The sequence below is a fragment of the Balaenoptera musculus genome, chromosome 11 (assembly GCF_009873245.2).
Source record: "Balaenoptera musculus isolate JJ_BM4_2016_0621 chromosome 11, mBalMus1.pri.v3, whole genome shotgun sequence".
Classification (NCBI taxonomy): Eukaryota; Metazoa; Chordata; class Mammalia; order Artiodactyla; family Balaenopteridae; genus Balaenoptera; species Balaenoptera musculus.
In genome coordinates this window covers 28,538,629-28,682,807 of record NC_045795.1, presented here as the reverse complement: position 1 = coordinate 28,682,807, position 144,179 = coordinate 28,538,629, and the positions used below count along the sequence as shown (strand labels likewise).

At 36.2% G+C, this 144,179-nt stretch overlaps 1 protein-coding gene across 2 annotated transcripts; it reads left to right on the top strand.

The window, feature by feature from the left end:
* The first annotated feature begins 24,403 nt into the window (after positions 1 to 24,403).
* Positions 24,404 to 137,032, top strand: LOC118903697 (CD2 associated protein). 2 transcript variants are annotated; one of them, XM_036869022.1, is made up of 19 exons: positions 24,404 to 24,764; positions 59,603 to 59,763; positions 72,978 to 73,131; positions 80,143 to 80,243; positions 83,352 to 83,472; positions 101,240 to 101,427; positions 103,587 to 103,665; positions 104,059 to 104,153; positions 106,644 to 106,748; positions 108,180 to 108,216; positions 109,016 to 109,180; positions 109,365 to 109,427; positions 117,086 to 117,251; positions 117,827 to 117,969; positions 124,609 to 124,721; positions 125,452 to 125,553; positions 126,655 to 126,824; positions 129,384 to 129,447; positions 134,065 to 137,032. In XM_036869022.1, the coding sequence occupies exons 1-19, from the start codon at positions 24,761 to 24,763 to the stop codon at positions 134,104 to 134,106; spliced, it is 2,073 nt and encodes a 690-aa protein (XP_036724917.1). In that variant the 5' UTR covers positions 24,404 to 24,760; the 3' UTR covers positions 134,107 to 137,032. The 2 variants fall into 2 exon arrangements, with proteins under 2 accessions (XP_036724917.1, XP_036724918.1); XM_036869023.1 differs by lacking the exon at positions 109,016 to 109,180 and having other exon boundaries at positions 24,411 to 24,764.
* Positions 137,033 to 144,179: the final 7,147 nt, after the last annotated feature.

Sequence of the window (144,179 nt, the reverse complement as noted above, 5' to 3'; positions counted from 1 at the left end):
AATGGGAAGAAATGAAGACAGCCTAAGAGACCTCTGGGACAACCTTAAACGCAACAACATTCGCATTATAGGGGTCCCAGAAGGAAGAAGAGAGAGAGAAAGGACCCTAGAAAATATTTGAAGAGATTATAGTTGAAAACTTCCCTAACATGGGAAAGGAAATAGCCACCCAAGCCCAGGAAGTGCAGAGAGTCCCATACAGGATAAACCCAAGGAGAAACACACTGAGACACATAGTAATCAAATTGTGAAAAATTATTGAAAGTAGCAAGGGAAAAATGACTAATAACATACAAGGAAACTCCCATAAGGGTAACAGCTGATTTCTCAACAGAAACTCTACAAGCCAGAAGGGAGTGGCATGATATACTTAAAGAGATGAAAGGGAAGAACCTACAACCAAGATTACTCTACCCAGCAAGGATCTCATTCAGATTCGATGGAGAAATCAAAAGCTTTACAGACAAGCAAAAGCTAAGAGAATTCAGCACCACCAAACCAGCTCTACAACAAATGCTAAAGGAACTTCTCTAAGTGGGAAACACAAGAGAAGAAAAAGACCTACAAAAGCAAACCCAAAACATATTAAGAAAATGGTCATAGGAACATACATATCGATAATTACCTTAAACGTGAATGGATTAAATGCTCCAACCAAAAGACACAGGCTTGCTGAATGGATACAAAAACAAGACCCATATATATGCTGTCTACAAGAGACCCACTTCAGACCTAGGGACACATACAGACTGAAAGTGAGGGGATGGAAAAAGATATTCCATGCAAATGGAAGTCAAAAGAAAGCTGGAGTAGCAATACTCATATCAGATAAGGTAGACTTTAAAATAAAGAATGTTACAAGAGACAAGGAAGGACACTACATGATGATCAAGGGATCAATCCAAGAAGAAGATATAACAATTATAAATATATATGCACCCAACATAGGAGCACCTCAGTACATAAGGCAACTGCTAACAACTATAAAAGAGGAAATCGACAGTAACACAATAATAGTGGGGGACTTTAACACTTCACTTACACCAATGGACAGATCATCCAAAATGAAAATAAATAAGGAAACAGAAGCTTTAAATGACACAATAGACCAGATAGATTTAATTGATATTTATAGGACATTCCATCCAAAAACAGCAGATTACACTTTCTTCTCAAGTGCACATGGAACATTCTCCAGGATGGATCACATCCTGGGTCACAAATCAAGCCTCAGTAAACTTAAGAAAATTGAAATCATTATCAAGCATCTTTTCTGACCACAGCGCTATGAGATTAGAAATGAATTACAGTGGAAAAAACGTTAAAAACACAAACACATGGAGGCTAAGCAATACATTACTAAATAGGCAAGAGATCACTGAAGAAATCAAAGAGGAAATCAAAAAATACCTAGAGACAAATGACAATGAAAACACGATGATCCAAAACCTATGGGATGCAGCAAAAGCTGTTCTAAGAGGGAAGTTTGTAGCCATACAAGCCTACCTCAAAAAACAAGAAAAATCTCAAATAAACAATCTAACCTTACACCTAAAGGAACTAGAGAAAGAAGAACAAACAAAACCCAAAGTTAGCAGAAGGAAAGAAATCATAAAGATCAGAGCAGAAATAAATGAAATAGAAACAAAGAAAACAATAGCAAAGATCAATAAAACTAAAAGCTGGTTCTATAAGAAGATAAACAAAATTGATAAACAATTAGCCAGACTCATCAAGAAAAAGAGGGAGAGGACTCAAATCAATAAAATTAGAAATGAAAAAGAAGTTACAACAGACACCACAGAAATACAAAGCATCCTAAGAGACTACTACAAGCAACTCTATGCCAATAAAATGGACAACCTGGAAGAAATGGACAAATTCTTAGAAAGGTATAAACTTCCAAGACGGAACCAGGAAGAAACAGAAAATATGAACAGACCAATCACAAGTAATGAAATTGAAACTGTGATTAAAAATCTTCCAACAAACAAAAGTCCAGGACCAGATGGCTTCACAGGTGAATTCTATCAAAGATTTAGAGAAGAGCTAACACCCATCCTTCTCAAACTCTTCCAAAAAATTGCAGAGGAAGGAACACTCCCAAACTCATTCTATGAGGCCACCATCACCGTGATACCAAAATCAGACAAAGATACTACAAAAAAAGAAAATTACAGACCAACACCACTGATGAATATAGATGCAAAAATCCTCAACAAAATACTAGCAAGCAGAATCCAACAACACATTAAAAGGATCATACACCATGATCAAGTGGGATTTATCCCAGGGATGCAAGGATTCTTCAATATATGCAAATCAATCAATGTGATACACCATATTAACAAATTGAAGAATAAAAACCATATGATAATCTCTATAGATGCAGAAAAAGCTTTTGACAAAATTCAGCACCAATTTATGATAAAAGCTCTCCAGAAAGTGGGCATAGAGGGAACCTATCTCAACATAATAAAGGCCATATACAACAAACCCACAGCAAACATCATTCTCAATGGTGAAAAACTGAAAGCATTTCCTCTAAGATCAGGGACAAGACAAGGATGTCCATTCTCACCACTATTATTCGACATAGTTTTGAAGTCCTAGCCACGGCAATCAGAGAAGAAAAAGAAATAAAAGGAATACAAATTGGAAAAGAACAAGTAAAACTGTCACTGTTTGCAGATGACATGATACTATGCATAGAGAATCCTAAAGATGCCACCAGAAAACTACTAGAGCTAATCAATGAATTTGATAAAGTTTCAGGATACAAAATCAATGCACAGAAATCTCTTGCATTCCTATACACTAATGATGAAAAATCTGAAAGAGGAATTAAGGAAACACTCCCATTTACCATTGCAACAAAAAGAATAAAATACCTAGGAATAAACCTACCTAGGGAGACAAAAGACCTGTATGCAGAAAACTATAAGACACTGATGAAAGAAATTAAGATGATACCAACAGATGGAGAGATATACCATGTTTCTCGATTGGAAGAATCAATATTGTGAAAATGACTATACTACCAAAAGCAATCTACAGATTCAATGCAATCCCTATCAAATTACCAATGGCATTTTTTACAGAACTAAAACAAAAAATCTTAACATTTGTATGGAGACACAAAAGACCCCAAATAGCCAAAGCAGTCTTGAGGGAAAAAAACAGAGCTGGAGGAATCAGACTCCCTGAATTCAGACTATACTACAAAGCTACAGTAATCAAGACAATATGGTACTGGCACAAAAACAGAAACATAGATCAATGGAAAAAGATAGAAAGCCCAGAGATAATCCCACGCACCTATGGTAAACTAATCTATGATAAAGGAGGCAAGGATATACAATGGAGAAAAGACAGTCTCTTCAATAATTGATGCTGGGAAAACTGGACAGCTACATGCAAAAGAATGAAATTGGAACACTCCCTAACACCATATAGAAAAATAAACTCAGAATGGATTAAAGACCTAAATGTAAGACTGGACATGATAAAACTCTTAGAGGAAAAAATAAGCAGAACACTCTTTGATATAAATCACAGCAAGATCTCTTTTGACCCACCTCCTACAGTAATGGAAATAAAAACAAAAATAAGCAAATGGGACCTAATGAAACTTAAAAGTTTTGCACAGCAAAGGAAGCTATAAACAAGACAAAAATACAACCCTCAGAATGGGAGAAAATATCTGCAAACGAATCAACGGACAAAGGCTTAATCTCCAAAATATATAAACAGCTCATGCAGCTCAATAATAAAAAAACAAACAACTCAATTCAAAAATGGGCAGAAGACCTAAACAGACATTTCTCCAAAGAAGACATACAGATGGCCAAGAAGCACATGAAAAGCTGCTCAACATCACTAATTATTAGAGAAATGCAAATCAAAACTACAATGAGGTATCACCTCACACCAGTTAGAATGGGCATCATCAGAAAATCTACAAACAACAAATGCTGGAGAGGGTGTGGAGAAAAGGGAACCCTCTTGCACTGCTGGTGGAAATGTAAATTGTTACAGCCACTAAGGAGAACAGTATGGAGGTTCCTTAAAAAACTAAAAATAGAATTACCATATGATCCAGCAATCCCACTACTGGGCATATACCCAGAGAAAACCATAATTCAAAAAAACACATGCACCCCAATATTCACTGCAGCACTATTTATAATAGCCAGGTCATAGAAGCAACCTAAATGCCCATCGACAGACAACTGGATAAAGAATTATGTGGTACATATATACAATGGAATATTACTCAGCCATAAAAAGGAACGAAATTGGGTCATTTGTTGAGACATGGATGGATCTAGAGACTGTCATACAAAGTGAAGTAAGTCAGAAAGAGAAAAAGAAATATCGTATATTAAAGCAGATATGTGGAACCTAGAAAAATGGTACAGATGAACCAGTTTGCAGGGCAGAAATTGAGACACAGATGTAGAGAACAAACATATGGACACCAAGGGAGGAAAGCGGCAGGGGGTGGGGATGATGGTGTGATGAATTGGGCGATTGGGATTGACATGTATACACTGATGTGTATAAAATTGATGACTAATAAGAATCTGCTGTATAAAAAAAATAAATAAAATAAAATTCAAAAAAAAAAAGAAGAAAAAATAAATAAAGCCCCAGGGGAGGCTGCCCCACTGCCCACCTCCATGGGAGGGCTCTGGGCTGCTGCCCCCATGGCTGGCCTGCAAATAAAATAACCAGAAGTAGTGAGTTTACACAGCATCTCTGAATCTTAGGTCCCTTTCCCGATCACTGGCACAATACTCTGATGTTTATCTGTAAAATCATTTTCTATTTCCAGAACATCTGACAAAGTTTTGCTTCATTTTGGCAACTAGATACACTTGATCATTCTTTGCACTAGGATACTTTTTTTTTTTTTCAGGCCACGCTGTGTGGCTTGGGGGATCTTAGTTCCCCGACCAGGGATCAAGCCCAGCCCGGCAGTGAAAGCCCTGAGTCCTAATCACTGGACCGCCAGGGAAGTCCCAGGATTATTCTATTTGATACCTGGTCCCAACAGCCACATTTCCCCGTGTCTTGGCTTCAAAGATTGTTGAGAAAGCAAAACTTTTATGCTGGGCATCCCCGGAACAGGAAAGTCACCTGTCACGTCTGTGCCTAATCCCACAGCAGCTTTCCTCCGGTTCCCCTTAGCAAAGGCCTGAGACCTCTGGGGGCCTGGACACCTCTCTCAGCCCCCGGCAAGGTGGCCCTTCATCCTCCCGCAGTTCTTCCTGCTAAACGGCTAAGATTGCATCTGACTGAGTGTCTGCAGCGTTGTCCTTCGATGAAGTCAGATTTCTGGTCACGGGTCAGATCACTGCTTGAAGCAGTTTCTTCCGCCCCACCCAGTGAATTCTCCAGGGAATCGTGCGGGTTTACGCAGATTTCTACAGGCACTTGTAGGTAGTATTGGGAGCAGCCGAGAATGGTCCTCCTGGTCCTAGTTAGTGATTAACTTTTGAAGGCGATTCTTCTACAGCTAGTTTGATTGTGTGCATGTGTGCATGTGTGTGTGTGACACAGAGGACCTGTTTTGAGTGATTCCACACAAAGTTACACGCTGCTTTTCCTGATCAAGCAACAGCCCAATTCCTAAGGGTTGTGACCTGTACTGAGTCTGTTGTAATTAACATGAGTATGTTCCAGAGGTCTGCTGTATAACACAGTGCCAATAGTTAACAATAAGGTATTATGTACTTAAAAATTTGTTGAGAAGGTAGATCTCATGTGACCACAAGAAAAAAAGGTGGGGAGGGGCCACGCAAGGAAGCTTTTGGAGGTGATGGATATGTTTATTATCTGGACTATAGTGATGGTAACCAGAATATAATCATATGTCCAAAATCCCCAAATAGTGTACATGTGTTAAGTCCAGTTTTTTGCATAGCAATTATACCTCCATAAAGCTGGGGGGAAAAAAGAATAAAGTCTTATTCTCTTAGAAATCTCTCGACTGCCATAGAAGGAAAATCAGCATGCTTTCTCCCAGATGCTGCTCTCTGGTCACCTATGGGCTGACTAAACTCTTTTCCATTTAAGTCCTTTAGTGTCTGGGAGTCCACAGGCCAATTCAGTGGCATGCCCAGAGGAATCAACAACCTGATTACTGTGAGAGCTGTATACACATTTCTCAGAGAGAAAGCCTCAGGTTACCACTTGTACTCAATCCCTACTGATTGATAGGTTTCATTTTATATTACTAAGAGTGAGACTCATTCATTATGTACAGTGGAAGCATCATGGTTTTAGCCTGAGGTAAAGCAGATTTTGTCAAGACCTATATTTATAATCAAGGTTTTATATGTGTTTGATGATTATTAAATGATGATTATTAAATGCATATATCCAGCCGACTTGCCTTCTCTTAAATTTCAGTTCCTCATTTCAACTGACTGCTCAGACTCTGCTATTTGAAAGGACTTGTCCAACTACTCACCAAATGCTGTGTAAATCAACTTATTATCTTCCCCAGCCAAAATACCACTTCCTCTGGATTCCCCATTTCTGTCCCCATTTCTTTAAACAAATCCTTTTTCTAGTCTCTCGAGCCCAGCATTATATTTAATTTACTCATCAAAATATTTTCATGGGTTTGATTTTTGCAAGACTATCTTACAGAACTGTTCCCTTTTTGGAATCATGCCTATAATTTGCAGGTGCCAACAGTGGAATTGTGGCTCCTGGCTATGGAATTCAGTCCAAATGGTTAGCCTGACCCAAGTTATGAATAATTGAAAGTCAGTCTTTTGTGTATCTATTAGTTAACTAGTCACACCAGGAAATGGGGAAGTAGCAAATGAGAGCAAAATGCAAGATTAAGACAATATCTAAGTAATAGTTAATATTATTTTTTACACATAAATGATGTCAAAAATAATAAAAGTAATATGAAACTAAATTCCAACAATTATCAATTAAGTTTCACCTAACTATGCTTTTCCTCACCTAGACCAAATAGAAAGCACATTTATTTCAACAAGTATTAACTGACATGGTTACCTTGGTCTGTGGACCAGCTATATCAGAGTCGTTGGAGATCTTTTTATATTGATTTTAGTTTACTTAGTTTTGTTTTGCCCTATCCTATTTAAAAAATTATTTAGTTGTGAATAACCAATACGTGTGCAAAGTACCAATTTAAATAGTTACAAAGGATAGTGCAATGAAAATAAACTGTCCTTCCCATCCCATCCTCCAACCATTCAGGTCCCTTCCGCAGCTGCATCCACTGTACCAGTTTCTTGTATTTCCTTCCAGAACCATACCATGTGTGTTTCTAGCAGACATCTTGCTTAATTTGTTTAATATCCATTCTCAACCTCCTGCTAGTAATCCTTCCTGTGTTGCAGAGGCTAGAAGGCTAAAAATAAAATCTCCCAGCCTCCATTATAACCAGAGTTCTTGATGTGATTTACGTTCCTCTAATCAGATGCACTTGTATGACACTTGATTTTGAAACTGAGCTAAGTGAGGAGAGAGACAGGGCAGGGCATTCATTTTGCTGTGTGGATCCAGGCAGAGGCTGCATGATTCAGCAGTGTAGTACTGGGTTCCCAATTTAGCAGAGGCAGCTTTCTGATTGTAGTGGAGGTGAGGTAGCTTTACAGACAACAGCCCTACCCACGGCTTCCAGATTCCATAGGCACATACCTGATTATATCAGAATTGTCAGCTCTCTGGTGGCCTCAGTCTGCACTGTATTCTTTAGAAATGACTCCTAGAAGCTTAGCTGAAGTCTAGTTAGTTAATCAACCAACTTTTCTGAGGCTATTGAAATAGATTCTTTCTGCTTAAACTAGCTGGAGTAGATTATATTTTCTGCAACTGAATCTTGATTTATAAAATGTATGTAAGTACATATATGACAGTAGGCAGAATAATGGCCCTCCAAAATGTCCACGTCTTAATCCTTGGAACCTATGAATAGGCTTAATTCCAAAGGAAATTAAGATGGAATTAATGTTGCTAATCAACTGTTTTTAAAATAGGGAGAGTATCTTAGATTATTCAATGTAATTATAAGGCTCTTTAAAAGTGGAAGAGAGAGGAAGAAAAGAGTCAGTCAGAGGAGGCTGTGACTTCTGATCAGAGAGATGCAAAGTGTCTGGCTTTGAGGGGAGAAAAAAGAGCCAGGAGGCAAGGAATGCGAGTGGCTTCTAGAAGCTGGAAAATGCAATGAACTACATTGAGTGTAAAAGTAAACATTGAGAAAGAGTTTGGGAAGGACATTGTATAATTTTTGTGCAGTAAATGTTTATAAAATTTAAAATAATACAACGAAGAAAAATATAAATTGTTTCTCTCATTGCAATTTTTGTATCGATAGAACCCTTGGTAATGTTGGCATTCATTGCATTAAAGAAAATGATGTTTATGAAGTTTATTTCATTTTTAGTTATTTCTTTCCAGTTAAACAATTGATCTTCAAGAAAAAACATCTTAGGGACTTCCCTGGTGGCACAGTGGTTAAGAATCCGCCTCCCAATGCAGGGGACATGGGTTTGATCCCTGGTCAGGGAACTAGATCCCACATGCATACCGCAGCTAAGAGTTTGCATGCCACAACTAAGGAGCCTGCTTGCTGCAACTAAGGAGCACACGTGCTGCAACTAAAGGAGCTGGCGAGCTGCAACTAAGACCCAGTACAACGAAAAATAAATTAGAAGCTTCAAAGCTTTTGCACAGCAAAGGAAACCATAAACAAGACGAAAAGACAACCCTCAGAATGGGAGAAAATATTTGCAAACGAATCAACGGACAAAGGATTAATCTCCAAAATATATAAACAGCTCATGCAGCTCAATATTAAAGAAACAAACAACCCAATCCAAAAATGGGCAGAAGACCTAAATAGACATTTCTCCAAAGAAGACATACAGACGGCCACGAAGCACATGAAAAGATGCTCAACATCGCTAATTATTAGAGAAATGCAAATCAAAACTACAATGAGGTATCACCTCACACCAGTTGGAATGGGCATCATCAGAAAATCTACAAACAACAAATGCTGGAGAGGGTGTGGAGAAAAGGGAACCCTCTTGCACTGTTGGTGGGAATGTAAATTGATACAGCCACTATGGAGAACAATATGGAGGTTCCTTAAAAAACTAAAAATAGAATTACCATATGACCCAGCAATCCCACTCCTGGGCATTTACCCAGAGAAAACCATAATTCAAAAAGACACATGCACCCGAATGTTCATTGCAGCACTATTTACAATAGCCAGGTCATGGAAGCAACCTAAATGCCCATCAACAGACGAATGGATAAAGAATTATGTGGTACATATATACAATGGAATATTACTCAGCCATAAAAAGGAACAAAATTGAGTCATTTGTTGAGACGTGGATGGATCTAGAGACTGTCATACAGAGTGAAGTAAGTCAGAAAGAGAAAAACAAATATCGTATATTAATGCATGTATGTGGAACCTAGAAAAATGGTACAGATGAGCAGGTTTGCAGGGCAGAAGTTGAGACACAGATGTAGAGAACAAACGTATGGACACCAAGGGGGGAAAACTGTGGTGAGCTGGGGATGGTGGTGTGCTGAATTGGGCAATTGGGATTGACATGTATACACTGATGTGTATAAAATTGATGCCTAATGAGAACATGCAGTATAAAAAAAACAAACAAACAACTAAACTTTCATTGGTTTATTTGTATGGAAATATGTTAATATAAACGTTTCAGATATTAAAAAAAAAAAGAAAAAACATCTTATATGGGAATTCTTTCCATTGTGTGATGAGAAATTAAAGGCAGGATGTCAATTCCATTTCGATATTTCATAGAGAGGAAAAACTTCAAAATCACGCACAATAATATCCATATTAAATCATCTTCATTCAGACAGAGTAAAGACTGAAGAAATGAAAAACAGAAAAGAGAAAACAAATGAGAAACAACAACCAATTTTCTCACCAGTCAAAGAACAAAGCAGGGTTTAAAAAGAATGCTGTGATAATTCCATATAATTGTGAATCCACGGAGACATTTCTCTAGTCAATTACCATTGGAGAAGTAGGGAGGTGTGAAAATTTGGTGGCAATATTACAGCAGCATCCTATGTGGACAAGGCTAGTCTAAAAGTCTATTGCTCACCCACTGTCTACTGTTTAAGATTTACAAAATATGCATAACGATGACCATAGGAGCAACTGAACAGACAAGAGTGCTAAGAAATTTTTGTTCCTGCTCTGTAATACCAAACAAAAATTCAACTTCTAAAATTTTAAATAAAATTGGAATAATACTTTTTAATGAAAAGTTCAGATTTATTTTTGTATGCCAGAATTTCAACCTACGATGGCGATATCTAGCTCTGATCATGAGTTCTTTTTTTGTTTGTTTGCTTTTAATGAGTTTATTTTTTATTTATTTATTTTTGGCTGTGTTGGGTCTTCGTTGCTGTGCGCGGGTTTTCTCTAGCTGTGGCGAGTGGTGGCTACTCTTCCTTGCTGTACGTGGGCTTCTCATTGCAGTGGCTTCTCTCATTGTGGAGCACAGGCTCTAGGCACGTGGGCTTCAGTAGTTGTGGTACACGGGCTTAGTTGTCCCTCGGCACATGGGATCTTCCCGGACCAGGGATCGAACCCGTGTCCCCTGCATTGGCAGGCGGATTCTTAACCACTGCACCACCAGGGAAGTCCCTGATCATGAGTTCTGATGGAGATTAATTTTTAATACTCAATCAGTTGGAATTTAGTCAAAATGTGTGCTTGACATACTTTTAATGCTCAGTCAGGAACCACTTATTTACTGAATATTACATGTGCCAGGTCCTGGCTAAACTGGCAGCAGAAAGATAAATATCTACTCATGCTTACACAAGACAATTTATTGACTATGTTTTCTGGCCTAGAGCTTTTTTTTTAATTATTATTTTTATTTTTGGCTGCATTGGGTCTTCGTTGCTGTGTGTGGGCTTTCTCTAGTTGCTGCAAGCGTGGGCTACTCTTCGTTGTGGTGCACGTGCTTCTCATTGCGGTGACTTCTCTTGTTGTGGAGCACAGGCTCTAGGCGCGTGGACTTCAGTAGTTGTGGCAGGAGGGCTCAGTAGTTGTGGCACATGGGCTTAGTTGCTCTGCGGCATGTGGGATCTTCCCGGACCAGGGCTCGAACCCGTGTCTCCCGCATTGGCAGGCAGATTCTTAACCACTGCGCCACCAGGGAATCCTCTAGAGCTTATTTTTGATACTGAATCACTCTTTCTTGAAGAGGCAGGGTCGTTTTGTAATTCTAAACATTTAGAAGAGTTTATATTCTGAGGATGAGTAATTAGGATAAGGGGGAGTGTTTTGCACAATTTTATATTAAAACATTAAGAAATATCAAAATAAAAACATGGGAATAGATCAGACTCCAAATACTGATCAGGTACATACAGGATTAAGCATATGATAAAGCTGGCATTTCAAATCTGTAGAAGTACGGATTACTGCTCTCAAACATTATGATAACTACTCACTGAAGGAAAAACAAACCTGAATTCCAATCTTACTTCATCAACCCTAAATCAAATCCAAATATATCACTTTAAATGCAAAAAGTGAAATTATAATATGACCAGAAGTTCTTAGTTTGTGAAAATTTAGCAAGCTGTACACTTATGATACATATACTTTGTGATTATATATTATCAACAAACATTTCAAAACTAGATAAAGTGATAGGTTATTTTTATATATATGTAAATTTATTTTATTTATTTATTTATTTTTGGCTGCGTTGGGTCCTCGTTGCTGCGCGGGCTTTCTCTAGTTGCAGTGAGCGGGGGCTACTCTTCATTGCAGTGCATGTGCTTCTCATTGCGGTGACTTCTCTTGTTGCGGAGCACAAGCTCTAGGCGCGTGGACTTCAGTAGTTGTGGCAGGAGGGCTCAGTAGTTGTGGCTCGCAGGCTCTAGAGCACAGGCTCAGTAGTTGTGGCGCACGGGCTTAGTTGCTTCATGGCATGTGGGATCTTCCCAGACCAGGGATCGAACCCATGTCCCCTGTATTGGCAGGCGGATTCTTAACCACTGCGCCACCAGGGAAGTCCCAGGTAGGTTATTTATTTTTATAATTTTGGAGGAGAAAAGGCCTTTCAATGGTAACATAAAACTCAAATGTCATTACAAAAGATTGATGTTTAACTGCATGCAAGTTTAAACACTATTAAAACATTATCAGACATGAAATAAACACTATCAAAAGTAAAAAACAAACATCAGATTGGGAAAACATATTTGCAACACTTTGGACAGACTCTATCAGGCAGGGTCCACCCAGGAAAAGATATCCCTAAACATTGTAAACAGAAACTAATACAGGACGACTTGTCTTCATTGGTGATGGAAGGGGTGAGAAACCAAAAAGAGGTTGGCAAGAACAAATGCTGGAGAAGATGTGGAGAAAAAGGAACCCTCCTACACTGTTGGTGGGAATGTAAAGTGGTGCAGCCACTATGGAAAACAGTATGGAAGTTCCTCAGAAAACTAAAAATAGAATTACCATATGATCCAGCAATCCCAGTCCTGGGCACATATCCAGACAAAACTTTAATTCAGAAAGATACATGCACCCCTGTGTTCATAGCAGCACTATTCACAATAGCCAAGGCATGGAAACAATCTAAATGTCCATGAAACAGATGAATGGGTAAAGAAGATGTGATACATATATACAATGGAATACTACTCAGCCGTAAAAAAGAATGAAAAAATGCCATTTGTAGCAACATGGATGCAATTAGAGATTATCATACTAAGTGAAGTAAATCAGAAAGAGAAAGACAGATACCATATGATATCACTTATAGGTGGAATCTAAAATATGATACAAATGAACCTATCTACAAAACAGAAACAGACTCACAGACATAGAGAGCAGACTTGTGGTTGCCAAGGGGGAGGGGGTTGGGGGAGGAATGGAGTGAGAGGTTGGGATTAACAGATGTAAGTTTTTATATATAGCATGCGCATATATATACAATAAGGTCCTACTGTATAGCACAGAGAACTATATTCAATATCCTATAATAAATCATAGTGGAAAAGAATATTAAAAATGTATATAGGGACTTCTCTTGTGGTCCAGTGGTTAAGAATCCGCCTGCCAATGCAGGGGACACGGGTTCAAGCCCTGGTCCAGGAAGATCCCACATGCCACAGAGCAACTAAGCCCGTGCGCCACAACGACTGAGCCTGCTCTCTAGAGCCCGCAAGCCACAACTACTGAGCCCTCGTGCCACAACTACTAAAGCCCACACGCCTAGAGCCCATGCTCCGCAACAAGAGAAGCCACCGCAATGAGAAGCCCGTGCACCGCAACAAAGAGTAGCCCCTGCTCATCGCAACTAGAGAAAGCCCACGGGCAGCAACGAAGACCCAACACAGCCAAAAAATATATAAATAAATAAATTTTTTAAAATGTATATATATATGTATAACTGAATCACTTTTCTGTACAGCAGAAATTAACAAAACATTATAAATCAACTATACTTCTATTTTAAAAAGTTAAAGAAAAAAAAAGAGGATGGTAAACACCTTGGAAGTTATCAACAGCAGGTAGCCTCCTAGCCCCTAAACTGGAGAGGGAAAGGGAAGATGTGGTGGTCCCAGAGCTCAGGGGCCAAGATCAACTAGCTGAAGCCAAAACCATGCCAGCGGACAGTAGTGGATGCTGGAGATGCTGCTTGAAGTAGGTGGTGGGGGTGGATTATCCCTTTCTCTGGCCCTCTGTATTAGTTTCCCATTGACGCTATAATAAATCACTGCAAATTATGTGGCTTAAAACAGCACAAACTTATAATTTTACAGTTCTGGTGTTCAGAAGTCTGAAACGGGCCTCAGTGGGCTAAAAACAACTGTCAGCAGGGCTGTATTTCTTTCTGGGGGCTCTAGAAGAGAATCTGTTTCCTTGGCTTTTCTAGCTTCTAGAGGCTAGAAGCCTTGGGTATGGCCCCTTTCTCATCTTCAAAGCCAGCAATGACTCCTCAAGTCCTTATACTACCGTCTCTCTGGTTCTCCTGCTCTGGCTCCCTCTTCCACTTTTAAGGATCCTTATGACTACATTGAACCCACCTGGATAATGCAGGATGCTCGCCTTATTTTAGGGTCAGCTGATTTTGCAAACATAATGCTGTCTGCAACTCAATTCCCTTTTGCCATGTAACATCACATGTTCATAGGTTCCAGGGATTAGGACCTAGGCATCTTCGAAGGGCCATTATTCTGCCTTCCACACCTTCCAACCACCCATCAGTGCCTCTCATTGTCCAAACTCAGCTGGAAGACAGTTGACTGGGAAAGCCGTATGCAGGGATCAGCACTCCATACCTTTCCTTACCCCACACACACCTAGGGGAAAAACACAAGTAGATCTAAGAGCAAATGGATACCCAGAAAAATGACAAACGTCTCTAGAATAAAGAACTTTTATAAAGCACTGAGAAAATAATAAATAAAAATAGGAAGATGAGCCAAGAATATGGGCTGGAGGGCTGGCAATTTTATTTTATTTATTTAGTTTTGGCTGTGCAGCTTGAGGGATCTTAGTTCCCTGACCAGGGATCGAACCCGTGGCCGCTGCAGTGGAAGCCTGGAGTCCTAACCACTGGACCACCGGGGAAGTCCCCGGGCTAGCAATTTTAGACAAAGAAATAAAAGTAGTCAATCTACAGAGATTCTCAGCCTCCCAAATATAAGTTGAAACAACGAGCTATAATATTTCTCCTACCATATGGACTAAATTCAAAAGATCGTTAAATACTCAGTTTTGGTGATAGTGTAAACTGTTGAAAATGAGTCATTGGCACAACATTTTTGGATGACTTTTGATCTAGCAATTGCATGTCTATGAAAAATTTCACACTAGTGTACAAAGATCTATATACACAGATGTTCACTGAGGCAGATTTATGGTACCAAAAAATACAAAAACCTGGAAGTAATTCAAATACTCATTAATATAAAATTGGTCATGAATCAGTAAAACAATGGAATGCACCATTTGAAGCAATGACTTGATATGGAAATAAATGCATTGGCATGGAGATCCGTCCATTGATTAGATAGGAAAAGTACAGTTGCAGAGCAATATGTATAGTGTAATTACAAGCAATTTACATGTAAGAAAATGAATAAAACTACTGGTTAATATAAACCGAACTGTTAATAGAGGTTGTTCTGAGACATGGGCTTCTTTGGGGCTTTCCCCTTTCACTTTACACATTTCTGTATTGTTTGAATTTTGTACAGCAGGCATTTTTTACATAATCAGAAGAAAAGCATAAAAATGTGCATGTGATTAATATATGGATTTAAGAATAGGCCAAGTTTTTATTTGTACTGGATAAATTTGATTTCAATTTATCACTTCATAAAAAAAAAAAAAAGCTCATCCTGAGTCATGATTAAAACATTCTCCTCCGAAAATGAATGAAGGAATGAAAAATTAAGAGAGATTTTCTCTCAGGCCTTTCAACGTCTGATATTTCTGTCTCTGTCTCTGTCTCTCAAGAAATTTGTTTAAAGAGTTCCTCTTTCTCAGGCTTCTTCCCCTACAAATGAAACTGTCCTCACTGGCTTTCAATTCCTGTCTCTACAAGGTGTCTGCCATGAAGATCCTTTTCCTTTCATTATGGTTTAAGTAATATTCAAATAGACCCACTAACTAACACTTTCATTTGGGGAAGAGAGATCCTTAAGTGAACTTAACCAGAAATGGAAATTCCTCTGAGGCTGTTTCTCTCGGCATATCACTTCCCTGGGCCTTGGAAAACTGATGGTCTTTTAACAAAACTCCGCTGTGTGGTGATCGCAACATCCTTCTGTTTTGTCAATGTCATATTGAATTGTTTAATCGGATTCTGAAACATTGAGCACGTCTCCCAGTCCTGGGTTCTCGTTTCCACCTGATGTGAGGTGACATCGCACACCGGTGGTGACTAATTTCTTAATCAGCAGGGCATGACTCTTTAACATGTTTCGAGCACAACCTTGTAGTGTCATAATAGCTCGGATTTCTTCATCCTTTGTATACATTTTAGGGGTGAGAGGTAAGGTTTGAAGAAGAAGGTGATGATTCCATGTGGGAAAGGGAACACCGCATGCGTGTAAACACAAATATGCGTTTGCGCAGAGGTGGGGCTGATGAAACCCAGACTTCACCTGTAAGGAGTGGTTACTCTGATGCAGACCACAGGGTAGATAAGATTTTTCCAGCATTTCCCTCACATTACCAGCATTTATGTCGCTCCTTCCTCCCTCCCCATAATTCTTAGAAAAAACTACGACCTCGTAATAAATAGAACACATTTATTCTGAATATACATCTTCAGCTTTTTTGAAATAATATTTCTACCAAAATTCTGGTATGTAACAATTAACTGAAAATTATGACAAGTGTTTAACAGGAACTGTCTTCACTACAAAAGATAAGGGACCACTTAGTCAAGCATATACCTAAGTAATCACATCTTGGCTAATCATCTCCAGGAAAAGTTTGCCACAGAATGGCAAATAATCCATTTATAAGACAGCATTCATAAGAAGAATCTGACCAAATCAATGAAGTCATAACTCCTTGATTTGAAACCTTCAGGATGTAGAGACATAATTTTATGGTGTCTTTCTATTGTTGAATTTAGTACACAATTATTGAGAGCCTCCTTTGGGTTAGTGGTTGGCAAGAATGCAAAGATAGGGAGGACAGAGTCCCAGTCTCAAGGCCATCACCATCATAACAGGAAATGCAAGTTGTAGGACAATAGCTGTACTACAAAAGAAAATATACCAAATGTTCCAGGAGAGGTATAAGTGCAGTGTTTCTGAAGAAGGAGAGAACACATTTAAGAAAGAAGGGGTCATGTGGGAGGTGGCACGTGAGAAATAATATAGATGATTTACATTGTGTACTTGGGAAATGCAACTTCTTCCCTTAGACCACAAGTTCCATGAGGGTAGGGCCCACGTCTCCTTTATCACTTCTCTACACCCATCTACACAAGCACCCTGTATACCTTCTGGCACAGAGTAGGTCCTCAATGAATGCGTAAAGATGGGAAAAGAGATTAGCATCAAGTGCCTACTCTGTCCCAGGCCCTTTCCTGGTTGATCTTTATAACAAACCATGGAAGAAGGATTCCTTTATATCCTCTTCCTACCCCTTTCTCTCTTTCCTCCTCTTTCTCTTTATTTATTTTATTTTTTTCTCCTCTCTTTAAGCAAAAAAAGAAATCATGGCTTAAGGAGCAAATTGACTTGAGATAAACTGAAACATTAGCTGTGGAGTTAGCTCTGCATTCAAGCGTAGGCTCTGCCATTTAATAGTTATGTGATCTTAGGCAAGGTAATTACTGGTCTCAGTTTCCTGCTCTTTAAAATGGGGATGATAATACTATGATTCATAGCATTGTAGTGAGGACCGTACGAGGTGAGGGATACGAAGTGTGTAGGTCAGTGCCCGAGACTTAAAAATGGTCAGATGCTGTTAGCTGTTATTAATGTTACTTTTGTTGCTAATATTGCAAAACAAGAAATAGCATCACCTAGTTCACTGATTTGTTTTAAGGAATAAATTGAGATTACGTGCTATTAATGTGTAAAAACTTTGTTACCTTAAAACTGTAACAGTAAGGTCTCAATAAGGTCTAAGATTATTCTGTGAAAAGATATTTGGTGGCCAGGGAGGGTGAGGAGATCAGAAAGGCTACTATGTAGAGTTTACTAGACTGGACAAACTGGACTGGCAATCAAAGGTCAGTGTTAAGAGAGATATGGTATAAGATAGAAAGGACAGGGAAGGAAGAGCGAAAAAGGAGGGGGATTCCGTCTAGGAAATTAAGGGTAAAGAAAAGGTAGCTCAAATATAAAATTATGAGAGGCCACATCAGAGATACGACTGTTGAGCGAAAAAAAGGGGACAGAGTCCTGTTAAAGCATCAATTCTAGAATGAAGAAGGTAGACATGGTGTGCAGGAGATCATTTAGAAAGACTCGGGTTCCCTGCTTATAAACTGGAGGTATTGATATAAGCCTCAGGAGTAAGGAGGTTGAGGTGTAGTATGTGTCACTGGAATTTACCCTCAGATATTTAAGCAGATGTGAGAAAAGGCAAATCCTGGGTGAGGAGGAGTGGCCTGACCAGGAGATGGAGGAGATCTGCTTAGGAGCCATATACAGCATGTGGTGCAGTTGTAGGAGTCGTGACGCGGCTCAGAAACCGGCAGAACGGTATGTGAATTCTCAGGAATATGCAGAGAGGAACGTATTGGTTTATGAGCTTCTTTTGCTTTGGCAGGTATTTAATCCTGGGTTTCAAAAGAATGTCAGAGCAGGCAGTTTAAACACTCCCGTCTCAGATGAGACATAACCCTCGTTGTCATCTGTGCCCTTAAGGAAGTTAAGTAGGGATTTGAAATAAAGTTTCCACTTCTTGTTTCAGAAACAATTCATGGTTAGATAAGCAGAAGCATAGACATATAATAGTTTGATGAGTGCCTTTTAGGGTCACATTAGGCAGACACAGAAATGGTATTGCCCAAGGGGTAATGATTATAGATGCAGTCTTCTTCTGGATGTTCCTTTGGGTTATTTAAGAAAATAATAATAATTCATTCTTTGTCATTTATAAAAGCTCACAAGTGAAGAAAACATAGATCACTAATATTTTTGTTTTCAAAAATCTACTCTTTTTTGAAACTTGTGGTACAGTAACTTGTGAGACGTATAAATATCTTCTGATTTGGGGGCAACAAGTCATTTGCATTTACTGCTTAGAACTTGCAAAGAGATCTAAATAAGAATACTAATTCATTACTAAATTCATACTAAAATGAGAATGTGCCCAGTTTATTGGTTTGTGCCATGTCTGCAAAAAAGGCAAATTTTATTTAAATAAGTGTAAGTTCAGAGCAGTTAAGCATATCTTAGCTGGAAATCACAGTTCTTAAAAGCAGAGCTGCTGTTTTCACAGCGCCCAGCATACATAGTGTCTTGTCTATTATGTTAGTTTAAATGTTTTTTTTAATATTAGTGAAAAACATATTTATTAATTGGTTGAGGGTAGTGGGGCTTAATCAATGCTTATAGAACAAGTTTTTGGTACCTAATTTTTTGAGACATGTGAATTTTTTTCTGTGGCTGAAAGAGCAAAGCAATTGCCTACTTAAAACCCTTCATTAACTACCTATAACTTCTAGGATAAGACCTCAAATCATTTCCACAACACATGAACTCTCTGTGTTTGACTATGGTTCTCCCAGCCTGACCCCCCACCAAAGGTATCCCAGGCTTTCAATAGTATACCTGCCTGTTGTTCTGGCTGTCTAAATACACTTCCTTGTCCTTATTGGGCAACTCCAATGTACCCCCCAAAGCTCCCCAATACTTGCTCTTTTAAGAGCAGGGACTATTGTGGGATGGGGGTGGTGGGATGAATTGGGAGATTGGGATTGACATATATACACTAATATGTATAAAAAAGATAACTAATAAGAACCTGCTGTATAAAAAATAAATAAAATTAAATTTAAAAAAAGATACGGAAGCAACCTAAGTGTAAAAAAAAAAAAGCAGGGACTATATTTTCTTTTCCTTTTTAAAAAGTATTTATTTATTTATTTATTTAGGCTGCACTGGGTCTTAGTTGCTGCATGTGGGATCTTCGTTGCGGCATGTTTTCTTTAATTTTTAAAAATTTTTTTTTAGTTGCGGCATGCAGGCTCTTAGTTGCGGCATGCATGTGGGATCTAGTTCCCCCACCAGGGATCGAACCTGGGCCCCCTGCATTGGGAGCATGGATTCTTACCCACTGGCCCACGAGGGAAGTCCCTATATTTTTCTATCTCTATATTTATGACAGAGCAGGTGCTGATCTGTAATGGGTGATCAGTAAATATCTGTTGAGTTGAATGAATGTGTACTCACGGCCAGAAGTTCTTCACATGATATTGTGTGTATAATTGAATTGCCTGATATTTGAAAAATGCAAATGTATTTGTCATTTAGAATTGCTTAAAATATCTGACCCTTCAAAGGAGACTAGCTTTAACATTTTGAAAAAGTAATGCTTCTTGAAAGAGACTCTCTTTGAGGACTTAGAACAAGACTCTATGACTTATCTACCAACCACCAGCTCTGTAATGACACTACCAACCGAATAAAGTACAAATAACATTATTAAAAAGGTCCTTTCAGTTTGCAAAGTCGTGATTCATTTGGATGGGCTCATCATGTTTTTATTTTTATTTATTTATTTATTTAATGATAATAGTGCCTATTTTTTAAATTAATTAATTAATTTATTTTTGGCTGCATTGGGTCTTTGTTGCTGTGCACGGGCTTTTTCTAGTTGCGGTGAGCGGGGGCTACTCTTCGTTGCGGGGCGCGGGCTTCTCATTGCGGTGGCTTCTCTTGTTGCAGAGCATGGGCTCTAGGTGCATGGGCTTCAGTAGTTGTGGCAGACGGGCTCAATAGTTGTGGCTCACGGGCTCTAGAGCGCGGGATCAGTAGTTGTGGTGCACGGGCTTAGTTGCTCCACGGCACGTGGGATCTTCCTGGACCAGGGCTTGAACCCGTGTCCCCTGCACTGGCAGGCGGATTCTTAACCACTGCCACCAGGGAAGTCCCTCATCATGTTTTTAACTAAATTTTTTCTTAATGTGCAATAATGAAAAGTGCTTAGAGAGACCTATGTTTGAGCACATGACCCAAATTGCTAACAGAGTAGCAGGATTTTGTTAGAAGCTGATGGGTCCAGTTTGAGCAGGGACATTTTCTAGCTTCACTAACCTCACAGTATGGGCATTGTGTTTGAGAGTATTATTTCCTTCAATTATTTTCTAAAGAATGATTTTTAAAAATTCAGGTTATACATTGATGTAATTTGTGCTTAAGTATACAACAAACTAGCCAAGGCAAAACAAAATAACAATAAGAATGCTGGCTAGAAAATCTAGCTCTGTGGAACTGAGAATAAAGAAAAGAATTAGTTGCCTCTAAGATTTGAGCTAAATCAGTGTTTTAAAAAATAACACAATTAAGTTAATATTTAATTTTCTTTAGGATAATCTTCCTGGTTAGAATAGTTTTCACCAGAAGGAAAGAAGGTAGATAGTTTTTTCAATATAGATATCTTCTGATAAATTCCTAAGAAAACATTAGGAAGACATGATGGCAGTTTAGAATGAATTAGATTGGTGGAAAGTATGTCATTCTCACAGAAATTGTAATATTCTCTTTCATACCAGATCAATATTCAGCAGAAAAAAAAAGAAAGTGAGTGATTAGAATGGTATTAGTTCAGGACTTCCCTGGCAGTCCAGTGGTTAGGACTCAGCACTCTCACTGCCAAGGGCCTGGGTTCGATCCCTGGTCAGGGAACTAAAATCCCACAAGCCACATGGCGTGGCCAAAAACAAATAAAAGAAAAAAAGAATGGTATTAGTTCATTTGTCTTAGAATACAAAGAAGGGTGAGGATAGATGGATAAATAAAACCTAATTCATTATAAGATAAAGGAAATAAAGACTAAAAGAAAAGGTAATTTGTTCTTAGCTGAAAGGAATTTGAGGTTAAATCTAAATATATGATGAGATTATCATCTCACCATATTTTTTATCATCCAACTAATAGTTACTACTGAGGAAAGCAGTGTTTTGAGCTGAGCAATGTGCTAGTTACATAAAAATGTATAAAACATAGTGCCACACTTTGAAGGCCTCATTGAGGGGGTAAGACTTATAAGATGAAATGAGCTCCATGGAGTATTTAATAGCTAACATTTGCTCAGTACTCACAAATTTAGAACATAGTTTCACATACCATTTTGTAAGTTTAAAAAATACATTTCTAGATTTCATTCTTCCACTGGGATTTCCTTTGTCTTCACCGCTGGAAGACAGCATTAACTCCGGGATTGTGATTACTTCCTAGCTTTAGTTCAGTTTTCTCAACCTTTCTTATTGTCCTATTCCCTGATCTTTCCAATTTCTTTTATGATCCAGTATGTCAACGTCACCTCAATGGGGTATCGCCCTCTGAATTTGCAAAGTGATTTTGCTTATTTTAATTTTCAAACTTCTAAAATACATGGTTTATGGTGGAAATAATACAGATCCTGAGATTTCTAGGCTATAACTGATTGTACTGATAGATACTTTATCTTGTCAGATTATGTGACCTGACTTCGGGTTAAAATAATATGTTCACCTGATCTACTTGTGGCCTCACTTCTTTATCGCTCATTTAGTCACTGAAACCTTTAACTAACTTTTAACTTTTCTATTCTATATATTCTGAATATATGCAGCTATATATATTACACATTCTGTCACGTATATTCTGAAATTTTACTTTCAAAGGTAACCTTATTGTCAAATCCAGAGTTCTTTTTTCCCTCCTTCTGTTTGTTTTCCTTACCCTCTCTTCATTTCTATTCATTGGCCTTTCTTCTTAAAATATCTAGGATCCTAGAGACCAAGGTATTTAGTTCTCTTCCAATATCTTATATTTTTCTTTATCTCCTTCCATGAATCCTCTTTTGCCTCCCATCAGCCTCATTCTTTCAAAGTTTAAATCGTTTGCTTTCTTCTGGGTTGCAGGAGCCAGACAGATTTCAGGGATATTCCGTTTGCATTTCCACTTTCACTCCTTACTTCTAGGACTCCTCCAGGTTGAAATTAGTGCCTTCCTCCACGCTTTAGTTCAATTTATAGCTTCCCCCTGAAGCTTGCCTTGCCCATAGTAATTTTCCTTTAAATTCTCAGGAATTTGACTCTCTCTACCTCATACTGTTAATAAACTATCTGTTCATGTCTCACTTTCTGGTTAGAATTCAAAATCTTTGAGGGTAAGGGAGGGACTTCAGCTTTTTTGGTTTGTTTATTTGTTTGCTTGGAAGGGGACAATTAACATAATACTCAATAAATATTTGTTGACTGAAAAAAGTCACAATATGTTTCATGGTTTCAGTACAACACAGCCAATATGTACATCTTTTTGGGTGTGCATATTAAATTTTTTTCTTTTTTCCTTTTTGGTCTCTGATTGTAACTGACAATTCTTGTTAAAAAGGTACCCTATGTAATCTTTCTAGAAATAAAAGATTAAAGGATGGCAAATGCAGGCCTATAGGAGATAGTGGAAATGGATATTTACAAAGTTGCTACTATGTGCCAGACACTGTGCTTTGCACTATAAAGATTTCTTTCCACAGACTCGAGAAACTGAAATCCAGCGAGGTTAACTTATCCAAAGTCCCACAAAAAATAAATGGCTGTGCTGAGTTTCAGAAACCTGGGTTTGCCTGGATGATTGTGAGAATTAAATGACAAAATTGCTTTAAAAAGCACCAACAAATGTTGCTCTCACACGCATCTGTCCAGGAACTGGGTTTGCTTCAACAGTAGAGGAAAAAAGTTGGCTGAACTTTTTTTTTTTCTTTTTGAGCTGTTTGGCATGTGGGTTATTAGTTCCCCTACCGGGGATGGAACCCATGGCCCCTGCTATGGAAGCACAGTCTTAACCACTGGACCGCCAGGGAAGTCCCTGGCTGAATTAATTATATATATTTCTAACTCTAAGAAAGTGTCATATCTGATTACAATAATCCTATGCTCTTTTTCATATTCAGGCTAGAAAAAAATGCCAGGCAATCTCTCAAATCATGACTATCCCGACCTGCTCTCCCCTCCCCATCAGGTAACAATTTAAACTATACTTTCGAAAGAGGAAAGGGATTTAGAAAGTGCTCTTCAGCGGACAGAGACTAAAGGAACCCAATAATTTAATCCTGTAAAATAGAATTTACTCTGTGCCTAAGATTTTTTTCCGACTAAGAAATGCTTCTGATTCATGCGGAACTTTGGAAGGTAAACCGCGGGTTCTGGTTGCAGCTGGACCTCTAAAGTTCGAAAGCAAGCGGTTTTTCTCTCTACTTCTGTCCTCTTGCATCTCTCTCTCGCGGCGTCTTTTCTTTTAGGTCCCCCAAAGCCTGCTGCAGCAACTCTGCAAAGTGGGGCAACCCAAGCTCAATTTGCCTATCAGCAAAAACTCTTTGTATCCATCTGAAGCGACAAACCACACAACACGCCTGTCCCAGCAGCTTCGAACTTCAGGGCGGAGGACTGGTCGCAGGTGTACTGCACGGCTCCCCCATCCGCTCCGCGCACCTGGACGCGGGCGGCGAGCGACCCCTGGCCATGACGTCACCGCACCTGGCAGCCGCCGGGGGGCAGGCGGTGAGCCGGAACGCGGCGGGGGTGGGGCAGGGAGGACCGGGGATTCTCGCGAGATTTTCCTGCTCCCGGCCCAGCTCCCGGCACCTTCCCGGCCTCTGTCCCGGTCTCCACCTCAGTCTTTGGCGTCACGTTAAAGGACTGCAGGCGCCGAGGGAGCGGCGGGGGGGCGGGCTCCGGGGCTGCGCTGGCGCTCCGGGTTGGAGCCGGCGGCCACGACGAACCAGCAGGTCCCACCCCGTGGCGGGAGCGACCGGGGGAGGGGAAGCCGCCGGCTGGGCGGGCGGGGGAGGGCGCTCCAGCCGGCGCGGACGGGACTGGCCGGGGAACGCCGCGGGCGGATGGAGGCGCCTTCTTGCCCCGCCTGAGCTCAGCCGGGCTAGAGCCGACCGGAGGGCCCGCCTCCTGCCGCCGGAGCGGCCGCGCGAGCAGCCGGAGGAGGAGCGGCGGGCGCCGGGCTGCTCCCCGCGGGAGCCCCCAGCATGGGTAAGGGACTCGAGGACGCTCCCGATTCGGGGAGGCGGTTCCCCTTCTCGATTTCGGCGGGGAGGGGGCGGGGGTCGGTCCTTGCGCGGCCGCACGGCTCGCTCCCCGCCGCCCCTCCTCGCCCTGCCTTCCACCTTGCTCTTCTGGCAGAGAGGTGCTCCATCTCGTGCTTTCCTCTCTGCCTCTTTTCCTGGTCCCGGGAAAGGTGAGGGGATGAGGGGGGGGGCGCCCGATCACCTCGCCCCGCGCCTAGCTCCGCTCAGCCCCGAACCTCCCTTCTTCCTTAGCCCCTTCTTTCCTCCCCGATCCTGGTGGGATGGGGGAGGGTGATCGAAAAACTTGACAAACTAGCACTTTCAACTTCTTTATCTTCTGCGAACCTTTGTATAGATTGGCCTTTTAAAGCATTTTGTAGTTTGTTCGTTAGAAAAGGCAATTTTTTTTTTTTCCCTGCTAAAACGTCCAAGGGGTGCCTCAAGGGCAGGGAAGCTTGAGTATTTACCCCGTTTCTACCTGGGCAAGTGTGTTGGCACTTAAATATTAAATCTCTTCCTGAGAACTGGATTGGCGTTTGGTAGGATTTCTGCGTTGAATCCTTTGAGAAGCAGTTTCCTGTTTGGAGTTAGACTTCCTCGCTAGAAGGGGAGAAACGTACAAGGCCTTATATGTTATTTACTATGTGCTTTAAAGTTTTTGTTTGGAGCTCTGGCTCCAAAGAAAGAATGTGTTGCAGCCTCGTTTGAAAGGGAGTTTTGTTGAGTGTAACAATTTTTTTGATAACAAAGTTCGGTGTGGGCTAGGCACTATCTCCCTGAATCCTTTAAAAATGAAAAGCAGTTTAAAAGAGAACTTTTTTTTTTTTTTTTAAATCAAATGTGTGCCCCCGTAAGGCATATGCATGCTCTGTAAGAGTAATCCCAGTGTTGGTTTTGTAGAGCAATCAGAAGGACGCTATCACTTCTTGCAGTTGAGGGAAGAGTTGGTACTGCTTCATCTCAACAGACTATTAACTGAAATTAATAATTCATGAAAATAACAAATGATTTAGGAGCAGGACAAATACAGAGTACTGCTGATGTGGCACCTACTGCCCACACATTGTTTTGTGGGAAATGCCTTAAAGATAGCGTTTATAGACAGTCGCCTAGCTCTTCTGTGTTTTCTTAGACTTTCTACTTCTGTGCTCTCCTGTCTCCCTTTTGCTTTCAGGTTAACTTTTGTACACATAGTGCTCTTAAACTTAGAAACAGTGAAACCTTTGCTATTTGGAACTTTCCAATTAATTTCTTTCTAATTTATTAGTTGAGCTTACTGGGTAATTGAGGGTTTGTCCTCTAAGCTTCAAATTATAAAACGACTTTGAGTGAAAATCATACTAAAATTAAATATGGTATTCTTTTCTGTTTTAAGTAGGATGCAGAATATAATTAAATCTTTTGATGACCCAGGGTCATCATTTGTGACCATCAGTTAACTGTGGTGCCGTGAGGATCTGTTGGATTGTATATAGGACTGTAGATCAGATTTCTTTGCATTTTGAAGTTATTAAGTAAGCATTTTTCTGCTTCTCTATTGGATGTGCTTGTCACTGTGATCAGTGTCCCCCTTCACCTTCCCACTGGTCATTTTTCTACGCCATTTTTTCCTCCGGAAATCAAATTTGTAATTCTGCCTAAGGGTAAAAATGAGTTGACCCTTATTTAGTTGTGAGATCCTCTTTTGAGAAAAGTGAGTATCAATACATGGACATTGGAGTATTTATTTTGATGGTTCGGAGGCCTTTTCTCAGTGACTTTGCTGTGTTCTAGTTAGGTGAGTTGCCTGATTATCTCGGTAAAGTGTGATGTTTGTACACTCTCAACTTGACTACCCAGAAATGTGTTTTAAAGGTTGATTACTTGGGTGCATTTGCAATTAATTTTTGTGAGGTATTTGTCAGATATTGTCATATGAATGTGTACTTTAAATGTATTGGTCATGTATTCGTAATAAAATTATCAAAATCATTTAAAGGGAGTTTTTTCTTTAATATTAATCTAACATACTTGGTTTTGCTGTCAGAAGTCTTTATTTCTTATGATTTAAGACGATAGCTTAAAATATTACATGGGTATTTATCTAGTTCATCACGAAATGAAAAATCTTTAATTTCTTCGTTTCAAAATAACTTGGATACCTATTAAGTGATGGTTCTTAACATTTAGGTGGTACAGCTAGAGAGTTAAGAGCGTGCTTGGGCTCTGAACTGGGACAGTTTAAGGTCAGATCCTGGCTCTTCTACCTACTAGCTGTTGTGACTGAGCTTCAGTTTCTTAATCTATAAATGGGATAAAACTATCAACCTTATAGGTTGTTAGGAGGATTGAATGAGTTAATACTTGTAAAGTGCTTAGAACAGTGCCAATGTTGGTTGCTATTATTTTCATTTTCAAATGAATTTCCCTAAATCTTGCACCAACTTGAAAAAACAATTCTCAATGTTTGACCTTTGTTAGAAGCATGATATTGTCTTTGAGGCACCAGCGGGATGAGATGATTTTGTACCAATGCAGAAACAGGAAGATAACTTTCAAAATTCGGTATACTGTGAGAAAGTTCATTATTGGTAGTGAGTTTAGTAGTTTAGGAAAAACTAAGTGGGATGAGTGTTAGTAGAGACTTATTTGAATTTTATCTTAAACTAAAGCACTGTTTTTAGTTTCTGCATTTATTAAATGTGGAAGAATGCTTATCATAAGGAAATTTGAGGCCTTCCGTGTGGAAGAATTGGGGAGAGCTTGAAAAAGATGGAAAGGCAATACTTATATTTCTTATTCCAAAAGTACAGATCTACATTTTGGAGTGGAATAAGACAGAAAGCAAATGGCACGAAGTGTTACTATATATAAATTTTTATTTCTGAAAAAGTAAGCAGATTTTAAGGATTGAATTTCTCTTAATTTTAGATAAGGTTATGAACTTTTTAGTTTAAATTATTTTTTACCACCTCACATATAATAAGTCAACATGTTTAAATTATGAGGCAGTTAATGGGCAGAAATATATACTTGGTTTAGATATAATATGTGTACTTCTGTAATACAGTGATTTATTTCTTTTCTTTGATGCACTCTTTGGATAAAATTGTGATTCATACAAATAAGTAGTGGCAACTGGAAATTGCCTCCTGGCAGCTTGCCTTTCAGTTTCAGGATTTACTTCAATTAAACTAATCCTGAGCATGAAAGAGGAATATTAGGAAATTTTTGTTTCAAAGTTGGCTTGGACTTCCCTGGTGGTGCAGTGGTTAAGAATCCATCTGCCAGTGCAGGGGACACGGGTTTGAGCCCTGGTCCAGGAAGATCCCACATGCCGCGGAGCAACTAAGCCCGTGCGCCACAACTACTGAGCCTGCGCTCTGGAGCCTGTGCGCCACAACTACTGAGCCTGCGTGCCACGACTACCGAAGCCCGCGAGCCTAGAGTCCGTGTCTTCACAACAAGAGAAGACACGGCAATGAGAAGCCCCCGCTCACTGCAACTAGAGAAAGTCCATGCACAGCAACGAAGACCCAACGCAGCCAAAAAATAAATTAATTTAAAAAAGAAACAAAGTTGGATCACTAGCAAATCTAATACTCAGTTGTATTCCTTAATTAGTAAACACTCGTGATCAGATTTTTCTAAGTGTTTCAAATTTTGAATAGTTATAATTCCATAAAATCACATTTAGGGTGAAAATTCACATTCTTAATATTTTATATTTTCCTATAGAAATTAGCCTGAAGTTTGCCATATATCTCTCTTAAATGAGGGGTTAGCAAAGTAAAATGATGTCTTATTCACTTAATAAGATGATCTAAATTTTAAGGCATTTAAGATAAGAAAGTTAAAAAAAAGCATGAAGTGCCTTCGGTTCATTCCATATTGCCAATTGAAAATACCTTCAAATTTTTATTTATAAGTCATCCAGTCTGTCATTTTTTTCCCTCCTCTCCTGTGTCATGGAATATTCTCCTCTATTAAGTGTATTTTAAGTATGATACCATTTTCTAATGTATTTAAAAAGTGGTGTCATGTCAAGAGGTTGAAGATAGGCAAAGAAAGGTGTAATGATTCTTGATTTGTGTGAGAATAGGACAGCTGCAGAAGCAGTTCCTAGGTAAACTGGTGCAAGTTGTGAAAGATCTGAGAGTTTTCAGAGTTTGTGTTCAGAAAAGAAAGAGGGAATAAAACCTAATATGATGTGATTGAAATTTAGGTAAATTGGTAATCATCATGATGGATCTGTGACTTGGTAGAATTTGATATCCAACTACTAGGCAGGTTTACCTCAAGCAGGATTAGTTCTTTCTAGATGGAGAGGCCAGAACACTGGCCTGGGAAATCTGGATGGAGGTACTATAGTTAGCCTCTCAGCATGAGGGTTAAGAGTAGCAAAAGACAGTGTGCAGACAGGTGGAGTTGGCCAGGTTGGTGTGGGAGTGGGATGGTGGTGGGTAGCAGGTACTAGGTAGAGGTTCAGGCTGGCATCTTGGAAAAGGGAGGAAATGGGTTTTAGCAGTAGGCCTTGAAGACCTAGGAACCGGGAAGCAGAACCAGACAGGGTCCAGATTTCTTATGAGAGATACAAGGTAGCTATTTGTTCCCAGGAACAAAAGTGAGCTTGGTTATTGGAATTGTTTAGGATGTGGCAAGCAGTAATATTGACAAGATACTGAGCTCCTAAGCTGTAGATCTTATATATTTTCCGCTTGGCACTGCATCGGTAGCTGGATCTATATGTGTGTTACAAGTGGTCCTGGGTAACTGGAGTGAAAGGAGATTCTCTGTCTCAATGCTTGAGGATATTTCTTGCTTACAGTCTAGCGCTCCCTCTGTTTATTTGGTCTCAGGGATTTGATACATCTGCTCTTTGCAGCTATTTCTTTTTCACCTGTTCTTCTTTCACACCCAAGGCAAAGCAGATTACAAAGTTTCAGCATACCCTTCTGTTTCAGAAACATTCGCACCATCCTTAACAGTGTTAAATAGTCATAACTGCCAATATAATAATAAATAGGCAAGTAAGGCATAAGAAACTTGAAAGTACTACTAATTGTTGATCCCTGAACAATTTCACTGAAGTGGTGTTAGGCTAGTTATTAGGCTGGTTATTAGAGAGAGCTTTCTTAGTTGTTTTTTTGTTTGTTTGTTTTTTGTAGAGTATACCTGCCCTTTTCAGTCCTCCCTCATACTCCCCCCACACCATACTACCCACAGCTTTTAGATTTATGTTAGATAGATGTTCAGACTAGTTGTTCACAGAGTCATTTATTACTACTATTAAGCAGATAGAATTCCCTTCATAATCTTACTAGGGCTTTTCTGACCCAAGATTGTGCTTCCCTCCCTGCCTCCCTGCCTCCCTGCCTCCCTGCCTCCCTGCCTCCCTGCCTCCCTGCCTCCCTGCCTCCCTGCCTCCCTGCCTCCCTGCGTCTTCGTCTTCGCTCGCTTTGTTTTGATGCACAGGCTTCTCATTGCGGTGGCTTCTCTTGTTGTGGAGCACGGGCTCTAGAGTACATGGGCTTCAGTAGCTGTTGTGCATGGGTGCACGGGCTTAAGTTGCTCTGTGGCATGTGGGATCTTCCTGGACCAAGGCTCGAACCCCTGTCCCCTGCATTGGCAGGTGGATTCTTAACCACTGCGCCACCAGGGAAGTCCCTGTGCTGTACTTTCATTTTTCAGTTCTAACCTTGGTTTTAGCCCCAAGTGAGTTAGGTATTTTCTTTTTGGGCTTCTAAATGTTTCCTCCTTTGGACTAAATTTGACTTTACCTCTTTTTTGTTTTTTGATTTTTGTTTGATAGTTTCTGAAGACCTCAGTTGCCTGGATGTTCTATCCTCATACTTACTCTTTTCTTTCAACTTAAAGTGTATTTATTGGTCGTTTGTACTTAAAGGAGCTTTTATTCTAATAAGAAACTCTGCTTTTTAAAAATTCATTATTCTAAATTGATACCTAGCCTAAAATGTTGATCTAGTGTCACATATGGCCATGTTATGGACTCTTTCTTTCCTAGAACCTCTTTATACCACATCATTCCTTTCAGTGCCTCCAGTAGACTTGCGTTTTTAATCTTTAAAATTTTGTATACTTTATTCAACTTTCCATCATGATCACATACTGTTTCTCCACTAATTTGCAAACCAGAGATGACTAACATGGGATCCTGAATTCCCATATCTATTTTAGTGCCACGTAGCTCAGGTTCTTTTTAAATTTTATTTATTTTTGGCTGCGTTGGGTCTTCGTTCCTGCGCGTGGGCTTTCTCTAGTTACGGCGAGCAGGGGCTACTCTTTGTTGCCGTGCGCGGGCTTCTCACTGAGGTGGCTTCTCTTGTTACAGAGCACAGGCTCTAGGTGCACGGGCTTCAGTAGTTGTGGCGTGTAGGCTCAGTAGTTGTGGCGCATGGGCTTAGTTGCTCTGCGGCATGTGGGATCTTCCTGGACCGGGGCTCAAACCCATGTCCCCTGCATTGGCAGGTGTATTATTAACCACTGCGCCATCAGGGAAGGTCCCTCAGGTTCTTTTTAATGATTCAGTGTCCAGGTAATTCTCAGAGGGTGACTGTGTGGCATCTAATCACTAGGAGTTTCTAGGAGAAAAATACTTTAAGTATGGTAACAATAACAGTTACCACCAACATGAAGAGAAAGGTTCTATCACAAGGTCACATTGTCAAGGAAAGGAACTTCGGATGAGAGATTAATCAAGAAGTATTTGCCTTAATGTGAGGAATGTGATTAATGCCATGCTAGGTGCTAGGAGAATTAGGACAAATATTAGTTTTGGTGCCTCAGGTAGTTTACAACAGTGTTGGGGGTTGGGCATATTATTAGAATCATCTAGATTTTTAAAAATTTCACACAGGAGATTCTGATGTAAATGCTCCCATGTCTCCTTACCTACAGTTGTTGATGAGTGTCATCGGAGTGTTGGGCTGGCTAAGAGTGTTGTGATAGGAATAAGAATTAACATGATAGGAATAAAACTTAACATGTGAGTCATTAGAAATCCAAATAAGAAAGGGACCATAGTACATTAAGAAAATATATTCCAGTGTCAGAAATGTTAAAATGTAATAAGAGAGGTATAAGGAAGATCAGGATATAGATTCCTGCGTTGGAAGGCAAATAGGATTTGTTCATCTCTAAGTTTGACCAGTGACATTGTGAGTACTTGGCAGTAGCCAAGATATTTTTTTCTCTACTCCTGGTACTGTCTTTAGAGTAAAACACACCTTCATTTGAACTGGTATCTTCAAGACCCTTTTACCTGAAATATTAAAAGTGTCCTAACCTTCTTAGTGTCTATCAGTGCCCCAGTACTGAGGAGGCCAGAACTTTACCTAACATCTAGACTGACTTTATTAACTATAAGAGTACCATTCCTAGAGTATATGTATTTATCATGATTATCCTAATAATCAAGTACCAAATTGTTTGTTTTGGATTATAAGTATAGAAGTTCATATATTTGTAAAATTGAGACCATACAGTCTTGGCTAAAGTAGCGTGTAATGTTTTTAGGAAACATATTTAAAGTTGGTCTTTCAAATGTATATTCTTCTGCATGTTTTTTTATTCTAATTCTTTGTTACACTTTAATTAGTTAGAAATGTGTTTTACTATCAAAGTTTTTTATTAGACTTTAATTAAAACTCCTGCTCTGCTGCAGCAGAATGTACCCTGTTGAGTATTTTGCCTTGCTCTTTTGGGGTGTGTGTATGTGTGTGCATATGTACGTGTGTGTGCAAGCTATTTAAGATGAAGACTCTATTTTTACTTACTTACTAATTAGACCATTCTTATCAAACACATTTTATGAAGCAGTTAAAAAAATTACCTTAGTACAGCAGAAACTAACACAACTTTGTAAATCAACTATACTGCAATAAAAATTTTAAAAATTACCTTAAATGATGAAAATAAATCTGTTGAGAGTTCAGAATTTTCAGAATGAATGTCAAATGGAAACGTAAAGGCTATACTTTAAATTTCAAGATAACCTCTTTCCCACAAAAATTTCCTAAATTTCTTGTATTCTTTGTATTCTATACAACCCAACTGAACTTATGATTAAATCTCAGTTTAAAGCCTAAATAAAAATTCCTTTGTTATTCTTTTTTTTCATATGTAATAACCTTACTTGCCCTGAGCTTATGGATGCCACAGACCCCATCACTTATTTTATTCTATTAAAAGAATTTAACACTCTTCGTAACTAGCAGAAAATTGGGAGCTTGCTGTGTGTCCACTAAGTCTGTGATTCAGTAATGTTTTAATTTGGAGTAATTCGGGTGGATGAGGTCTAACTTTCTTTTTACAAGTACAGTTGACCATTGGATAACACAGGTTTGAACTTCGCAGGTCCACTTATACGTGGATTTTTTTCAGTAGTAAATACCATAGTACTATAGGATCTGTGGTTGGTTGAATTTGCGAATGCAGAACCGCCCGTCTGAACGGCCGGCTGTAAATTATATTTGAATTTTCAACTGTGAGGAGGGTTGGCGCCCCTAACCCCCACGTTGTTCAAGGGTCAACTGTGAACTCTTTAACCCTTTCTGTATGACTCATTGAGACTCTTAAGTCCCTTTAGTAGAGAATCAGTAATCTGGGATATTAAACATCTTGCCAGGTGGATCTGCAGATTGACTACTCTGTGTATGTTACATTGATGTTACATACTTCTAATAAATAAAGGGGAAATTACTTATTTTGCATGTGAGACAGATCTTTATGATTCTCCAATTTATCCTGTTAAATAAATTTAGGCATAAAGACTTAATTTGCTCCAGAAAGTTTGTTTAAAATAACTTGAACAATGTTGTTGAACTGTAAAATTATACGATATTAAATGGGTATCATGAAGCAAGTATACATATGGTCTTTGAGGCATACTAAATTGATAAATTACATATATAATTAAAATTTTTCTATAGCCATGTTGAAAAATACAGCAAAGGTGAAATTAATTTTAATATTATGGGTATGTTGTTTTAAAGAAAATACATTATTTCAACATGTTCAGTATAAAAACTTATTAATTAGTATACATTTTTTTCTGTTTTTGGAATCTGGTGTGTATTTTACATATATAAAAAACATCTTAGTTTGGACTAGCCATAATTCACATGCTCTGTAGTCACCTGTGGCTGGTGGTTACCAGCTGGGAAATGCAATTTTAGAATGTAAATATTAAGGGTTTTTGTGAATCTGACGAGAGTATATATGAAAATATTTTTAAAGTATTATGCAGTTAAAATTGTTATGTAAGGAATTGAACTATTTTAGGGTTTTTTAATGGTAAATAAACCATTTTTGGCCTTATCTGATTAGTTTTGTATTAGATATTTAATTAGCGATAATTTACTGTAATTAAATAACAAGTATATTTTCTCATGGAAAAAAATGCTTAGTTTAATAGATTGCATGTAATAAGCTTGAAGTTTAGTTCGTCTTCTAAATAAACTGTGATTTTTTGGCAGTCGGCCTGTTGGTGTATTGGAGAATTTGAAGCTTTTGAATGACATTTGGTTTGACATTTGAATGACTTGAGTGTATAATTTGGCCTTAGTAATAAGAGACCTGTTCTTTCAGTTTATAATGCTTAACTTCAGAGATAAGTAAGATTTAAGTGTGATATTTCACAAAGACATGAATGCTGTTGGTAAGAGCTCAAAAGAAAAACACAGACATAATTATTGGGGAATAAGTTTTCAGAAATGACATGGGAAAAATATTTCAGAAACCTGTCAGTTTTAAACATGTAAAATTTTGCATGGACCTGTGTGACGACATTGTTCTGGGTAAAGTGTCTATATCTTTTGTTGGATTTTCAGTGAGGTCTGTAATCAGAAAAAAGTTCTGAAGGACTGTTAAATAGCTATTATGTGATTTTTTTTACCCCCCTACGTTCTAACGTTTCTAGTTTTTTAATCATATTCCACACTAATTGTTTTTTCCATAATAATAATAATTATAATTCTATCTTGTCAGTAAATACTTTGGTTTAAATTTGACAATGTTTCTTGAGACATTTGTATCTATCAGCACAGACAGAAGCACTCAATAAGAAGGTGGGCAAGATCCTTGCACTCCTGTTGCTTAATCGTTAGTGGGGAGATTGTAGTATATTATGACAGGTGTTAATATTTAGTGAGTATTTATTAGGTACTTCTGTTTAAGGCACAGTTTTAGGCACTTTATAAGCATCGTCTCATTTAATTCTCACAACAAATCTATATACATTTTTGTGTACTGTTATTTTTCTCATTTTACAGATTAGAAAGCAAGCACAGAAGTAGAAAGTAATAAATACTGAATCCAGGTACTCTTAATCACGATAAAATGTAGAATGAATTCCTAACTGTTCCTCTGAGAGATGTCCTTTGGGTTATGGAAAATAGGTATTTCTGATCCTCCTTAACCTGCCCTGCTGTTTTTTTGGTTGTATCCAGGTCCTAGAACAAGTGCCTTTTAGTAGCAGCCACTCCAATATTTGCTGAATGAATTTTTTTTTTTTTTTTTGGCTGCGTTGGGTCTTCATTGCTGTGCACAGGCTTTCTCTAGTTGCGGCGAGCGGGGGCTACTCTTCATTGCGGTGCGCGGGCTTCTCATTGCAGTGGCTTCTCTTGTTGCGGAGCATGGGTGCCAGGCACGCGGGCTTTAGTAGTTGCAGCACGTGGGCTCAGTAGTTGTGGCTCGCAGGCTTCAGAGTGCAGGCTCAGTAGTTGTGGCACACGGGCTTAGTTGCTCTGCGGCATGTGGGATCTTCCCAGACCAGGGCTCGAACCCGTGTCCCCTGCATTGGCAGCCGGATTCTTAACCACTGCGCCACCAGGGAAGTCCTGAATGAATGTTGAGTATGATTATACTTCTGCCTAAATAAGAGGTTGTTTTTTGAATATTTATTTGTTTATTTGGGTGCACCAGGTCTTAGTTGCAGCATGCAGGATCTAGTTCCCTGACCAGGGATCGAACCTGGGCCCCCTGCATTGGGAGTGCAGAGTCTTAACCAGTGGACCACCAGGGAACTAAATAAGAGTTTAAAATTTTAGACAGTGTAATATCTTTCATTTCAATGCTCCAAATAGCTGTTGAGTACATACTGTATGTCAGGCATTGTGATGGGGTTTGGGAATACAAAGATGAGTAAAACATAATCCCCTGCTCTCAATCCTGGCCAGATAGTGTTGTGGGATCATTTGCATTTAACACTTCTTTGACTCTAAGAATTTAAATTATTGTTTTTTGTATGCATGCATTTAGTTTTGGTGAATGCTTAGAAACATAAGATGCTTAGAGATTTTGGTGGATGCTTAGAGAAATTCAAATAATTACTTCAGATTTTTTCTTGATTCTGATTATTCTTATAGGTTCTTGCAGTTGTCTGTATAACTTCATTATATTTTTAAAGTCTGCTTAGAAAGTGAGTAAAATTGTCTTTTATAGCAACTTCCCACTTTTTGGTAAGCTTAAAATTTCTTTTTAGCTGATATTTTGCGAATTATTATCATTTAGGAAATGCTTCCAATGCTAGACATTTTATTGAACATTTAATCCCACAAGAGCATTCTGGGTTAAAATATCATTGTTCCCATTCTTCAGATTCAGAAATTAAAGTTAAAGAGATTGTTACTCACCCAAGGTCAGACAGGATATGGAGAAGGCAGAATCAAACTTGCATTGATCAAAGCATTTCCTCTTAATTATTTTTTAAAACATTTTGGGAAAGGAGAAAAATGTTGAGCTAGACAGAGCAAGTAACATAAATTGAAATGATTATGTCCTGGTGTGGTTTAAAAATGAACCTTAAATATTTATTACCTGAAAATTGTGAGTTGGTGTTACACATTGTTCATGTATTTGGGTAACTGTTTTCTCTTAGACAACAAATTTTAACTGTGTGTTACACATTGGTCTTTTACTCATTTATCTAGTAGGGTATCATAGAATTTTTTCTTTTTTTTTTTTTTGGTGGGTTCTATAAAACTTCATGACAAATATTCATTGGTATTTAAAAAAAATCTGGCTTGAAATGTGATTAAAACTAATTTCTAGTGTTTTTTTAGAGTTAATAGTGGATTAAAAATCTGAGGAATATTTAATTGAGTTTTCCAACTTATTTGCTTTTTAGATAGATTTTGTATATTTGTTGTTTTTAGGATTTATTATTTTGGGAGGAGACATTAATCACATGTATATGGTAATTTCTTTGTTTTGGGCTAATTCTTAATCAGTTTTTTGTGAGATTAAAATCCTTTTTCATTTTTGAACTTTGCTTAAGGTATTTTTGTGGATATCTGTCACCTATTGATCTGATTTAGTAATGTTTAAAGGAATGTAATACTGTGTAAAAACTTCCTCATACCACATTTGCTTTTCTTCTCTTGAATATGTGGTAAGAGTATATGGTACTTTGCAAACTTTCGCACTCTATTTGAAACACAGAAAGGAGGGGTGGGTGTTCTATGTGATATCTTAAGAATGACTGGATTTACTTATCTCTGCTGAAAAACATAAGAAACTTTTTGCTTGTCAGTTCTGTGTTTAACAAGCTTGAGGAAGTAAATGACAAATTATAATATTATACATATAGTTAAAAGAACTTTAGGGATGATACTGTGCTTGTAATTAGCGTTTTGACTAATAGCCCTGGGTAACTGTAGGGGACCTAAATAATGAAATGTCATTGGTTAATGGCATTAAGCAATGCTCATCAGTTTTTCATTTCTCCATTTATGGTAAAGATAGTCCTGGAAATAAATTTCTGGTAAAAATTTTTGGTTTATGGTAAAAAAAAATTTAATCCTGAAAATAAAAACTAAAAATATTAAAAAAAAATTTTTTTAAATAAGAAATAAGAGGTGGAAGCATTAAAGTGTTTTTTATCATATAACTACTTCTTTGGCAATAAAGCTTATATTGGAGTATATTTCTGTTAATTTTTGTATAACTTTCTATATTTTGACCTTTGCTATAATAAACAATGGTTAATTCTCAGTGGTCTAATGTAACCAGTGCTATAATAGAAATAAGGTTAATTTGACACACCCAATTAGATGCCATTGTGCTATTTATCTGTACTGTATTGACCCAAACCAAAGTAAACATTCCCTAGTGACTGCTCATACAACTCAAACCTATTTGGAATTTGTGTAAATTGTTTACATTATTTTTTCATTAGGTGATATTTCATTATCCAAAAAATATGTGTTTATGAGGGCAGAACAGTCAAAACTTTTATAGTACTGCCATTAATATTTTTGTGCATAATCTTTTTAAAAAATTCTGAATTTTAAGATTTTTAAGCCTGGTTTTCAGACATTTTTATTTTTAAAAAGATCACTATTTTTAAATTAAGTGTTTAACCATAATTCAAAAAGAGTCACGTACCACAATGTTCATTGCAGCACTATTTACAATAGCCAGCACATGGAAGCAACCTAAGTGTCCATCGACAGATGAATGGATAAAGAAGATGTGGCACATATATACAATGGAATATTACTCAGCCATAAAAAGAAATGAAATTGAGTTACTTGTAGTGAGGTGGATGGACCTAGAGTCTGTCATACAGAATGAAGTAAGTCAGAAAGAGAAAAACAAATACCGTATGCTGACACGTATATATGGAATAAAAAAAAAAAGGTTCTGATGAACCTAGGGGCAGGACAGGAATAAAGATGCAGACATAGAGAATGGACTTGAGGGCACAGGGAGGGGGAAGGGTAAGCTGGGACAAAGTGAGAGAGTAGCATTGACATATATACACTACCAAATGTAAAATAGACAGCTAGTGGGAAGCAGCTGCATAGCACAGGGAGATCAGGTCCATGCTTTGTGACCATCCTAGAGGGGTGGGATAGGGAGGGTGGGAGGGAGATGCAAAAGGGAGGGTATATGGGGACATATGTATACGTATAGCTGATTCACTTTGTTATAAAGCAGAAACTAACACACCATTGTAAAGCAATTATATTCCAGTAAAGATGTTAAAAAAAAATTGTGTTTAAAAAAAATACTCCACCGACACTACCCCCCATCCCTTCCTGCAGCCAAGTTGTTAAGTAAAAATGTTGTTTTGTTTTGTTTTAAAGTGAGGTTTAAGTTCTTAGAGTGGCTTAGTGTACTTTTTAAATACTTCACTTTCTTTTACTTGTTTTTCATTCTAGGTTTTCATATTTTTCTTTTCGGTTCTAACAAATACTCTTAATTCTTTGTCTTGTTTGCTACAAATATTTATTCCCAGTTTTCAACTTGTTTGCTTTAGTTTAGAAATTTCTTTTTTCTCCATAATTTTGATATTCACTTCCATTTCTTTCCCTCCCTCCTGTCCACTTCCTTCCTTTTGTTTGAAAGTGTGTGTGTGTTTGTGTGTGTGTGTGTGTGTGTGTGTGTATTGTGTTCTTTTTTATTCAATTAGAATTTGCGGGATATGGTATGAGATGAAAATCTGTATGTAACATGTTCCCCTTTTACACAGCTTTTCAACACTGGCAGTTTTGTGTTGACATTTTGGGCCAGAAATTACTTGTTGTTGAGGGGCTGTCCTGTGTTTTCATCGGTGCTAAGGCAACATCCCTAGCCTCTACGCAGTAGATGCCAGTAGAATTCCCTGAGTTGTAACAACCAAAAATGTCTCCAGACATTCCAGAGTGTCCCCTATGGGGCAGAATTATCTTGGTTGAGAACCATTACCCTAATATAAATTAGTTCTGAATTTACATGTTCTAAATCTAGTTATCCTGAGAGAAACTGAATTGCTATTTTAGCCTCAAAGCTTATGTTTTCTAGGGCAAAGCTTGAGGTTAAGACCTCATGCTATAGGCTTTTTACTGTGACGAGAGGGATCAGGTTCACACAGACACACACACAAAGGCTAATTTTTATTGAATGCTTATTTTAGAATCTGTGGATCATGTGGTTTTTCGTATTACATCTATTTATATGATAAATTAGATTTTCCAAGATTAAATCTATCCCATGATAGACCTTGCTTAGTTGTGGTAGCTAATTATCTAACTATGCATTTGAATTGTTTGTTGACATTTTACTTAGAACCTTATCTATTTGAAAGTACATTTCTGGCTGCAATCTTTGGTCTTGATAACATTCAAATTGTTTCAAATACTGATTATTTTAAAATAGTGAAGGTTTGTGGGCTTGTTTTGTGTTCTATAGTAGTTTTGAAAGAATTAACCTTTAAAACAAACTATTTTTGGTAACTTTTTTGAGGTCATTTTTTTTTAGACCACTTTCTGATTTTATTCCTGGATTATTGATCTGTTGACTTTTTAAAAAATCTCTTGAGTAATTAGTTTTTCTTTAAAATAGAAATTTATCCGTTTCATTGAGATTTTTAGGCTTGGAACTTTATAGTCTCTCCAAGAACCAGCCTAGTTTCATAAGTTCTCACATGCCTCTGGGCTGCTGAGTCTGACCCAACTCTGCAACATCTCTTTTTAGAATGTTGAATTGGCAGATCTCTTTGTGTATTCTGTAATCTCTTGTGGCTCCAGTTGATTTTTCATTGCTCATCCTGATGAGGCTTCTTTGAAGTATTAAATCTTTTGAGACGCTTTGGAAATGGATTGCTGGATGAGTTAACCATGCAAGTGCTAGTGCCATTTGAGATGACTTAGTAGAACTGATCAGTTAAATATATATAATTTCAGTCTTTGGTATTAGGATGGTTATTCATATATTGGCAAAAATAGCCCCAAATATCTAGGATGAATTTATTTTGAAGTTTACTGACTTCAGAAGGATCTGGTTTATTTAGCTCTAATAAATGAGATGTTAGTGTTTTTTAATATAGTTTGATTATCTGAGAAAAATTAAGAATAGAATGCTACTCTAACATGTATATAAAATTAGCTCTTACAACAAACTGATTTTTAATGAATAAGTTAATTTTACTGGAAAAAACATGGACTGCGTTGAAAGTTGGACTTCAGAATAAAGGTTTTGTTAAAATAAAGTGGATAAAATATATGAAAGTTAACTCAGTATAATTCTGCAAGATGAGCAAAATAAAGAGTAATTTAATGTTATTTAAGGAGGAATTCATTGTACTGAACTGACATTTACTGCTGGAACATATTTTTTGCCAAAACCTTTATAACTTACTCTAATATTTTGAGGAACATTTTGTATAATTTATGTAGTATAGTGTATATTGTATATATGCATATTGTATGTGAAGCTATTATAAAATACACTGACGTACTTAACAATTCTTACATCTGAATATAGGCATTATAATTAAATTGATGGCTAGGGGCAGATAGCACTTTTAAGTTGAACAAATAGTCAGGAACTTGAAAAACAGTGCATTTGTAAGTCAGGATTTCTTGTTCCATATGACTTGTTTTATGGAATCTGTGGTTTCTAAGATAATAAGGTGATCTTGGAAAATTGGTGTTAACTTTTTTGTATTGAGTTTGGTTTGGTAACAGAATTATAGAATTCTATCAGAGAGTAGGGCGGATGGGATTTATGACTTTTTAATGATTCCTTTATGGTTGAAACATATCCCACATGGCTCTAACTGGCTCTATAACTAGGTGAAATGTTTTGGTGTATATTGTGGGACAAAACATCAGATACCCTCCTGTATCATCTTGGAATGAAACCCTCACTGGGAAAGAGTGACATTACAATAAGGAACACAGTTTTGCATATTTGGGGTTCTGCCACAGTAACATTCTGTATATACAGTCCACTATGGGATACTAACGTTAGTGACATCTTTCTGAATATAAAACTGTTCATCTTAGGAAGTTTAGAAAATACAGGGAGGATAAAGAATGACAAAAATGGCCCATAAACTTCTACAGAGTGAATAGTTATTTTGATGTGTTTTAGGTCTTAGAAAATAAATGTATTTTACAGATTTGGTTCATACTTCACATATACAGTTGACTCTTGAACAGTGCAGGGGTTAGGGGCGCCGACCCCTTGCAAAGTTGAAAATCTGCATATAACTTTTGACTCCCCCCAAACTTTACTAATAGCCTGCTGTTGACTGGGAGCTCTACAAATAACATAAACAGTTTATTTTCACATATTTTGTATGTTATATGTACTACATATTGAATTTTTATAATAAAGGAAGCTAGGGAAAAGAAAATGTTATTAAAATCATAAAGAAGAGAAAATACATTTATTAGTACTGTACTGTATTTATTGATATAAATTTATGTCATCGGCTTACAAGATGAATTGTCTATCAGTAGCTACGTCAATATTGTCTTATATGATACAAAACACCATAGATGTTATATGTATTACTAACATTAGACATCAAAAATGAAAAGATAATGTGAAAAATGAATTCGTATTTATTTATAGGTATAATGATTCATACATTGATAACAAAGAGGCAGCAATATTAATGCTTTATGGTAGCCTAGTATAATTGATATGGTTGCTTCATGGTAGCCTAGCTTTTACACTAGTGAATAAATTGTTATAAAATTATGGCATACGATAGTGCAGTCATATTCACAATACAGTATGTAAATATTGTTATATTAAAAAAAAAACCACCTGTGGTGATAGGCTAATATACAGTTTCTCCAATTATGAGAGAGATAGGTGTACTGTATGGTAATGTAATTCTTTGAAAGCCAAGTTATAAAACAGTAAGAAAACTAAGACATTAACTTTATATTAAATATCACCCATGCCTATGTAAGGACTGGCTATCTACTTCAATACAAGACTTGCACACTATGTTCTACATGATGAATACTTAGGTGATGGTGATGATGATGACACAGAAACGTCTCATACATTTCTTGCTGTACAGTTATGAGATTTTTCACGTGAAGACACACACAACAGGTAAGTTTATTAACTGTAAGGCATGATGATTATTTACTGTTCCTTAAGTGGAAGTGGATAATCATAAAGGTCTTTATCCTTCTTTTCACGTTGGGTAGGCTGTGAGGAGGTGGAGGAAGAAGAGCAGTTGGTCTTGCTGTCTTGGGTGGCAGAGATGGAAGAGTTGGAAGGGGATGCAGGAGAGGCAGGAATGCTTGGTATACCATTACGGAAATATGATTTTTGTGTGACTTTTCTTTGCTTTTTCATTTTTCTAAAAATGTTTCTGTAGGTACCAATCCTTCCTCCACAGTTTGCTTTAGTTTCAGTGCCTGTATCCTAGAAGGATCCATCTTGTAAAAGAAGTCAAAAGCATTCTTGAATAATCAGAACCCTTCTGCCAGATTATCAATAAACAAAGTTGTCAGTTTGTTTCCTGGCACTGCTGTTTTTATGTCGTCTTTCTCATTGTTTCGTTTGGAAGCATTCATCTCCTTCAAGTCGTCTTCTGTTAATTCCTCTGGTGTGGTGTCTGTTAGCTCTTGAATTTCTCCAAGATCCATACCTTGAAACCCTTCACCCTCCACCTTTTTTTGCCATATCTATACTCTTTCAGGATTTCCTTGACTGGCTCTGTTGTAAGTGCTGTGAAGTCATGTGCAACAACTGGACACAGTTTTCTCCAGTGGGAATTTATTGTTTCGGGCTTGATGGCTTTCACGGCTTTTTTTTTTTTTTTTAAATAACAACAATGGCATCTTCATTGGTGCCATTACAGACTTTCATGATCTCTCTATGGAGGTCCTCTTCGATAAGTATTGGCAATCTTTTCTGTAGAGTACTATGTGCGATGAGCCTTAAAGGTCCTTTGACCCCCTGATCTAGAGGCTGAATTGGAGCCATTGTGTTCAGGGGCAAGTAGGTAACTCCGATGCCTTCGTTGTTGAACTCATGGGGTTCTGGGTGGCCAGGGGACATTGTCCAATATCAAAAGAACTTTAAAAAGTAGTCCTTGCTTGGCACAGGGAGATCAGCTCAGTGCTTTGCCACCACCTAGAGGGGTGGGATAAGGAGGGTGGGAGGGAGACGCATGAGGGGGAGGGGATATGGGGATATACGTATGCATATAGCTGATTCACTTTGTTATACAGCAGAGACTAACACAACACTGTAAAGCAATTATACTCCAATAAAGATGTTAAAAAAAAAAGTAGTCCTTTACTGGCAAGATTTCTTTCTTGCTTGCTTGCTTTCCTGCTTTCTCGCTTTCTCCCTCCCTCCCTCCCTCCCTTCCTTTCTTTCCTCTTTGTTGCTTCCCACTGGCTTTCTCTAGTTGCGGTGAGCAGGGGCTACTCTCATTGCGGTGCGCAGGCTTCTCATTGTGGTGGCTTCTCTTGTTGCGGAGCACGGGCTCTAGGCACGCGGGCTTCAGTAGTTGTGGCTCGCGGGCTCTAGAGCGCAGGCTCAGTAGTTGTGGCTCACGGGCTTAGTTGCTCCGCGGCATGTGGGATCTTCCCGGACTAGGGCTCGAACCCATGTCCTCTGCATTGGCTGGTGGATTCTTAACCACTGCGCCACCAGGGAAGTCCCCAGTCCTTTTTCTGGATTGCATTCTTATCCAGGCCTTCTTGTTTTATAACCAAAAGATTGGCAGCTTGTGTTTAATCTTTTCCTCAAGGCTCGGGAGTTAGCAGCTTTATAGATGAGAGCAATCCTGACCATAAACCCGACTGCATTTGCACAAAACAGTAGTGTTAGCCTGTCCCTTCCTGCCTTAAATCTTGGTGGTCGCTTCTCTCTCTCTTTTTTTCACTAATAAATGTCCTTTGTGACTTTTTTTCCCCAGAATAGGGCACCTTTGTCTGCATTAAAAACCTTTTCAGACAGATATCCTTTCTCCTAAATTATTTTCTTAATGGCATTTGGGAACTCTTCTGCTTTCTCTTGGTCAGCAGAAGCTGTTTCTCCCGTTATCTTGGCATTTTTAAAGCCAGACCTCTTTCTAAAATTAACAGACCATCCTTTCTTGGCATTAAATTCTCCAGCTTTCGATCCTTCACCTTCCTCTTGCTTTAAGTTGTCATGTAATGACTTTGCTTTTTTTCTTGAATCATATTAGAGTCTATAGGTGTGCCTTTCTTATAGCAATCCTGAATTAAAACTTGTATTTTCAGTATGAAATAAAAAGTGCATGGTTTTCGCTATGCTGGCACAGCTGCAGTGACAGCTTCACAAATTTCCTTTTTTTCTTTCTTTCTTTCTTTTTTTTAATTTAACAATAATTCTTACCCTGGATTCAATTATCTTGAAATGGCAGTCAACTGCAGCTGCAGACCTCAATCGGTGGTATTGATACCTATCAAGCAATTCAGCCTTTTCTCTGTTTCTTGGGAGCATTTCCAGCATTAACCAGAGGCACTTCGTATGGGTAATATTGCATTGTATGACTGTACCAGTTTTTTTTTTTTTTAAGTCCGTTTGTCCATTGAAGGGCATTGGGATTTTTCTAGTTTGTGGCAGTTGAGAACAGAGCTGCTGTAAACATTTGTGCATAGGTTTTTATGTCGGCGTAAGTTTTACTTCTCCAGAGTATGTGTAGCTAGGAGTCATATGGTAAGTGTATGTTTAACTTTATGTGAAACTGCCAAACTCTTTTCCTGAGTGTCTATACCTTTTTTTTTTTTTTTATTGTCACCAGCAATATACTAGAGTGTCAGTTGCTTCACATCTTCGTGGTATTTTATCCATTTTAATAGGTGTATAGTAGTAGCTCACCGTGTAGAATTGGCAGATTTCTTCTTTAAATGTTTGGTAGAATTTGCCAGGGAAAACATCTGGGCCTTGGGATTTCTTTTTTTGGAAGATTTTTTAACTACAGACTCAATTTAAAAAATAGTTATTCAGATTATATCAAACTACCAAAACTTTGAGGTTTTCTTCATGTGTATCTTTTTTTTTTTTTTAATATTTATTTACTTGGTTGCACCAGGTCTTAGTTGCAGCACGTGGGCTCCTTAGTTGTGGCATATGAACTCTTAGTTGCATCATGCATGTGGGATCTAGTTCCCTGACCAGGGATCGAACCCAGACCCGCTGCATTGGGAGCGTGGAGTCTTATCCACTGCGCCACCAGGGAAGTCCCCTTCATGTGTATCTTGTTTATAGTTTTCCCTTATTATTTTTAAAATTAATGTGAAGTCTCTGGTGATATTCCTTTTTTTATTCTTCATATTGGTAATCTGGGTCTTTTTTTTTTTTTCTTTCTTGATCAGTCTTCCTAGAGATTTATAAATTTTATTGATCTTTTCAAATAACCAATTTTGATTTCATTGTTTTTTCCCTATTTTTCTGTTTTCTCTGGTTTCAGTTGAACATTTTATATGATTCCATTTTATGTCCTCTCTTTTTATATTAAAAAAATCTTTTAGTAGTTGCCCTAGAGTTTGCTATATACATTTATTACTAATCTAAGTTCACCTTTAAATAACACTGTCCCACTTCATGTGTAAGGCAGGTACCATAGAGTATTCCCAACTCTCCCTTTGTCCTTTATGATATTGCTGTCATTCATTCACTTATCTATATGCTAAAAATCACCCAATACATTGTTACTATTATTATTTTAAACAGTGATCTTTTTGATCAATTAGGAGTAAGAAAAGTGAAAGATTTTGTTCTATCTTCATTTATTCCTTTGCCTTCACTCTTTATATAGGGTCGAGTTTTTGACCTGTATAATTTTCCTTCTATTTGAAGAACTTCTGTTATCATTTCTTTCATGGCAGGTCCTTTGGCAATGAATTTTTGTTTTTTGTTTGTGTGAGAAAGTCTTTATCCTTTACTTTTGAAGGATAATTTCACTGAATATAGAACTTTAAGTTGGTAGTATTTTTCTTTCGATACTTTAAGTAGTTTACTCTGTTTCCTTCTTGCTTGATTGTTTCTGAAGAGAAGCCTGCTGTAATGCTTATCCCTGTTCCTCTGTTGGTAAGGTGTTTTTTTCTTATGGCTTCATTCAAGATTTTTCTCTGTCTTTGGTTTGAATATGGTATGCATAGGTGTAGACTTTCCCACATTCTTTGTATTTGAGCTTCCTGGATGTGTGGTTTGGTATATGTTACTAATTTTGGAAAATTCTCCACCATTATTACTTCATTTATGTCTTCTGTCTTGTTTCTTCCTTCTTCCTTATCTGATATTCCAATTATGCATATGTTATATCTTTTTAAAAAATGTCTTTATTTATTTATCTGGTTGCACTGGGTCTTAGTTGTGGCTCGCTGGCTCCTTAGTTGCAGCATGTGGGCTCCTTAGTTGCGGCAGGCGGGCTCCTTAGTTGCGACTTGCGGGATCCTTAGTTGTGGCTTGCCAGCTCTTCAGTTGTGGCACGCAGTCTCCTTAGTTGTGGCATGTGAACTCTTAGTTGTGGCATGCATGTGGGATCTAGTTCCCTGACCAGGGATTGAGCCTGGGCCCCCTGCATTGAGAGCGTAGAGTCTTATCCACTGCACCACCAGGGGAGTCCCTATATCTTTTGAAATTGTTTCACAGTTCTTGGATGTTCTGTTTTGTTTTTTCAAAAATTATTATTTTTTGTATTTTAGTTCGAGAAGTTTCTGTTGACCTATCTTCAAGCTTCTTGAATCTGTCCTTGGTGGTGTCTAGTTGGTAGATGAGCCCACCAATGGCATCCTTTACTTCTGTTACAGTGTTTTTTGATTTCTAGCATTTCCTTTTGATTGTTTATCTTAGAGTCTCTATCTGCTTACCTTATACATCTGTTCTTGCATGTTATCTGTTTTTTTCCATTATCACCCTTAACATATATTATAGTTATGTACAATTCCCTGTTTGATTTCAAAATGCATGTTATACTTGAGTCTGACTCTGATTCCTGCTTTGTCTTTGTGTTTTTCTTGCCTTCTAAAAGCATGACGTTTAATATTTTGTTGAAAATTGGACATGATGTATTAGGTAAAAGGAGCTGAGATCAATAGGTCTTTAGTGTGAGGTTTTTTTTTTTTTTAATTAATTTATTTGGCTGCATTGGGTCTTAGTTGCAGCATGTGGGATCTCTGTGTGGCATACGGGCTTCTCTGTAGTTGTGGCGCGTGGGCTCAGTAGTTGCGGTGTGCAGGCCCTCTAGTTGTGGCACACGGGCTCTAGAGCCTGCGGGCTTTGTTGCCCTGCAGCATGTGAGGTCTTAGTTCCCTGACCAGGGATAGAACCTGTCTCCCCTGCATTGGAAGGCAGATTCTTAACCACTGGACCACCAGGGAAGTCCCTAGTATGAGGTTTTATATTAATCTGGCTAGGAGTGTACTGTTTTTAATATTTGTTCTAGCTGTAGGTGCCAGAGGCATCAAATTCCTTTAGTGTCCTTGTTTTTGTCTCCCCTGCTGTCTTTGGGTTTACCTAAGAACTCCTTCTCAGATAGAATCTGCATCATGTAACTCTTTCAGTGGTAATTAACTTATTATAATGGAGCCCCATGGGTATGGTTGTAAGGTGCTGGGAAGAGGAAGCATCCTATAATCTTACAATTAAATCTCAAACTACTGGTGGGTCTGTGTCCTGGGACTGTGACGTCTTTCTTATTTCCCCGCCCCCCCACCTCTCCATGTGAGACAGAAAGGTAAGAGGGGACTGGAATCAGAGAAATGCCCTTATACCCTTTCCACAGGTGGGGTCAGGACCTGGTGAAGTCTTTTTCCTGGAGAGTAGGTCTTTGTTTTGGTTACTGGTTATTTCACAGTGATTACTTTCCCTTTCCTCTCTGCCAGAACCACAAGGAGATCTTTATAGGCTCTTCACTGTGAGAACCTGGTGGGGTTCCTGGAAGTAAAACCCACAAAAGGGTGGGGGCTCCCCTGAGACTGTGGTCCCCAGAAGTTTTCTACTCTCATGCTATTCCATACTTAGCCTCCAGCAATTCATCAAAGGTTTTCAGTTTTTGTAGTAGATTGACTTTTTGCCCCCAAAATGTTATGTCTAAGTCCGAAGTCCTGGTACGTATGAATGTGACGTTATTTGGAAATAGAGTCTTTGCAGATGTAGCTAAGGATCTTAAGATGGTATCCTAGATTTAGGATTGGCCATAAATCCAGTGACTGGTGTACTTATGAAGAGTAAGGAGAAGGAGGTTTGAGACAGAGACACAGAAGGGGAGGGCCATGGAGGCAGAGGTTGGAATTATGCAAGCCAAGGAATGCCAGAGGTTGCTGGCAGCCCCTAGAAGCCAAGATAGAGGTGTGGAGCAATTCTGTATCAGTCTTTAGAAAGATCCAACCCTGATGATACCTTGATTTTGTACTCTGGCCACCAAAGCTATAACTATGAGAGAATAAAATAGTTTTATTGTTTTAAGTCACCTAGTTTGTGATACTTTGTTATGGCAGCCCTGGGAAACTAGTACAGTGTTCTTACCAGTTTATGACTCCAGTGGTTTCTACTTGAGATGATCTAGTAGATCTTAGCTGTGACTCTCTGGATATGCCTGTCTCTCCGTATCTTGAGGTGGTGGTTTGCCCTGTGGCCTCAATTCTCTGATGCGTCCAAGGAAAGTCACTGATTTTCCATTTGTTTAACTTTCTTCTTCTAAGGGTGGGAGTGATAGTTTCCAAGCTTTTTCCATGTTGGAGCTGAAACTGCAAGTCAGGTTTGTTTGTTTGTTTGTTTGTTTGGGTCTAGCATTTTTATACTGTATTATTTTAGTGATTACCACATGCCTTTTTCACTTTTAAAAATCTAATATTAATTGCTACCTTTACTCCCCTTCTGTACCATGCAGAGATCTTAGAATACTTTAACTCCTGATTTATATAGCTGTTGTTATTTTAATCTTCCTAATATTTTAAATTTCCACATCCTCCCCCTCCCTCTTCCTCCTCCTCCTTTTCATCTTCTTATTTATGTTTTGTTGTTGTTGTTGTTGGGGTATAACTGTCATATAACAGTATATTGATTTCAGGTGTACAACATAGTGCTTTGATATTTATATGTTTTGAGAAATGATCACCACAGTAAGTCTAGTTAGCAACCGTCACCATACATAGTTACAAATTTTGTTTTCTTGTGATGAGAACTTTTAAAAGATTTACTCTCTTAGCAACTTTGCAGTATGCAATATAGTTTTATTAACTATAGTCGCCATGCTATACATTACATCCCCAGGACTTATTTATTTTATAGCTGGAAGTTTTGATTTTCATTTCCCTGATGATTAGTGATATTAAGTATCTTTTCATGTACCAGTTGACTATCCATATGGCTTCTCTGGAAAAATGTTTGTTCTGATTCTCTGTCCATTTTTAAATCAGACTGGTTTTTTTTTTCTTCTTTTGCTATTAAGTTGTATGAGTTCTTATTAACCCCTTATAAGATATATAATTTGCAAATATATCCTCCCATTCTGTAGGTCACCTTTTCACTTTGTTGATGGGTTCCTTTCTGTGCAGAAGTTTTTAGTTTGATGTAGTTCCACTTGTTTATTTTTCCTTTTGTTGCCTTTCCTTTTGATGTCAAATCCAAAAAATCATCCCCAGACCAGTGACAAGGAGCTTACTTACTGCCTATGTTTTCTTCTAGGAGTTTTGTGGTTTCAGGTTTTAAGTTTAAGTCTTTAATCCATCTTGAGTTAATTTTTTCTTATTTTACTCAACGTTTATATACCTATATATTTACCACTCTTTTGCTTTTCTTTCCTTTGTGCATCTCTTTCTCGATATTGGATATGTTCCCCTTTTCCTGCTGTGCTCAGAAAACACCTTCAGAGTTTCTTTCAGTGTGGCAAACTCCGCTTTTTGCTTGTCTTTTTTTTTGAATTTTTGAATTTTATTTTATTTATTTATTTTTTATACAGCAGGTTCTTATTAGTTGTCTATTTTATACATGTTAGTGTATACATGTCAGTCCCAATCGCTCAGTTCATCTCACCACCACCAACCCCCCCCCCCGTCACTTTCCCCACTTGGTGTCCATATGTTTGTTCTACATCTGTGTCTCTATTTCTGCCTTGCAAACTGGTTCATCTGTACCATTTTTCTAGATTCCACATATATGCGTTAATATACGATATTTGCTTTTCTCTTTCTGACTTACTTCACTCTGTATGACAGTCTCTAGATCCATCCACGTCTCTACAAATGACCCAATTTCGTTCCTTTTTATGGCTGAGTAATATTCCATTGTATATATGTACCACATCTTCTTTATCCAGTCATCTGTCGATGGGCATTTAGGTTGCTTCCATGACCTGGCTATTGTAAATAGTGCTGCAATGAACATTGGGGTGCATGTGTCTTTTTGAATTATGGTTTTCTCTGGGTATATGCCCAGTAGTGGGATTGCTGGATCATATGGTAATTCTATTTTTAGTTTTTTAAGGAACTTCCATACTGTTCTCCATAGTGGCTGTATCAATTTACATTCCCACCAACAGTGCAAGAGGGTTCCCTGTTCTCCGCACCCTCTCTAGCATTTGTTGTTTGTAGATTTTCTGATGATACCCATGCTTACCTTTTTGCTTTTGTTTTGAAGGATATTTTCTCTGGTACAGACTTCATGATTTGCAGTTATTTTCTTTCTGCATTTTGAAAATACAAAACTGCTGCTTTCTGGCTCCTGCTGTTGCTGCTGAGAAGCCCATTTAAGTGTTGCTTCTTTGGTAACCTTTTAAAAATTTGTCTCTTCTAAGATATTTTTTTTTCCTCTTTGATATTTTGCAGTTTTACTATGTTGAGTTGCAGATTTCTTTTTATTTATTCCATTTGGAATTGCTTAGACTTCTTGACTCCATGGATTGATGTCTTTTATCAGTTTGGTGAGTTCATAGCTATTAACTTTTCAGATAGTTTTTATTTTCTCCTTTGGGACTCCAATTAAGCATGGTAGACTGTTTTAGTATATCTTCTATGTCTGTTACATTCTCATCTATATTTTCTACATTTTTGTCCCTCTTGACGGCATTTTGGTTAGTTTCTGTTGATATTTACCTGTCTGCCCTTTAGCTAGTTTTCTGAAGCTGTATGTAATATACTTTTAAACTCATCCATTGAGTTTCTATTTTTGGTTATTGTCTTTCTCAGTTCTAGAATACCTATGTGGTTCAAGTTTGTTTTCTCACTATCTGCAGTACTGAGCTTTGCGTCAGTTTTTCAATCTGTAATTTATATCTTTGAACATGGTAAATGTTATTGTTTTAAAGTCTGTGTCTGATAAGTTCAGTATATGGGGTTCATTGAAATGTTTCTGTTGTTTCTTGTTTCTCTAGGTACTTATTTATGATGTTTTTGCATTTTACATGCCTGGTTATGTTTCCTTGTCTCTGGATGTTGTAGACTAAAAATATTTCTTGACATAAATTTATGTCTAGGTTATCTTCTCCCAGAGAGGATTCTGGTTACTTCTCTTTTGTCTTGAACCACTTGAATGGTATGAGGTTTCCTGAGTCATCCACATAACATTAAACTTGGCTACGGTGCTTGGGTGCAGTTATTTAGGGTCCTTTCCCAAAGTGTGCATGTAGATTCTCAGAGTTACCACCCTCGATAGTTCCTGAACTCCACTGTCAAATCCTAGAACGGTAAAGCTACTGAAAGTGCCGCTTAGCCTCTGTCATGTCTTTGGAACTGGCAAATACTTTCCAGGGCAAAAGTAGCCCCCGTATCGTACTTACTTCTCTGGGTTCCAGTTCTCACTTCAGTTTCACCTGATAACATATATTTTTAGTAATTTAGTCTGTTTAAGAAGGTGATTTTTATATTTCATCCAGCTTGTTTAGTTGTCTTCCTGTGAGGGTTGGTCCAGATTATCTAGTGTTCTTTTATTTTGAGTCTTTTTCGATGCCGTATTTTAAAATCTTTACTACCCTTCAGATCACATAAATCCTAAAATGTGATATGTGATTAATTTGGGTTGCTTTCTTCACACTATAAAAATAAACTGTTAAGTAGCTAAAGTAATTTAAATTTTACTTTCTCTTTCATTGGTAGTCACATTTGAAATGAAAGATGAATAATCCACAAACAAAATGTGTAATCTTAAATGATCGGTTTCATAGAGAGTAGGTCAGGTAGAAAGAGCCATTAGTGATAGACAAGGGTCTGTATACCTTATACATCCTAGAGTGTTTTTCAGGATGTACACATTATCTTCTTTTTGTTTTTTTTTTCCTCCCAAATGTTTTTCGTCAACATTTATTTCTTCACTTTAAGCAAGCACTTAAAGTGAAGAAAATTAGTCAGTCAAACACAATTGTTTTAAATGGTGGAAGAGTTTTGTTTAGTTTGAAATATAAAAGTTTAATTGGCTTTGCAATGTACCAGTTTTCAATGAAAGAATGAGCTTTTTGATTTTGCACAATATGGAGGGTGCTGATTCTTGGAATGATGGCCTGCATGCTAGTTTGTATAGCAAACTCATGAATTAAATGAGTTTTTATTTAAACAGTTTTAACTTTTCTATAAATACAATTGTTACATACTGTCTAGTGAGCATCAGTGTTTTTAGTAACTTATTTTTACCCAATTATTATATGTTTATTGTAGAAAAATGCCAAGGTGTGGGTTATTGTTTGTAAGAATGCCCTCACTTCTGACAACTGCAGATTTGGGGGGTTCCCACGACTGCCCTCATGTTTGACAATTTGCTGGAAGGGCTTGCAGAACTCATTGAAAGCTGTTATACTCTTGGGTATGGTTTATTATAGTAAAAGGATACAGATTAAAATTGGCCAAGGGGAGAGAAGCATGAGACAGAGTCCAGGAAGGTTCCAGGTGTGATGTCATTCTCTCTCTCTGAAGTCTTGAACAGCATTAACTCCTGGTGATGATGTATGACAACATGCAGAGTATTGCCAACCAGAGAAGCTCACTTGAGTCCTGGTGTCCAGAGTTTTATAGAGAAGATGTAGTTGACTGCCCATGTGACTGACCTTTAGTGTCTAGCCCTTCCAGAGGTAGAACAGATGCTGCATGGTGTGAAGCCCCCAAGATAATGACGTTGTTTGGTAAAGTCCTCAGGTAAACAGAGGTGCCTAAGGAACTCCAGAGTCCTTAAATAAACAAAAACACTCTTCCTAGAGATCAGGATGAGGCCAATTCCTAACCTCTCTTTTGGCTGAGATTAATTCTTTTTTTTTTTTTAATATTGGAGTATAGTTGATTAACAGTGTTGTGTTAGTTTCAGGTGTACTGCAAAGTGATTCAGTATCTGTTCTTTTTCAAATTCTTATTTAGGTTATTACAGAATACCGAGCAGAGTTCCCTGCCTCTGTGCAGTAGGTCCTTGTTGGTTATCTATTTTAAATATAGCAGTGTATACGTGTCAATCCCAAACTCCCAATCTACCCGCCCCTTTTAATTCTTTACTAAAGATGAAAGAAAAGGAGATAACAAACAGCATCTTAGATCCCTTCAGGCATCCATTAACATTTTGGAATGTAACTCTTTATATTTTTCTATGCATATTTTTGTTTCTTCCTTTTTTACAAAAATACGTTGTTACTATGCCTATGTTTTATAACCTTTCTTATTTAACATTGTATTGCAAGCCTAATTATGAATGTTTAAAAGGGCAAGAATTTAACCTTATTTACCATATGGTGTTTTCTTTAGGAGAAATAAATTATCTTTGACTCAGTAAACTTTTTAATTATAACACATAGAATCATGAGTTATAAACATATTTGCAAATATATTGGACAAGCCACTTTAATACTTAGTGCTTTTTTTAAAAAAATAAAATCTTATCCAAATAATATCTGCATATGCTATAAAAATACAAAAGTATTAAAAGACTTATAATGAAAAAACAGCATTTCCTTGCCTCACTGTTCTCTACTTCTATTCCCATTCTTTAGAGGGAAACAACTTTGAACTAGCTTATCTTTCAGTTTTAATTTTTTTGGCTTTTGTATTTCTAAATAACAAGTTTCCCAAGTTTCTATAGCTGTTTTTTGATTTGATACTTTCATTTTTTAACTTTCTGATAACGATAGGTAACGATTTAGCTTACTTATTGTAATCTCACATCTGTTTTCCATTTATCTCAATATGGTTTTATTTCTCTCTTGGTTACCTTTCTAAATTCTGAGTATATAGTTATACTCTTATTTTTCTTTTCAGCAAGTAAGATAGTATTTCTGGACTTAGCAGTTTGTATGGTGAAGATATTAGTACCTCTACCCTTCTCTTTATCAACCTCCCTAATCTTTACTTTATACTATAATGTGAAGGCTTGTTAACATTTATATTTTCTTCTGTAACCATAATTTAGTCTTTTTGTTTTGTTAGAGATTGATTTTCAGTGTTAACACAGAAACTAGTTATTATTTTTATTATGACCATGTAAATATTTTTTACTGTGCAGCCAAGTAGTATATATGATGATTATATTTTCAACATTGTATAACTCTTTGCCTTTCCAGGAGTTTGTAATCATCTTTAGTTTTTCCTCTCCTTACCTAGCTGTATTGTCTCTTTGAGTTTCAGATTCTTCAGGACAGTATAAAATTTCACAGGCTGTCTCTCACTTCTTTTTGCCACCAAATACCTCCTAGAACTTTCTGTCTCTTGCTTGATCTAGACTGTTTGTTCCTTAGATTTGTTGCACAATTGCTATCTTAGAACTTTTCTCACTCTAAGCCTGGCTCCACTATTTCTTGAATTTTGTATCCTCCCCTGTTTTGGTTCTTACTAGATAACATCATGTAATTGCATATGTAGGAGTTAATCTTCTTTGTCCTTGTCTGTATGAAAATGTTATAACCTATACTTGTCTGTTGATTTGACTGAGTATAGAATTCATTTTCCTTCAGTACTTAAGTGGCTTTGCCTTTTTATTTTTCTTCTTCTAGAATCTGGTATTGCCAATGAGAAGTCTCCTAATATGATTCTCATTCTTTTGTAGATGGAACTCTTTATTTCTTCTCATAGAGCTTTCTAGGATATGTTTATCTTTGTTGTGAAATTTCACCTAGATGTGAGTACTTACTTTCTTACTTGTTCATTGTACTGGACTCTCACAGACCTCTTTTCTATTTGAAGATATGTTTCATATAGCTTTGGAATATTTTCTTGTATTATTTCATTGCTTATTCTCTATTTTTCTCTTTTTTTCCCCCTAGAACTGTTAATTGGATGTTGGATTGTCTGGATTAATCATCTGTGTCATATTTGCTTTCATATTTTCTTTATGTCTCTTTCCTTTACCTTTTTTTGTAAGGGTTTTTCGGTTTGTCTCCACCTCTGCCAAAAAAAAAAGACATTTTGTAAGATGCATTTCCAAATGCTTTTTATTTTCTCATTTCTTTTTTCATAGCATTCTGTTCTGATTTTATGAACTTTATTACATCCCTTGAAGATAAAAATTTGTACGTGTTTAAATCCTTTTTAATTTTTAAACATTAAGGTGTGGAAATGTTTAAAGTACAGCACAAAGAATTTTTTCCTGACTTATGCCTTTCTCCTGAATATTTTAGTATTTTCTACAAATCAGGATCTTCTCCTACTTAATCACAATTCAGTTATAAAATTTAAGAAGTTAACATTTATTTATAGTTTCTTACTTTATTCAGTGGTGTATATTCTATTACAGTCATTATTTACTTTGATGCTCAGATTGTCCTGATTTGGTGAGTAGGAGCCGTTCTGATATCACTTCTCTGTGTGCTTTGGCATCACCTTATCTTATTTTGAGAACTTCCTTGCTTTCTGCCACAACACCATGTTTCAGACTTATTTTGTACCTTTCCTGCCTTAGCCCTGGAATTGCCTATCTTCCCAAGGATTCCTGGTTCCTTTCAGTAGAAAATGGTTTTTAGAAGATCTCAGCATTAGGTTTGCTCATTGCCATTGGAATGTTGCGGTTTCAGGCCCTTTCAGTGGATAGAGCTTGTGTGTGGGGGGTGTGTATGTGGTGTGTGTGTGTGTTTTATATATACGTGAATGTCTGTGTATTGAAAACCATGAGTTCATGATGATACTTCTCATTCCCATTTAATATCACAGGATCAAATGAAGCCTTTTCCCTTTATATTTGTAACTCCCTTTCATAGAGAAACTTGGCTTCCATTATCCTTAATATATTTACTTATTTGATTAATTCCCCTGTATGTAACCAGTCTTCCATCTCTGCTGTCACCCCACCCTTGTATGGACACTCTTCTCCTGTGTGGGCTGTTAGTCCCCACTCTAGGTTGCCTCTACCCTCCCACATCTCTGCATGGAAATCTGGCCCTACCCCCAACACCATTTGGCCTCTGATGTTTCTCATTAAGCTGCCCATCAGCTTGGATGCCCTCACCATTGTGATTGGGTGCTGGCACACCCTATCATGTTGCCTCTGCATGAATGCCTTCCTCACCCTGCCTTAGAGTTCTGATAGGCTGCACTAGGGGAGCCTCCATAGATGGACACCCTTCTCACCCTGCTTTGGCTCTGATAGCATCACTACCACCCCTCCCCCAGCTTTGGATACCTTCTTTACTCTTTTTGGTCCCTGTCTTCTCACACTTTCTCAGACTCCTTCCCAACCTTGGCCTCCTCTCCCCGCACTATGCTTTTCTACACCTAATAACTTTAAGACTGAATAATTCTGGAAGGGAAGAGGTGGGTGTATATTTCATCCAGGAGTAATTTTTCAATTTATCATGGTCTTTCCTGATTAACTATTGTGTACTATTCATATTTATGAATAAACAATAAATAAAAAGCCAATTGGAAACTCTGTTTATGTGAGTAGGACTTAAGTTTTATTTTAGAATTAGTAGGTTGGGAGCTGCCCATTGCTCTGGAGACCTCTAAATTCTGGAAATCAGTAGTCATTTTTCTAAGAAACCATCACTCATCCATAGTAGCTATACTAGTTTCCCCAAACTATTTTGTGTGTGTGTGTGTGTGTGTGTGTGTGATGAACCCTTTAGTTTTTTACCTTCGAAAAAAATACCTGCCTATATAGCATTATTGTCTCAGAGTTATTGTGGTTGATAATGGGTGTCAGCTCTTCCATACAGATATTAATTTCCCTGTTTTCAGTTCTGCATTTCCTATGAGCACTCCTTTTCTGAATTTCTAGCCTTTCTGGGGTTCTGGAGAGCAGTTTGATGTCTCAGTTATAGTTTCCTTAAGTTCTCTGGGCTTCTGGCTTTATCAGTTATGGATCCATTTTCACAAATTTAAAAAATTTCTCACTAGTTCCCTTCTCAGGTTGGGATGTTTTCAGCTGCAAATACAATCCCATCTAGAATTTATTTAAAAGTTGAGAAAAAACTACTTCTATAACAAGAAATCTAAAGGTATTGGAGATATAAGGTTGGTTAACTTAGCAGTTTAATGAATCTAGCAAAGATCCAGGCCATTTTCATCTTTCTTCTCTTCTAATCAGATCTGCTGTTTTTCTTGTCTCAACTAGTTGTAGCAGTTTTGTCCATTACATTCTCACTGAAGAACATCCAGAGTCTTCAGGAGGACATTTCTTCCTTGTGTTTTGTTTATAAGGTCAAATGAAACCTTCCCAGAACCCCTGCTTACATTGTACTGGTCAGTCGATCCATCACATGTGTGTTTGAAAACCAGTCTGTTTGTGTGTGTGTGTGTGTGTGTGTGTGTGTGTGTTGTGAGAGAGAGAGAGAGAGAGAGGGAGAGGGAGAGGGAGAGGGAATATGAATGGAATTAACTATAAATCAACTATCTTTAGACCTTTGCCTCTTGCACCAGCAGCGTTAGGTATCCTGGGACCTACTCAGTCAGTCTGCATTTAAGCAAGATTCCCAAGTCAACAAGATGACTTGATTGTACATTAGTGTTTGAGAAGTGCTGGTCTAGAATAGTTAAGATTTAACCCCCTAGGACTGAGAGAGAAGCCTCATTTGTAAAAGTACAGGGTCTCCATATACCTGAACAAAATCAAGGTTCAGTGAGAAAGGAAGAAGGAAGAGGAGTCCGTGTGGGAATGGCTGTTGGTTTGGCAGCCAACAGTGTCTGCCCATACTCCCTTTCCTTTTTTTTGGTTGTAGTGTGTGTGTGTGTGGGAGTGTTCTTTTTCCTTATTTTTATAGGAGGAAGAAAAGATGAATGGAGGTATGGCTAGTTAAAATGTTAACACTATGCGTATATGATGTCCTATAACCTAAAATCTTATACTTAAAGGAGGTGAAATGGATCCTTAAGAGTCTTCATTTTAGGGTGTATTCATTTTCTACTGTTCTGTGAAAAATATTGCCACAAACTTAGCAACTTAAAACAGTATACATTTATTATCTCACAGTTTTTGTGATTCACCAGTCTGGGCATGGCTGAGTCCTTCACAAGGCTGCAGTCAGTGTATTGATCAGGGCTGGGTTCTCAACTGGGGAAGGATCTGCTTCCAAGCTCACGTGGTTGTTGGCATCATTCAGTTCCCTGTGGGCTGCTGGACTGAGGGCCTCAGTTTTGTGCTGGCTGTCAGCCAGAGACCTCCTCAGTTGCTTGCATGCGGCCCTCTCCATAGGCCAGCTCAATAAAGCATCTTGCATCTTCAGAGCCCGCAAGTGACAGAGTTTCCTAACAAGGTGGGCATTACAGTCTTATGTAGTCACATACAAATCCATCATCTTTGTCATATTCTGTTGGTTAGAAGTCAGTCATAGGTCATGTCCACACGTAAGGAGAGAGAATTACATAAGGACATGAATATCAAGAGATGGGGATCATGGGAACCACCTTAGAGTTTGTCACAAAGGATCTCTAGCTGACTGGAAAAGTAAGTGACGATGTAAATTGCACGTTGTGTTGAGGTTTCTGCTTAAAACTGGTACTGTGCATTATACTCAGGCAATCAAGAAATTTGCTGATGTAGCCAGATATTTAAAACTGAGGTAAGCTTTGATGGTACCTTTGTAATATTAATTATCATTGCTAAACAGTTTCCTTAGTTGTAAGTTTATTAACATGGTGAATAGTATTTCATGAATTAAGCTTTAGATGTTTATTTCTTTTTTTTTAGTTGACTATATTGTGGAGTATGACTATGATGCTGTGCACGATGATGAGTTAACTATTCGAGTGGGGGAAATCATCAGGGACGTGCGAAAACTACAGGAGGAAGGATGGCTAGAAGGAGAACTCAATGGGAGAAGAGGGATGTTTCCTGATAATTTTGTTAAGGTAAGCATTCTCAGCTAAATTCCTAGCTGTTGCTTCACAGGATTCAATCAATCATTCATTCATTCATTTATCTACCTATCTATCTATTTATTTATTTATGGCTGTGTTGGGTCGTTGAGTCTTCATTGCTGCGCACGGGCTTTCTCTAGTTGCGACAAGTGGGGGCTACTCTTTGTTGCGGCACGTGGGCTTCTCATTGCGGTGGCTTCTCTTGTTGCGGAGCACGGGCTCTAGGTGCGTGGGCTTCAGTAGTTGTGGCATGTGGGCTCAGTAGTTGTGGCTCGTGGGCTCCAGAGCGCAGGCTCAGTAGTTGTGGCACACGGGCTTAGTTGCTCCGCGGCATGTGGGATCTTCCTGGACCAGGGCTCGAACCCATGTCCCCTGCATTGGCAGGCGGATTCTTAACCACTGCGCCACCAGGGGAGTCCCAGGATTCAGTCTTAAAGAAATATATAATATATATTTTTTAAACTAAAATGTTTTAGATACATTTCTAGTCTGCAGAATTTAAAAAAACTAGAGACCCAAGTACCACTGTAATGAATGTCATTGTTACTTGGTGTCCTGGTGGATACTAAAACTATGTGTGTGTGTGTGTGTGTGTGTGTGTGTGTGTGTGTGTGTATCCGACTACCTGTCTACCTATCATTTGGGTAGGACTTTATAATTTACAAAGAGTTTTGCTGTGTACATTCTCATTTAAGCCTACAAATCTTGTGAAGTAAGTGGGGCAGATGATAACCCCATTTTAAATCAGGTGTGACATGTAGATTGAGAGGTTAAATGTTTTAGCCAGTGTTGGATAGCTAATAAAACAGAATCCGAACCGAAATTTGAGAGAGTTGCCTCTTTACTCAAGTCTTATTGTATCTTGTTGCTTTTCCAGCCCCTTTGAGAATCTTAGATCCTATTTTTAAGTTTCAACATTGCAGCAGTTATCTTTCAGAGTAACAGATACTCTTCAACTACCACCAAACATTCCTTTTTCAGTAAATATTCTAGTCACCTCTGCCAGAAAACAATCAAGATTCTTAAATCTATTACAGACTAATAAAGTTCTCAATAGTTTAGAGGAGAAAAAAAAAAAAGTAAAGGATATCTGTGTATTTACACTTCATTTGTAATTGTCTTATTTTCTATATTTGTTTTCATACACTCAACCACATCCCTCTTCTCATTAATTGTGACTGTGAGTTCTTCTGGGAAGGCTGGAGTGTACCTCTCATTTGTTGTCCAACTTGCAGAGTAGTTGTTAGAATATCTGTACAATGTGGATGTTTAGTAAATATTTGTTCCCTCAATACGTTTGTGTTTATTTCAGTTGTGGTTTTACCTCTAAGTATGAACACACATACTTTATTCTGTTAATTGGATTTAAAGAAGGTGAACTAACTACCTTTTACCTAATTCCATTTTACCTCTTGAAACAACTGAGAAAAGCTGTAGTAGGGAATTGAACTCTTGTTTATTTTTTATTTTATAAATTGACTTCTTTCTTGTAATCTAAAATGGAGTGTAATGCAGATGCCATTGAAGTTGGAATAGAATAACTGCATTTAAACACAGTCAAGTTCAGTTTTGCCTTCGCTGGTGGAATGATGTACGGCACATCACTTAATTTCTCTGTTTTCTTCCCTTTAAAATGGTCTGTTGTTGGTCTGTATATAGTAAGCCATAACATTGGCCTCTCATCTCTCTCTTTTTTTTAAAGGAAGGTGACTTTTCAAAGAAAATATATTGAAGTAATAGAGCAGTGGTTAAAATAATAAGTTAAAAAGTTCAGTAAAAGTATTAATATAGTTCTCTTGTGTGCTGATGCAGTCCCTCTGCTGATACGTAGTCCCAGTAGTGGAGATGACCTATCATGGGACTCCATTTTAAAATATATTTTACTTCCTTGTTACAGTACAGCTAATACTAGAACTTGAGTTTAACGAACTGCCTGCTAGTAGAGGATGCTGTTTGAGTGTACTGGGAAATGGAGGGAAGCTTAATCTGGGATTAAAATTAACCACAGGGTGGATTAGAGTTGGAGACATCAATATGAACTCATGTTTAGTTTAAAATATAAACAGATACATACAGAAATAATGTTATATGTGTGTGTTTATACTTTGGTTAGTACACACACACACATATATATATATATCTCAGTTCTTTCACTGAGGGCCTAGAAGCAGTGACACACCAGTACCAGTGAGTATACCCAGTGCCCAGATCTTGGTTTCAAAATATCATTCTCCAGTAAAAGGAAGCAGGGCTCCTGGGAGGAGTGGCTGATTCTATGGAGGGAACAAGGTATTCACAAGATGAGCCTGGAGCATCTAGTAGTGTCAGAAGTAAGGAAGAGCTCAAAAAAACAAAATGATGGGCCCATGTCACAGCAGCATAGGAGCCAACCTGAATGAGCTTCCAGTGTCCAGAGCGGAAACAATTTGAGCAACAAAATAACCTAGTATTTGAAGAATAAATATACATGAGCTTAAATAAATAAATGCTGATATAAATAGATTGTTGAGTAAATAAACGGGAGAGAAAGGATAAATCTTGCAGAATTATTCCGAGTAATATTTGTAGACACTACCCCCACCCCTAAGCATCCTTCAGGTGTGGGCTGGACTAAAGAATAGATGGAAGAGAAAAATAGTAACTTTACAATGACAAATATTGGCAAATATTGCCTTAACCGGTCTATTTTCAGTGTCCCTTTGCAATGTTAGTTCATCTTTATTTGATTTAGAAAATATTTTATAAAGACTGTAGAACAAGGATCCATGAACTTAATGTAAGAATGTTATCGTTTTGTTATTTTTGCTTGAGTGTTACTTTATAATGAAGAGATAGAACATTACAGGTAAAATTGAGTTCTTTGTTACCCCCTTCTCATTTTCCTCTCTCTCAACCACCTGTATTCTGAAGTTGTATGTATCCTTCTAATACATAGTTTTATATATATTTATCTGTGTGTAAACAAATAATGTTTTGTGTGATTTAGATATTTACATAATTACTATGTCAGACTACAACTTTTTAAATAAACATGAGATTATGATGTGGATACATAACATAGTCACTTCTTCTAAAATGTGTTTTATAATGCTAGTTAGCTCATAAGTGGTTGGTAAATAGAGGAACAATGTCAGGACAATGGGAAAGTTGTATTTGTTTATTTTCTAGACAAGGTGAGCTGTGATAAAGAGTGTAGAGTTTTAATTTCAGCAAGAAAGGGATAGGCGCTCAACTTGGCTGCTTGCATACTTGCATAGACAGGAATTCTTTTGGCTCTTAAAACCTTTTTTTTTTTAAATTGATCATCTGTACCTGGATATTTTCCTCAAAGTTACACAGTCCTAGCATGATAGTACTTTTAACTTCTGGTGCTTACCTCTGCTTCTATCTGCATTATCTTAGTATCCACAAGCCAGCATTTCTCTTTTATTGTTTTTAGGCATTTTTAATAACTCCTGAGGAATCCATTCATCAGAACACCTTGGGTAATCTTAAGTTATTGCTCGTCTTCTGAGATTCCAATTATTGTTATTTATTCATTTATTTTCATTTTTAGTGTTCGGTTCCCAAAGTTGCATAGGTTTAGAGTAGTCTATCCCAAATTCTACTTTTTGCATAATTATTGGTATTTTTAGTATTTGATTTAGAAGTTTTCACATAATCAGTGGTATTTTAGTGTGTGTGTGTGTGTGTGTGTGTGTGTTTTCCAGAACTTCAGGTGTTTAGGAATAGACATATAGTGCACATATAGTAGAAATTCCTTTAGCACTAGTTAATTTTTTTAATAGCCATATAGTATTCCATTCTATGTCTTTACCATATTTTATGGTATATTTAGCTATTTTCTAATTTTTAGTTATTAAAAACAGTGCTGCAGTGAACATCCTTTTGTAGGTTATGTGCATAGCTGAGAATTGGCTGCATCCTTGTGTATGCCCATATTCAGCTGTACTAGATATTGTCAGGTTTCTCACTAAATAAATATGCCAGTTTAAACTCCTACCAGTAGTGTAAAGAGTATCTTTCTTTAATGTTCTCGTTTGATACCATCAAATTTTCTTTTTTATTCTGTATTCTGTATCTATATAATGTCCAGAATTTAAACAATGCTTAGTGGGAGAAGTAGGGAAAAGTATATCTATTCCGTATTTCCACAAGATAATCTAGACGGTGATGCATTTTAATAGAGATTGCAATGCACTTTTAAGTCTATTTTTTTAAAAATAAATTTATTTATTTTATTTATTTATTTTTGGCTGTGTTGGGTCTTCGTTGCTGCACACGGGCTTTCTCTAGTTGTGGCGAGCGGGGGCTACTCTTCGTTGCGGTGTGCAGGCTTCTCATTGCGGTGGCTTCTCTTGTTGCGGAGCATGGGTTCTAGGCACGCGGGCTTCAGTAGTTGTGGCACGTGGGCTCAGTAGTTGTGGCACGCAGGCTCTAGAGAGCAGGCTCAGTAGTTGTGGCACACGGGCTTAGTTGCTTCACGGCATGTGGGATCTTCCTGGACCAGGGCTCGAACCCATGTCCCCTGCATTGGCAGACGGGTTCTTAACCACTGCGCCACCAGGGAAGCCCATAATGCACGTTTTTAACAGTCTAAAAACTCACAGTAAAGAAGTTTCTCCTTTTAGAAGTGGTGTAGGAATAGCTGTTTTTTTCTTAAGCTGTGGTTATAAAGCTGCTGTTCAGAAAAACGTAATATTAGTTACCTTTAACACAAGAATAGCTTAGTGTTCAGTAAAAAGGTAATTCGCATATTTGATACCCTTTATTTTCTTTTAAGTTATGCCTTGCTTCTGAAGATTAAAATAACCATGAAAGTAGCTGACAGTGCAGTTGACTAGTTGCAGTCATTTAATAAATGTTAGTGGACTCTTCACTGATGAGTGTCGTATGTGGTAAAGGGCATAGTCTGATCCACCTGAGAGTGAGTCAGAGGAGTTTGGGGAGGAGAATGGGAGGAACGTTAACTATTGAAGGTACATTTGATAGTTTTACAACTATTGAAGCACAGGGAGTATGGAGAAAGCAAGAGAAATACCAGTGAAATTGGATATAAAAGAGGTTAAAAGAAATATTTTTATTAGTTGTACTTGAAGAGTATTAGCAGGACAGTATTTGTGGTAGGGGATGCTAATGTTCGAGCTTTGTATTTATTTATTATTTATTTATTTATTTTTGGCTGCGTTGGGTCTTCGTTGCTGTGCGCGGGCTTTCTCTAGTTGCGGCAAGCGGGGGCTACTCTTCATTGTGGTGCGCGGGCTTCTCATTGTGGTGGCTTCTCTTGTTGCAGAGCACGGGCTCTAGGCACAGGGGCTTCAGTAGTTGCAGTATGCGGGCTCAGTAGTTGTGGCTTGCAGGCTGTAGAGCACAGGCTCAGTAGTTGTGGTGCACCGGCTTAGTTATTCCACGGCATGTGGGATCTTACTGGACCAGGGCTCGAACCTGTGTCTCCCACATTGGCAGGCAGATTCTTAACCACTGTGCCACCAGGGAAGCCCAATGTTTGAGCTTTGAAGCAGCTTTTTTATGAGCTTTATACTGATTCTGGAGGTGCTACAGGTTATTATATGATCTGTTATTGTTACAGTGTTTTTACTTTAGTGCTTTAAAAAATAAGTGAATATGTTTACAGAAGCTGTCTCAGGTGCTGGTAAGTGAATTGCTGTTCCTTATATTTTTAAATTTAAAGTGGAATTTTGGTCCCTTTTGAAGAGTTCTCATAGCTTGATAATGTGTTTTAGGCTTTTTGATATAATAAGGAACAAGGAAACAAAAGTTATTTACACTTTATCTGATAAGTGAATAAAAATTATTCAGTTGTTTTTTCTTTGTTTTGACTTAAATTTCTAGCAATTTTTTTACTCGTTTAGAAAAAAAAGATTTAAATCATTGCACCTCCTTTTTTCTTAAATATTACGCAGTTTGACAACTTATCTTGCATTCAAAAATGTTTGTTTTCATTTTATTTCTAGATTTCATAGGTTAAATGGCTAAGTAGACATTAAATCTTTAAACTTATTTAACATCTTTTTAAAAGGTACTTTTAAAGAAAATTTAAGTAGTAATACGGGGAATAAGATGATGATAAGATGGCTACTTTGGAAGGGTCTCAGTGATTCTTTTTTGTTTGTTTTTTAAATATCACATTCTGATTAGTTTTAAAATCTTATTCCACTATCTCCGTAGAAAGAATATTATTTGAATGAAGGAAATGACAATTTGATTTTATGTGACCTTTAGTTTTTTAAATTCCTTACTTTATGAAAACTGTTAGATTGCTTAGATAAACCTCAGTGATGTTTTCAAGTATTAGGAGGTGTATTGGTGACTCTAGTAGAACAGTTCAGGAAGCTAACTTTATATCAGAAGAACGTTTGGTGCTTGATTTACTTTCATTAATTGGAAACGCATTAGAGGAGAAACAACTCTTGTTGATATCAGAATACTAAATGGAAGATAACTTATTGGAAATTACAACAAAAACAATATATGAAACGTCAAAGTTGTCTATAGTTATTTATGATTCATCTTAGTACCTTTTTTGTTACATACTGTCAGACATTAACTATACACACTGATTAACAGCAGTTCGTTCTGAGGTTTGGGTTATTTTTGATAATATTTTGAATCCCATGTAGACTATATTGATTGAGTTAGAGAAATAGTTCAATACAGGTAATGCTAGAAAAGACATGTAAGGATTTAGATTTAGTGTGTACTCACACAACTAACACCTTTCTTTAAATGCCCTAGGACAATTTGTGGGCGCATCAAATTCTTTATTAAAAAAAAAAAATCAGTGAAGTAATACAGGTTGAAACAAAATTCAAACAGTATAGAAAGTATCTACTGTGAAAAGTACATTTCTTTCCTATAACTCTTTCCTAACTGCCTTCCACTTTTAGGGATTTGGTAGATATTTTAAAGACTGTTTTCTATAGAAAATGTTTTAAACCGAATTATTTGTACCCCCTCCTCCCTTTATATCCTGTTTTTCATACCACAAATTTAAATTCGAGGCATTATTATATACATCATGTTAATGTTTACCTTGGACTTACCTGGAAAGTTAAATTTTAATTTTTGCCCTTAAAGAGTTAATAAATTTCTTTCTGCTAAGATATTTTAAGTTGTAGAAATAATTTAAACCAGGAAAGCTTGAGTGTCAGAAACTAGACTTCTGGGGTATCTCCAGGTTTTGCTTTGTGGATCAGTACTCATTACCTGCTTGTCAGTGTCATCTGTTACCTCAAGGAGTCCAGCAGCTTTGAGAGAAGGGTTGCCATGTAGGCCTGATGTCTTTTGAGTCATACATACTCTAGCCCTCATTCCCTGCAGTACTTATCCTAAAACTCTTTCATCCTAGGGCTGAAAGCTCAAGTAACATTCTTGAATTACCAAAACTAGTATGAAAAGTATGACCATCATAAACTTTGGGGGCATTTTCAGTCCACTTCAGTAAGTGTTGTGTGTCTGAAAGAATATGGTTAAGAGAAGGGTTCTTTATTTAGTGTTTTTCCCACCCTGCTTCACTTGGCTCTCATTAACATTCTTGTGACAGAAAAAGGAAAGGAGTAGGATGCCATTGACAATGAATGTGCATAACTACCCCCCTCCTTTCCTATTTTTGCCTTTTCCAAATTGGGGAGGGGCTGTTGAAATAGGGAGGCCCTTTGTTAAAATTAGAAAGACAGCAATTATGTGGAGAATAGCATATTTGAGGGAGAGAGAGAATAAGTTGAGAAACTTGCAAAATAGCCCTGGTATATTATATCTGTCATTGTTTTCCTTGCTAATTTTGATATGTTGGCACTCAGAAGGTATATACTGATTTCATATTATGGAGATTTTCTCCTGTTGGTCATTTTTCTTTAGACTTAAGGGTTTTTTGTGGATATCTATTTAATTTAATTGTAATAAAAACAAAAATCTAATGACTCAAGGTAGTTCCTCTGGATCATACCTTATATACTATCACTTATATTCTGAAAAACAAAATGAAAATCTTAGGAATGAGGTAAACCACTTTGTTATGTTGGAAACCTAATTTTTCAATTGTGGGTCTAATATTGACTCAGTCAAAGCTAAAACAGTGGACATATATCAGATAAATATTTAATCCTACTTATTTTTCTTTTCTTTAGTAATAGCACTCTTCCGTATCTTCTGATTTATGCTTCTGTAAAATGGAAGCACTAGTTTTATATAGCACTTCTGGAAATCCTGAATGTTAAGTTAAAAATAAGTGTAGTCCCCCCCCCACCCATCCATGGTTTTGCTTTCCGAAGCCTCAGTTACCCACAGTCAACTGTGGCCCGAAAATATTAAAACAGAAAATTCCAGAAATAAACAATTCATAAGTTTTAAATTGCATGCCCTTCTGCCTAGGATGTGAATCATCCCTTTGTCCAGCATATGCTACCCATCACTTAGTAGTAGCCCTCTTGATTATCAGATCAACTGTCACAGTATTGCAGTGCTTACATTCAGGTAACCCTTATTTTACTTAATAATGGCCCCAAAGCGTTAAGAGTAGTGATGCTGCCCTTTCAGATATGTGAACGGAAGCCGTAAAGTGCTTCCTTTAAGTGAAAAGATGAAAGCTTCATAAGGAAAGAAAAAAAAAAAATCATGTGCTGAGGTTGCTAAGATCTATGGTAAGAATGAATCTTCTATCTGTGAAATTGTGAAGAAGAAAAAAGGAATTCATACTAGTTTTGCTGTCTCACCTCAAACTGGAAAAGTTATGGTCACGGTGTGTGATAAATCCTTCGTTAAGATGGAAAAGGCATTATATTTGTAAGATTTTTCGAAAGAGAGACAGAAATGTCATTCACATAACTTTTATTAGAGTATATTGTTATGATTGTTCTATTTTATTATCAGTTGTTAATCTCTTACTGTGTCTAATTTATAAATTAAACTTTATCTTAGGTATGTATATATAGGAAAAACCATAGTATATGTAAGACTCAGTACTGTCTGCATTTCCAGGCATCCACTGGGGGTCTTGGGACCCTGTGGATAAGGAGGGACTACTGTATCCCTCAGATTTTAATTAGCATAAGCAGGACTGTACCTCTGTTGAGGGATTTGGTGATTAAGATAGCTGTCTATTCCATTTGAGAAGGAAAAGGAAGCTCTTGCCATCTAATCTGGTTTTTATTATTCTTTGTGACCTTTGCTTATATGTTGTAGAGGGTAATTGCTTTCTATTTTCAGATCATGGTCATGTACTGGCCATGATCAGATAACCAGATTGTAAAATAGATATATTTCAACATGAAGGAGTGGTTTGTGAATCTTGTTGATTAACCTTTTATCTGTTTTTGGTTAGTGTAATCAGAATTAAGTATATTTGATTACCTTAGTAGATGGAGAGTAACTATATCTTCTCCAGCCTTTTTAAAGCTCCCCCTCATTTGCTTATATTTCTCATTTTTTCCTTTAATTTGCTACTTCATACTCCTTATCCTACTTCTTATCCTTATGAAACCAAGCAAATCAATATAGTACATTCTTATCTATATGGAGATTATCCACATTGTATTTTTTTCTTGGCCAGTTTTGTATTGACATTACCTGTTGCGTAGGAGGCTTCCCTCATTTGTAGAATGAGATTTAGTTTTTTTGAGTCTGCTTTCTCAATACATGATACTTTCTCAAGTGAAGACACCTCTTTTACTGCATCTCCTGGAGTCATTTTCAAAGTCAGTAAAGGAAGCAAAGTTTGTAGGAAAGAGATGCTATAATGTTAATATAATATGTGTTTTATTTACTGGCTGATTAGGTAAAAGGAAACAAAGGGCAGAAGAAGGAAGAAACACTGGAAGCCTCACTAACACTTCATAGGTACTCAATATAATTGCTATTTAAGATGATAGCCAGAGAGTAATGTGGAGGTACTATGTGTCCAGGAATGAGGGAAGAGAATAGGTTGATGAGACAGAGAGAGAGAGAGAAAGAGAGAGGGAGTTCGTGTGTGTGTGTGTGTGTGTTTGTGTGTGTGTGTGTGTGTGTGTGTGTATCTGGTGGTAGTAGATTGTAGCAGGGAGAGGTTCCAGAGGTGGAGGGGGTGGAGCCTAAAGCAGACTTACCTTATTTGTAATTTTACTTAGAGCTCGAAAGTCGCTTGATACTTTTGATAACATCTTAGTTGGCACTATGTATTTGGAAGGCTGTAAACCTGAGTTTTCCCTATTCAGTGTAGACTGTATGTATTTTTATTTTGTTTTCCTTCCCCTTGTGTGTTTTTTGTCCTCAGAAGATTTATTATACCTAATATTCATGGATTTGATTATGTCTCAGTGAATATTGAAGGTCCTCAAAATGTTTCTAGAGCTTGAGCAATATGTGGTAAATTAATATTTTTAGAAGCGGGAGACATTGTCATTGTCTTAATATATCATACTTGTTTATGTGGTTAATTTTTATTAAAAGATAACACAAATATCTAGTTATTTAGCTAGCGAACAGGATAGAACCAAGATTTATACCCAGGTCATCTGTCTCTTGAACCTGTCTGCTGTCTCACATTTGGTCAGATTGGAATTCTTTTCCTAGAGTAATAAGATTTGAATATCAAGCCAAGTTCTTGGTCTCCTGTACCAACAATAGCTTTCAGCTTTTTTAGTTTTTATTTTATCTTTTTAAAATGTAGGTAGCCCAGTAGTGGGATTGCTGTGTCATATGGTAGTTCTATTTTTAGTTTTTTAAGGAACCTCCATACTGTTCTCCATGGTGGCTGTATCAATTTACATTCCCACCAACAGTGCAAGAGGGCATATACCCTGCGAAAACCATAATTCAAAAAGAGTCATGTACCACAATATTCATTGCAGCTCTATTTACAATAGCCAGGACATGGAAGCAACTTAAGTGTCCATCGACAGATGGATGGATAAAGAAGATGTGGCACATATATACAATGGAATATTACTCAGCCATAAAAAGAAACAGAATTGAGTCATTTGTAGTGAGGTGGATGGACCTAGAGTCTGTCATCAGAGTGAAGTAAGTCAGAAAGAGGAAAACAAATACTGTATGCTAACACATATATATGGAATCTAAAAAAAAAAAAAAAGTTTCTGAAGAACCTAGGGGCAGGACAGGAATAAAGACGCAGACATAGAGAATGGACTTGAGGACACGGGGAGGGGGAAGGGTAAGCTGGGACGAAGTGAGAGAGTGGCATGGACTTATATATACACTACCAAATGTAAAACAGATAGCTAGTGGGAAGCAGCCGCATAGCACAGGGAGATCAGCTCAGTGCTTTGTGACCACCTAGAGGGGTGGGATAGGGAGGGTGGGAGACACAAGAGGGAAGGGATTTGGGGATATATGTGTACATATAGCTGATTCACTTTGCTGTACGGCAGAAACTAACACAACATTGTAAAGCAATTATACTCCAATAAAGATGTTTAAAAAAACAAATAAAATGTAGGTGGCTCATGAGATGTTCAGGAGAATACAAAATGAATACTCCTTGGCATGTTGAGGTTGTAACTACCAGTTTTTACATAGATTTCATATTTTCATTAGATTGAAAAATATTTAGTGCAGTCTGAAAACCGTGAGGTTTTCATATGGTGTGTCATGTATTAATAGCAAATTGAAGTGTTTTTCCTTAAGTACATTACCAATAAAAATGAAGCAGTCACTATAGTGTGAAATGTTTTGTGTGTCTTCTATGATTTGTACTTTAATAATTTTCACAGTTTTTCACCAACTTAACAGTTTTCCCAAAATGGAAAACTTTTTTTCTGTTTGCAAAATGATATGCCTTGTTAAAAAACACAAACAAAGCAAGCATCAAACACTTCTGAACAGTATAAAGAAGTCAAAGTAATCTGAAATCCTACCAGCTGGAGAGTAACAACTAGTTAACATTGCAGTAGACATAAACACCTGGAGATTCAGATTCTTTGTTAACTTTATATGTGAAAAATACCTGCTGGTTAGTGATTTGCTTTCTTTTCAGTGGTTACTTTTAATGAACAGAAACTGTTAATTTTAGTATCAAATGTGTGAAGTAGGAATCCAGTTTCATTCCCTGCTCCCTAAATGTGGAGCATTATAAGCACCATGTATTTTAAGATTCAGTTTTTTCCCCTCGCTTTTTGCCTGTTGTAAATCAAGTTTGTCTGTTTATGGACTCTTTATTTTGTTTCATTGTCAGTATGTTTGTTTTTATGCCAGTACACACTAATTTATAGTATCATATAGTTTTTCTTTATATCTTAGTTAAAAAAAAAAAAGTCCCCTCACTTTCTTTTCACTGAAGTATTTTGGCTGTTCTTGGTATTTTGTTCTTCTCTACAAATTTAGAACCAGTTTATTTAATTGCTCTCCCAAATCTGTGATATATTTATTCACTTGCATTACATCATTGCGTCAGTTTTAGGGGAAAATGCTATCTTTATGATAATGAGTTTTCAGTCACTGAACATGGCATGACTTCTCTTTCATATGTCTTCTTTTATGTCTTCCAATAAAACTTCATACTTCTTTTCATGAAGATTCACCTATCTTCTGTTAGACCTACGACTTAGGGTTTATCAAACTACAGCCCATGGGCCAAATCTAAACACCACCTGTTTTTATAGTGTCCATGAGCTGAGAATGCTAGCTAAGAGTTATACAAATAGTTGGAAAAATTCGAATGAAGAACAGTATTTAATGACATGTAAAAAATTATATGAAATTGAAATTTTAGTGTTCATAAATAAAATTTTGTTGGAGCATAGCTCTGTTCATTCATTTAAGTATATGACTGCTTTTGCACTACAAATGGCAGAGTTCATTGTTGCAACAGAGATTGTATGGCTTGCAAATCCTAAAATATTTTACTATAATGGCCCATTATAAAAAAGTTTGCCCACCCTGACTTAGAATTATTGTTTGTCTTATTGTTTGTTTATGATTGCAGGGTTTCTTTGTGTGTTGGGATAGAGGTGGTGTTTCAGCCTCACTTTCTTTACCTCTATCTCTAGTTCTGGTAAGACTTAAACTCCTAATAAGTCATTGTTACCAAAGTGTGTTATATTCTTTAGATATGTGTGGGTAGAGAAAAAGGTTGAAAACTGTTGATATTATGTTTTATATAATAAACACTGTACCTGGTTTTGGTATTTTACATTTGAGAATTTAATAAAATACAACTTAATTTGCCTATTTGCTGATTTCCCCTTTTGTAGGAAATTAAGAGAGAGACAGAATCCAAGGATGACAATTTGCCCATCAAACGGGAAAGGCAAGGGAATGTAGCAAGTCTTGTACAACGAATAAGCACCTATGGACTTCTAGCCGGAGGAATTCAGCCACATCCACAAACCAAAAACATTAAGAAGAGTATGTAAATAATTTTTTTCCTGTTTATTTAAATCAAAATAGAATGTTGTTTTATAACAGTCCATAAGTTATAGTAAGAAAAATTAGCTCAATCTTTTGTAGCAGACTACAAAAACTTCCTGCTTATTCTCATGTTACTAGTTATTGGCCCATGTATTCAGTCTTCATCTGGTAATACAGCATGAGCTGCTGACAGCGGTCTGTAGGGATCGTAAATTAAGATATAAGGCATTGTTTTCTTATTAGTCTTACACACTCTATTAAATAGTTAACACTTTGCCTTAAATTTACTTTAATACCATTTATTTAATGGAATGCTAAAATGTCTACTCATCCTTAAGCAGTATAGATGCAAGCATTTGATAAAACATTTTCTTTAGTGGTTAGCCATGAGAACACGTACATTCAGTTTTCCAAGGTGGCTGGCCCAGCAGAGTGCTTTTTAAGTATTCAGTGTAAATATGTTAAGAGAACAGTTTAGCATAGAGAGAGAGCACCATGTTTAAAGTCAGACATGATTTTGAGTCTGTCTTACAACCTTAGATCACTTAAACTCTTGAGTTTTATTTTGTTGCTGGTGAGAAAGTTGTAAGAAAAAAAGACTGGTAATATTGCTGTTCTCAAAAACTTAGTCTTGGAAAGACTTACTCAAAAAAGCATTAAACATATACAAAGAAGTACTACATTTATGGGAGTGGAAAGTGTTTTAACATAGTAAACCTGAAGCCCTTTGAGAGACTGAATACTGACTACTATGTTCAATTTGATTTAATAAGTTATAAATGAGTATTTAACCACATTTATCTTCGATCAGTGTCTTTGATGTTGTGGTCCCTTGTGCTTGATGTTGGTACTAAAATGCCTTATGTACCAAATAGTCTATAACATAAAGAAATTTTGTTTATATACATTTCACAAATGTAAGACTATTTATGATTTTTATAGTCTCCTCATATCTCAACCTGTTACTTTCTATGCTACTGTCTATGAATTTGGCGAAATGTCTACTTTCCGGGTTATATCCCCCTTTGATTATTTTCATAAAATGAAAACAGATTTTCATAAAAAACAGGTTTCATGACACTGAGACAGACCAATAAAGGGTTATACGTGTTCTTTGTTTCCCAGTAAATGCAATGTACAAACAGTATTTAGATATTACCCATACTGCTTTCAGCCTGCTGCCCGAAGGTGGACAGTTTACTAGTTCTAGTTGCCCTCGACTCTTTAACTCTGTTTGGAGATTGGGGGATAGATAACAGTATTTCCACATCCTACAGGTGAACCTCTATAGAGAATTTCTATGCACAAGGAGAATTTTAGACCCACAAAAGGGTTATTTATGACCTCTGTTATAAAACTTATTTACTACTTTCTTTAGCTTTACTGAGCTATAAAGGGACAAATTTCATCTTAAGTAGAGGCTGGACAAAGGACATCAAGGTTATTTTGTCTCCTAATGGGAAAGGACTCTAAATTTTACCTTCCTTGAGAACCCTGGTCATAATTCATTTTCCTGTAAGAAGGAGAAACCATTATATAGTTGGTGCCAGGAGGCTTAGGCTTTTTCCTAAGGATCCTCCATAATTTGTTTTTAAGTACATGTGCTGCAAAGGCTAAATTGGTCATTTGGTGCTAGCTAGCATTTAAAACAGGATGCAGGTTGTTTTTGCTTTCAGATTACTTTTCCAGGAAAAGCAGCTAATGTTTTTTTTTTTTTAATCAGATTTTTTTTTGTCGTTGTTACTGTTAGTTTGAATCATATCCTTAATTTATGGAATAGATCAGTTATTCAGAAGCTGTTCAATGTAATGTTAAATGGTAGTATATACCCTTTTAATCAATACCATTAATATTAAAAAAAAAAAAAACCAAACCATTTTAAAGGTTGGTAATGATAAAGCCTGCATTGTGAAGGTTCAGTTCAAATCTTTGTGTGCCAAAACAGGTGCATCTGCATGTGTGTTGAATTTTGTCTAAGCAACTAAAAGGAGAAGTTCAAATAGATAGTATGATAGATATCTGGAGACTGGAATTGTTAGCTATTTTTCTCTAGTCTCCAAAGCCAAAAAGTGTTGGCCTTTTTGCAAAGTCTAGTCACAAAACCATTGAAACTTTTGCTATTGTGTGTAAGTTAAGCATGTGTCTAGTTAAGCTAGAGTGAGCACAGAATATTTTCCAGGACAAAGTTGATTGCAATAAGTTGCTAAAGTTTCAGAAAAGAACCAATTTACGCTTCTCATAGCAAAAACATGTACAAATGACATTACTGTTGAGACCCTTGTAAAATCAGGCACAAAAATAATGGTGTAGAGTAGTTTACTTGCACGAAAGAAATGACATCTTTCAACATCACAATTCTATATAACATACAGTGTGGAATATTAGTAGATATTTCACTTTACATTTGGAAAAAAATTGATGCCAGTTATGAATCTACTCATGGCATGTGTGAGGGAAGACATCAGTGCTTGTAACTTTGTATTCCTTATTAGTGGGAACTCATGCTACAGAAGTTATTTTTCATCTAGTTAATAATTATTTTGAATGTAAAAGATACGTTTAGATTGATACTGATAGATCACTAGTAGTTATACAGAAAGAAATGATACATGAAAAATTAGTTGACTAAAATGCTAATCTACACAGTGTTTCATTCTCAGAGAACAGTTGATAGCATGCCTCCCAATTTTGAGTCATTTTTGAAGAAGATAATGAAAGTTCTGAATATCATCAAAATATGGTCACTGACTATATATCTTTACAGCATACATTAAAAAAGGGGGGGGGGACATACTATTTCAGGCTCTGCTCTTTGACATTAAAATATTCTGACTTATAAGGGGAAATGACTCACTCAAATGACTCCTCCCCAGCTGTGACCTCTCAAATGAATGGGGTAGGGTGTTTTGATTTTGTATTTTATTTTGAAAAACTTAAAATCTTACAGAAAAGTTGAAATAATAATTGTACTCTAAACATGGTATATTCTTCACCTAAGCTTGCTGTAAACATTTCGTTATATTGGCTTTATCTCCATATACATGTATAAATACATTTTTAAGCTAAATCAGTTGAAAGTATGTTGTAGACATGATACTTCATCCCTAAGCACGAGTATTTTTTATTCGTGATGGTGACAATAATGTTTCCTAAGATTTTGATTATCTTAAGTGGTATATCTCAGCAGTATAGCTAAAATCTTGAATAGCTTGAATTTTTCACTTAATGGCCTAAGTAATATGATTTTTTTATTGCTGAGGATAAGAAAAAAATTTTAAAGAAGATTCAACCATGTAGCAGATGGCTCAGTCTTAATGTTTCTTAACTCTTGATGATTATCTTTGCTTACTGGAGAACAAAATTGATTAAAAAAAATTTTTTTATATTAGAAAATTTTAAATGCTATAATAAAATCTGAAGATATACTTTCCAGAACCAAATGGAACCAAAAATGGATCGGAAATCTTTTTGTTGCTATCTCTGAAATTTTAGCATTCAACCTCCCAGCTTCTGAGTGTGGTATGCTTTTTATTTTATCATTTGCTGGAAAAATTAAAACAATATTCTTCAATAAGAAATAGTTCCACAATTTAAGAACTCTGTTTGATCTGAATATTTAGATCTATTTTTTAGAACCATGAAATACTTGCCATTTTTGATGACCTACATTTGAAAACACAGGATTTTCTATTTTAGTAGAAACAACAAGGAAGGTCACTTTGGTGTGTAATTTCATACAATTTGGTTTTGTTTTTCAAAAAATATAAAATATTTCTGAAAGGTTTTTCTGAAGTTATTTGACATTTATGTGTTGAATACCATAATACCTGTGGGTATGAGACCATAAGAGCAATGTTAGTGTGGGCAGTCAAATCTGCCAAATAAAGCTGGGTGTGGATAATCATTCAAAACTCACAGTTTAACAGAGGAAAACATCAAGTTACTGTAACACAGGGGTGATAGTAATTATACCTCATAGGGTTTTAGAGGTATTAACACGTTAAGTAAATATTATAAGGAGTGCTGAATAAATGTTTGTAATTATTATTACAGTGTTTTATACTATTAAGAACCATACTAGAGATATATATATAATGTGCAGTTAAGATTCAAATGAAAGGGCAGTTCTATACTGGAGTCATTGAGCAAGGTGTACTTAAGCTCTTCTTTAGGTAGGACATATCATTTACGTAAAGATTGGGGAGTATGGCATTCTATTCTAGTTAGAATTTCAGCCCTTGGAAGACCCATGGAGATAAGTAAGTCCATGGTATTTTCAGGGAGTAAGGATCCAATGTGACTAGAGTGCATGAGCTTTGTTAAAGCACTCTAATCTGTAAAGGAGACAGCCTGATACAGTGGGAAGATAAAAGGCTTAGGAGTCAGAAGTGGGTGTCTTCTAGTTTTGCCTCTTTCTTGCAGTCTTGGACAATTACTGCTGAGTTCCTGTTTCTCACTGGTAAAATGATATGTATAACAAGTTTTTATGACCTTTTGTGTGGGAGATGTTTGCGAAGGACTTGGAGTGGTACTGGTACATAAAAGACGAAAATATGTCCCTGTCTTTGTTGTACTTTCTTTATCCTCTTCCTTGTTAATGGCTTTACTTATAAAATACTGATTAAAAAAAAAACGTTATCATTAATTTCTTTGTAGATCCGAAAAGCTATATGGAGGTTACTTAAGAAAATACTCGTTATAGTTATTTCTAAAAATTGAATTTTGCGTATCCTTTTATTGACAGTTCTACTCTTACATGCACTTTCTTTTCTGCTTAGTAAAGGTTCTGATACATTTTAGAAATTCAGTAAATATTTATTGACCAATATGTATGGGTAGACATTGTATGTGCCATTTGAAATGTGAAGAATCTCCAAATTCCTTTAATTGTGCTGCCAGTTAATAGATAAGTTTAATATAGGCACTCACCTTAACTTATGAGTGAACCATATAAAAATATGGAATCATATGAAAACTTTTTCTTTTTTAAATAAATGACTCACATTTTGTAGCAATAGTAGGGGCTGTTTAGATGTTTTCATCCAATGTGGATTTTCCTTTGAAAAATGAAAAATTCCTTTGCAGATAATTTTGCACACTATTTTGGAAGAAGACACTCTGGAGAATTATGCTAGTGTGAAAGGAAAAACAACAAAAACAAAGCTTTTGATTAAACTATAACTAGGTTAAGTGGAAAAGAGCATTGATAGGACATGACTGTCGGGACTGCCCCCAAGATCTTTATTCTTTTTATACATCAGAAAGCACAGGTGCCCAAGTTTGTGTATGTCCCAGGTGTAAACTGCCACCTAAATGAGAGGTAAACTCTGTTGTCAACTGTCGTGTCCCGTGAGCAGGCGTGGATCACCCTCTGGCTCTCAGTTTCCTCATCGGGGCCCCGAGCGCTGCTGGGCGGGGTCAGGCCGCTGTCCTCTGTGGGAGGTCGCGACATCCAGCCGGGACAGCTGCCAGGAGCGCGTCCTTGCTGCTGCCGTGACTCCCGTGGGTTAACTGGCAGGTGTCCGATTGGCACATGAAGTGTACGGGGAGTGATTTTCCTTTTTCTTGGCTGAATAGGGCAGGCTCTTTGGGAAGTGTGAAGTTCTGGTGTCTTTGCTGGCAAAGGTTCTGATTCTGCAAAGCTCTTTTAATGTCCTCATCCGGTGTCCATTTCTGTAGATACAGCTTTTGCTTCCACTGGGGAGGGCTTTGGCTCGGCGGCCAGGCCTCCTGAGCTGCACTGGCTTTCCCTGAGATTGTTGGCCACCTGCAGTGTGTGCTCGGTTGTATTGTCTCTTTCGTAAAACATAGCACATAATAATAGCAAGCAAAAGAGCTGCACAAATGTGTGTTGCCCACGTACAAATGGCGGGGGACCTGCTCCCAGAGAAGATATAATACTGATTCTCTCGTGTGGTTCACTAACAGCTTAAATGAAAGTACTGGGCAGAGGAGGGTGCATGTTTAAATTTCAATTTCTTTTTTCAGACATTTACATTTACTATTATTTGAAGTTCTGAATAGCATTTTGTAAGACATAGGACACTGGCTTGTGAAATGTAAACAATTACGAATTACTTTTTTTGTTCTGTACTATTAATATGTACTGATTTCACATTTTGGGGAAATTTCTGAAATGCATGGTAAAAGTACTTTCGTCTCTATGCTTCTAAAATTGCTCACATACTTAGTAAATTTTGGTGTGAATGTCTTTTGCAGTATATCAATAAAATTTCAGTGTTTTCACAGAAAAAATATATAACTAGGTTGCTCAAAGCTAATTGATATATATGCTTGGGGGCGGGAGGGCTAATTAATACTCTTTCTTCACTTTAAATCATTTAAAAAGATACTCATACTCATTAAAAAGAATCGTTACATTTTTTAAAGGCCTACATTTCCTAAACATTACTTGTCTGAATAAATAAATCTTGTTTGAAAAGCTAAAGTAAAATTATTTTTACCTTCACCTGAGTTTGATTTTTATGTCAGAAAATAGAGCTTAAAGAAGATAAAATACATTTTAGATTTGTGCATTTTGTCTTTTTTTTTTTTTTTTTTTGACACAGCTACTCTTAAATTAGTGCATTTTAAGTATCCGTAGCTTTGATCAGGAAGTATCCTGAAAATCACTGGCTTGGAGGATTTGGCTGTGATAAATTTGTTGTGCCAACAGTGTCTTTTATTGTCGCTGTTTCCAGTCTCAAAATTAGCAGTGGATATTTTACTTTTGTATAATCAGTGGGATCAGATACATAAATAGATTTCACTGCTGGGAGCCCACCTTATTTGTAGTTGGTGTGAATTTATTTTGGGATGAAGAGATTGTAGCGTGGGGACAAGGTGGAAAGCCAGCCAGAGTAGATTGTGGTTAGCTGTTGAGAGTGTTTCCACGTACTGTTTTTATTCATACATGCAAATCCTATGACGATAAGCATAGTATGTAAATAAATGTGCTACTGTTTGTTTTCATGATTTTTCTTAATTTTTGTATGTTACCTCCTTTAGAGACCAAGAAGCGTCAGTGTAAAGTTCTCTTTGAATACATTCCACAAAATGAGGATGAACTGGAGCTGAAAGTGGGAGATACTATTGATATTAGTGAAGAGGTAAGGCAAAAACGTGTTTTAGAGATAAAGCAGCAATTGGAATTGATGCTCTGGGGATTAGAAAAATGCTTTGTAAGAATACTAATTTGTTAAATTTATTTTTCCAGTTTCATTTTTTTTTTTTAATTTTAAGATACAGACTTTAAAATGGATCTTTAATGACTTAAAGTAAGGCTGTCTTATCTGTAGAAATAAAGCTTTATTCATCCTTGCTATGCCTAATATTTGTGTACTGAATTTGTATCTGTTGACTTTAAGAATAAAATAAGCTTTTTTTAGCTAAAATTAATGTAATCTAAGTAGCTAAGAATATAAACCTTTTCTTTGATTCTTAATTCACTTTAGGCACAAGCCATAAAAATAGAAGGATTTTTACCTTTTGCACAGCAAAGGTATACAAAAGCAGAATGTTTTAAAAAACTTTGTCTTGTTTGAATTATCACATTCAAATATTAACCCAAAAGCACTTTCCCTCATCTTAATATCTTAGAATAAGATTTTAAAATATTTTAAAAAATAACTTTTCATGTCTCTGCTTTAACCGTTAAAGAAATATTAAAGTTTTATTTAGCGGCTAAAGATGCCATTTTCAAAGTATATGTTTTGATATCATGTATTGCCACTGAGATTGATTTTGTGTGCTAATATGTAATTTACCTCTTGTTTATGTTAAACTCCAATGTGTTTAGACAAAAGGCAGTTCTGGTTTATTTCTACCAGGTGGCAATAATAATAGTGTTTATCGAGCCTATATTATGTCTGAAGCACCATTCTAAGTGTTTCACACTTATTATTTCCTTTAAGTTTCTAAACAACCTAAGGAGATAGGAATTTTTACTCCTATTTTACAAACAAGAGATTGAATCACAGAGATAAGTGATTGGCTTATCTACTGTTGCTGCATGACACGCCATTCTAAATTTTGTGGCAAAGAACAACTGTTTCATTAGGTTTGTTAGTTGTGTGGGCCCAGAATTCAGATAGGGCACAGAGGGATGGCTTGTCTCTGTTCTGTGGTGCCTGGGGGCCTCAACTGGAAAGCTTCAAAGTTGGGTACTGGTAGAATCATAGGAAGGCTCCTTCACTGACATGTCTAGTGTCTAGAAGCCTCAAAGACCAGGACTCCCTATGGAAAGCCATTATGTACCCTCTCCATTTGGCTTGGCTTTCTCACTGTATTGGGCTCTCAGGTGTCTCAGGATAGTAGGACTTATGACATGGCAGTTCAGGGCTCTAAGTGTAAGCATTTCAGTGAACACAGTGATAGCCTTTTATAATCCAACCTTGGAAGTGATAGTATCACTTTCACCACATTCTGTTGGTTACAAGAAAGTCATAAGCCAGCAAGATTGAAGGGGGTGGGGACAAAGCCTGCCACTTAATCGGTGGGAGGACTGTCCAGATTACATGTAGATGAGCATGTGGGTTAGGTGATCTTGTTTCAGGTATTTTTGCGCAAGTTCGTATGCCTGGCGTGCAGAGCACCAGAATCCGAACCCACACAATTTGTTTTTGAGTCGGTGCTCTTTACCACTATACTACCCTGCCTTTTAAGAATTCCTTAATTAATAGGAATTTTATAGAGTTATTTACCCTAACTACCCAATTGCTGTCAAGTTGGGATTCCAGGTGTAGTTAACAGTTTGACGTTCTCTTTGTTGTACCTGTTCCAGTTTGGTCTACGTATTTCCATCACACCTGGTTTGAAGAACTCTCAATCCTTTGGTGCCTCCTTAAGTCTGCTAAAAATTCTAAACTCTTCATATTTACTGCCTTCTATTTCTCTCTTAAATAGCATGTATTCTAGGCACCTCGCATTTCAGCTATACATTCCATTAATAAGTCCTTCATTTTTATGGTACCACATTTTTCACATGCTTTATGTCTGGTAAACTCTCATTTAGCCTTAACTGTCCAGCTCTTTTGTTATTTCCTTTTAGGGGAGCATTTTTTGATTCGTATATGCCTTTCCTTTGTGCTCCTACAGCATTTTGTTCACACTTTAGTTATAACACCTCTCACATTGTATTGTAACTATCTGCTTATTGTTTGTTTTCTTCTTTAGATTGTTTTATTCAAGGACAGAGATGTCTCATGTGCAAATTTGAATATTTTCCTATCAGTTAACACCATGACTTGTACATAGTGCCTGTTGGATGAATAACTTATTAAAGTTTCCTTTGTAACTGTGATGAGATGAAAAAAATTTTTAAAATATTTTAAACAGAAAAAAGAGCTTTTTCTAGCTATGATATTGCATGTACTGCTGTCAAGTGAATTTTGATAGTAAATAGTTTACTCTTTAAAAAATTATTTTTACTTATTAAGATCTCAGCATCCTTAGAAGAAATTATCCATTTTTAAACAGTTATTAATATTATTAAATAACTTCATAAATAACTTATTATTATTAAATAATAATAAGCCTCATTATTTGTGAATGTAAACATTTTTCTAAGGAGTTTGGTTCCTGAGAATATTTCTGGTTGGGGTTGGGAGGGAGTGTTCAGTAGAGCCTGGCATCTGGACTTTTAAAAATAAGTGATTCTTTTTCATACTTGGGTTAAGACTCACTGTTCAAGTAAAATAGATAAATTACTTAGTAATTTTTTATGCCATTTAGGAAGTTATATTCTTATATTCATAAAACTTTTTCCAAATCAGAAATTTCCAAATGCTTAAATGATGTATGTCATAACTACAGACAGAGGCTCCATAGTGTTTAAAACAGTGACGTTCCAGAAGAGAGCTATCTCCTTGTTGCTGTTAATACATTATTCTTGGTTATCTGATACTTTCATGAAAATTACTTGCTTCATGGATTACAGTTGATCATAAATTCTCGTTGTTAAGTGTTACAAAGTGCTATTGATATATGACTAATCCCATATATGATTAATCCAATCCACACAGATTTAATCTACTCAAAATATATTTTTTCCCTTTGTGTTTTCTTGTAGATTTAAAGGGGTTATTTTGCATCACTAACTTTGTGCTCATTCACTTCTATAGCTCAGTTTTTCTGTGGGAGAAGTGAAAACTTAAGAGAAATTTTTATTGAAAACTTAAGAGAAATTTTTATTATCTTTGAGTTGTGAACTCTTTCAGGTAGAAGAAGGCTGGTGGAGTGGAACCCTGAACAACAAGTTGGGACTGTTTCCCTCAAATTTTGTGAAAGAATTAGAGGTAACAGATGATGGTGAAACTCATGAAGCCCAGGATGATTCAGGTAGACTATTTTAAAAATTTGAATAGATTTAAATAAACTTTATATTTGATCTAGTGTTTATTTTGTATTTTTTAAAACTCCAGTCTTACTTTTGAACTAAGAGCTTTTTTTCTATCTACCTTAAAGAAAAGCACTTTATGACAGGGACTTAAAGTGAATATTTGCCTGAATATCTAGGCAAATAATTTAGTATTTTTCCTTCCGATGTCTGCTTCAACCTGAAGTAAATGTATAGTCGTTGTTGAGATAATTCCCGCCTCCCTGCCTCCCTGCCTCCCTGCCTCCCTGCCTCCCTGCCTCCCTGCCTCCCTGCCTCCCTGCCTCCCTCCCTCCCTTATTATGAAATAATACTACTTACGTTATCTGATTTCTTTCCACTTAAGACCTACTTGTATACAATTTTGCCCAGAGTTTGCAAATGGCCGAACTACTTCAGAAATAGTAGAAGTTTAAAACAAATCTTCCTTTGGTTGTTTTCTATATTCACATAATAGATTTTGTTTTCCATGTGCAGCCAGAATGTCATTTAATTATTTTGTGATCTCTGTCATTTAGAGACTCACCTATAAATTAATCTTAAATTTGTTCACTATTCAAAAGTACAATTGAAAAAGATTTTATCCCAAAGCTAGATGTAATTTTTTTTACGTCTGTGAATTGCTGTGGGATTTAGGAGAATTTTTTTTTTTTTTTAAGAGAAACTAAATTCATAAGTGGTAGTGTAGGGATAAGTAGATCTTTTTCTTTATGGAAAAGTATGTGTAGTGAGAATGTTCAGGGTTTTGTGCTTGCATTAACTAGTATTATTTGGCAGTTGTGTAACGGTTAGATAGACTCAGATATTGAGGTGTAGACATACAACCTTAAGGTTGCCAGTGTCGCCATTTTTTTCAAAGGCAGTGTAACGTCAAGATATGAAGACTATTGTTTTAGTCCATTAGGGCTGCTATAACAAAACACCACAGACTGGGTAGCATAAACAACAGAAATCTATTTCTCACAGTTCTGGAGGCTGGGAAGTCCAAGATCAAGGCGAGCCAGCATAGTTGAGTTCTAGTGAGGCCCTCTTCCTGTTGCATGGTTGGTGACTTCTCACTTTGTCCTCACATGGTGGAAGAGGCAAGGGATCTCTCTGGAGCCTCTTTTGTAAGGCACTAATCCCATTCCTGAGGGTTCTGCCCTCATGACCTAATCACCTCTCAAAAGCCCCACCTCTTAATTTGTGGGGTTAGGATTTCAACATAGGAATTTTGCAGGGACACAAATTTGCAGACCATAGCAACTATATATCATTCAAAACAATGAGATGAAGTCTTAAGGTTGTCCAGACTGCTTCTGTACCTAGTACTTCATATTGCATTCCAGTGGACACTTCTGTTTTTTAATCTATCTAGGATGTTGGGCTCCATGATGGCAGGGACTGTGGTTTGGTCATCTTTGCTTAACTGTAGTTAGTGTGCAAAATGGGAATAATAATTTTTACCTAAGAGGACTGTTCTGTGAACTAGCAAGATAGTTTCTAAGCATAATGCTTGCAACATTGCAGATTGTTTTGAACCTAGTTTCTTTTGCTTCTTTTTGTCGGTACCTTCAATATTTTGAAATTAAGTAGGAAAGCATTATAAGGTTGTTATGTGTAGCAAATGCATTTGTAAGCCTCACTGTCCTCAATGGTGAGGGAACAAATTTTAGAGAAAAAAATTAAATAATTTTACATTTAATAGATGGTAATATTAAACATAATTTATAAAAGGTATCTAGAAATCATTGTTGAGATAATTCCTAAAGTTTTTGTGATGCATTTTTAGTTCTACCATTTTAAACCTTATTAAGAAAGTTCTCTGAAACTTTTATCCTCATCCATAATTATGGTTTGTTTGCACATGAAAGATTTATGCAGTTTTTTTCTCCTTCTCAAGAAAGTGTTGAGCTTTGAAAAAAGTCAAGTAATGAAATGGTAGAATAGGGCATGAAATGATAGAGCAAGCTCACAGACATCTAGGTTTAGAGCTATGAACTCCTAGTACCACCCCCTCATTCTGTAGCAGAGAAACCTAAAACTTTTAGAAATTACCACTTAATATTATTCTACATGCATATTCTTAGAAGACTCAAGACTTCTAAGAATTTTCTGTTTCTGACCTCATTCCTGTGTACTTTTGCTCACTACCTCTCACTTTATGGGTCCATCCTTTAAACTGCAGTACACTGATTTTTTTTTTTTCTTGAAACTTTTTTTTTAACTTGGAGCAACATTGCAAAAATAAAGAGGTCCCATATACCCTTTATCCAGATTCACCACCAATTGTTAACATTTTGCCTCGTTTGCTAATTTATTACTCAATTTCTATTTAAAAATCTGGGGGTCTTTTTTTCCTTTACCTTTAAGTACTTCAGCGTGTATTTCCTAAGAACAAGAACAGTCTCTTATAACTACAGTATAGTTATCAAAATCAAGATATTTAATATTACCAGTACTGTTTAATTCACAGTCCATATACAGAATTCTTAATTGTTCTAGTATACTTTACATAGCTATTTTTTTCTCCTAGACAGGACCATGCAGAGAATTTAAGTTTCTTTTGCTTAGAATAGATCCCCAACCTTTCTCTGTTTTTCTTGACCTTGACATTTTTAATTCTTATTTATTTATTTATTTATGGCTGTGTTGGGTCTTCGTTTCTGTGCGAGGGCTTTCTCTAGTTGCCGCGAGCGGGGGCCATTCTTCATCGCGGTGCGCGGGCCTCTCACTATCGCGGCCTCTCTTGTTGCGGAACACAGGCTCCAGACGCGCAGGCTCAGTAATTGTGGCACACGGGCCTAGCTGCTCCGCGGCATGTGGGATCTTCCCAGACCAGGGCTCGAACCCATGTCCCCTGCATTAGCAGGCAGATTCTCAACCACTGCGCCACCAGGGAAGCCCAACCTTGACATTTTTAAAGAGTTTAAGCTGGTTATTTTGTATAATGAATCCCAGTTTAGATTTTTCTTCTGATTCTTCATGTTTAGTTTCAGGTTATATTTTACTGATAGGGCTACAGAATGATGATGTCTCATTGTATTGTATGGAGGACACGTGTACTTTGTGTCTTTTATTATTGGTGATGTTAAATTTGATTACTTGGTTAAAGCTGTGCTGCTACTGTAAGTTTACTGTTTTTTTCCTTCTAATTGATAAGTGTCTTGTGGGGAGGTACTTTGAGACTATGTAAATATCTCATTCCTCATCAAACTTTCACTCAGCAGTTAAAGCATCCACAGATAAATTTTGCCTGAATCAGTTATTACTGTGATAGTTGCAAAATGATGATTTTCTAATTCCATCATCCCATCTGTTTATTATTTGACATTCTTCTATAGAGAAGTATTTTGCTTTCTCCCCAGTTGTTTTTTTTTTTTTTTTAAATCAGCGTGGACTCATCAGTTGTTTCTTTTTTATTCACTAGGTATTAATCTATTATTGCCATTATTATTTATTTTGATACTGCCAGGTTTGGCCAGTGAGAGAGCCTTCAAACTAGTTTCTGTGACATTTAAAAAAATTAACCTTATTGGACATATAATTTACATACAGTAAACTGTGTATATGTAAAATATACAATTTGATGATTTTGACAACTGTATACATCCATGAAAACCACTACCACAATAAATGTGCAGGACATTTCCATCATCTTTATGATGCCTTGTAAACTGAGCCCTTAAAGTATGTACAAAATTTAAAGTCCATGTGGAACCAGTAGCAAAAGACAAATTTAAATTTGGATGTAGTTCATTACTTTCATAATTATAAATACTTTGGGCATTCCTTGCAGTATTCAGCCTTCTTAGAATTTTAGTAACCTTGCAGAATCATATCTGTTAAAAATGTACTTCCTTGCTTGCTTAATCCCTTGCCAATAGCAGTGCATTCTAAATGTGGAGCTTTGTGATTATGGGGTGGGAAGTCAGTGGTTGAAGTACACTGTAATTCCTTTTTTTTTTTAACTCTAAGTTTTAGGCAGAAAGTTTTTGCATATTGATGTAAATGCCAGGAAGTGAGTGCTTTATAAGGTCTTTAGAACTTTAGTGATAAAGGCATAGAGTCCTTTAAGTTTTAATTTAAGAGTTTGATATCTTATGCATTATGACTTAGAGAATTCATGTCCACTATTCCTGTGTCCTAACAAAATATAACATCTTCTATGTATAACTGGTGTTTTGATAGTCTTTTTTAGTCAGTAAAATGGTGTATGTTTCTGGTAACTGTTACAAGAATTACCAACTGTACATTATAAATTTTTTAATTTGTTTTTTGCTTACAGTATTAGAATGCCATATCCACTGCATTTGTTTATTTTACATAGTTTCTTCTTACACTCCTTTACATTTAGTAGAGCTCTTCTCTTCTCTTTTAATAAATAAACTGAAGTATATGGGATGATGTTCATGGTTTGACTAGTTAAATTCTAGCTATTACTGCTAAGAAGATAATTCTGACTCTAGACAGTAGGTAGACAGTATTACCTGAGCCTTAGGGTAATTTATTTTTATGCCCTCAGTTTTCATTGAAGAACCGTGGTATAAAAGCTATAAAAAAAGCCCCTATTATATTTAGGAATGTGGTAAACTTATAATCTATTCTATTACTCAGTGGTTTCTATATAAAATCTCAAGATTAGTATCTTTTTAGTAGTCAATTTCAGGAAAAGCTTTGCTTCTCTAGGGAAGTGTGATGTTTCAGTTTTTATAATGAAATGACTGCCCTTTCATTTTGTTAAATATTCTTAGCCTTTCTTGTTTAGAGTGTCTTTTTGTCGCCTTTCAGATTCCACTTATTTCCTAAGTAGGACTTGCTTTCAATTTTCCTTCTTTTTAATAAAGCCAGTGACTATATCTACTGGTATTTTATCCCTTGTTAAGTCTTCTCCCCACATCAAGCCTATAAAAATCTCCATTTTGGGACTTACCTGGTGGTACAGTGGTTAAGAATCCACCTGCCAATGCAGGGGACATGGGTTCGAGCCCTGGTCTAGGAAGATCCCACATGCCACGGAGCAACTAAGCCGGTGCGCCACAACTACTGAGCCTGCGTGCCACAACTACTAAAACCTGTGCGCCTAGAGCCCGTGCTCCGCAACAAAGAGAAACCATCACAATGAGAAGCCCGCGCACCACATCGAAGAGTAGCCCCCGCTCACCGCAAACAGAGAAACCTGCTTGCAGCAACGAAGACCCAACGCGGCCAAAAATAAATAAATAAATTTATTAAAAAAAAAAATCTCCATTTTGATGTCTAAATAGGCATCTTGAACTAAGATGGTCAAAACTGATCTTCTTTTCTCTGTACCCAAATTTGGTCTGTACAGTCTTCTTCATCTGCGCTAATGGCAACTCCATCCTTCTTTTACTTAGACCAAAGAATTGGATTCACCTTTACTCTTCTTTATAATACCACACTCTATACTTGATTCAGTAACAGACTTTGTCACCTACTAAATAAATGTACAGAATCTGTTTTCTTTTACCACCTCAACAGCTGCTACCCTGGTGTAAGTTATCTTTTCCTGTATAATTGCAATAGTCTGTTATTTGCCGTTATCTCCGTACTGAATGTTAAAGTGCTTACCCTCCGGTAGCTGTCGATTTTACTTAGAGTAAAAGCCAAAGTCTTCTTAAATTGGCTATAGAACCCTCCAAGATCTGGCACCCCCAAATGTCTCCCCCCGCCTCTCTGACTTTATTTCCTACTTAACCATCCCCTTTGTTCTCATTAGTCTTCTTATTGTTTTTAAAGATGTCAGGAACATTTCTGTCTCACAGCCTTTGTACGTGCTGTATATATTTGCCCAGAATGTCCTTTGAGATATCCTTAATGGCTTTCAGTTTGATTTCAGGATTCTCCTCAGAAATCACCTTTTCAGTGAGGCCTTTCCTAATAGCTCTGTATAAAACAGCAAAAAGCTTCTATCTTCCATTCTTTAATTCCCTTATCTTCTTTGATACATTTGTTATTATTTCTTATTTACTTTCTTATTGTCTGTCTGCCCCCACATTAGGTTATATATTTTGTTTTGCTCACTGCTGCACACCTAGTTTCTAAAGCAGTGTCACAGTGTTGCTCAGTGGATGCATGAATGCATAGTGGGTTTTGGTGTACAGAGAACTTTTCAAATACTTTGTCATGTTAAATCCTCATAATTTTTGAAGTTAGTGTCACCTCCACTTTAAAGGTAAAGAAATTATAACTCAGATTATTTAACCACCGAGTGGTAAAATCACAACTGGAATTCTCTTCTGATCTTTTTACTTTACTGTTTTATTTAACATATGGGGGTGAGGCTGTTAGGTAATTCTCACTGATTTAGCTCATTTGTTTGCATGTCAGTCATGTACTTTCACCCCTGTGAGAAATATGAGCAGTAATATGTGGGTTCGATGGCATTTCCCATGGACTCAGTGCATCCCCAAATCTGAAATTTAAAAGTTGAAGTGAGTGAAGGGAAATTCTAAATATAAACGCTGTTATTTAGTTAATTCAACATTCATATGTTTGTTCATTCAGTATATTGAGTGCTTATTGTTGAACATAGTGTGCATGTTTATGGGAATACAGTGATGAGCAACATAGTCACGATTATTCCCCATATTTGAAGCTTTTGGTCCGTGGAGAAAGAAAAGAATATTAGACAAGTGATTATAATTCAGCATGAGAAATATTTGTGGCAGGAAGATTCAGGGTGCTATAGATGTGTAAAGAGCTAGCTCAGACTGGGAAGGATGTAAGGGAATGCACCCCATAGGAAGTTAAAGATTGAGATCTCAGAATGGGTAGGAGATCCCTAGGCAGGTTTGTGGCAGAGGGTAAAGAATGAGCAGAGCAGTTTCAAGATCCTGAAAGAGATTCAATTCAGAGGGATTATAGAGTGTATGGTTGGATGTGGTAGGTTTTGAGGCTAGAGAAATTGTTGGGTCAGGCTTAAGAAGGCATTACAGAACTGGTAGTCAAGTCACAGAGAAGCCTTAGAGGGGAGAGAAATGATCAGATTACTTTATTTATTTTATTTATTTATTTTTGACTGCTTTGGGTCTTTGTTGCTGCACATGGGCTTTTCTCTAGTTGTGGCGAGCGGGGGCTACTCTTCGTTGCAGTGCGCGGGCTTCTCATTGCAGTGGCTTCTCTTTTTGTGGAGCATGGGCTCTAGGCATGTGGGCTCAGTAGTTGTGGCACACAGGCTTAGTTGCTCTGCGGCATGTGGCATCTTCTCGGACCAGGGCTCGAACCCATGTCCTCTGCATTGGCAGGCGGATTCTCAACCACTGTGCCATCAGGGAAGCCCCAGATTACCTTTTAGATAGAGTGGTTTGGTTGCAGTGTCAAGAGTGGATTGGAGGAGAATAAGATTGGGGTAGCGAGACCAGTTGAGAATGTTTTGATAATTTAGGTAGAAATAGTATTAACCTAAACTAGAGGAGTGATCATGGGAATGGAGAAACATGGGTAGCATTCCTGTGCTAAATAGGCGGTATAAAGAACTGCACCTTGGGATGATGGGATGATGGGGAATGACTGAGAAAGAAGAGTCAATGGCTACCAGATCTTTGGTCAGTAAGCTGGGTAGATGATGTCATTTGCAGAGAAGGGATAAGTTTTGGGAGAAGATGATGAATTCACTTTTGGAGATGTTGACTTTGAGTCCTGTGGGGGTGTCAGGGCATCCAAGTGAAGATATTTGATAGTCAGCTGTATGTGTGTATCTGAAACCTTGAAAAGAAATTTGGGGTGGATGTCCAAAATTGAGGCTTGAAAGTATGTTAGGTGGTACAAGAAACCATGGAGTTGGATGAGATTACCTAGGGAGACTGTCTAGGATGGAAAAGGAATACAGCCTAAGATAGAATCCTATGTAGCAACATTTATGGTCTAGGCCAAGACAGAGTAACTAAAAAGAAGACCAAGAAGGCACAGAGAGAGAGCCAGGAGGCAACCTGTGAGTGAGTGGTCATCATTGGAAGGGAGTATTTCAGGGAGGACATGGACAGTAGTGTCAGATGCTGCTGCAAAGTTAAATAAGATAAGTAAGGTAAGAAATAAAATGTAATCCTGATTTAGGGTTGAAGAAATCATTAGTGACCTGGACAAAAGCAGTGAAGAGAGGTGATTGGTAAATGTAAAGCAGTGTAGCAACTTATACTCCAGAATGTTTTCCTTCTTTTCTTAAGAAGGAAAAGTCTTGATCATTTTCAAATGCTAATGGCAGAGGACAAGTAGAGAGGGAGAAGCTGAAGATGCAAATTCAGAAGAATGGGATTTATCAGCAGAACAGGATTTACCCAGGAGGTGGGAGGAAATGAGATTTACATTATAGGTATCATGATTAGTTTCAATTTATTGGAGGTACTTCAGAGTTAGTGCCCAGAAGCTGAGGGCGAGATAATCTGACTTTTAATTTCTTCAACAAGAAAGGAGAGAAGCGAAGAATGAGGTGCAGAGTGAAGAGGTCAGAATTTTGAGGAGACTAAAAAGGTCCCAACAGGGATTGTTAAATGTTTTGAGCCATGTATCCCTCTGGGCTTTACCGGGCTACTAGAGGGATGCATTGCACAAAATGTTTAAGAAACTCTGATAGATTGTTCTTCAGGAGTTCTCGTGTCTTATGTTCATTCTCTTCGGAGGAGTCAATCTGAGGTTTCATTTCATTATTCAGGCTCTGAAAAGGAAGATGATGCTTATTGCTAGTGGGGCACAGGATCCTTGTAGAATGGTGATGCACCCTGGGTGTGCCAAAGGTGGTGGATAGAAATTTGGTGATCTGCAGCCTAGTCTCCAGGAGTTAAGATGGTGCACAATTTACTTTGGTGTCTAACCTCACATTAGCTTTCACCTTGAACTCTTTCTCCTGGTGAGCAGCTTTGTAAGGAAGAATGTTTTGGGGCTTCAGTGCTTTTACTGGTAATATGTTATATGAGTCTTTACAAGTTGTTGTTAGAGCCAGATGCTCTTTCTAAATGATTCTTTTTAGGAACTAAGGAATACAGATTTTAAGTCCATAACACACAAACACAACATTTTCTTAGGAAATGTAGGAGTATCATAAAAATCTTTGAATGATGGTGAAAGATGTTCTTCTTGGAGTAAAAAGAGGGAGAATTTATGCCAGCAACTAAAGTAGATTCCAAGTTCTTCTACTTGGTTTACATGTTTTACCTTAATGTAAGACCCATTCACTTTAATAGTGAACTTGGATTGCTTCCATTAAGTGCTTTGTATTTTCATCAGGTTTCTTACTTTATATTATTTTTCTTTAGCACTCAGTGCAGTTCACATAATGAATCTTGTTTGTTTTTCAAAAAGTAGTTGTATTTTGGGGCTCTTGGTGGTTTTAAGTCATTTTATATGGAGGTGCAAGTCATCAAGTAGTTTTTGCTGTAGAGATTTCATGAGAAAGGGAGGAAGGGAGAGTTTTAGGTTTAATAGGAAGATTCGCTGTTAGGTTTTATGACTGACAGTGCCATACATAAAATGGAAATATAATTTTTTTTAAAGCTTAGCAATGCAAGGACAGTCTCTGATGGATAAAACATAGACATAAAAATATTAGAAATACCATATAGGGTAAGATTTCTGTTTTGTCTGATTATGAGACCTTCTGTTTACCCTTTCTCTCCATTCTTTTGCTCTTTTCTCCTCCTTTGTCCCTGCCTTCTCCCCCGACCCGCTGCTTTCTTCCTTCTAGTGTCTACGTTGCCCTTTTATTTTTTGCTCCTTCTATGTGATCATGCTCTTTCCTACTTGAATAGTTTTCAATAATACATCTTTAAACTTGTTAAAAGTAATAGGCCCTGAGCCAGACACTGTTTTAAGTGCTTTACAGGAATCAACTGATTTAATTCTCATAACAATCCTATGAAGTATCCCATTTTGCAGGTGAAGAAACTGGGCATATACAGTGGAAGAGGTGAGATATGGATCAAGAAGGTTTAACTCTAGAGTTCAAAAGCAATTAGCCTATCCATTAGTACTAGATAATTGAAATATCTATGCATTTATTTTAATGATATATGCTTTAATGACTGTAGTAAAGTTTAGAATCACTAAATCTAAAAGAAACTGTTTATTTTATGGCTATAATCAAATACTCAAACGAATAATTGCACCTTAGAATCATCTGCTGATTCATAATTGAATTCATTATCAAAAATCTTCACACAGGAGGTGTAGTCAAGATGGCATACTAGGAGGACGCGGAATTCGCGTCTCCTCACAACTAAGGCACCTAGCAGGCACCCATGGGAGACCACAGACACCTAAGGGGATGGGAGGAAACCCTAGCGACCGGTGATCTCTCCTTTTGGCTTGTTCTCCCCTCCCCCCCCTTTTTTTCTTTTTTCTGCTGTGGTTTTATTTTACCTTTTTGCAGTTGTTTCATCTTATTTACCTTTTGCAGTTGTTTCAATTAGAGTTTTATTTTTCCTAATATATTTTTTATCTTTCTAATTTTATTTTGTTTTTTATTCTTTAATATTGTACTGCTCCTTTTTCTTTTTTTCTTACTTCCTTTTTTTTTTTTTTTTTTTTTTTAACGGCACAACAAAGCTTGCAGGATCTTGGTTCCCAGGCCAGAGGTCGGGCCCGAGCTCCTGTGGTGGGAGCTCCGAGTCCAAACCACTGGACTAACAGAGAACCTCAGATCCCAGGGAATACCAATTGGAGTGAGGTCTCCCAGAGGTCCTCATCTCAGCACCAAGACCCAGCTCTATCTAACTGCCTGCAAACTCCAGTGCTGGACGTCTCAGGCCAAACAACCAGTAAGACAGGAATACAGCACCACCCATCAAAAAAAAAAAAAAAAAGACAAAAAAATATGTTACAGACGAAGGAGCAAGGTAAAAACCTACAAGACCAAATAAATGAAGACGAAATAGGCAACCTACCTGAAAAAGAATTCAGAGTAATGATAGTAAAGATGATCCAAAATCTCAGAAAGAGAATGGAGAAAATACAAGAAACATTTAACAAGGATCTAGAAGAACTAAAGAGCAAACAAACAGTGGTGAACAACACAATTACTGAAATTAAAAATACTCTAGAAGGAATCAATAACAGAATAACTGAAGCAGAAGAAAGGATAAGTGAGTTGGAAGATAAAATGATAGAAATAACTACCAGGGAGCAGAATAAAGAAAAAAAGAATGAAAAGAATTGAGGACAGTTTCAGAGACCTCTGGGAAAACAAACGCACCAACATTCGAATTATAGGGGTCCCAGAAGAATAAGACAAAAAAAAGGGTCTGAGAAAATATTTGAAGGGATTATAGTTGAAAACTTCCCTAACATGGGAAGGGAAATAATCAAGTCCAGGAAGCACAAAGAGTACCATAAAGGATAAACCCAAAGAGAAACATGTCGAGACACATAGTAATCAAACTACCAAAAATTAAATACAAAGAAAAAATATTAAAAGCAGCAAGGGAAAAGCAACAAATAGCATACAAGGGAATCCCCATAAGGTTAACAGCTGATTTTTCAGCAGAAACTCTGCAAGCCAGAAGGGAGTGGCAGGACATATTTAAAGTGATGAAATGGAAAAACCTACAACCAAGATTACTCTACCCAGCAAGGATCTTGTTCAGATTCAATGGAGAAATTTACAGATAAGCAAAAGTTAAGAGAATTCAGTACCACCAAACCAGCTTTACAGCAAATAGTAAAGGAACTTCTCTAGGCAGGAAACACAAGAGAAGGAAAAGACCTACAAAAACAAACCCAAAACAATTAAGAAAATGGTAATAGGAACATACATATTGATAATTACCTTAAATGTAAATGGATCAAGTGCTCCAACCAAGAGACATAGACTGGCTGAATGGATACAAAAACAAGACCCGTACAAATGCTGTCTACAAGAGACCCACTTCAGACCTAGGGACACATACAGACTGAAAGTGAGGGGATGGAAAAAGATATTCCATGCAAATGGAAATCAAAAGAAAGCTGGAGTAGCAATTCTCATATCAGACAAAATAGACTTTAAAATAAAGAATATTACAAGAGACAAAGAAGGACACTACATAATGATCAAGGGGTCAATCCAAGAAGAAGATATAACAATTGTAAATACTTATGCACCCAACATAGGAGCACCTCCATACATAAGGCAAATGCTAACAGCCATAAAAGGGGAAATCGACAGTAACACAATCATAGTAGGGGACTTTAACACCCCACTTTCACCAATGGACAGATCATCCAAAATGAAAATAAATAAGGAAACACAAGCTTTAAAAGACACATTAAACAAATGGACTTAATTGATATTTATAGGACATTCCATCCAAAAACAACAGAATACACTTTCTTCTCAAGTGCTCATGGAACATTCTCCAGGATAGATCATATCTTGGGTCACAAATTAAGCCTTGGTAAATTTAAGAAAATTGAAATCGTATCAAGTATCTTTTCTGACCACAATGCTATGAGACTAGATATCAATTACAGGAAAAAATCTGTAAAAAATACACATGGAGGCTAAACAATACACTACTAAATAACCAAGAGATCACTGAAGAAATCAAAGAAGAAATCAAAAAATACCTAGAAACAAATGACAATGAAAACATGACGACTCAAAACCTGTGGGATGCAGCAAAAGCAGTTCTAAGAGGGAAGTTTACAGCAATACAATCCTACCTCAAGAAACAAGAAACATCTCAAATAAATAACCTAACCTTACACCTAAAGCAATTAGAGAAAGAAGAACAAGAAAAACCCCAAAGTTAGCAGAAGGAAAGAAATCATAAAGATCAGATCAGAAATAAATGAAAAAGAAATGAAGGAAACAGTAGCAAAGATCAATAAAACTAAAAGCTGGTTCTTTGAGAAGATAAACAAAATTGATAAACCATTAGCCAGACTCACCAAGAAAAAAAGCGAGAAGTCAAATCAATAGAATTAGAAATGAAAAAGGAGAAGTAACAACTGACACTGCAGAAATACAAAGGATAATGAGAGATTACTACAAGCAATTATATGCTAATAAAATGGACAACCTGGTATAAATGGACAAATTCTTAGAAAAGCACAACCTTCTGAGACTGAACCAGGAAGAAATAGAAAATATAAACAGACCAATCACAAGCACTGAAATTGAAACTGTGATTAAAAATCTTCCAACAAACCAAAGCCCAGGACACGATGGCTTCACAGGCGAATTCTATCAAACGTTTAGAGAAGAGCTAACACCTATCCTTCTCAAACTCTTCCAAAATATAGCAGAGGGAGGAACACTCCCAAACTCATTCTACGAGGCCACCATCACCCTGATACCAAAACCAGACAGAGATGTCACAAAAAAAGAAGACTACAGGCCAATATCTCTGATGAACATAGATGAAAAATCCTCAACAGAATACTAGCAAACAGAATCCAACAGCACATTAAAAGGATCATACACCATGATCAAGTTGGGTTTATCCCAGGAATGCAAGGATTCTTCAATATACATAAATCAATCAATGTGATACACCATATTAACAAATTGAAGGAGAAAAACCATATGATCATCTCAACAGATGCAGAAAAGCTTTTGACAAAATTCAACACTCATTTATGGTAAAAACCCTCCAGAAAGTAGGCATAGAGGGAACTTATCTCAACATAATAAAGGTCATTATGAGAAACCCACAGCCAACATCATTCTCAATGGTGAAAAACTGAAACCATTTCCACTAAGATCAGGAACAAGACAAGGTTGCCCACTCTCACCACTATTATTCATCATAGTTTTGGAAGTTTTAGCCGCAGCAATCAGAGAAGAAAAAGAAAGAAAAGGAATCCAAATTGGAAAAAAAGTAAAGCTGTCATTGTTTGCAGATGACATGATACTATACATAGAGAATCCTGTCGATGCCACCAGAAAACTACTAGAGCTAATCAATGAATTTGGTAGAGTAGCAGGATACAAAATTAATGCACAGAAATCTCTTGCATTCCTATACACTAATGATGAAAAATCTGAAAGAGAAATTAAGGAAACACTCCCATTTACCATTGCAACAAAAAGAATAAAATACCTAGGAATAAACCTACCTAAGGAGACAAAAGACCTGTATGCAGAAAACTATAAGACACTGATGAAAGAAATTGAAGATGATAGAAACAGATGGAAAGATATACCTTGTTCTTGGATTGGAAGAATCAACATTGTAAAAATGACTATACTAACCAAAGCAATCTACAGATTCAATGCAATCCCTATCAAATTACCAATGGCATTTTTCACAGAACTAGAACAAAAATTTTCGCAATTTGTATGGAAACACAAAAGACACCTAATAGCCAAAACAATCTTGAGAAAGAAAAACGGAACTGAAGGAATCAGGCTCCTGGACTTCAGACTATACCACAAAGCTACAGTAATCAAGACACAGAAACAGAAATATAGATCAGTGGAACAGGATAGAAAGCCCAGAGATAACCCCATGCACATATGGTCACCTTATTTTTGATAAAGGAGGCAAGAATATACAATGGGGAAAAGGCAGCCTCTTCAGTAAGTGGTGCTGGGAAAACTGGACAGCTACATGTAAAAGAATGAAATTACAACACTCCCTAACACCATACACAAAAATAAACTCAAAATGGATTAAAGACCTAAATGTACAGCCAGACACTATAAAACTCTTAGGGGAAAGCATAGGCAGAACACTCTATGACATAAATCACAGCAAGATCCTTTTTGACCCACCTCCTAGAGAAATGGAAATAAAAACAAAAATAAGCAAATGGGACCTAATGAAACTTAAAAGCTTTTGCACAGCAAAGGGCACCATAAAAGACAAAAAAACCCCTCAGAATGGGAGAAAATATTTGCAAACAAAGCAACTGACAAAGGATTAATCTCCAAAATAAACAAGCAGCTCATTCAGCTCAATATCAAAAAAACAATACAATGCAAAAATGGGCAGAAGACCTAAATAGACATTTCTCTAAAGAAGATATACAGATTGCCAATAAACACATGGAAAGATGCTCAATATCACTAATCATAAGAGAAATGCAAATCAAAACTACAATGAGGCATCACCTCACAGTGGTCAGAATGGCCATCATCAAAAAATCTACAAACAGTAAATGTTGGAGAGGGTGTGGAGAAAAGGGAACCCTCTTGCACTGTTGGTGGGAATGTAAATTGATACAGCCACTATGGAGAACAGTAGGGAGGCTCCTTAAAAAACTAAAAATAGAACTACCGTATGACCCCGCAATCCCACTACTGGGCATATACGCTGAGAAAACCATAATTCAAAAGAGTCATGTACCACAATGTTCTTTGCAGCACTATTTACAATAGCCAGCACATGGAAGCAACCTAAGTGTCTGTCGACAGATGAATGGATAAAGAATATGTGGTACATATATACAATGGACTATTACTCAGCCATAAAAAGAAACGAAATTTAATTATTTGTAGGGAGGTGGATGGACCTAGAGTCTGTCATATAGAGTGTAGTAAGTTCAGAAAGAGAAAAACAAATAACCATATGCTAACATACATACGGAATCTTAAAAAAATAAATGGTTCTGATGAATCTAGGGGCAGGATAGGAATAAAGACACAGACGTAGTAGAGAATGAACTTGAGGACACAGGGAGGCAGAAGGGTAAGCTGTGACGAAGTGAGAGAGTAGCACTGACACATATACACTACCAAATGTAAAATAGATAGCTAGTGGGAAGCAGCTGCATGGCACAGGGAGATAAGCTCGGTGCTTTGGGACCACCTAGAGGGGCGGGATAAGGAGGATTTGAGGTTGGGGATATGGGGATATACATATGCATATGGCTGATTCACTTTGTTATACAGCAGAAACTAACACAACACTGTAAAGCAATTATACTCCAATAATTTAAAAAAAAAAAAAAGAGAAAAAGAACTTCACACAAAGAAAATTCCCTACGTGGTTTCACTCGTGAATTCTGTCAAGCATTTAATCTTCCACAAATTCTTTCAGATTTCTTAGGTCTGTATGACTTTAGGAATTATAACACTTTATCTCATGAAGATAAACACAGAAATCCTCAACAAAATATTAGCACATCAAATCTAGCAAAATATGTAAATGTTAATACATTATGACTAATGCGGTTTATTCTATGCATTCAATAGTTGATATAATCTAACATATGAAAAAGTTTAAAGGAGAAAAACCATGTGGTCATCTCAGTAGATGCAGAAAGATTTTTACGTATTCAACACTTACGATAAAAACTCTTCATGATAGCAAGAGAAGGGAACTTTCTAAATTGGATAAAGTTCATCTATGAAGAACCAGCTAACGTTCTTAATGGTAGGTAAATAGTGATATACCTGTCTGATGGAATACCTATTAGTGATAAAAAGGAAGTGTGGATGCATGGAACACATATTACACTTAGCAAAAGAAGGAGACACAAAAGACTTACGTGCTGTATGTTTAATTTATATGAAACTTTTGAAAAGGACATACCTATACTGACAGAATGAAGATCAGAAGTTTCTTGCGACTTGAGGGTAGGAAGAATTGACTGGGACCGTGTGTAAGTGTCGTTTTCAGGGTGACAGGGATATTCTGTATCTGGGTTATTGTGGTTACATGGTGCATACATTTGTCAAAAATTATTGTAATATCCATTTAAAATGGGTTCATTTTGTTGTATGTAAGCTTTCTTTGAGTAAAATTTATTTTAAAATATATCACCAAAAATACATGTGGCTTGGGCTAACGTTGCAAGTGGTTAGGGTAGATCACTGTACTTGTTAGCATTACATTTCTTAAGTTCATAAAAGTTGTTTCTGTTAACTTCTTAGATAGTTTCAAATGTGTGATTAGAGGCTTGTGTTGTCTGAGTCATTATGTTAAAATATTTAGGACTGGTTTTGGGGTCATCTGGAATTCAGTTCAAATGTTGGCTTTGTTACTACTTGTATGGCCTTGGGAAAGTTCTGAATAACTGCCCATTTTACTTATTTTGAAAATGAGGATTAATAGTGCTTAATGTTAAGCCTGTGGGTGATTATGTAAATTAGATATAATTCATGTATAGTGCTCAACAAATAGCTGGCACAGATTAAGCCCTGAATAAGTGGTAACTACCATTTTTATTATTACCTCTGTTGTTCTTAACCATTAAACTTCAACAGACTGCTTAATTAAATGAACTGAAATCATGTATTTTTCCCTACCCCTCAGCCCTCATTCTGAAATGTTTCTGGAATCTTCTTGGATGATTACTGTAGAACTTTTTTCTTAGATTATTAATTACTTCATCCCTGAGTTAAAATGACAGGCTTTGAACTGTGGACTTTTTAAAGTAAAAACTTGCTAATATTTCCAGTTTTTATATTCAGAAAATCACCCTAATTTTGATCAGTTTGGGTCATGTAACTTTTTTAAATGATTAACTTTATCTCTTTAATGTTTCTGTCTTACATTATTTCTTCTTTGTGCAAGAGCTGTAAATTTTGATATGCTCTTCTTAAGGACCTGGTATACCATGCTTTCCTGGATTTCCGATTAGCATTTTACTAATTAGGAATACCTAAAATTGTTTTAAAACAACATTTTTTTAAAAATCAGTATAAAGTGCATCTTATTCTTTGGGATATTTTAATACTCATTTTATTATTTTTATACCATTTTATACCATTTTTTATTAGGAGGTATAGAATATAAATACTGTGGAAGGGGAATGTCAAGGTTTTTGTGATTTTAGGTGTCATTCTTTAAAAACAAATTATCCTTTCAGAAACTGTTTTGACTGGGTCTACCTCACCTTTACCTTCTCCGGGAAATGGGAACGAAACTGCACCTGGATCAGTTACCCAGCCAAAGAAAATCCGAGGAGTTGGATTTGGAGATATATTTAAAGAAGGCTCTGTGAAACTTAGGACAAGAACGTCCAGTAGTGAAACAGAAGAGAAAAAACCAGAGAAGGTAGTAATGATGAGCTTTCCTTAGATTAACCCCACTCATTCTCTCATTAAGCTTTTTTTAAAAAAGTTAGTTTGCAACTGTGTTACCTTTTCTTTTTTGAGATTGCCAATAATAGATTATGAATGAGAAGACTGTGAGAAACTGTTTTCAAGTTTAAGTGACTTACTTTAATGTTTACGTTTGATTCTTATAAAATTGGATTTTGGGGGGTAAATTTAACACAAACTTTTCTTAGTGGAAACTTTAGAGTTTTTAGTTATCAGAGTGTAAAAATAGAAAAGGCAAGTTTTTGTTTTCCTTTTAAAGCTAAAATTATATGTTTTTCTTTCAATTTGAAGTAGGCTTAAAATGGGCCATTTTAAAGTGAATTCTCAGTGAGATATTAAGTTAATTAGGCACTGCTTAACTTTACTGTGGATTGTCAGCGATGGTGAAATCTAATTGCTAGCCCTAGTTGTATGGAGAACTTCATTTTTTGTTAGCGTTTCACTGGCATTGTGAAGTAAATCAAAGTGAACGTACCATACTAATAAGAGATTTTAAAATAAACTGTTAAGTTTCTATTTTGTGGGGGAAATAGCTATAATCCTTAGAATATAGTCTTCCCTGGTGTTAACACCTTGGAGATTAGATTGAGTACTTCACATAGGTGGCTTGTCCCTTGACTGTTAAAGCATTGTTTCCCTTGTAGTGCTCATTTGTGTGTCTTATTTAACTCTGTAAGATTTTAAAATATTTTAGTATTTACTTGCCTTTTTTAGTTACATTTCACTTAGAATGTTTTGGTTGGTGAAATATATTCTGATGTTTTCTCCTAAAATGGTTAGTTTCAACATTTTTTTTTTCCTTTCCCAGCTTGTTACATATTTTCTCATGTAATAATAATTTGGGTTCAGGAAAGAGAACTTGTACTTTCTGTCCTGCCCTCTCCTAGCTCTGTGACTGTCTGGCATTAAGATTATGGGCCTAATTAATTCTTGGTTTTAAAGGTAAAGATTAGAGTTCTTGTTGTTGGAATAGTGCTGTATAGTCATGTAATAGCTAGGAATGTCTAGAAGCAATGTCTGCATTATGAGGGACATTAAGCTAGATGATCTGGGGTCGCTTTCTAACTCTGAAGCTTATGATTATATTGAATAACTTTATTTGATTAATGATTACACTGGTTATCTTTCATTTGCCATTTTTAATGTCCACTAAAGAGTTGTTGTTAATGAGAGTAGTCTCAGGGTTACCGTATAGGATGGCCTTGGAAGGCTTTCTTTGATCACTGATCTAGGAATTGATAAAGTAGGGAGCACATTTGCTATGTTTGTAAGACCAGATTGGAAGATATGATGGTTAAAATTAGGAGAAATTAAAGTGAGCATCTTAAAAGATAACTAGAACACACAATGATAGGTAAATTAGCAGTATGTCCAGATTTTTAACTAATGAAATCCAGGGTCGAATGTAGTGTTACTTCTGAGGACAGAACTCAAGGAAACACTAGTACAAGATGAAGGACTTACTGTAGTCAATTACAGTGGAAAATTGCCTCCTAGACTATATATTGTTACAAAGGGTTGTAACATTACCTAAATGTTTTCATTCTCATAGCAGCAGTAAGTATAAAGACTTTATTTTATACTCTGTCTCATTGTAAGGAAGTTTAATGCAGTTGTTTAAGAGCCCACCTTCTGGAGTCAGACTTTCTAGGTTCAAGTCTGAGCTCCACTACTAAATTATTTTTATTGTGGGCAAATTACCTAACTGCCTCCTAACCCATGAAAGGAGTGGATGATAGTGCCTACTTTATGCAGATTGTTCTAAGGATTAAGTTACAATGTATGTAAAGTGCTTATTAGCTCAGAGATTGGTACATGGTAAATTTTCAAATGCTATTTTTATTTATTTTAGAGGTTCTAAAATCACAGTATTATGGGTATCAGAGTATGTTTATTATCCTTAAGATAGGGAGTTTTAAAAACTAGATGTTCTGGGCTATCATTTAAGTAGCTTTTCAATTATTTATCTTTTTCATGGCAGTTTTCAGTCACATTACTAACCTGGCTATAAGTACCATTAGGGAGAGCTAGATAACTGTTAATGGAAATTTTGTTTAACATTATTAGCTTTGTTCTAACTTAAAATAATTGACACCATCCTTTCTATTCTAGCCCTTAATCACACAGTCACTAGGATCCAAAACTCAGAGTGTGGAGATAACAAAAACAGACACTGAAAGTAAAACTAAAGGTAAGTGTTTGAATGAAATTTTCCTATTAGGAATGAAGCATGCTCAAATATATTATTAGATTTGTTGAAGACGTTTGTTACATTGTACTACTTCATTGGAGTGTTAAATCCTCCTAGATGTAAGCACCATGAGGTCAAGGATTTTTGTATGTTTTGTACACTGATGTATCTGATACAGTTAGAACTGTGCCTAGAACGTAGTAGTCATGTAGTAACTATTTGAATGAATGATTAATGAAATTGTTACTTAATTCAACATATAGTATTGGCCAAAATTATTGAAATCATCTCTAGAAGCTTCTAATGTACATTTCTTTAGACAAAATAGAGGCTTAAGTATTTGTTGAAAGAACCAATTTGTAGAAGCTTCATTATTTACATTTTTCATTTTAGCTAAAGAATATTGTAGAACGTTGTTTGCCTATGAAGGTACTAATGAAGATGAACTTACTTTTAAAGAAGGGGAGATAATACAGTTGATAAGTAAGGTAAGACTTTTCTCAGTTTTCAGTGAATCACTTAATTTATTCATAGAAATATTTTTCAGTAGTCTTGCATTCCCACTAGAATGTAAGTTCTAGAAGGGCTGTGACTTTGTCTTGTTTATTTCTGTGACCTGAGAACCTGGCACGTAGTAAGTGATCAGAAAGGTTTTTTAAGCAAATATTTATTGTCTGTCTTTGTTATAATTGATGTATTGGAAATTATTTTTACCATCAAGTTGTGTTTTTTCTCTAACCACATCCCCCCCCACCCCCCCAGGGTTCTGTTCCTATTTTACCTCACTGCATTTTTTGCCCCACCTAATGTTTGTTGTAGTGTTTGTAATATAAAAAGAAAAAGAAGAAAAATCGGGAAACAACTTAAATGTCCATCAATATGTAAATGGTTATGAAATGTCATACTATGGAAAATGATGCAGCTATTTCAAAGAATGAGGTAGTTTTATAACTTGGAATGAATTAAGGAAAAAGAAAACCCTACAGTATTGGGGTGTGGGCAGAGTCCTGTAATAACTGTAATAGAGAAATATTAAAGTATTTGTTTTTGCTATATCCCTTTAAATTAATTTTTGAAATTTCTCCCGTTGTTTCAAATTGACTTAACAGATTGTTTAGTGTATGTAATTAAAAGAAGTTTTTTCATTGAAGTATAATTGACTTACCACACTATGTTAGTTCCAAGTGTACAACATAGTGGTTTGATATTTCTATACATCTGTTATTTCTAGTTACCATCTGTCACCAGACAAAGTTATTGCAATATTATTGACTATGCTCCCAATGTTGTACATTTCATCCCTGTGACTCATTAACTTTGTAACTGGAAATTTGTACCTCTTAAGCTCCCTCACCTCATTTACTCATCCCTCCCAACCTCTTCCCCTCTGCCAACCACCGGTATGTTTTCTGTATCTGTGAGCCTGTTTCTGTTTTATTATGTTTGTTCATTCCTTGTGTTTTATAGATTCCACGTATAAGTGAGATGGTATTTGTCTTTCTTATTTCACTTAGCATAATACCCTTGATGTCCATGCATGTTGTCACAAATGGCAACATTTTATTCTTTTTTGTGGCAGAGTCATATTACATTGTAATATACATTATATAAAACATATATGCATATATACATATATATATACATGGTAATGTACACTATATATATATATGAAACACATCTTTATTTAAGATGCTTACTGATGGATATTTAAGTTGCTTACATATCTGGGCTATTGTAAAGAATGCTGCTGTGAACATAAAGGTGCGTATCTTTTCGAATTAGTGTTTTTGTTTTTAGAAAAATACCAAGAATTAGAGTTGCTGGATCATATGATAGTTCTATTTTTAATTTTTGAGAGGTCTCCATTCTGTTTTACATAGCAGCTGCACAAATTTACATTCTTACCAAAAGTGCACGAGGGTTCTCTTTTCTCCGTATCTTCCCCAACACTTGTTATGTGTTGCAGTTGTGATTATCCTGACCTTTGTGCGTGACCTCCCCAGGGGTGTGGGTCTTGATTATACTGTGTCTCTGCCCCTCCAGCCTGTTTCATTGTGGTTCCTTCTTTATATCTTTAATTGTGGAAATTCTTTTCTGCTAGTCATTCGCATTGATAGTTGCTTTACTGTAAATAGTTTTAATTTTGGAGAGGGTGAGCTCAGGGTCTGCTTACTCTGTCATCTTGACCAGTTCCCCCCAGTGCATATAATTTTTAATACACATGGAGATTGGATTGACAACTAATTTCTCATGGAAGGGTATTTGGAAGGAATTGTAGAAGATTCTGTTAATCTCTAAAGCAAATGAATAATGTGATTAATTTTTGGTGTATAAAGTGTTGAAAAGAATGTTAAGATACAGTTTGGAAATTTATATTCTCTCACCACCCTCCTCTTCTACTTCCTTTCCTTTTTCCTTTCTCCTCCCTCTCTTTTTTATCCTTGTAAACTGAATTTTTTAAAAAATTATTTTTTTGTTTGTTTATTTATTTATTTATTTATGGCTGCCCTGGATCTTAGTTGTGGCACACGGGATCTTTGTTGCAGCATGCAGGATCTTCATTGCGGCACATGGGATCTTTAGTTGTGGCATGCAGGCTTCTTAGTTGCGACATGAGGATTTCTTAGTTGAGGCATGCAGACTCTTAGTTGCAGCATGCTTGCGGGATCTAGTTCCCTGACCAGGGGTCAAACCCAGGCCCCCTGCATTGGGAGCGCGGAGTCTTACCGACTGAACCACTGGGGAAGTCCCCTGAATTTTTAAATTATTTGACTAATTAAGAAATTAAATTTAATTTTATAACTGCTGCTTGAAGTAATGTGTGGGCAATATATTTTTTTAGGAGGACCTCAAAGTCTGTTAGGTCTTTATTTTTCCTTGTAGAAACAATGGAATTCAGTATTTTCCTATTTTGTTGCTAACTTTTTTCTTATTTAGAGATAACCCCTATTATCTTTATTCTTCATTTTGCGGTTTAGGAGACTGGAGAAGCTGGCTGGTGGAAGGGTGAACTTAATGGTAAAGAAGGAGTATTTCCAGACAATTTTGCTGTTCAGATAAATGAACTGGATAAGGACTTTCCTGTAAGCTTTTCTTTTTCAGTGATGATAATAATTTTAAAAACCTTGTGCCAATATTTCTTAAAAAAACAAGTTTTTTACATAGTAACTGAATAATTTTCTGAGGGGATTTCAGATTTATATAATCAGGTAAAAGTTATCTGAATTATGGTAAAACAAAACAGTGTATCAGTTCTGTGCTTTATTCCTGTTTTTCTTTCCCCCTAACTAAAAATTAACTTAGACTTTATTACTTTATTATAATTAGAAGAAAAAAGGCTGCCCATACTATTTAGACAAATTAGCACTTGACTGTACGAAAAATTATACTTTTATTTAATTTTGTTGAAAGTTTTTATTTTAAGGTACTATTGATTACTATTACTCTGTCACTGCATTTTTGGGAGAGTGAGAAAAAGGCTTTGCCTCCTTACAGGATTTAATGTATCTATCTCACATCTCACAGTGAATAAAGTGAGACTGAGTCATTCATCAGTGATCTTTTGCTTTTCTACAGCTTGATCACCTATGGAGGGATGAATCTAATTGAGTTTTTAAATTAGAGGGAAAGAGTTTTACAGAGAACAGACACACCCCAGCAAGACAGTCTACTGTATTTGATTTAAGTCAATGCAGAAATCTCTAACCTTTGCAGTCTTTCATTTAAAGTAAATTACAAGAGGATAATGTATGAAGGCTTACACTGTCTGAGATTCTTCCTTTGCTAGATTTCATTCAGTATTAATTCAACAGCCTTCGGGTTTGCTTTATTTTTATACTCTTGTTAATGAACACATTTTCTTTTTTTGGCTTTTATTAGGTGTTTATGCAATATTGATTATCAGTTATTTTTTAATTTGGAAAAACCAAATTCACATACTTAGAAATGTCTCAAGTTTTTTAAGGCAAAAATGAGTGCATGTTTATAAACCCAAGAGAATTTTAATAAACTGAAAAACAGACCTTTGCCTTTAATCTTCTTTTTTAGAGTTCTGAATGAATAACCAAGAGTGAAAACTAGATATATTTATTAGCTACTCCTATTCTTTTTAAACAAAGTCTCTTTCTCTCTCCCTTTCCCTGCCACCCCTCCTTCCCCCACAAAAAAAACTCAGCTGTTAAAGAGTGGTAAAATGGTGCATAGGAATCTTAAAATAGGGGAGGCAGGAGAGAATACTTTTGCTCATCATTAAGATTTTTTAAAATTTATCTAACTCAGTGATATTTTTGAAATATTTGAATTTTGATCAAAGAGGCATTTGTTCTAATAGAATATATTTTTCATCTGTGACCTTTTGTGGAGTTGTTTGAATCTTATGATTTTATAATTTTTGACAGGGATGGGATGAGGAGAGATGTTTATGTAACTTAGATCATTTATGATCAGAGTTTACTTTAACTATAAATATTTAATATGTAAGTGTTTTATTGTTTTCACAATTATTATTTTAATAGAAACCAAAGAAACCACCACCACCTGCGAAGGGTCCAGGTAAGTACGAAACAGATTATTCAGATGGCTATTTTTCATATTTTTAAGTTCTAAAATGGTGAAATTGCATCTCCTCTAAATCATTTATTTTCTTTTAGCAAAAATTAAATATTATGGTGCTATATATAATTTTTTAAAATATATAAAAATTGAATGTTCACGTGTATTAATATCTCTCAGTATTTTTTTTAAAGTACAAACTGTATAAAATAGGAATCTTGAAAATAATTTGGATATTTTTGTTATATGGCATTTTGAGTTAAGAAAATTGACTAAGCTTAAATCTATAGAAAACAATATATTAAAAAAGAAGACAATATATTTACCTAGTTAATAAGTTATTCTACCTTTTCAGATGCAATCCAGTTTTTAATGCCACAAACAAATACTGATTTTTTATATACTCTTCCTTCAGAGAGTGTGATAAGGCTTAAGCAAACTAGAAGAGTTTAGTTTTTCCTTTTTAAACAGTGGAATAAATGATGGAGTACCTAGAAGAGTTTTCCAGAGTTAGAGTTTTGTAATCTGACTCTATTTCTATAAGTTCTAGCCCTTAATTTCTGATTTTTAAATGTGCTGTCCAATTTTTTTTCTTTGAAAGATTTGCTCTTTTTTTGAATAATGCAAGTCCTTCCCTCCTCCATAGTTTCAGCTTTGTGTTTGCTAACCTTATCTGAGAGCAAGGATAAGTTAAAAGTAATTTTTATGGAAGTTGGTATTGGAGCCTTTTTAGCCACTAGTCATACTGGGCTCTTAAAATTAATTAAAATTAAATAAAATAAAAAAGTTAATTCTGTAGTTGCAGTAGCAGCATTTCAAGTCTCAATGGACAGTATTGAACCACACAAAAACAGAATATTTCCATCATCCCAGAAAGTTCGACTGGACAGCGGTATTGTAGAGGACGTGAACTCCTTCATTGATAAGGAAGGAACTGAGACCACAGAGCTATCACTTACTCAAGGTGATCATGGCAGGTGCAGGATTATATATTGAGCTCAGTGATTCTGGTATATTGTTCATTCTTTTAAACCATATTTTCATCTGATGTTATTTTTTAAAGCTTTGCTTTTTAGGAGTATAATTATCTTTGTGCTCTAAAACTTTTTTTTTTTTTTTTTTATGTATTAACTTTTTTTTCCCCTCAGCTCCAAAGCCTGAGCTGACAGGTGCAGAGAAGAAGTATTTTCCTACAAAGCCTGAAGAAAAAGGTGAGGCAAATTCTTCTACTTTCAGAAAAATAATTCCTTTCATTGTCAGTGTAAAGAAAAACATACCTCCACACTGAGTCATTCACACTGACTTTTAACAAGTGTTCATTATTTACTATGTAATGCTTGGGGATTTCGAAGAGGGAGTTTGTCAAGATCAATAGGAAATTAAGATTTTTACTCAAACTGATACCAGTTTAGATTCATGAAAAAGTTACACCATCACCTCAGTAAGGATGTAGTATTTAATGTTATTTCAAATAATGTGTAAGAAAACTAAGCATTAAACAGTTATACTCTTATTATTTTCATAGTGTCCCAGTTGAAATACATTTAAAATTTTTTTCTTAGGTATAAGAGTGAGTTCTTACTTAAAACATGTAAGTGATTTATTATGTATTATTTAATTTTCACTGCATATATTTGTCATATAAACTTGGAAAGGTATTCCAACATACCATATGTATTTTGTTTAAAAACATTACTTGTTATTGTTAACACCTCTTTGTACACAAAGATCTGCAGTGGCTGTATCTAGTAGATTAGGTTATATACTCTTGCAAAAACTTGAATACTGTTGCAGAATACTTTTGTTTCTACTGCCTGTGTTGTTTCTACTTCCTATCCTTGTCTCTTGCTTAAAGTGTTACTGTATTCTCTTAACTGATTTCTCTCATTTTAGTTCCTTGTCTGGCTTCTATTTCAGATTCATTTTTTAAAGACTGTTTTTCAGAAGTTTCAGATTCACAGCAAAACTGAGCAGAAAGTACAGAGTTCCCGTATTCTTGCTGCCCCCACACATGCACAGCCTCCCCCACCATCAGCATCCTGCATGATAGTGGTGCACTTGTTACAGTCAGCGCACCTCCATTGACACATCATTACCATTCAGAGTCCATAGTGTACATTAGGGGTCACTTCTGGGGTTGTACATTTCATGAGTTTGGACAAATGTATAATTGTAATATCATACAGAATAGTCTCATCTCTTTAAAATTCCTCTGTATTCTGTGCTTTCATCCCTCTCTTCCCCCAACCCCTGACAGCCACTGATCTTTTTATTTTCTCCATAGTTTTGCTTTTTCAGAATGTCATAGAGTTGGAGTCATACACTATGTAGCTTTTTCACATTGTCTTCTTTCACTTTGTAATACGCATTTAAGGTTTATCCATGTATTTTCATGGCTTAATAGCTCATTTCTTTTCAGTGTTGATTAATATTCCAGTGTCCGGGTGTATCACAGTTTATCCATTCACTTACTGAAGGACATCTTGGTTGCTTTCAGGCTTTGGCAGTTATGAATAATGCTGCTATAAACCTTGCATACTTTTTGTGTGTACATAAGTTTTCAGTTCACTTGGGTAAATACCAAGGAATGTAATTGCTTGTTCATATGGTAAGAGTGTGTTTAGTTTTGTAAGAAATTGCTAAATTGTCTTCCAAAGTGTCTGCACCATTTTGCATTCCCACCAGCAATGAATGAGAGTTCCTGTTGCTCCACGTCCTGGTCAGCATTTGGTGTTGTTAGGAACTGATCCCAAATTATTCAGTATATTTTTGGTATCATCTTCTACTCTTTTCATTCACTAAATGTAGCAACTACACTCTTGACTCTGAATATCATAAACCTTCATAGCTTTATCTCTTTCTCATGATCTGTGCTCAGCATGGAAAGTTTTTATATCCCCAACTCCCCTTGTTTTTGCATTTGAGATTTTTAAATTTAGATGCAAAAACAATTTATATTTAATAAAGGTATTTTTTAATCTCAGATTAGTCCTTTGTGATATAGCTGTTGTTAGGTCCAAGTCTTGGATCAGTTTATTTTGGTACTTGGTTATAATATCTCCTACATGAAAAACTCATCATACAAAGATACATAGAACCAAATGTAAGAAGTATGTTACTGGCTTTATTATCTTCATTATGATATTTCTTTTATAGTCCCCTTCATCAAGTAGGTAAGGGTTTTGTTAAAATTAAGAATATGACTTCTTATATTCCCTGAAATCAGTCAGTTGATCTTATAAATAAAATGGAAGGTAATGCATTTGTATTACATTTATTTGCTCAAAATCCTGGCCATGATGAAGTGTCAGGGACTGAATTTGTCCCCCTGAGTTAGACAGCTAGAAAACTGGACAAAATACATACAACAGTGGTTTTAGACATCGGACAACAGGTAGCATAAGACTGTTATCACTGAAACCAATGAGGCAAACCCTAAAATTACCCCTAGCTTATTGTCTAGAAGCAGTTTTCAGTCAGCAGAAAGGAGAAAGCCAAACAGAGCCCAGTATTCATAGAGAGTTGAGGTAATAGGAGTTTAGGGAGGCTGAGGCAGCTATAGTTTGTGGGACAGAGTGCCAGAATGGAAGGAACTGCATAGAGTACTGAGAGAGCTCTACAGGGCTTACCATGAGGCTTTGGCCGAGTACTGAATTACATACAAGTGAAAGGAAAACTTCCATAGCTGGAGAAATAACTACTGGAAGACATTTGATGAAACAGTTTCTGGAACTCACAAATAGTTCATGTTCCCATGAGCCACAAGACCTCATAAGGCATTGAAGTCCATAAAAGGGTATATCAGCTTAGACTAAAGGCCTACCTTGGAAACAGATCAATCTAATTCCAGAATGCTTTACATTATAATATAACAAAATCTAGCACCCAAGAGGATAGAATTCACAATGCCCATTATCTGATCAAAAATTATCAGACATGGAAAGAAGCAAGAAAATAGCAACCAAAAGAGAAGTCAGTTAATTTAAACAGACCCAGAAATATCAAGAGATGATGGAAATAGCAGCAAGAACATTAAAATAGCTATTATAAATGTAGCCCATGTGTTCAGTAAAGTAGAAGAAAACACAAACATGATGGTGAGAGAAATGGAAAATATAAAGAAGACCCAAATTGAAATTTTGCAGACGAAGAATACAGCATCTGAAATGAAAGACACTGGATGGAATTACCAGCAGTTTGGAGACTATAGAAGGAAATATTAGTGAACTGGAAGACATAGCAGTAGAAGCTATCTAAAATATACAGAAAAAAGACTAGAAGAAAATGAACAACGCATCAGTGACCTCAGTGACAATATCAAGCGGTTTTACTTATGTGTAAATGGAGTCCCTGAGAAAATGAAGAGAGGGGACAGAAAAAATATGTGAAGAAATAATGGTTGAAAAATCTTTAGGTTTGGTGCAAATTTTAAGCCCACAGATCCAAGGAGCTCAGTGAACTCCAAGTAGAAAAAACGTAAAGGAAATCACCTTAAGGCACATCATCATAAATTCTATGAAAAGCAGTGATAAAGAGAAAAACATAAAGTCTGCAAGAAAATAATTGTCAACCTTGAATTCTCTACCTGGCAAAAATACTTTTCAGGCAATGGAGGCAAAACTAAAACTTTCAGATAAAATCTGAGAGAATTCTTTGCTAGTAGACCTGTATGTACTACACAGGGAATGTTAACAGAGGTTCTTTTTGGCAGAAGGAAAATAATGCTGTATTGGCATTTGGATGTACACAAAGTAATGAAGAATGCCAGAAGTGATAAATATGTGAGTAAATAGAAAAGACCTTTTTCCCCTTATTTCTAAATCGTAACACCACCACCAAAACTCTTCACTGGAAAGATTTTAAAACTTACTATAAAGTGTTGATTTCGAAGCTTAGGTGTGCAAATGTAATCATTTTTTAAATAAGTGAAACAAGACAAATATAACAAGGGGAACAATTCTTAATATTGTCAAAATGTTCTCATTAACCTGACATGGCTGTAGTAGATCTGGTGCAAGAAATAAGAAAACTGTGAGACATTGCCTATTAACGGGCATTGGGGGAGAGAACCACTGTCAGTTCAGAGGGTCTGAATATTATTGACATAGATTAAATTATTTCTTTAAAAATAAACATAAGTTTATCTCTCTCTTGTTCCAGAGTCAACAGAGAGAGCTTTTTCAAACCATGGCTAGGGCCACTTTGAGGAGCCTTAAGCCTTCTTACAGGAGAAACGGTGTATGCCACCAGTGTGTGCGTTCATTACTTTTATCTCTCTCTTGATCTCAGTTTCACAGAGTATGTCCTTTGAAATGCCCTGCCATATTGAGGAGGGTTAAAAAAGAGCTAGTAGAAAACATGAAACGAATCACCCTATTGCCCTTGATTCTTAGGTGACACCCCATTATTTCATGGGATACTTTCCCAAATCATAAGAATGGAGTGTAAATCCTCACTGTCTACTCCCTGCCCAAGCCACCACATGGGTTTTCTCAAATCTGCTTAGCAGAGGTACCTCGAGTGCTTGCCATGCATGTTGCCCCTCAGGAGAGTAATGATAGCAACAGTTTGGAGCACAAATTTTTCTCCTGCATTTGGGGAAGACTTTCTTGGACATACCTTTCGGTAGCCTGCTTCATTCTTATCAATGTATGAAAAAGTTATTCAGATTCATTACTCAGCAAGGGAATATAATTTTAAACCAAAGGAAGATTCTCACCAAAATGGGTGAAATTTTTAAAAAGACTAACAATACTAAATGTTGGTGAGGATACAGATTCTCAGAACTCTTATACACTGTAGGTGGGAATGTAAACTGTTATATCTACTCTTGAGAACTAAAGTTGAATAAATCTATATACCCTGTTACCCACTTTTACTCCTAATTATATACTCACAAGAAATGTGTGCTCCAAATGTACACCAAATGACTCAAATAAGAAAGTTTATCATAGCATTATTTACACTGACCATCAGTTGGAAACAACACAAACGTCCATCAGTAGTTGAATGGATAAAAAAATTGAAGTATATTTATATGCCAGGATACTATATATACAGCATAGCAACAAATGAATGAGATAGAGTTTCACACAGCAGCATATTATGATTTCAGTGGTGTAAAATTAAAATATTCAGAAGTGATCTATGGTGTTAGAAGATAACTTTGGTTGGGAGCATTGAGGTAGTGATTGGGAAGAGGCATGAGGGGAAGGAACTTAATGTGGCTAAGGTAATCTGAATATCTGAAGTATGAAAAGGGTCCAGTATCTGAAATATATAAAGAACTATTATAGCTCACCAACAGAAAGATGAACAGTCCAATCAAAAAATGTGCAAAGAACTGAAATAGAATTTTTCTAAATGAGATATACAAATGACTAACAAGCATATGGCAAGATGTTCATCATTAGTCATTAGAAATGCAAACCAGGACAACATTGAGCTACCACTTCACACCCACTAGGATGTCTGTAATAATAATAAAAACTGAAAATAACAGGTATTGGCAAGGATGTGGAGAAATTGGACCCCTCGTGGCCCTGGTAGAGGAGGGAATGGGGAGTAGCTGATTAATGGGAACAGAATTTTCTTTCGGGGTCATGAAAGGGTTTTGGAACTAGATAGAGGTGGTGGTTGCATAACATTGTGAATGTACTAAATGGCACTGAGTTGTTCACTTTAAAATGGTTAATTTTATGTTAGGTAAATGTAACCTCAATAAAAATAAATAAATCTAGTACTCAAACACATTGCCATCATATATTAGTTATATAATAAATCAACATATAGTAGTAGTTGGTTTAGTTATGGATATACGTGGAATGGTGAATCTTATTTTTGTCACCTTTGATTTCCAGCAATATTGAATGTGTTCTTTTGTTTTAGACTAACCTTTAGGAATTGAATTGATTTCAAGCTGTTATTTATTGATTTATTTGGCTGTGACTCACAATATGCCAGATCTTAGTTCCCAGACCAGGGATCGAACCTTTGCCCTCTGCAGTGGAAAACAGAGTCCTAACCATTGGCCCACCAGGGAATTCCACAAGCTGTTATTTACATATGTGTTAAAAGAAGTTATTCATTTAATCAGTGAACTTCTATTTAATTTATCATTTAACATTTTCCCTGATGTTTTATCTAAAATATCTTTCTTTTAATATTTTCTAAAAATAAGTTTGGCTGACTGTTATAACTCTGATAATGATGGCTCTATCAGCTATAGTTAGAATTGCGGAGTTGGCTTTCACTTCTGGTGGTGTAATTACATGATGTGCTTGTACAGCTTGAAGCCATATAGAGATGGATTTTTGTACCAAATGATGACGAGGGTTTAAAAGACTAAGCTATATTTTCAAACGATCCAAGGAAGCTATACATAAATGATAAAACTGAAACAACAGCATTTTGTATTTTCATTGTTGTTAGATGAAATCAGATATTTTTAACAAGGGGTTTACCCCTGGCCTTCAGTGGGGTTTTTTTTGTTGTTGTTGTTGTTTTTAATTTGGCCTTTATCAGTTTTGACTGCTGTTTGGTTTTTGCCAACTACTTTCTTTTTTTAAAATTTATTTTATTTATTTATTTATTTGGCTGCCGTTGGGTCTTCGTTGGCTGCACGCGGGCTTTCTCTAGTTGCAGCGAGCGGGGGCTACTCTTTGTTGCGATTCTCAGTCTTCTCATTCTGGTGGCTTCTCTTGTTGTGGAGCACGGGCTCTAGACTCGTGGGCTTCATTTGTTGCAGCTAGCAAGCTCAGTAGTTGTGGCTCACGGGCTCTAGAGCCCAGGCTCAGTAGTTGTGGCACATGGGCTTAGTTGCTCCGTGGCATGTGAGATCTTCCCAGACCAGGGCTCAAACCCGTGTCCCCTGCATTGGCAGGCAGATTCTTAACCACTGTGCCACCAGGGAAGCCCCCAGCCTTCAGTGTTTGTTCAAGATTCATAATTACTGGTTTCTGATTGATAAGAAATCTCATGAAATTGTGTGTGGTCCTGTGATAGACATTCTTTTCAAAGACCTAGTAAATCTTGAAAAGTACTCAGTATTGCTCTTGGGAGCTTTCTTATTTTTGCATATATGCCTTATAATATATTTATGCTGACTGCTGTATCATGAATATCTCATATGTGTGCACACGTGTCAAATTTAATACCCATTCTTAGTACCTGAAAGATCAGGAACTAAGTATGTCATTATGTATAGAACTATGCCTTTTTGGTGATAAAATTGTTTCTATTAACATGGCATGACATTGTCCTTAATGTTTTTTTTCCCAGCATATTTTCTTATCTATTTCATAGAATTATTAAATGAAATGATACTAATAAAATTCCTAATACAATGATAAGAGTTATAAATATGAGCCTGTACTTTTCTCATCTGTGACTAATCAATCTAGCCTCAGTTTCTCTTAAAATTTTTTTTTGTCATCATGATTAAATATGTACATTAAATGGCACTAGAGTTCCCACTCATTTTTAGTTCTCTATACTTCAGTTTCAGAAAGTGATCTAGATATAAGTCTAGATAATATTGTTCTCTGCTTAGAGTAAAATCATACATGATTATATTTGAGTAGAATACCAGCCCTAAAAGCAAAGGGTGGTGGGAAGACAGTAAGAAGCAGGCATTATTTGTTGATCAGAAGCTTATTAGTGTTCCTCCTTCCCACCAAAGTAGAGTTTTTTTTAAAGGATAGTTAGGATTATTAAGTTATAATTTTAAAACAGATAAAACAGTGCACACATACACGAATAGTGTCTCTTTCTGTTTCACACCTTTCCAGCCTGACATTAGCTTTAAGAAATAGGAAAACCTAAATAGTTCTGGTTGTTAGTAACCTACTGAATATTTTTAAATAATCAGATGAGAAGTCAGTGCCGGAACAGAAGCCTTGTAAACCAGCTGCCCCACAAGTCCCACCCAAGAAGCCTGCTCCGCCCGCCAAAGCCAATAATTTACTGAGATCTCCTGGAACAGTGTACCCAAAGCGACCTGAAAAACCGGTTCCTCCGCCACCTCCTGCAGCCAAGTAAGTGTTATCTAATTTGGAGTTAGCTTATTGATTTACCTGCCTTTGACATAATTGGCTCTACTGCCTTTCTAAATGTCAAAGTAATTTTTAAAGTATTTGCTTTTCATATTTTTTGTAGAGACTGTAATCTGTGTTAAATGTTAATCTTATATTCATACTAGGTGAATATACTCATGTTGAGCCGTTTTACATTTCTCATTTTATTATGATTGGTCTTAGGGTAGAGGTTTATGTTTATGGAAATAATTTTATAGACAAGAAAGAAAATCAGCATTATGGTATAACATCTTTAGTGTCATTATTATTATTTTTTTTTAATTATTTATTTATTTATTTGGCCGTGCCAGGTCTTAGTTGCGGCATGTGGGATCTTTTAGTGGCGGCATGCGGGCTCTTAGTTGCAGCATGCGGGATCTAGTTCGAACCCGGGCCCCCTGCATTGGGAGTGTGGAGTCTTAACCACTGGACCACCAGGGAAGTCCCTCTTTAGTGTCATTAAATCACAGTGTTAAAAGATGGTCATGCTTTACATACAAATGATTTTTGCATGTGTCTGATTTTTCTCATTTTAGGATTAATGGAGACGTTTCTACCATTTTATCAAAATTTGAAACTGAGCCAGTATCAAAACCAAAGCTAGATTCTGAACAGTTACCACTTAGACCAAAATCAGTAGACCTAGATACATTTACAGTTAGAAGCCCTAAAGAAACAGGTAAGTTAACATGTGGAAAGGTGGTGCATAAAAAGAAGTTGCAAATGTAGTTTTCAGAAACTATTTAAAATAAGAAATTTGTGTATGTAATTTGTGTGTGAATAGATAACAGTGGAAATTTATTAAAATTTTTAAAAATCTCTGAAGTCAAAATAGAAAAATGAAACTGAAAGAATATAAATGGGCAAGGTATTTATGGTTCACATAAGCTTTCTCACTGGTCAGAGAACTGAGATGGATATTAAAAGATCACTCATTTATCATTCTATCCCTTTATGATGGAATGACCATACCATCTAACTTAAGCAGATGTGAGTGACATAGACTTCCAGTGCCCACACTAGATTATATTTAAGAAGACTATTTTTATTTTTCCACTTAAATCTCAAGATACTTTTGTTTCCAATTCTGGAAAATAGGCTTTCTTAAGTCTCTCTCTCTCACCCTCTCTCTCTCTCTCTATATATATATCTATCTATCTATCTCAGCAGGCTTTACTTCTTTAGCTAAATATTATTCCTTAAGTTTTAGGACTGATTTTTCAGCCCATTAATCCTCTTTGTCTCCTGGTTTTTTATACTTCTCAGTTGTAAAATGGAATACTTGAAACAGAAAAGTCTGTTTTTTTTTTTTGCTTCAGAGAAGTCTTGATACAAGGTCTCACTGTTAAAGGCACTGCACCATCATTACTTTGTGGTAATGGTTACTTTATAGCACTTTGCATTCGTTTTTAGTTTTTTAACATTTTAAAAGCATTTTCTCATATATATTCTTATTTTATCTTAACACTGACTCTAAGAGGTAGATGCCATTTTCCCCTATTTTGCGTCTAAACGAAGTAAGCTAAGGACACAGCAAATGTTCAAGATCATGTAAACCAGAAGAGAACTCTTTAAGTCCCCTTTATATAAAGTTCTCTGTGATTTTCTTTAAAAAAAAATTAATGTCAACGTATTTTTTAGCTTCAAGTTAACATTTCTTTACATTTAAACTTGAAGGCCAGTTACACTAAGATTTTTTTGTCACTCTATTGTAAAATGCGCTACGTATTACCTTTCACATTTTTTAGGTGATTTTATTTTTCTTCATTCTCTTTAGTTTGTCAGTACAAAAGCTCTAACCTAAGCATAGTCTCCTTCAGATTTTTAATTGGAATGTCTTATAGATCTTTCGTCATGTATTTGGAGCCTACCTGATCTGGATGAAGCCATATTCATCAATAATTTCTGGAAATTGAGACATTGATTGTATTTTAGAGACAGTCACTCAAATATATTCAGTATGTTTTTGGTGAAAATTGTTCTAATTTACTGTTAGTTAAATAAAAAACAAAAAAAACTTTGTGTTTTTTAAAAATATCCTTTAATTTTTTTTAAATTGAGGTTAGTGGTAAAAAATGTAATTCTATTAGTTCTTACTGTTTTCTGTTTGATTTAAAATGTAGCTAGAAATGTGTTTTCAAAAGTAATAGAGAAAAAAAATTTAAGCACACACTTTTAACTCTGGATATCAAAAATCTGTAGGTATTATCTTTTGAATTTCCACAATTTTCTGCAATCTTTCTTTATCAGAAGTCTAAAATTTTGATGAGTCTCTTTGGGAGCTGAAAGAGTAATATTTAGAGCTTATTATTTTTTTTCTGTGTTTTTTGTTACTTTGTATCATTCTTCAACATTTGCTTTATTTAGTTTTCTCAAAGTCGTGGAAATTACCAAAAAAATTTAAGTCAGTTAAAACAAATTTTCACTTTTTTTCCAAGCTTTATCTATATATGATTACCAGCAAGCTTTATTTCCTTTGGTACATTTCTAAATACCATGTAACAATGTCAGGCTATTGGTGGTTGAAAAGTTCTATTTTTTCCTTTGTTTTTTAGTCCCATTTCTTGTCTTATATCCATAGCTATTATTTATTCTTCATTAAAAATGAGAGGCTTTGTGGAACAGAGTTTGAAAATTTCTAACTTCTAGTTTGCTTTTTTGTTGAAATAAATAAGGAAGTAATTTAGAGGTGCCAAGACACATATACGGTCAAAAAACTAACAGCTGACTTGCAAGCTGCAGTCTTTATATCTTCCACTATCACACTGCCTTTGGTGTACTGCACTTAACCCTATAAAGTTCAGAAAATATAAATTTTGGAAATTGAGTTCATATTAAGTAGCAAATATTTACTGAGTAGCTGTGTATTTGCAGTAGTGTTTTGGGCACAAATAGTATGCTAAGATAAAAGGCATAGCTGCTGACAGCAAGTAGCTTATGTCTCCAACCTCAACTCAGACTATTCCTTATTTCCTTTTTTTAAAATTAGAATATCATGTCCTTAGTACTTGTAGTATAAAAGTGTTTTACCTCTTCTTTGAGTTGCTGGCACCTTATAAAAAAAACTGTGTTCTGTATTAGATACAGCCTCAAATTTGGCATTAGATTGAGGCATGTTTTAATTTACATATATGGCTCAGTTTGAGGTTTTAATTTTTTTAAATGACATGAAACTAGCCCTTTAACGTAAGTTTCAGAAAGTTTAAAACATACATGAAAATCTCCTTAGAGTTTAATTATTTTGTAAAAGAATAATTTGAGGCAAAATGATATAGTAGAATCTGCTGTTAAAAAAAATGTGAGTTTTAAATTATTAGCTAATTGGTCATTGGCATGTTTCTTCTCTTATTTTCTCACTTAACTAACAATTGAATGATCCATTATATCTATGATACCTATTAGAAAACCTGACATGGAAGTTGTTATAAAATGTAATTTCCCTTCTTCTTCCCCTTCTCCACTGTTAATCACTTCTTATTCTGTTTCTGCTCTTATCTATTAAGGATGTAAATTCCTTTCGTTACTTTCTGATATGGCTGTATACAAACCCATATATAAACATATATATTCATGTATATAAATACAGTCTTTTTGTTCATATAAGAAAAACATTCCTAGAATACTCAATTTGTTTCATTTTTTTTAAGATTTTTCATAAATATTTTCATATATGATACAAGATAGTACTACAAATTGCAGAGCTATCAGACCATGTTTTAATTTTTTTCTCTTTTTCCAACACTTCATCAAAAATTGGTTTAGGATAGTCTCATTGCTACTACAGGTTAATTGTAAAGTTCACATAGTCTAAGTATTTCTAAAATAGTAAATTTTCCAGGAAGTAAAATTGGTTTACAGTTAGTTTTAAACTACAAGATAGAAAACTTAGTGGAAACATAGCTATTTCATTAAGAAAGCACAGTTGATGAAGTATTCTTAGAGTGTAGTATTTTATCCTTTTTCATTATCTTTTGTGATAAATTCTTCTTGGATTAAAGGAAATTTTAGAGATACATACATTATTTGATCTGAAAACCTTCATTGTTAAATAGGGCAACATTCTTTCTCTTCAGTTCTATTTTAATAATTGATCTATTTTGTTTGAATTAATTTCCCAATATTTATTCATTTATTTCTTCCAGAAAGAATTTATGGTGAGATTTTTTGAATACAGTGTTTACCTGTTGAGTGGTAGACACTATAAAAAGCGAGCCTGTATCTAAACTAGTATTAAAACAAAACAAAACACCATACCCCAAAATGTAGAATTTACCTGGGAAATAAGAGCAGTAATTAAAATTTTTATTTTCTAATAATAATTTCCTTGATAATATCATTATAGAGAGTATCACTTAAGGCACTACTATATTTTTATAGTGGGATATTTAAAAATAATATTTGGCATATTTTTTTCCTATTATACCATACCAGAATTAAAATTGCCTCTTTTATTGTAACTACTATCATGTGCTGAGGACCAAAACTTTGACTAAAAGGTGGTTTAATTTCAGTTATAACTATATCAATGAGTTGTTAATATGTTGATTTATTACTCTGACCTCTAATTTTAGTACTAAAACATTCTTTTAGAAGTTGTCTTGGTGTTCAGTGAGTAATTTAAAAAAGACTTCTTTCTAGTTTAATGTATATTGAAATTAATACTAATCATAGTTTTTCCTTTTGAAAGACAAAAGAATAAATCTAAAATCTAATACACATCTTAATGTAAGTTTAGATAAACTGCAATATCTGCTAAACATTAAAATGGTTCTATTCATTCTACAACTGTTCCTTTTTCCTGCTTTGTAAAATAATTTTTTTGGTTTAGTCTTTTTTCTAGACATTCCTATCCTTGACTTTTCTTTCCAGATTTTGTTTCCTAGCCTGTTTGCCATGTTTCCCTTCTTACGTGTCAGGAAATTATCCTACCTTTCTCCATTTTGGTAAGATGACAATTTATAAAAGAAAAATAATATAGTCAATATGAATAGGTGGTGCACATTGATTTTTCTTTGTAATTTTACTAAAGTGTGCGTGTTTGTCTGTCTATTCTAACCCTTTTGGTTTTCCATTTTAAAATAAAATGAAATTCGTATTGGAAATTTTTTCTTGATAGTTTAAAATATTCTTTTGATAAAAGTTTTTTTTAGTTGACAACCATAAAAGTCAGTTTTTTTCTCCCAAAATTTTATATTTATTTTGATATTTTAAAATTCCATGTCTTAGGCTGTGTAGACATGTAAATGGCTGGCAGAGTGACAATGTGATGGCAAGACTTAATTGTCATGCCTTTTATGCCATGTGTAAAATATAAATCCACTGATACCACTCTTAGGTAAATTTAAAAGCATTCAAGTATATCATGAGTCAGAAATGTGCACTGTTTCATTTTACTAACCTAATGACTTAAATGGAGGACCTGAGAGAGTTTTAGAATAGTAAAATTACTTGTCTTGGTGTTGTGGCCCAAAACTGGACATATAGAAGACATTTTTACATGAGCATGGTGTATAATTTTGTAAATCTTCCTTTTATTTACCCTTTTAATTTATCTTTATCTCTTCCTTTGTTTTTGTTTGTTTCTTTTTCTTTTTAAAAGTTGCTTAAATATGCATTTGAAAATAATCTCCACAGGCCAAAATGGATTGTACTTTTCAAGGTTTTTTTTGTAGGTTGTCAATACATATTTATCGATGTAAAAACAATTTTTAACCCTTCAAACTACAGCATATTTTTAACATCTTTTAAAATATTGTTTTCTTTGTTTATGAAGTTAGCAAATGAGATATTTAAATATATGTTTAAGCTCAAGGTCTTTCACATTATATAATGCATTCTCCATTAAAGCCACTGTGTTTCTTATTGTGGTTTGTTGTATATTATAATTATTTATAGACAATTATTGAACAACTCAACACAAAAATTAATCCAAGCCCATTAGATTGCCTGTTGTGATATATTAGCCTAGTGACTAGACCCAAGATAGAACACACAAAGTAATCCCAGAATGTGAAGATGGAAAAGAATTAACAGAGGTCAACAAATACTTACAGTTGTTACAAAATGTATATTGCCAATTAGTGGTAACCTCTTCCTGTTTTACCTTTGTGTCCTCCATCCCTTTAAAAAAAATTCTCTAAATAAATTACTTTGAATATGAAATTTGATGAGTAAGCTTTAAGGGCAGTAATGATAAGTATCTTTAGATTTCTTTTAAGAAATAACAATTCTCTGAATTTGGACATCTAAGTATTTGACAGAAAGCATTATAAACTTCCAGGCAATGGCAACGTGAAGACTGATTCCATACCTGGAAGACAAGGCAAAAGATACCTGCTGCCATAATGAGTGACGGCATATTGACTGTGATTAATATTCTTAGTTTGGAATCTGGGCCAAAGGAAAATTATAATGATAGTGGAAGTGCCAGGAATTAACCTTAGGGTTCTTATTATCACTTATAGATATCTGGGCTTCAAAATTAAAGATCAACTCCTTCAGCAAGGTTTTCTGGACCATCTAGAAAAAGGGAAGGTATTATATACCATTGTTTCAGAGATACAAATTACCTAGATTTGTCCTTAAACTCAAGTTATTGGATCAGAGGTCAACCAGCCTTTGGTGGTAGGGAAGCAAATGGATGATTTATGTAGCATTTTCTCTTGGTATCTGATTTGCCTTAGATTTATAACTATCGTCTGATTCCTACACATGATAATGTCTAAGCAGAAGTACAGTGAACTATAAACAGATCGAGTCCCAGCTACAGTATACTATGCACAGACATATATGAAGACATTAAATTACACTTTCAGTTTACATTAAGAAATGCAATTGGAAAGCAGCAGGGTCCCAGATAAAATTGAGTTTAAAAAATTTTAATATTAGGATATTACTTGAACTTTAAAGCACATTTCATAAGTAAGTTTTTTGATATGTAATTGTAATTAATTCTGAGCTGAAGAAGTAGATCGTGTTTTTTTTTATAAGCAAGAACTTAAGATGACTGCTTTTTCATACTACTACAACTTGTGGTACAGATTTATATCTTTCAGTAAGAACTTTTGTTGAGGTCTAAGTCTCTATTAGAAACATGAACTTTATATTGTTAATATATAAAATGTATCAGGTAAAGAGGATGTTAGTTTTTGAGGGTGAATGTTGTTTTCCAAATGCATATGAAAAGCACAGGTCAACTTGTGAGTCTTGGTGGTATTCTTTTTAATTTTATAGTTTGTTAAAAATCCAGAGACGTTCTTTTTTGCCTTTTAAAATGTGCAGTTATCTCTTAATAAATATGTTTACTTTTATTCTCCAGATCTTGTAAATTTTGATGACATAGCTTCCTCAGAAAACTTGCTACATCTCACTGCAAATAGACCGAAGATGCCTGGAAGAAGATTGCCTGGCCGCTTCAATGGTGGACATTCTGTGAGTTACATTTAGTATTATAAAGCACAGAGAATTTAGTAAATCCAGAGTCCTTCTGAAGATAAGAACGAGGGAGGACTTATAGCTCCACTGAAGTTTAAAAATCAGGAAGATAGCTATACTCAAGTGGCCAAGGGTTGTATTTAAGAGATATGGGGGAAGAGACCTGTTCATTTCCACAGGACGTGGAATGGAAGGTTACAGAATCAGAAGCAGAGTTGTCCTAAGACCATAACCACAGAGCACAGTGTCGAGAGGGGACAGGGGACCTGTGCAATATACTTGTCCAAAAGCAGTAATTAGAATTGAGTGGTACATATTCACTTCAGGAAGGAATGAGAACATTTTTTTCCCCCTGAAATAGTCAGTGTTTTTTGTAGTACTAATCCTGGTCTCTAAATGTGTAACTTCTTTTTATGCTCTCAGTATATTGCCTGGGATACTGGTAGTACTTTAGTGTTAATACATTAGCTCTTAAGTACTATTGTGCTTTTTCATTACCTAAGTAGGGAAAATTTTTGTTGCTAATAGGCAAGCTGTTTTTCCGCCCTCAAGATACGCAAGTGTGTTATTCAGCATGAAATTATGTAAAATCCTGTTAACAATAATGGAATATCTGGAACAGTATCTGCTGAAAACAGTGATAAAAGTTACTTACTTTATTATCCAGATGCTTACTGCCTTTTCTTTCTTTGGTGTTTTGTTTCTTGATTTAAAAAAAATCATTCAGCCAACTCAAAGCCCAGAAAAAATCCTGAAGTTACCAAAAGAAGATGATAGTGCCAAGCTAAAGCCATCTGAATTTAAGAAGGATTCGTGCTACTCTCCAAAGGTAAGGTGCCTTGTGGTCTAAGATTTGTATAATTTGTAGGGTTCTTTGTGAACATCAAAATTGTGGAATTTAAAGTGTCCTTCAGGAAGAATTATTTCTTCTGCCAGGAAATAAAATAATTCCTACTAAAACTAAATAAAATAAAATAATTACTGTTAAACTTAAGTTACATTATTCTCTGTAGATCTTTTTTAGGAGAGTCACATTATTTTAAATGAGTAATACAAATGTTACATGTTTCATATTTTTTTAAGGCATAGATCTATATACATTTGTTTCATTTCCCATTAAACATGCACTCCTTAGGCAGAAGCCATCACTCTTTTACTCCTTATGTAACGTGGTGCTTGGCACCATAATAAGCCCTGAATACACACTGGAATGAATGGTAGAATACATGGATTCTTCCATCTATTACGTGGTGGTAAGAGTCTTTGCTAAACCCTTGCCATTTTAATTTAAGATAGTATTACCACAACTGACACACATCTTATATTTGAGAAGATCATGCCTGTTCCTCAAATTCATTTCAACGCATTTGACTGCTATTCAGTTTATCAGATACACTTAATCTGAATTCTCTCAGCTCTTAGCAGTCTATTGAAATTTTACTTGCTGTTACCTAAGTGAAATGGTAAAAGAATGTCAGGCCATGGATCCATTTTAATGCCTATTCTATGGACTTACTAAATCCTTCATAATTGCTTTTAATTGGAGCTCTCTGGATATTCTAAATAGTAACTATTTAATATGAAGGATCAAAGCAGTACCTTAATAATGCTTTTATATTCTTGCTTCTAGATGTTCCACTAGGTAAACCATAAGATAAATCTAACGGATCTTCTTTTCTCTCTTTTTTTTTTAAAATAAAGCCCTTGACATTTCTCACAACAACCCTTAGTAATTACAAGTTTATTCTTTGGTCGTTCAGTGGTTTTTCCAGTTATGAACATCAAACTGCTTTTTGGATTTTCAAGTTTTTTATTTATCTTGGAAGTATTACTTCAGTTATTTATCTCCTTGCAGTAAAAATCTTTTGAATTTATAACGTAATATTAAATGTAAGTACAAATAAAAATTTTCTGTTTATTATGTTTTCAGCCATCTGTTTACCTTTCAACACCTTCAAGTGCTTCTAAACCAAATACAGCTGCTTTTCTAACTCCGTTAGAAATCAAAGCTAAGCTAGAAACAGAAAATTCCTTGGATGAACTTAAAGCTCAGATTGTTGAATTGCTGTGTGTTGTGGAAGCACTAAGAAAGGATCATGGGTAAGTAGCCCTTATTTTCTTCTTTGAGCACTACTTAACACATGTATAAAGAATTCTTTCAAATTATATCAAGTAAAGAAGTAATCTGCCAAGTTTCTAGTATGAGCAAGTTTGTTTTCAGAGAAATTTTTATTGATAGTGTCTCTCTAGGCAAAAAAGCTTGAATTAGAAAACATAATAATTAGAAACTCTATTAATTCTAGTTATTCTAATTAGGAATTGGAAAGCTTGAGTAAGAAAACCTAGCCCAATTATGAAAAAGGCAAACCAGTTAAAACAGAAAGTAGTAGCTCGATTATAGAATTGGTTCTAGTAGCTTGATTATAGAAAAATGGCCAATAGGCACATGAAAGGATGTTCAACATCATTAGTCATTAGCACATGCAAATCAAAACCACAATGAAATACTACTTCGCACCCACTAAGATGGCTATAATAAAAAATATGAACAATACAAGTGTTGGCAAGGATGTGAGAAATTGGAACCTCGTGTAAAATGGTACAGCTACTCTGGAAAACAGTCTGGCAGCTACTCCAAAAGTTAAATTTCATGTTCCCATATGACCCAGCAATTCCTCACCAAGGTATAGTATTGTCCAAGAGAATTGAAAACAAGTGTTCAAACAAAACTTGTACACAGATGTTTATAGTATTATTCATAATAGCCAAAAAGTGCAAACAACCCAACTGTCCATCAGCTGATGAATAGATAAACAAGATGTGGTACATCCATACAATGGAATGTTATTCAGCCGTAAAAAGAGATGAAGTACTAATACATGTTATATCATAGATGAACCTTAAACACATAATTTGAGGCTAGAAATGTCAAACACGGGTTAGTCTTAAAAGTATTAGGAAAAGCCATTTTATTTTGGATCTGTGGTGTATCTGTATATACATTTGGTTTTCTTCTCAGAGGACTTTGATCACTGTTTCTGCTGGGGTTGAGTTGGATATTTATAAAACAAATGGGTTGGGATAGGTGATCTGTAAGGCCTTTCTCTTAACTCTGAAAGTTTTTGATAATGGTATATGGTGAGGCATGCCTAAGTAAAAGTTAGGGACTTTTTAGAGCTAAAATAAATTTAAAAGATCACCTGCTATAGTCCCCTCCCTTCTTTTAAATGAAGAAATAAAGGTTTAGAGAGGTAAAGCTAATTATGTAAGATCACACAGCTCTTAAGTGGCAGAGCTAGAACTCAAACTTGGATCTTCTATTGATTTAGAGATCTTTTCTTATAAACATTATTATTAGAATTTTAAAATGTGTTAACATTTTAAACATACTTCTGCAAAAGCCCAGTAGGTAAAATAGATCAAAGATCAGCTAATCTAACTGAACTGAGGGTGAGGGTTCAGGTGCTCCTCCCCTATTCCAGCTTCTTCTCTGGCCTCTAAGAGTATCTCATGGAATCTGGAATCTGGTATAATAGTCATCGCCAGAGACCGTGTTACCACTGATTTTGAACTCACTGTTTCTCCTCCATTTCTTTGTTGACATTGGATTATTTATTTTAAAAAATATTGAGATTAACAACATGATGTATTTGTAGTTGGCAAGCACTTCTACAAACATCTCTTAGATAGAAACATAAAGTTATCTTGAATGCCTACTTAAAAAAATATATTGTGCACATTTATATCATATATAGAGAGAAAATTTGATACATGATATTTCTTGAATTCTTCAGTTTATCTTGGTTTAAGTTTGGCAAGTTTATCCACAGTTTCTGCAATAAGCACATTATAAACTGTAAGTTCATTTATCTAGTAAATATTTATTGAGCACCTCTCAGGTACCAATTAGAGAACAATCTGATTTGTTAATTTTGACATTTTACATTTTTGATACCAAGTGTGCTATAATGAAATAATAAATCCACGTACAAATTGCCCATAGGTGCTCCTAAATAAGCTGTAGAATGAAAAAAAATATTAATGAATTACATATATTATTTATCAGATATTTTAGAAGTCTTTCCAAAGAGTATTTTAAAAGTCTTGAGTTCCTCTTGGAAAATGAAATGGAGGGGAAAATGACTATATAAAAGTATACAAGGGAACCTAGAAAAATGAAAACATGAGTTACAGAAGAGGGATTGTTGGCTGCATTTTTTTGTTTATTGGTTTGGATTTTGGATTTTAATGTAATAGTTAATTTTAAAAAAATTAAAGAAAGAGATATGTAAAGTACAGGTTATTGTATTAAAAATTATAATTTGCCTTGCACTGTGACGTATTTTCACATTCATTTTCCCAAATTATTTGGGCTGTGTGTCCTGCCTTGGAAATGGATGATAACTGAATATGGAAAATTACCTGTATTCACTTAAAAATTTCTTTATCTCAGGTTTGCCATGATTTTGCTGTGTTTTTAACTGTTGTATTGAATCATTTCAACTAGAGAATTTGAATTTTTTCTCAGTCAATATGGCTGTTTCCTTTAAAAGTTTTCCCTATGTTCTGGGATATCAGGCAACAGAGATCCTATTAACTTTAGTCAAATATATATTGTTTAATCAAAAGACTTAACAGTAATAAATACTTTGTTTTTAGGAAAGAACTGGAAAAACTACGAAAAGATTTGGAAGAAGAGAAGGCAATGAGAAGTAATCTAGAGGTAATTCATTTCTTCCAGCATTGAGATTGTAGTCAGCATAAACTAGGCATGTTTTTTCCAACCCAACTGGGTGATTGGTTCCACCACAGAGTATGCTATCCTGCTTTAGTTGGACACTCCCTACAGCTTGGTCGACATTTAATTAATCTCTTGTTGACTCCCTGCCACATTCCATTCATTCATTCGGCAAATGTTTTTTGAGCACTCACTCTCATAGACACGAGGCACAAGGTATACACTCATGAATAAAGCAAACATGGTTCTTGCCTCTTAAAAGTGTCTAGTTCTAGATCTCTTGCACTCAACACTCCTTCTTTCTTGAGCTGTAGTTCTCTTTTCTTCACAGTTAAACTTTTTTTTTCTTTTTTTTTGCCTGGGGGCAGGGGTGGTGATGGTAACGGGATGGCTATAGATTTGCTGACTTTAATTTCTCACTGAATTGAGTTTACTTTGTAGCTAATGTCATCATCTTCACTCTCTGCTGATGACAGACAGTTTCACTTATTTTCTTTATCTTCCTTACTTTTTTCCATCCTCACTGACTTTGGTCTTCATTTGTATTTTTTTTTTATTTGTATTTTTTTCTGCATACCTCAGAGAAAGTGTTTCCTGCCTTTTTTAAGAGGCTCTTCCCATTCTGTGTTTAAGTATTGCATACTCCTCCCTATTTTTACCTTGCTTCAGTACTTAACCTGTTTCTTTTGTTAGCACTGTGAAACAGAGAACGTAGGACTTGCTGTTAAAAAACTTGAGCTCCTCTTCTGACTTACCCTCCTGACTTTCAGTTCAGAACTACATATTTGTCAGGCTTAGCACTTTCTGAACATTGTCTCATTGGATACATAACAACTTGTAAGCATTATTGTTCCTATTTTAAGAGTGAGGAAACCAGGGTTTAGAATGATTAAATTAGCAGTGGAGCTAACATTTTTAATAGAAGCAGCCAGACTCCAGAACCTTTGCTCTCAGGGATTAAGTTACGCCATTTGAACGAAGAAGTCACTTACCTCGTTCAGCTTTAGTTGTTGAGATAATATATGTGAAGGTATTTGGCAGATTATCAAAACTCCATTTTTACTCTTATATCTGACACATAACCTTTATTGGCAGTCTCCTTTCTTTCCCTGAAAATACTCAATTTTCCTCTTTATTCAAAAAATAAAAAGCCCCCTTTTAGGTCTAGCTGCCCTCTTGATCTGTATTCTCTTTTCATTTGCAGTTCATTTGTTGCAAAAAAGAAAAATAAACAAAACAAAAAACAAGAAAAGCATACATTTGCAGTCACTAATTCTTCACTTGTAGTTCAGTCCTTAACCCCTTGCATTTTGGGTTTACTGATGGCAACTCCTGTGTCTCTTTGGTTTCTACAGCACTTCACATTTTTACCATCACCACCTTTTCAAAGTATGTCTTGGTTTATGTGGCCATGCATTCTTCTGTCTGACTTCTCCATCTCTCCTCACCTAAGTGAGGTGTTCCTTCCGTGTTGTGCGTAGCCCCCTTCTCTGTGCATCTACTCTTTGCTCGCCTGTGTCCAGGAGTATCATAATTAGCTCTGGTGCATCTGCCATTGAAATCTAGTTCTTCTTTTCCCAGCTTCTATCCTGAGTTTCCAGCTATTAGACTCCCTGGATGTTCCAATGTGAACTTAGACTTAGCATGTCCCCTGTCACACGTAGCACCTTCTTTTCAGATTCTGATTTTCTGTGTGTTGAAAGTTTGTTGCGCTTCTAGTCACGCAGATGTGGGACTTCTGTCTCTTCTAATTCCACTAACTTTTAGGCCTACTGGCTGTACCCCCTAACCTTTTTCTCTTTATTCCCACTGTTTCTGTCCTTTTCTCATGCTGTTATCTTCTGTTTAGCTTGTTTGTTTCTCTCATTCTTATCTTGTCTTCCCTTGCGCAGTATTTTCGAAAACTTTCTATTACTTGCTGAATGAAGTTCAAACTTCTTGACTTGGCAAATGAGGTCTCTTATGTCCTGGTCCTAGTTTATCTTTCTTTCCTCACTTGCTAATCCTCAATTGTCCCTTACAGTTAATTTGTCTGAATTTTTACTCTGACTGTATTTTCATGGATTTTCCTTTTGTCTCACTTATCATGCCCAAGTTCTGTAGATTCTTAAGGCCCTGCTCAGTCACATTCACTAAGTTGGCCACCAGTCTTCTGACTAAAAGCAGTTTTTCTTATTTCAAATTCATGTTGTTTAGTTTTGTAAGAGATGAATAAGTAATAATTTTCTGTCTTATCACTATTCCCATTATGTACTTATTTTGCCCATCTTCTGTACTGTTGGAGGTGGGATCTTTTTCTGTTTCATCTTTGCCCATAGCTCCTAGCACAGTGCTATATACATATTAGATTGCTAACAAATTTTTGTCAAACTAATAAATGTTAGAAGATAGATATTAAAAATACATCTTCTAAATATATGTTAAATTCCCAGTGTGCAACATGGTAGAAATTGAAAAATTAAAAACAAATGTTTCTTGACTTTCATTCCTTATATTTTATACATAACACATATTCATATATGAAAATAAAGTAATAAGGTTAGCAAGAGGAACTAATACAATACTAAATTTGTATATATGACTTAATTTGTCATAAAAATCATGGAAAGAGTCAAATGAATTATTTGTTTCTTTTTTGAAGAATTTCATTTGATTGTATTTTCCCAGCAAAATCAGCTGTTACTTAGCCTCTCACTGACCTGTATTATAAATTTGTTTTTTTTTTGTGGGAAAAGTTTGATACTTAATACACTTAATAAGACATTAGAGTCTTAGGATCATATGTTTAAAAGAGAAATTATATTTCCCCCCAAATTAAAAGTAATACTTTGGGGCTTCCCTGGTGGCGCAGTGGTTGAGAATCTGCCTGCTAATGCAGGGGACATGGGTTCGAGCCCTGGTCTGGGAAGATCCCACATGCCGCGGAGCAACTGGACCCGTGAGCCACAATTACTGAGCCTGCGCGTCTGGAGCCTGTGCTCCGCAACAAGAGAGGCCGCGATAGTGAGAGGCCCGCGCACCGCGATGAAGAGTGGCCCCCAGTTGCCGCAACTAGAGAAAGCCCTCGCACAGAAACGAAGACCCAACATGGCCATAAATAAATAAATAAATAAAATTAAAAAAAAAAAAAAAAAAAGTAATACTTTGAACTACTATAACATTAACATTATATAGTATTAAATTATACTGAGGAGTGGTACAAAGGACTAATGATGAACAATGAACATAAACATGCTAGAAGAGAAACTCCAGCAATGCAAGTATTTGCCGGATACCTAAATTTATGTGACCGGCAGCAGTCTGTGAGGAGTATTACTGACTGCGTGCAGGGCTCTTCTCCACCCTGACCCTCACCCCACCCACACTCCCTCTTCTACCAATTTTTTTTTCTTTCTGTTTTCTATACATCCTCGCGCATTAAAATTCATACAGTGGTTAATGTATCTTTGGAATAGAGATGATAATAGCTCATCAGGCTGAAGATTGAAGATATTTTGTCTCAATCCAATGCTACTAACATGTTTGGCTAATAATCATATTAGTCAAAGAATAACATCAGGAAAGATCCTGGAATTAGCAAACCATTCTTGAATGGTTAGGATCCCTTAGGAGATTGTGAGCTTATTGAAATTATACTTTTTGACTGTAGCAAAATGCTCATCATTTAGTAATCTATTTGTCAGAAGTTAGCCATAACATGTATTATTTGTATGCATTGTTGGGGAGAGGGATGATGCTATCAGGAGAAGGTAAGGCCTAAATGTTTCTACATGTAATGCAAGGTCAGAGATGATCAAAATACCATATAATTGGGAAGAGAGTACAAAAACTGTGGCCTTTAAAGCCTTAGACCTTACCAGTACAAGTTCTGCATGGAACCACTGGCATGGTGTTTAATCTCTTTGATCCTCAACTTAGTTATTTGTAATATGTCAAAATTAAATAACTCTCTGTAGTTATTGTGAAAATTTAATGAATTTTTCTAATTTTCTTCTAACATTTCTTAAATTGTGAACTTCTGTTAAGTGAAGAATGTCTTCTACCTAACAGTGGAACTATTTTTAACACATTGACTGCATTTTATATATATTCCTGGGCTTTAAAGGCAATTTAATCTAGAACATACTGTTTACAGTTGAGGAAGTTGAGACCAAGTGAGGTTAAGTGGTTTACCGATATCACCTAAGGAGTAAGTGAAAAACATAGAACTAAACTGGTCCTTTAAAAAAAAAAAAAAAAATTCTATATTGCCCCCTTTGTTTAATTATAGGTACGGGTATGTTTCTTAGTTTGGTTTCAAGGATACTCTTGTTTTTTTAGGGCTGATTTTCTTACAGATCTTTCAAATGCTCACATTATTTAACATTGTTCTGGGTGAAACAACTGTAGCTGCTTTTTTGTTATTGTCACCTGTCATTTAGGAACTTGCATTGTGATATTTTCATCTGTTGAACTTTTTAAATATTTATTACACCATTGGAAATTGGATTTTAGAATGGAAGTCAAAATCTGGAGGCTTGAAATTATGATCAGATCTTCATGACATAGGATAAAATAAATAAACTTTTTTAAAGTAAAGATATATTATCTGTTGCCATTTAGGTGGAAATAGAGAAACTGAAAAAAGCAATCATGTCTTCTTGAAGTGACGTGCACCCAGTGTTCTCAGCGTTCCAGGGATTCAGAAGCAACACTATGAACTTCAACTGACTTGCTACTTAAAAATAACAAATGCTGATGTCGTGATAAAGAAATATGCGTATATGAACTATTATATCTATAGAAAAATGTAGGGGGAGGGTGAATTGTTTTTATATATTTTGTTTTGCCAATATGAAAAAAAAGAGGCCTTATTTCTTATGTGCTGGGATTGCAAACTCTTTTGTTTAGTTTGCTTGAAAATACTACTGAATCTGTATAAAAAGGAAAGAAAATTCACAATAGTTTTTTTTTATTGAAACTTGTAGTATTATTTTTAAAGAGATCTATACTATAAATATGGTGATATCTTTACGAATAATCTGTAAAATATACCATTTGAGAGGGACAGTTTAGCTTTATAGTAACTATAGTCACTACTTTTCCCATAAAACATAAGGGATATAAACTTTGTATATATATATTTTTTATGTTTAGCTTCTTACCCAGGATTACACTGTTGTGCCTGTTTGTTTGCAGTTTGTGATACTCTGGGTGATGAAATAGGAGTTTCCTAGCTACAAACCAGATTACTCACCCATGCATATAGTAATAACTGTAATGAACTAATCAAAATAATTTCTTCAACTTTTGGAATATTTTTTTATTGCTTGCACTATAGGATTCATAAAGGAATTTAGTTAAAATGTATTGGATTGTTAAATATATTGGGGAAAATATGAGCTATATTTTAAATTCATTAGGTCTAAGGAACTAAAAATGTCAATTTAACCCTTAACTTGTTGTGCCTAGAAACTACAGCACATATAATATGCAAACACCAGCCTTATTGCCGTACTTTTCTGCTTATTTTACAGGCTCAAATATTACTCATTTCATAATCTTGTGATTTAATTCTTCATGCCCCTCCATTTGATTTTTAATAACGGTAATGTTAGAAAAACAAAACTCCAGAACTTTCAGAACTTCAGTGTGCAGTTTCATACTTTGACAAGTTATCATTATGTAAATACTCAGGTTTTACATTGTGTAATTTACCTACTAGACTAAACTAACTGGTGGAGATATTTGGGGCTGTCATTTAGGTAACCAACTTTATAAAGAGTGTTTAGTAGGTCATAAAACGTAACATCACAGCTTATTTAAAACCAAATAGTTGGCCATATTCAAAATGCATTTTCACCAAGTGGGTGAATAGCAGTTTCTTCACAGTCACTTATGAACACTTGAACTTTTAAAAATGTTATCTACAGATAATATGTCTCAAAATATGTGGGTTTATATGGAAAGTAGAAAATTTGATTTTTTTTTTTGCAAAAAAAATTAGATTTTAAGCTTTATTATAGCAAATGACTTTCAGATTTTGAGTACCATCTATCATGCTTCTATTTTGTGTTCTTTAAACCCCCAAACCAATATTTTTCCTTTAAGTTTTAGTTTTATAATACTGAAATCTTGTGTTAATGAAATTTTGTCATATTGTTTCAAATAAAAGTGAAATAGAAAATAATAGAAACTCCAATACATAATTACTTAAATTCACAACTTAAATTAGTGCTTTTGGGGAAATCTGTGCGTTAAGTATGTACATTGTAACTTCTTAAAGTCCTTGGGGCTCTTCTGATGAGGTCACTGCTGAACAAAATTGTTTATTCCTGTTCTAGTGTTTTTAAATGACTTGTCAAATGAATGATTTCCTTCTTCTTAAATAAATTAGGTCTTATTTTCTTTTAATATGAAAGTCTTCAGGTAGAAATAAAAACAATGTACCCTGGAAATCACCCTCCAGCTTTATGACTGGAAGATCTGATTACGTGCTCCCTCCTTCCCCACCCTAATAATGGGGTAGGGGAAGTTACCAGCAGATTTCAGGCTGTTCTTAAAGTTTTTGTTGGTCATTTTCTCACCAGTGCATAAAATCAAGATGGTCATGAGTACTGAGAGACATTTAAAGTGTTTGCTTGTATACTGCTCAGTCAGAATTGAAAAGTAATTCAAGTACTGTGTCTCTATTTTCTTGCCCTTGACCAAATAGTAAAGAAAAGAAAACCAAAATCAAAGGGAAAAACGATTACTTTAATCTAGCAATTTACCAGTATTTGCTCTTGATATAGGAATTTTATTAATTCCTGTTTATAAAGTTAATATCATAAAATGCTATGTAATAATATAGCTTTTACTTGGGGGTAAATCTTTTTTTTTTTTTTAATGAGTGAGTATAAATTATAGAGTAGAGGTGAACAGCATGGCATCTGTCATTGCCAAATTGGTAGTGAATGTTTGCTATTCTTTGAAAAATATAATATTACTAATTTTCCTAATTATATTTCAATATTAGGAGTATTGTGTGTGTGTGCGACCACCAAGCTTTGGTCATACTATAAAGCTGTTACCTCTTTACAAAATCTAAGTCTGAAGATAGGAAGAGAGAATGGGCCTGGTGTAACAGAGGATTCTCTTTTTATGCTTCTTACTGTGATCACAGAAAAAAATAAACCCAAGTGCTCTCTAGATGTGTTGGTAAACATTTTATGCTTGCATTTAAACTTGAAATGTATGAACAGAATGAGACAATCAGTTCAAATCAGAAATGAGAAATGTTAAAATTTAATGGCCTTGTTTTGCTGTAGCAATAAAATGACCAAGTGCAATGACTTGATTTAATAAAATCATCTTTTAAAAGTTGCTGCTATGAATATTTTTAGCCATAAAATTTTATCCTTGTTGTAGCCTGACTTGCCTTCAGTAACTGTTATGTAATGCAGTTGGTGTTGTGGTATTCTAACATTCCAAAAAAATAATAATATATATTTATGGAGAAACTCAAAACAGTATATACTTCACTGACTTGTTTACAGGTGCTGTAAAGCATGCTTCTCCCTCAAAAAGAAAATAAAGAATAGTATTGCCAGTTGTGTCAGTCTTTATTGGTTATTTTTCATTAACTTCAGCATATACTGATTGCAGAGTATGATGAAAATTATTTTATATTACTTTGAGTTTTCCAAATAAAAGAAACAATATAAATAGTAAAATAAAAGCATTCAAAGTTCTAGACCTATGTGACATTTACTGAACCTTTGTGAGTCTTTTCTTTCTACCTGGAACTGTGAGATGATAATTCCTACCTCACAGGATTATTGGGAGAATTTGAAATGATTTATATAAAGTACCTTATGAAGTGCTTGCCATAGAGTAGATTTTTTAAAATGGAAGCTGCTGATTTACTCTTCTCAAAAGCATCTTGCAGTGATGGATATGATGTAAATTAGGCAGATAAGATTAAGAGAAAAGGCATAGTATGTCCTCCCCCCTTGTTTTTGAATACAGCATCCCTTTCTTTGGAGGAGATACAGCTTTCATTTGTATGATACTCGAAATGGAGCTGAGAGTACTTTGCCCAAATTGAATTATTGACTCAGAGACTGAGATTTTAAACATTTGAAACAAAGAGCTAGTCTCAGCATGGGAGCTCTCCACAGTTACATTTTTCTGTCATCTGGAAAAAGCTGATTTGGAAGAACTAAATAGAGTATAAAGATATGGAGACAGAATCCGGAAGGATTTTAAGACTGATTACAGTCATTCCTGAAGCCCCACTACCCACCCATTGCTTGGTTCCTTAAGCATAAACTTGCACATAAACTTTTTGGTTTCTGAACTCGCGACTGGATGTCCTGGTAAATATAATACAAAAAACAAGATACAGTCATCCCCCCCTTATCCACAGCAGGTACATTCCAAGACCCCCAGAGGATGCCCGGAACCGCAGACAGTACTGAACCTCACGTAATACTATGTTTTCTCCTATACATACCTGTGATAAAGTTTATAAATAAGACACAGAGATTAACAACTAATAATAAAATAGAACAATTATAACAATATACTCTAATAAAAGTTATGTGAATGTGGTTTCTCTCAAAGTGTTTTACAAATATAATGCCTTTTCCATCCTAAGCACTTACCACACACCGTGGCCCTAACTTTTGCAGCTTGAGGTGCGACAGCACAACTAGCCCAAATTTGTTTTCTTCCCAATTTCATGGATAGAAGATTCTTGCCATAGGTCTTAGCAACCTCAGCATGTGATTTTTTTTCTTATTGTCGAGAGCTTTCACTTTTTCACTTAAAGGAAGCGCTGTTTGTCATACCTGAATTGCCAACATCACTACTCTTGTGCTCTGGGACCATTATTAAGTAAAACAAGCATTACTTAACACAAGCACTGTGATTCTGCTAGTCTCCTAAGTGAGTAGTGGGCGGGACGCGCTGGACAAAGGGGTGATTCACGTCCAGAGCTGGACGGCGTGGGATCATCATGCTACTCCAAACGGCGTGCACTTTAAAGGTTATGAGTTGTTTATTTCTGGAAAATTTCATTTAATACTTTTGGACTGCAATTGACTGCGCGTAACTGAAACTGCAGAAAGCAAAACCGCGCATAAGGGGGCACCACTGTAGAGTCTGGAAGACATCAAGGCCTGTGTACTCTTGCTGAGCACATACATGACTCCAGGCTTTCTAGAAATCTGGAAGATTTGAATCATGGAAAGGAATAAGACACCACTATGAAACAATATGGAAAATAAGTGTGGCAAGTCGTTTAAGTTAAAAAAAAACGGAGTTTGAAAATTTCTACTTGCTTTTTATTGGCTTTTACAAACACTGGGCATAAATTAAGCCTTGCAGGCAAATGGTGGTAAAGTTTTGGATTGTAGAGTTTTACTGTTTGAAGGGACATCATTAGAGATTGTCTAATGCCTGTGCAGATGGTTTTGTCTGAAGGAACAATTTTCGGATTTAGCCCCATTGTTGGAAGTAAAAGCTGAACTCACATGGGTCTATTCGACTTTATTACTTGCCAATCAAGGTTCAAGAGACTAGACTGTTGGGGTGTGAAAATTTTTTTCTGAATCCTAACAATTATTGCTTTTATTTTTACGACTAACACCTTTATTGTGAATATGCTTGTATAAAAGGAAAATAAATTTAGAAATAGGCAGCAATATTTTTTGTATAGAGCCAATAATTTTTTTTAATCACAGAAGGTGTTGTGGTTTTCATTTTGCAACTATTGGGTGGTATTCTTTCCTATCAGCTTATAAGTGGTCTTTATTAGCTACATTTCAGTTCCTAGAAAATTGTGTGAATAAAGTTATGAAAAGTAAAACTACATTTTAAGTGCACTGAGTAACTTAATTCTTTAATAAGGGCAACTGTTAACATTTCATGGTATAGTGCATTTTTAGAAATATTACTAAACATTAACAGAATGCAAATACAATCTGACATGACAGTAATGACATTTTACTCTTATCCTCTTCCTTGAAACTGACTAAAGACAATAAATAGAAAGAAAAATCGACTTGATAGATTGAAAGAGATTTAAGGAAATCTGTTTCTCAAATAAGGAAACAACAACAACAATTTATAATAAAAATACCTCCCAAATGCTTTGAGAATTGGAACAAAATGAGGACAGCCTGAAGTCTTGACATAAGGCTCCCCAGACCTCATTCCAGATGCTGATTCTCTGAAATGTCCATCTGATGGTCTTAGACCCGAATCCTCTACAACAGAATGGCTGGAGCTGTGGAACTGAAAGGGAAGCCACACCAGCTGTAAGCCCTACTAACTTGAAGGCTGAGAACCAAGGGGCTCCCAGGAAAGATAACAGGTTTGATGAGAGGGTGTTTTAGATAACGGTACTGAATGAAAGCTATCGTTATCTCCTGCCGCTCCTTTCTGCTCTAGTCAGCAAATAACTGACACTGGTGTCAAAGGTGAGCAATCAGGCACCACACACAAGCATCTTTATAGATGCATGTGTTACAGTCAAATGTATTTTTAAAAAATTGTCCTGAAACAAAGGCTTGATTTTGCAAATAGAAATCCCTATGTCCTGGGGGGGCGGGGGGGGGGGGGGGGGGGGAGGATTGACGAGATTTATAACACCAAGACACATTTTTGTTAACTTATGAAACTTTAGGATAAAGAATGAATATTTGCCCAAAAAGAAATAGAAAATTTAATTGACTAATTCCACCATAAATAGGAAATGTAATTAAGGCTCTACCAAAGACAGCAAGGCCAGAGGGGATCATAGCTGTGTTTTAACTGCTTGATTTAAACTAGTCAAAACTATAGAAAAAGGTGGAAACTTTCCCAATGTATTTTATGAATCTAGTGTAACTTTAATATCTAAACCTGATCACCACAGACCAATCTCACTTGTAAAGATTTGGTGTGAGGAGATTTATCAACCTTAATGCATTACATGAAATGATGAGTTAAAAATGGTCATACTGGGACTTCCCCGGTGGCACAGCGGTTGGGACTCCGTGCTCCCAATGCAGGGGGTCCTGGTCAGGGAAGATCCCACATGCATGCCGCAGCTCGGGAGCTGACGCAACAAAATAAAATTAATTAATTAAAAAAAAAAATGGTCATACTGACAGAGCAGGGCGGGGTAGGGCCGAGCATATCCTTTGCTGGGAGTGCGGTGCAGGGAATACAAAGATAGTTTGGTACCACTGCCTTGATCCATGGGACACACCAACAGTTCTACTCACTTATACCATCAGTACAAATGTCAACAGTGAAAAAAAGTAGCTGACATCTTAGTATTATTATGAGAGTGGTTTTGACCTTGTGGAACACATTTAAGAACCACTGACCTGAAATAACCTGGTATGGTCCCTAGGATATAGTAGACAGTGAATATTGAGTGGATGAATCAATAAATGAATGACAAAGAGGATGTGGTTCCTCTTCATTACCCCTTGTCTTTACCCTCTCCTGCCTTTTCTTTCTTCTTCAACTATTTAAGGATTCAAGTTGAAATAGCTTCCCAGGACTAACCACTATCATGTCAATTATTATAAAATAGCCATGCTTCCAGAGGCTCTGTATTATGCTCTTAAAATGCTTTTAACACATTTGTTATACTGGGCTTTAAGTAGTCAGTTTAATTACCCTAAGGTTTATAATAAACTTATCTTTAGTCTAAAAATAGGCATGTTTGTATTGTGCTTACCATGTACCAAGCACTGTTGCAAGTAATCTCCATCTAAATCTATCTATGTATCTATATATCTAACTATCTCAACAATTTGATATCATAGATACTATTATTATCTTTTGTTACTGAGTCCAAGCTTGTACTGCTCCCCACAAAACAGGCCAATAAATCAGGAGAGATGACGTGTTGGGACAAGGAATACAGACTTTATTCAGAAAGCCAGCAGACAGAGAAGATGGAGGACTAGTGTCCCAAAGAACCATCTTACCTGAGTTAGAATTCAGGCTTCTTTTATACTAAAAGGGGAGGGGGTGTGGCTGGTAGCTGCAAACTTCTTGGTGCTGGAATCCTTTGTTCTTGCAGCTGACCACATAGGTCTGGTCACAATGTTCCTATAAACCTCCAACAAGACAAATATTATTCTCTGTTCTGCAAATGTTTAATGGAGAAGTGTTATACCTTTAAAGGTCAGAGCCCCGAGACTAGGCTATCCTGTATATTTCAGGCTATAGGCAACACTCTTTTACAAAAGGTGCAAAGCCAACATGAGTAAGCACAGGCTACGGAGCACAAGGGTTAGAGCTAAAGGAATAGATCCACTATGGAGTCAGGTTTGTTCTTCTCTGTTACCCTTTCACATATGAGGAAACAGGCTCAGAGAGGTTAAGCAACTTGGCCAAGGCCACCCAGCTAATAAGGGATGGAACTAAACCTAGGCAGGCCAATTCTGAAGCCTGTGCTCTTGATCATATGCTCTCTTTACATAGATAATGTGTAGAGAACATTCTTTGTAATCCTTTATATTTCTCTTGAGTATCAAATTTTCCTATCAGTAAAAGAGTTAGACTAAATAATTTACAAAGTTCATTTTCAGTGATCTCATAGTGTGTTTAGATTTCTCTGTGTGACATAAGTTAAGATTTGGGGGAACATTCTTTGTTTCTTGATGTACATCTTTGCAAATTTAAATGATTTTCATGGCTCTTCAGCAAAGACATGAGAATCAAAAACTCTACTTAGCTTCCCTACAGAGATTAAATGACCACTAGATGGCAGTCAAATGAAGCTCAGCTTCTCATGGGCAGCTTGAGTAAACCTAAAATACAGGTAGAAGCTGCAAATAACAATTGCAGAAGGTTCCAACCCACTGAATTCACCCAGAACTGGGACACAGCCACTGCACTCCCCTAGCTCCCTCCCCGCTAAGTTCCACATGACAGACTGAAAAGAGTTGATGCTTTGGAATCCGACAGATCCTGGCTTTGAAAACTGGCTCTTAAAGTTAGTAGCCATGTGAACTTGGCAAGTCACTCAAATCCTGTCACTTCCTTTATCTATAAGAGATCTAAAAAAAAAAAAAAAAATCATTGCTACTATTTAAAGCCTTTCCCGGGACTTCCCTGGTGGCGCAGTGGGTAAGACTCCACGCTCCCAACACAGGGGACCCAGGTTCGATCCCTGGTCAGGGAACTAGATCCCACGTGCATACCGCAACTAAGAGTTTGCACACCATGACTAAGGAGCCCACGTGCTGCAACTAAGGAGCCCGCCTGCCACAACTAAGCCCCGGCACAACCAAATAAATACATAAATAAAGCCTTTCCCTCTGATCATGTCCTCAGAGAAGAGAGAGAAAGGGGGAACCAGGTGCTTCACATTTTTTTCCTCTAAGAGAATAATCACATCACAACAGCAGCAACAAAACAATCCTGCTGTGTTTGTCATTCCTTGCTGGATGTCGTGATGCTCCTTTGACCCCAGGTTGCTGCCGTACCCTCGGCCCTTCCTCAAACCTGATTTGCCATTTCCTGCCCTTGGTTCTCTGGGAACTGCTCCTGTTTCTCCATTTTTTCCTGCAATGTGTTCTGATATCTACCAGATCAACTTCCCTCCAGGGTCACTTATGTAACAAGCTCACAAAATAGTGAGCTTGTGCTGTGGGCTTCTTAAAGACATTATGGTGCAATCTCTCTCATTTTGCCACCTGTCTTCTCCCCAAGGGCCTCGTACAATTCACATAGAGTTGGGGTCCGACACGGCAGCCCAGAGCGGGTGGTCAGTGGGGAGTCCATGGTGCCATGACCCTGACTGCAAAAGCAAATCCAGATTCAGCTCGAATTCTAAGCAGAAGATGACTTTTCTCTCCAAAAGGAGGTCAAAATGTCCATCTTGTGGTTGATGACGTGACTACAGGGTCACAGAAGCAGGGAACAGTACTACCCCAGAAAGGGCACAGTCATGTGAAGGACCTGAAGATGTAGAGCGTGCGGTGTAGGAGGCCAGTGTGGGACAGCATCACCCAGCTCTTCCCGCCAACCAGTCACAGATGAGCCAGGCCCCTGCAGTGCGCTTTCGGGAGAAGCAAAGCGTTCCACGTTGGCTGGTATCCGCTGGGAAAGGCTCAGGGCTTATTTTGAGCAGGTGAGAACTCGTGATTATCTATGATTCTTAATGGCAGCAAAGGTCCTGGATTATGAGAAAAACAACCCCCTGGGGGCCTGAATGGCACTACATTGAATTAATAAGAATTAAGTCTTCTTTTTCTTATAAAATAAATTTTTGTAAGAGAGGGTCTATAGCCAATGCAAAGGGCAAAGGAAAGTTGCATTTCAGTATTTTTATTCACTATTGAGTAGTTTTTTCCACTCTTGAACTAGGGGAAAGGAGTTGACATTTGGATTCTAACCTGGGCTTGCATTCCCTCTCTCAGGAAACTTGTAAATTTCATCACATCTTTGGGTCTGTTTTTTCAATTGAAAAATTAGGATCTTGAATTTTAATAGCAGTTCTAACGTTCTAGGTACAGATTACAAAAGCAGTGTGTTTAGTGTTACACCTTCTTGTCCTTGGTGCCACGTGCATGAACAGTTGGTAGTTTCTCCTCTTTAGGGGGTTGCTATTGTCTAAGCTTGGAGAAGGTTTCCACAGTCAGTGATGTCTACCTACGAGGTCACCAGCTCTTGCAAAGGCAGGGAAGTAGTTGCGTCTAGAGCCCTTCACCTGAGACCAAAAACCACAGGGCTCCAGGAGAACA

Excerpts from the sequence above, each read along its gene's own strand:
- LOC118903697 (XM_036869022.1), top strand. Across the intron at positions 108,217-109,015 it reads ACCACCTGCGAAGGGTCCAG|TTGCAGTAGCAGCATTTCAA; the intron begins GTAAGTACGAAA and ends TTAATTCTGTAG. Across the intron at positions 109,428-117,085 it reads TACAAAGCCTGAAGAAAAAG|ATGAGAAGTCAGTGCCGGAA; the intron begins GTGAGGCAAATT and ends TTAAATAATCAG.